At 46.1% G+C, this 141295-nt stretch overlaps 7 protein-coding genes and 1 long non-coding RNA gene across 10 annotated transcripts; all 8 read right to left on the bottom strand.

Annotated features, from left to right (window-relative positions):
* Positions 1-4870: 4870 nt before the first annotated feature.
* LOC308659840 (perilipin-3-like) lies at positions 4871-16395 on the bottom strand (the record flags this gene model as incomplete). The annotated part of the gene is made up of 4 exons (XM_081313864.1): positions 4871-5355; positions 9220-9372; positions 12661-12854; positions 16266-16395. The coding sequence occupies 4 exons, from the start codon at positions 16393-16395 to the stop codon at positions 4948-4950; spliced, it is 885 nt and encodes a 294-aa protein (XP_081169990.1). The 3' UTR covers positions 4871-4947.
* Positions 16396-16482: 87 nt separating this feature from the next.
* LOC308660845 lies at positions 16483-20952 on the bottom strand. Its single transcript, XR_014024827.1, has 3 exons — positions 20940-20952; positions 19676-19783; positions 16483-16512 (listed from the first exon to the last, which is right to left on the bottom strand). It is a non-coding gene; the product is annotated as an uncharacterized lncRNA (long non-coding RNA).
* Positions 20953-34004: 13052 nt separating this feature from the next.
* On the bottom strand, positions 34005-60152 carry LOC308664156 (perilipin-3-like). Of its 2 annotated transcripts, none has more exons than XM_081321175.1 (8): positions 60043-60152; positions 52541-52629; positions 48907-49102; positions 44592-44674; positions 43165-43516; positions 38600-38799; positions 36735-36863; positions 34005-35561 (listed from the first exon to the last, which is right to left on the bottom strand). In XM_081321175.1, exons 2-8 carry the CDS (start codon positions 52610-52612, stop codon positions 35214-35216), a joined length of 1380 nt encoding a protein of 459 aa, XP_081177301.1. In that variant the 5' UTR covers positions 52613-52629; positions 60043-60152; the 3' UTR covers positions 34005-35213. The 2 variants fall into 2 exon arrangements, with proteins under 2 accessions (XP_081177301.1, XP_081177302.1); XM_081321176.1 differs by lacking the exon at positions 60043-60152 and adding an exon at positions 53553-53949.
* Positions 60153-74733: 14581 nt separating this feature from the next.
* Positions 74734-101531, bottom strand: LOC308664148 (perilipin-3-like). Its single transcript, XM_081321164.1, has 8 exons — positions 101455-101531; positions 91718-91788; positions 91227-91422; positions 89107-89189; positions 83648-83945; positions 81519-81718; positions 77548-77679; positions 74734-75524 (listed from the first exon to the last, which is right to left on the bottom strand). Exons 2-8 carry the CDS (start codon positions 91778-91780, stop codon positions 75105-75107), a joined length of 1392 nt encoding a protein of 463 aa, XP_081177290.1. The 5' UTR covers positions 91781-91788; positions 101455-101531; the 3' UTR covers positions 74734-75104.
* Positions 101532-113515: 11984 nt separating this feature from the next.
* LOC308678382 (phospholipase A2 inhibitor beta-like) lies at positions 113516-122869 on the bottom strand. Its single transcript, XM_081345531.1, has 2 exons — positions 122313-122869; positions 113516-114719 (listed from the first exon to the last, which is right to left on the bottom strand). The coding sequence occupies exons 1-2, from the start codon at positions 122411-122413 to the stop codon at positions 113726-113728; spliced, it is 1095 nt and encodes a 364-aa protein (XP_081201657.1). The 5' UTR covers positions 122414-122869; the 3' UTR covers positions 113516-113725.
* Positions 122870-124429: 1560 nt separating this feature from the next.
* Positions 124430-127787, bottom strand: LOC308678390 (phospholipase A2 inhibitor). 2 transcript variants are annotated; one of them, XR_014028648.1, is made up of 3 exons: positions 127684-127787; positions 125571-126636; positions 124430-125506 (listed from the first exon to the last, which is right to left on the bottom strand). XR_014028648.1 is itself a non-coding variant. In XM_081345546.1 (2 exons), exon 2 carries the CDS (start codon positions 126633-126635, stop codon positions 125640-125642), a length of 996 nt encoding a protein of 331 aa, XP_081201672.1. In that variant the 5' UTR covers position 126636; positions 127684-127787; the 3' UTR covers positions 124430-125639. The 2 variants fall into 2 exon arrangements, 1 of the variants encoding a protein (XP_081201672.1); XM_081345546.1 differs by having other exon boundaries at positions 124430-126636.
* A 2118-nt stretch (positions 127788-129905) lies between these two features.
* Positions 129906-132414, bottom strand: LOC308660066 (phospholipase A2 inhibitor-like). The gene is made up of 2 exons (XM_081314286.1): positions 132375-132414; positions 129906-131200 (listed from the first exon to the last, which is right to left on the bottom strand). Exon 2 carries the CDS (start codon positions 131197-131199, stop codon positions 130201-130203), a length of 999 nt encoding a protein of 332 aa, XP_081170412.1. The 5' UTR covers position 131200; positions 132375-132414; the 3' UTR covers positions 129906-130200.
* A 3727-nt stretch (positions 132415-136141) lies between these two features.
* Positions 136142-140493, bottom strand: LOC308664308 (phospholipase A2 inhibitor-like). The gene is made up of 2 exons (XM_081321434.1): positions 140446-140493; positions 136142-137567 (listed from the first exon to the last, which is right to left on the bottom strand). The coding sequence occupies exon 2, from the start codon at positions 137564-137566 to the stop codon at positions 136568-136570; it is 999 nt and encodes a 332-aa protein (XP_081177560.1). The 5' UTR covers position 137567; positions 140446-140493; the 3' UTR covers positions 136142-136567.
* Between the last annotated feature and the right edge of the window lie 802 nt (positions 140494-141295).

Here is a 141295-nt window from a genome sequence, read left to right as displayed (position 1 = left end):
GTCTTGTGATGGGTCAGGTGTGCGTCACATCGTGAGGATCTTGTGACGGGCCAGGGGCGGGTCACATCAGTTGACGGTTGTTGGGAGGTGAAGTGCTGGTTGGGCGAGGGGGTTGTGTGGGTTGATCTACCGCACAGCCAACCAGCGATGGCACCGGCTCTCAACCACCCCATGCAACCCCTCCACTTCACCTCCCAATCACCCTTCCTGAAGTGACCCACACCTTGATGTGACCTCTCCATCACAAGATCTACTGACCACATGAAGCCCTTACAAGCTGAAAAACCAACACAGGCTTCCCCTGAATTCTGCTGAAGATGTGACCCTAGGCTGGCAAGGAAACATTTGGGAATTGACCCACGAGCCTGGAGAATAAACCGCCGCCTTCATCCTTACAGCTGAGCTACAGAAACTCGCCACTGTGGCAAACAATCATCAGTGCCAGAGGGAGTGTGGGGATTGCTCCCAGTTTATATTCTAGTGGTTTTCCCTGTAAGGGTTAGTGGGGTTGGGGTGGGGGTGGGGGTGGTCTTAGCGGTTGTACCCCGCAGTCCCAGAAGAAAAAGCAGGAGCCGTCTACAACATACAGTGTAATGACTACAACAGCCACTATGTAGGATAAACGGGCAGAAGACTGGCACCCCTGGACACCAAATAGCCCTCAGAAGACACGGTGAAAACTGTACAAATTCACAATATATGGACAGACCTAAGCATCATTTCAACTGGGAATCCGTGACCATCCTAGACCAAGTCAGGTCCAAAAAAGGCTAAGGAGTTCCTAGAAGCCTGGCGCTCTGGCCAATTAGCCATCAACAGACACGTAGACATAAACAATGTCTGCATGCTATGCAAAGGAGAAATATCAACAAGCCAAAAAGGGAAACATTTTTGGTATTAATACTTTCAGATTAACTCCAAGGTTAAATAGGGACCACTCCGGTGGGAAGGTAACGGCGTTCCGTGCGCCTTTGGCGTCTAGTCATGCCGGCCACATGACCATGGAGACGTCCTCGGACAAGTGCTGGCTCTTCGGCTTTGAAAGAGAGATGAGCACCAGCCCCTAGAGTCGGAAACGACTAGCACGCATGTGCGGGGGAACCTTTACCTTTACCTTTTAACATCAGACCAACAATCAGGTAAACCATGCAGTGTATGCCTCCCAGCATACACAAAGGACAGCACAGCAGGAGGCTGATGGTGCAGATCAGCAGGAGGGTTGGACAGCTCCGGGCGATAACCGCTCACGCGGGATAAGCCTAACGACTTAAGCTGCTGACAGCCCCAGGCATGGTCAGCCTGGCAGGAAGCCAGGATTTGAACCCATTGGTCACCTGCACTGGCGGGAAGCCCAGGTTTGAACTGATTGGATGCCATCCACCTGGGCAGGTACAAATAGACGCCAGGTTCCCCTGTTTCCCCAGTTCGTTCTGTTCTGAATAAACTCATCGTTACCCCAGCTCTGTGTCCATCTCTATGTGAAGCACGCGACTTTACAAACCACACCCCAATCAAGAAACTGCCAAACAGCCAACAGTAAACAGCCCAAGCAAAGAATCTCTAAGATCACACACACCCCAACACTGACAGGGGCAGCCACCAGAATATAAATCGACAGCGGACCCCATTTCTTACTAGCACTGATGATGTTACCTAGCTGGGTAATGAAACGTCTGCGAGAAAACACCCAAGCTCAGAGAGCACCAAGGACCCCTCATACATTTTTTTCCCCTGGCCATTGTCTCGATATTTTACGGAGTAATCGAGTTGGAAGGAACCTTGGAGGTCATCTAGCCCAACCCCACCCCTGCTCAAGCAGGAAAGTCTATACCATTCCGGACAAATGGCAGTCCAGTCTTGTCTTGAAAACCTCCAGTGATGGGGCATCCAGAGCTTCTGGAGGCAAGCCGTTCCACTGGTTAATTGTTCGCACCGTGAATGAAATGTTCTCCTTGGTTCTAGGCTGCTTCTCTCCTTGATTAGTTTCCACCTGTTGCTTCTTGGCCACCGTTCTTGTGCTTTGGCAAATAGGTTGACACACACACATGTCCCCCCCTTCTTTGTGGCAGCCCCTTAAAACATTAAAGCACTGCTATCATGTTACCCCGGGTCCTCCTTTTCATCAGACTAGAGTAGACATACCCAATTCCTGCAATTGTTCTTTGTGTGTTTTACTCGCCAATCCCTTAAATCATCTTTCTTGCTCTTCTCTGCACTCTTTCCAGAGTCTCAGCATCTTTTTTACATCGTGGTGACCAAAACTGGATGCCGTATTCCAGGTGTGGCCTTCCCAAGGTATTGTAAAGTGGTATTAGTACTTCACGTGATCCTGATTCTCTCCCTCTGTTAATGCAGCCTAGCACTGTGTTGGCTTTTTTGGCAGCTGTAGCACACGGCTGGCTCCTATCTAAGCGATTGTCCACTAGGACTCCGAGATCCCTCTCACAGGTACCACCTGTGCCTTTAGTTTTTGAAATATTTTGAAATTATTGTTAAATATCTTTTTTTGTGGGGGGGGCTTTCACTTTTATTTTTAAATTCCCGTCCATTAAGGAATTGTTCTCTCCTCTATTCCATTTCAGTGTGGTGGGTATGTGATTTGCCCTCCTCCCACTTTACCTCCCAATCGGCCGACTGTGCACCCCATTTCCGTCATCCATTTCCTAACAATCGGAAAGTTTGAAGATACCAGGAGGGGGAAAGAAAAAGAAGAACAAACCAACCCCCAAATCTCGCAGATTGTGATTGTAATTGCTTGAAACATTTTTTTTGGTTTGTTTGTCTGCGCATCGTAGGTTGTCTGTCCGTGAAACACGAGTAGCTGCGTTCGCACAACCGCTTGGTTGGTTTTCACCCTACCGATGGGGGATTGTTGTGTTTTTAGTGGATTCAAGGAAACCCAGACCGCTTGGCCAATTGAGAGATCAAGCTTCCAAGCCCTCCCTGGAAGAGTTCCTTTGATCATCGTGTCATCTGAGGTCCCAAATTGGATTTCGGGGGGGATCGTTAGCTAACAAGCTACAGAAATTCAGAAAAACTGAGATTCTTCAAATGGCTGGTATCTCTGGGAAGGCAGTTCTGATGAAAAGCTTTGCAAGCTTTTTTTTATGTCCCGGGTGCATGGTTTGGCCGAATTACAGGCGGTTCTCGACTTACGACAGTTTCGGGACCAGATTTTCAACTGTAAATCGGAGTCGTAAGTTGAGACATCGCGTGACTGATTTTTTTTCCACCGTTTCTGCCACGGCCGTAAAGAAAACCACATGGTCATTAAGTGAATCACGTGGCCGTGAACTGAATCGTGGGGTCGTTAAGTGAATCCCAGCTTCCCCAATTGACCCCGTTTGCTAGAAACCAGCCGGCAAAGTCACAAATTGCAGTTGTGCACCTGCAGCATGCTGCAGCTGGTCGTAAATGTGAGCTGGTTGCCAAGCAGTTGAATTGCGATTGTGTGATCACTAGAACAGTGCAACAGTCATAACCGCCAGGACAAATCATAAATCACTTTTTCCCAGGTTGTCGTAACTTTGAACCGTCATTAAATAGACGGTTGTAAGCCGAGGAATACCTGTATATCCACCGAAGGAACTGGTTTTTTTCTCCTTAGATTAGGAGATCTCTGGAATACAATGCCCAGAACCTCAGTACAGGTAGTCCTCGACTTACAACAGTTCATTTAGTAACCCGTCTGACGGTACAACAGTACTGAAAAAAGTGACTTATGAACCATTTTTCACACTTAACGACCATTGCAGCATCCTTCGTGGTGACACGATTTATGTTCAGATGCTTGACAACTGACTCACAGTTATGGCGGTTGCAGTGTCCCAGAGTCACGTGGCCATCTTTTGCGACCTTCTGACAAGCAAAGTTAGTGGGTAAACCAGATTCACTTCACAGCTGGGTTACTCAGTTAAGAGCTGCAGTGATTCACTTCACCTCAACAAGTGTGGCAAGAAACGTCGTAAAACGAGGCCAAAGTCACTGAACGCATTTCTCAGCAACCTAAATTTTGGGCTCAGCTGTGGTCATAAGCCGAGGACTACCTGTATATCAACTGGAGAAATAAATCGGGGAAACGCCGCTTCAAAAAGCAGAATAGCTACAGTTAGGAACCGTTAAGACAGAGGAACTCATGGCCTCGGAGTAAATGCTGTCGGGGTTCTCCTTTGCTGGATGTCTTCAAGCAAAGGCTGGACAGCCATCTTGAATTTGAACTCCTGCCTTGAGCAGGGGTTAAGACTGGATGGCCTCCAGGGGCCCTTTCAAGGAAGGCTTCTCCCTTTCTACACCTGAGTAAGAGATCACAAGTGGTGGGCATCATCTCCCAGGGCTTCAGGTCAGCAAGTGGCCCCACTGTCAGGGACATCAGTGTGTTTGGGGGGCGGGCATGTTTAGTATCTCATCCAAGCAATGGCCACAAGGTCCTGCCTGCTGTCCACCGTCACCACCAGCCATGAGGTGGTAGAACATCTTCAGCTCAGCTTGAGTTGAAAGCCAGAAGAGGCCAAGTCTACCCAATAGAAGCAGGGCTCCTCAAGCTTAGCTTGAAGATGGGTGGACTTCGACTCCCAGAATTCCCCAGCCTAGCCTAGCTGGCTGGGGAATTCTGGGAGTCGAAGTCCACCCGTCTTCAAGCTGACAGGCTTGAGGAACTCCTCAAGCCTAGATGTTTAGCTGGAACAACGCATCTCCGGTTTGAGGAGATACCTGAAGGAACGCGCAGATGCTTGCTGGTTTCCAAGGGACTTTAATTGGAAACGGTGCCTGAAACCCTTTGGCTGGCCCAAGGTGGCTGACCTACCTGACCCCCAGCCCTTAAGAGACCTCCATCTCCCTCCCAGGACTTCTGGGGTGGAGCTGAAGCCCGCTAACTCATCAGTCTTTCAACGTTTGGCACCTGTGGGTCCAAGGAGGCTACGGGACTGGTGGAGGTGGGTGGGGAAGCTACCGAGACCCTGGGCTCTCTGCCTTGGCCTTCTGCTCGGAGTTGGCCCCTTCTCGCTGCCTGAGGGCGGGATGATACAACAGTTCCTTGCCTGAGCGAGAAGAACTGGGTTGGGGCAGCCAGGGAGTCCCCGCATTCCTTCCCATGAATTCCAACAGCTCATCCAGATTCTCTCGGGCCGTGGCTATTTTTTGCCGGCTTTGGAGAACGATGCTGTTGGGCAGATCCTTCAGGTTGGTGCTGGAGGACAGGTAGCCCTGCATCTCCTCCAGGTTTCCGTGGATCTGAGTCACCTTCTCCTGCAGGTGTGCCGGCAGCTCGGAGATGTGCGGCAAGAGGTTGTGGTAGGTGTGGTAAAGCTCCCGGGCCAGGTCACGGGTCAGAAGTAAAGCTTTCAACTCCAGTTGCTAAGAGGAAACAAAAGAGAAAAGAATGGGATGGGTCTCTAGCTCTGCTGGGCGGCAAGGAGCCACCCACGGGATCTTCTAATGTAGGGCTTTTCAACCTTGGCCACTTTTAAGATGGGTGGACTGCGACTCCTTGAATTGCCAGCCACCATTTGTGGATTTCAACTCCCAGAATCCCCCAGTCAGTGTTAGTGGACTTCAACACTAGATGCCCCACCTAACATGTGTGGACTTCAACGCCCAGAATTCCCCAGCCAGCATGCTTTAGGATGGGTGGACCAATTCCCAGAATTCCCCAGGCAGCATGCTTTAGGAGGGGTGAACCAATTCCCAGAATTCCCCAGCCAGCATGCTTTAGGATGGGTGGACTTCAATTCCCAGAATTCCCCAGCCAGCATGCTTTAGGAGGGGTGGACTTCAATTCCCAGAATTCCCCAGCCAGCATGCTTTAGGATGGGTGGACTTCAATTCCCAGAATTCCCCAGCCAGCATGCTTTAGGATGGGTGGACTTCAATTCCCAGAATTCCCCAGCCAGCATGCTTTAAGAGGGATGGACTTCGACTCCCAGACATGCTTTAGGATGGGTGGACTTCAACTCCCAGAATTCCCCAGCCAGCATGCTTTAAGAGAGACTTCAACTCCCAGAATTCCCCAGCCAGCTTTAAGATAATGATCTCCAAGATCCTTTCCTCCATCTTCATCATCATCATCATCATCATCATCATCATCATCATCATCATTATTATTGATCATCGCACAGTCAGCCAGATGTTCAGACTGGATTTGGCATTTTTGTCTACCTATCGAGTCCTTACCAAGGACCTGGGATAGGCAGATGTGGATGTTGGATGGTATTACAGATCTCGTCGCAGGATGGAAGCAGTTCCTAGCAAGGCCGCCTTTTGCAATTGATTTATTTGCATTTATTGTTGTTGTTGTTGTTCTTTGGGACTTCAACCCTCAGAATTCCCCAGTCAGCATGTGACAACTTGAATGCCCTGAATTACCAGCATTTGTGCGCTTCAGCTCCCAGAACTCCCCATCCATCATGGGGGGACTTTAATTTTACAACTATATTTTATTTATTTATTTATTAGTTGGATTTATATACTGCCCTATTCCCGAAGGACTCAGGGCGGTTCACAGGGCAGTTAAAACAGTACAAAAAGAGAATAAAATGGAATTAAATTAGTACAGGCCCACAATTCCTAATAACAATAAGATTAAAATTTTAAAATTAATTTAATATAATTTAATTAAATACTTTAAATTTTAAAATCCCTCAGTCCAGGCCAGACCATTCGAACAACCAGGTTTTTAAGTCCCAGGGAAAAGAGCGAAGGTTGGGGGGCAGTCCGAAGCTCCATCGGCAGTTCGTTCCAAAGGGCGGGCGCACTCACAGAGAACGCCCTCCCCCTGGGAATCACCCGCCGGCAATCTCTAACCGGCGGAACCCTAAGGAGGCCCTCCCTGTGGGCGCGCACAGGACGATGGGAAGCTGATGCTGGTAGCAGGTGCTCCCTAAGGTAATCCGGACCCATGCCATTTAGGGCTTTATAGGTCATCACCAGCACCTTGAATCTCACCCGGAGGGCAACTGGAAGCCAATGCAGCTCGCGGAGAAGAGGTGTTGTTAGGCATATGGTGTTAGCGTACAATGTTGGGTTGAAAATATATTAACCATAATGCTATGTCTTTAAGAAGTTAATTGGCCAATGGGTGTGTAAGTGTTCTCATGGCCATAAGAGGGAGCTAGTAACGTAGCTTCTCTCTCTCTCTGAATTCACTGATCTCTACTATTACTGTTTTTGCTCTGCTGTTGGTTTACTACTGTTGTAAACCTGAACTGTGTATTGACCTCTGGACCGGTAAGAAGACTTTGTATTTTGGATTACTCCTTGGACTGTTGCTATTGTGTATGACCTGGACTGTTTATTTTTGACTGTGCATTTTTGTTTTTTACACCACCTCAAAGTAAAATACTTTTTGCTTTTACAACTCAGTGTACTCCTGTGTGTGACTCTTACTGCTCTCAGTACCCTTCCTTGTCTGTGCAACTCTTTGGTAGCACAAGGAGACCTCTGCACAACAAATTCCTTGACAGGTGTTACATGAGAGTATCGGGACACTCCCATTACTACTCGCGCGGCTGCATTCTGCACCAGCTGAAGCCTCCGAGTGGTCCTCAAGGGCAGCCCCATGTAGAGAGCATTGCAGTAGTCTAACCGGGAGGTCACGAGCGCATGAGTGACTGTGCGCAGGGCATCTCGGCCCAGATAGGGCCGCAACTGGCGCACCAGGCGAACCTGGGCAAAAGCCCCCCTGCTCAACGGCTCCTATATGATCTTCCAAACTGAGCCGTGAATCCAGGAGGACGCCCAAGTTACGAGCCCTATCGACGGGGGGGTAACACCTCACCCCCCCCATCATTAAAGCACTAACATTGAACCTCAACTTTTTGCTTTTCAATATTAGTATAAACTAGCCATTTCTATAACAACAAATCAATCTAATCAGTAAAACCCAAAATCAAACTCTCTTTTTTCCCCCCACCTCAAGCGCAAAGTCCAGAAGCGGTCCCCATGTAGAAACATAAGTACTTAATATTATTTCCTTTAATCAAAACAGTCAACTTAGCCATCGTGCCTCCGTGCTCTTGGTTCTTGCTTAATATTGAAAATACCGCCTTTTAGAACTTTATTCACAGCCTTAATATATTTAAAGATTTCAACCGTGCTCTTTTATTTCTGTCCTCCAAATTTGTACATAATTCATTTCCTCCAATCTCTCCTGATAGGTTTTGTCCCTCAGACCATGCACCATTTTTCTTGCCCCATCTCTGGACTCGCTTTACCTCATCAATATCTGTTTTTTTAAGCGAGGTTTCCAGAACTGGACACGGTACAGGTGGTCCTCCACTTACGACCATCCAAATTTAAGTTGCTAAGTGAGACATTTGTTAAGTGCCCCATTTCACGACTTTTCTTGCCACATTTGCTAAAAGGAACCACTGCCGTTGTTAAATGAGTAACCTGTTTGGTTAAGTGAATCTGGCTTGCCCATTGACTTTGCTTGTCGGAAGGTCGCAAAAGAGGATCACATGACCCCCGGGATACTGCAGCCGTCGTAAATGTGAGTCTGTTTCCAAACATCCGAATGTAAATCGCGTGACCATGGGGATCCTGCAAAGGTCGTAAGTGTGAAAAAGGGTGCCGTCACTTTTTTCAGGACTGTTGTAACTTCGAATGGAAACGAATAGTTACAATGGCACTGAAAAATGTGACTTATGACCGTTTTTCACAGTTACGACCTTTTCAGCATCCCCACGATCAGGTGATCAAAATTCAGGTGCTTGGCCATGGCTTCATATTTACGACCGCTGCTGTGTCCCAAGGTCACGTGATCCCCCTTTTGCGGCCTTCAGACAAGCAAACTCAAGGGGGGGGGGGAAAGCCAGATTCATTTAACAGCCGCGTTACTAACTTAACTGCAGTGATTCACTTAACAACTGGGGCACGAAAAACCGTAAAGTGGGGCAAAGCTCCCAAACGTCTCATTTTAACCACAGAAATGTTGGGCTGAATTGTGGTCATAAGTCGAGGACTAAGCTGTATTCCAAATAATAGGGTCTGATTAAAGCCAGGAGGGCAGCCATGCTGAAGTGACCTGAACCCAGCCTTGTCCATCCATCGTCCAAAAAAAAATGGAGGAAGGAATTGAATCGCAAAGTCCTGGATACTTGCTTTGACTTTCTTCGCCTTCCTTCAAGTTTTCTTCTGCTCTGCCCCCCCACCCCCCCACATCCCACCGATGACCACTAATAAAACCTGGACCCACTTGGCTTTACTGTTCTATCAAACTACCTCGGGCAGTAAAGAAAAGGACTCTTTGGCCGTCCCCGATGTTGGGTTTGTGTTGGGTGGACCCTGGGATGCATTCCATTGAGTCCACAAGTTAGACAACTGCTGGGGCACGTTGGATAAGGTGGCGCTCCCAGTGGTCTGGGCATATTCCACCTGCAAAGAGAGGAAAAAAGCTTTAGTACAGCTAGTCCTCTACTTACGACTGCCCAAAGTGTGAAAGAAAGATTGCAGATAGCCCCCAACTTACAACAGCTCATTTAGTGAAAAATGTGACTTACGAACATTATTCACACTTAACGACCATTGCAACCTCCCTTTCGTCACGAGGTCAGGATTGAGATACCTGGCAGCTGACTCTATTTATTTATTTATTTATTTATTTATTTATTTATTTATTTATTTATTTATTTATTAATTAATTAATTATTTTATTGAAAAGTTTTAAAATACATTTTTTAGTAACATAAACTCCCTCACTCCCCCTCCCCTCCCCCTTGCCCTCCCTTACCCTCCCTCCCCCCCCCCCCGACTTCCCAGAGCTGAATACAGGGTATTAACTTTACAAGCTTAAGCTAAAATATGCTAACTAACTAAAAAAAAATATATTAAATTCTATCGCGCTTTAACTCCCCTTAAACATGACTAAATTACTAACCAATAATGAATAACTAATAATACAAGATGGAGGGCAAGAGAAGAAGGGGACGACAGAGAATGAGGTGGCTGGATGGAGTCACTGAAGCAGTGGGTGTGAGCTTAAAGGGACTCCAGAAGATGGTAGAGGACAGGAAGGCCTGGAGGAACGTTGTCCATAGGGTCGCGATGAGTCGGACATGACTTCGCAGCTAACAACAACAAAAACAATAATACATCATATAAAACTAATACTTATTCAAATGCTAAATGAAACCTTTTAGTCCCATATTTACTCTGAATATATTCGATCCATCTTCTCCATTCCACAGTGTGTCTCTGTTGCGATTGGTCTTTCAAATACGCTGAAATCTTTGCCATTTCCGCCAGGTTGGAAACTTTCAAAGTCCACTCTTCTATAGGCAGCTGACTCATATTTATGAGGGTTGCAATGTTTATGTTTTATTTAATTTATATACCGCCCTTCTCCCTGGGGACTCAGGGCGGTTCACAGGGCATATAAATAAAAATACAATACTATACAAAAGTTAAAACAAAGATTAAATCAGTGCCCAATTAAAAAACAATAATGCAATCTAAAATGACAATTTAAAACACAGCTCCCCCATCAGGCCAGACCGGCCAATTCAAACAAATGGGTCTTCAGACCACGACGGAAAGTTCGGAGGTCCGATGCCGTCCGGAGCTCCACCGGCAGTTGGTTCCACAAAGCCGGGGCACCCACAGAGAAGGCTCTCCCCCTGGGGGCCGCCAGTCGACATTCCCTGACCGGAGGCACCCTGAGGAGGCCCTCTCTGTGGGAACGCACAGGACGGAGGGGAGTTGAAGCCGGCAGCAGGTGGTGTCCGAGGTACCCCGGACCCATGCCATGTAGGGACTTAAAGATCATAACTAAGACCTTGCAATGTCGCTGGGAACGTGGGATTCCCCCTTTTGCAGCCTTCTGACAAGCAAAAGTCAGTGGGGGAAGCCAGGTTCACTTAACAACCGTGTTACTAACTTAACTGCGATTCCCTTAACAACTGCGAGAAGAACATTCATAAAATGGGGCAAAACTCACTTAACAAATGTCTCGTTTAGCAACAGAAATTCCGGGCTCCACTGTGTTCGTAAGTCGAGGACTAAGCGTATTCAGCTCAAGAATGAGTCCGTTGCCAGGGATGATAATATAGGTATTCCTCGACTTACGACCACAAAATTTCTATTGCTAAGCGAGACCTTACAACCTTTCTTGCTACAGTTCTTAGGTAAATCACTGCAGTTGTTAAATTGGTAACACAGTTGCTAAGTAAATCTGGCTTCCCCATTGACTTTGCTTGTCTGAAGGTCTCAAAAGGTGATCACGTGACCCCAGGACACTGCAACTGTCATAAATATGAACCCGTTGCCAAGCGCCTGAATTTTGATCACATGATCATGGGGATGCTACAATGGTCGTCAGCGTGAAAAACAGTCATAATCACTTTTCCAGTGCTGTTGTAACTTTGAATGGTCACTAAATGAACTGTTGTAAGTTGAGGACTCCCTGTATGATGGTGAACTTTGAAACAATAGAGGACATATGATAGCAGAGAACTTTGGAATAAGGATAGAGGAGATGAGATGGTGAACTTTGAAACAAGGATGAAGGACATACGATAGCAGAGAAATTTGGAATAAGGATGGAGGAGATGAGATGGTGAACTTTGAAACAAGGGCGAAGGATATATCATAGCAGAGAAATTTGAAATAAGGATGGAGGAGTTGTGATGGTAGAGAACTTTGAAATAATGATGGAGGACATATCATAGCAGAGGACTTTGGAATAAGGATGGAGGACATACGATAATGGAGGACTTTGGAATAAGGATGGAGGACAAATCATAGCAGAGAACTTTGAATCAAGGATGGAAGACATTTGATAGCAGAGAAGTTTGGAATAAGAATGGAGGATATGTGGTGGTGAATTTTGCAACAAGGACAGATGATAACAGAGGACTTTGGAATAAGGATGGAGGACATACGATAACAGAGGACTTTGGAATAAGGATGGAGGACGTATCATAGCAGAGAACTTTGAAATGATGGAGGACATATCATAGCAGAGGACTTTGGAATAAGGATGGAGGACATACAATAACAGAGGACTTTGGAATAAGGATGGAGGACATACGATAACAGAGGACTTTGGAATAAGTATGGAGGACATATCATAGCAGAGAACTTTGAAATAAGGATGGAGGACATATGATAACAGAGGACTTTGGAATAAGGATGGAGGTCGTATCATAGCAGAGAACTTTGAAATGATGGAGGGCATATCATAGCAGAGGACTTTGGAATAAGGATGGAGGACATACAATAAGAGAGGACTTTGGAATAAGGATGGAGGACATACGATAACAGAGGACTTTGGAATAAGGATGGAGGACATATGATAACAGAGGACTTTGGAATAAGGATGGAGGTCGTATCATAGCAGAGAACTTTGAAATGATGGAGGACATATCATAGCAGAGGACTTTGGAATAAGGATGGAGGACATACAATAACAGAGGACTTTGGAATAAGGATGGAGGACATACGATAACAGAGGACTTTGGAATAAGAATGGAGGACATATCAGCAGAGGACTTTGGAATAAGGATGGAGGACATACGATAACAAAGAACTTTGAAACAAGGATGGTGGACATATGATAGCAGAGAAGTTTGGAAGAAGGATGGAGGACATATGATGGTAGACAACTTTGAAACAAGGATGCGATGGTGGTAGGGCTAGCCTCTTCCACCTCCCCCTCAGACCTACCATCTCTAAGATCTGATCAAGCAGTGAGAGGTTTTCGTGTGTATTCTGACGCGCTGTCTTGATTTGGTGCAACACAATTTTGAAGGCCCGGTTCCTCAGCTGCGTCGAAAGCGAGTTGATCCTCATAAAACAACCTTCCTTGCAAAGATCCTGCACAGACGTGTCCACTTCCCCAGCGGTGGAGTTGGAAGGGGCTGAGAAAATACAATTACACATTTCCTTGATATGGAAGCATCAGTGTGAATTTTGCCAAGGGTCGAGATCTTTGGTGTTTAAAAAGAATTTATGTTGAACATCACATCACAGCGCTGGGCGGTCACCTGATGTAATAGTAGAGATAGTCCCTGACCTATGACCGTAATGAAGCCTGCCCGTTGTGGTGGGTTTGTTCTATCAGTCATAAAACAGGTTGGTGATGTGACCGATCCAATTTTAGGACCTTTTTTTTCTGATAGTCTTTAAGCAAATGCGGTGGTCGTTAACCAGCCGCCGCAGTTATTAAGCAAATGCCGTGGTCATTAAGTGAGCCAATGATTCACCATGGAGAGGTTTTGCCCCAAACTGAAATGTTGGTTTTCAGCAAAACTGTAATAAAACACAGTCACGTGACCATGAGAAATTGCAGATGGCTATCAATTCAACCATATTACCGAATACCTGAAATTAGCTCATGTGACTATAGAGGGGACTTGACTTTGAACCCAGGTTGTAAGTCCCCTTGCCAGTTTCTACCATATGCTGGCTTGTGCTTGGCTACCATGAAGTGGCAGTCTGCCATGAATTCTGAGGAGGGAGGATGGAGGAAGAATGTTTGGGGGAAAATGAAAGTAACTTCTCTATCTTCCTCAGATGTTGCTCCAAGGTCATCTGGGTGGGAAAAGAAGGCAACTACATACCAAACTATGCTTGAAGTGATCATTCTGAAAACATCGACAAGACGAAAGAGATGGTGCTAGACTTCCGGAGAAAAAAGGAGGAACCTGCCCCACTTTACATCGGGGAGGACTGTGTAGAGAGAGTTTCCTCCTTTAAATTTCTGGGAGTCTACCTCTGTGAAGATCTGACCTGGAAAGTTAACACAACCCAGGTGGCTAGAAAGGCCCAACAGAGGCTTCACTTTCTCAGGGTCTTGCGGAAGAACAGGGTAGAACAACGGCTAATGACCCTCTTTTACCGGTCTACCATAGAGAGCGTCCTCTCGTATGGTATTGTGGTTTGGTATGCTGGTCTGACAGCCGCGGATAGGAAAGTATTACAGAGGGTAGTGAGCACAGCACAAGACATTGTGGGCTGTCCCCTGACACAACTGGATGACCTCGCCAGGGCCCGCTGCCTTGGAAGAGTGAGGAAGATTCTCAGGGATGACTCACACCCTGGACGGTATCTCTTTACTCTCCTACCATCCGGTAGGAGATATAGGAATATAGCCAGCCGTACCAACAGGCTGAAAAATAGCTTTTATCCGTGGGCTGTTAGGCTTTTAAATGGGACATAATCTTATGCAGAATTGACTTGGGAGGCCAGTGTGTGGTGTAGTTGGTTCACATAGTGTGGTGGGATGGAGGGTTTGTTGTCACTGTGTGTTGGGGGGAGAGAGCACGGGGGAGGGGGAGGCTCAGCTAATCTCAATGTACACATGTTGTACTTTGACAATAAAGGTTTATTTATTTATTATCTTGCTTGAACCTGATTGGTCAGGGGTGTGTGTGTGTGTGTGTGTGTGTGTGCAATGAGAAGCAGTTAAGGGAGAAAAGTTGAACTTAGGGGTTTGGGCGCTTGCTTCTTAATTCTGGCTTTGCATTACTTCCAATAAAAATATACCTTTCCCAATAAATGAAACCAAAGGTCGTTTTTATTTAGAGGTTTAAGTTCTGGTAAGTCTGACACTCCTTTTTTTGGGGGGGGGTGAGTTGTAATTTTGATTGCTAAGTGACTGGTCATAAGGTGAGGATTACCTATCTGTGGGAATGACCTTGCAAGACTTGAGGAAGAGCTCCTCAGAAGCGTGTTCTTTTTATTTTGTATCTGGATGGCATTTTTTTTTAAACTAATGTTATATTGAGCATTAATTGGGTAACTTTAGTAATTATCTGTCCATTTATGAATACTGCCTTTGCTGGAAATACAACTTGGTTTTAATTTTTTAAATGAAATCTAGGGATAACCTCCCATCAGCTTAAGGAAATGGCAGAAACTTTTAAAAATATTTAAAATAAAATTAACTGTATGCGTATATGTAGGTAGTTATGTGTAGAGAGATAGATATTAGATGATGATAATGATGAGAGAGAGAGAGAGAGAGAGAGAGAGAGAGAGAGAGAGAGAGATAGGTAGATAGTAGGTAGGTCGATGAATGGTAGAGATAGATGATAAATAGGCAGACACAGACAGATGATAGATAGGATAGGTATAGAGATCAGAAACTTAAAATATTTAAAATAAAATTGTGTGTTGGTAGATATGTGTAACATAGATTAGATAGATAGATAGATAGATAGATGATAGATGATAGCTAGCTGGATGGATGGATGGATCAATCGAACTGTTAAAATATTTAAAATAAAATTAACTATGTGTAGCGATAGATGGATGATAAATAGACAGACAGGCAGACAGACAGACAGACACACACACACACACAGAGTGAGAGAGAGAGAGAGAGAGAGAGAGAGAGAGAGAGATGAGAGATGAGAGATAGATCACAAACTGTTAAAATGTTTAAAATAAAATTAACTGTATGTGCATATGTAGATAGGTATCCGTGTTTCCCTGGAAATAAGACCAGGTCTTATATTAATTTTTGCTCCAAAAAGATGCATTAGGGCTTATTTTCCAGTTAGGGCTTATATTCAGGGAAATACGGTCCTAAATGCGTGTCCGTCTGGCTGACGATCTTAACTGGGGCTTATTTTTGGGGTGGGGTTAATACTACGAGCATCCTGAAAAATCAGGCTGGGGTTTATTTCCCAGTTAGGTCTTATTTTCAGGGAACCAGGGCATGTGTAGATAAATGTGAAGATAGACATAAAGATAAAAATAGAGATGTTTTTGTTCCCAAGAGAGTTTTTTGTGTGTGTGTAAAACCTTGACTAGAACGGACCCATTCTCAAACTGTTGCCAGCTCTTGCCTTACCTCCGTAGCAAATGTTTGGAAATGTTTGGAAATGTCTCTCTACCCCAGAACATGGTAAACCTTTGAAGGAAACATCTCAGACACCTAGAGAGGTGGCAAGGAGAATCTTCCACAGACTCTTTGGTGAAGAGTTGCTTCAAGTTGCTTCAAGTCAAGTACCCACAAATTGTCCCACCACCACCACATGTGTCCGTCAGCTCCCACCCTGATGAGGTTCTTCACTAATGGCTTATCTAGCAGAGCTTCAGTTGCCCCAAAGAATTGGCTGAAACCTACTTCTGAAGCTCCAAAAGAATTGGAAATATCTGTCAAAGGAGCTGGCCTACTCCGTCTGGGAACCCACCCCAGTCAAGATTACCCATAAGGCTAAGAAAGGGTTTTGAAAAGGTATAAACACTGGAGGAAAAACGAAGAGTTAGGAGCTGTGTCACGAGACTCTTCATCCCCAACTACTTGGAGACCCGTTTCTCACCCTTGTTAGACTCTGGTGCTGGAAGGTAATAATTCATCCATTCCTCTGATTTACTCAGGGCCCGCTCAATGGTATCCGCAAAGACCTGTCCCACGGGCGATACCACGAATGAGCTGAGGCTGGTGGCCATAGCTGAAGTAGTTTCCTTTCCAGAGAGAGAAGATATCTCCTCGTTGGTCGCCTTCTCCTTCCCTCGTTGGGATAAGAGTCTCCCCTTGTGGGTCACCAAAATGCTCTCCGCTTCTTCCTTCTTGGGCCATGGATGGAAGCAAGACGGACAGCAGGAAAAGGGAGAAGAGACATGAAGGACGGGGTTGTGAGTAGCTGGATGGTTGATCTGGTTGACGGGTTGAGCAGCGGGTTGGACTAGAGGACCTCCAAGGTTCCTTCCAGCCCTGTTATTCTAAGCGACCAAGGTGCTTTTTTGAAAAGGCAAGTGGATTTTGTTTGTCCTTGAAGAAGTTTCACTTCTCATCCAAGAAGCTTCTTCAGTTCCGTTCTCCAGAACTGAAGAAAGCTTGTTGGATGGGAAGTGAAATGTACAAGCATCCAAATTTGGATATTATTATTATTATTATTATTATTATTATTATTATTATTATTATTATTATTATTATTATTATTATTATTGTTGTTGTTGTTGTTGTTGTTGTTGTTGTTGTTTTGTTGTTGTTGTTGTTGTTATTATTGTTATTATTGTTATTATTATTAATATTAATAATAATAATAATAATAATAATTAATATTATTATTAATAATAATTAAATAATAATAATTCAATAATAATAATAATAATAATAATAATTAATATTATAAATAATAATAATAATTCAATAATAATAATAATAATAATAATAATAATAATAACAACAACAACAACAACAACAATAATAATAATAAATACCATCAAACATCCACATCTGCCTATCCCAGGTCCTTGGAAAGGATTCGATAGGTAGACAAAAATGCCAAATCCAGTCTGAAAATCTGGCTGACTGTGCAATTATTATTACTATTATTATTATTATTATTATTATTATTATTATTATTATTATTATTATTATTATTATTATTATTATTATTATTGTTATTATTATTATTATTATTATTTTAAGCCAATTGCAAAAGGCAGCCTTATTAGGAACTGCTTCCATCCTGCGACGATATACCATCAAGCATCCACATCTGCCTATCCCAGGTCCTTGGAAAGGACTCGATAGGTAGACAAAAATGCCAAATCCAGTCTAAAAATCTGGGTAACTGTGCGATGATCAATAATAATAATAATAATAATAATAATAATAATAATAATAATAATAATAATAATAATAATAATAATAATAATAATAATAATAATAATAATAATAGAGTTGGAAGGGACCTTGGAGGTCATCTAGTCCAACCCCCTGCTCAGGCAGCAAACCCTACACCATTTCAGACAAATGGCTGTCCAATCTCTTCTTAAAAACTTCCAGTGTTGGAGCATTCACCGCCTCTGGAGGCAGGTAGTTCCACTGGTTAATTGTCCTCACTGTCAGGAAGTTTCTCCTTAGTTACGGGTTGCTTCTCTCCTTGACTACTTTCCACTGTGTGATGGTGGGGATGCTGTAAATGTGAGGACCGTTATAAGTCCCCTTTTTTCAGTACTGTCGTAACTTCAAATGATCGCTAAGCAAATGGCCGTAAGTCGAGGACTAATGGGATACGTTGGTTATTCCGCCTGTGTAGGTCAACACTTCATCTGATATTAAATACAGTATCTGACATCTAGTAGAATCAGATAGGGCTGAAGAAAATTCAGGTAGTTCTCGACTTACGCCCCAAATTGACCCCAAAATGTCCGTTGCTAAGCAAGACGGTTGGTAAGTGAAATTTGCCCCATTTTACGACCTTTCTTTCTGCATTTGTAGCACAGTTGCTAAGTGAATCTGACTTCCCCATTGACATTGCTGGTCAGAAGGTCACAAGAGGGGATTATAGGAAGTCCTCCACTTACGACCACAATTGAGCCCAAAGTTTCTGTCGCTAAGCGAGACAGTTAAGTGAAATTTGCCCCATTTTATGACCTTTCTTGCCGCATTTGTCAAGTGAATGAGGGCAGTTGTTGAGTTAGTAACCCGGTTGTTAAGTGAATCTGGCCTTCCACCCGTTGCCCTTGCTTCACAGAAGGTCGCAAAAGGGGATCCCTTGATCCTGGGACGCTGCGACCGTCATAAATATGAACCAGTTACGAAGCATCCGAATTTTGATTACGTGACTGCAGGGCTGCTGCAACCATCATAAATGTGAAGCATGTCAGATTTTCCAGCACCGCTGTAACTTTGAACCATCGCTAAATGAATGGATGTAAACTGAGGACTTTTTGTACGATTGCAGAATGGAAACAGAGTCCTACATCATAAGGACTCTACCCAGTGGAACAGCTTTGCCCCCAGGAATCACTGGAGATTTTTAAGAACAGACAGTCACTTGTCTGAAATGGTATAGGTGGCTGGACTAGAAGACCTCCGAGGTCCCTTCCAGCTCTATTCTATTCTATTCTGTTCTATTCTATTATTTTCCATTATATTCCATTCCATTCCGTTCCGTTCCGTTCTGTACTATTCTATTCCATTATTTTCCATTCCATTCCATTCCATTCCATTCCGTTCTATTCCATTCTATTCCATTCCGTTCTATTCTATTCTATTCTATTCTATTCTATTCTATTCTATTCTATTCTATTCTACTCTGTTCTGTTTGTGTTCAATTCCATTCTATTCTATTCTATTATTTTCCATTATATTCCGTTCCGTTCCGTTCCGTTCTATTCTATTCTATTCTATTCTATTCTATTCTATTCTATTCTATTCTATTCTATTCTATTCTATTCTATTCTATTCTATTCTATTCTATTTATTCCATTCTCTATTCTATTCTGTTCTGTTCCTCCGATTCTATTCTATTCTATTCTATTCTATTCTATTCTATTCTATTCTATTCTATTCTATTCTCTGTTCTATTCTCTATTCTATTCTACTCTTTCTATTCTATTCTATTCTATTCTATTCTATTCTATTCTATTCTATTCTATTCTATTCTATTCTATTCTATTCTATTCTATTATTATTTTCCATTTATATTCCATTCCTTCCGTTCCTTCTATTCTATTCTATTCTATTCTATTCTATTCTATTCTATTCTATTCTATTCTATTCCATTCTATTCTATTCTGTTCTATTCTATTCCATTCCATTCCATTCCATTCCATTCCATTCCATTCCATTCCATTCCATTCTATTCTATTCTATTCTATTCTATTCTATTCTATTCTATTCTATTCTATTCTATTCTATTCTATTCTATTCTATTCTATTCTATTCTATTCTACCCAGGTACAGTTTTGGGAAATGAGTCTGAAATACGCCTACCTTTGTTTCTGTTTGAGTTGGTGCTTTGGTCTCTGGATGATGCATCGTCGCAATTTCTTGCATGATCGTATGAAGCCCCTTTGGGACCATCTCAAAGACAGGTTTGGTCTGGTGGAGAAGACAAAAGAAGTCAGCTTCTTGAAGGACCAGATTGTTACGGAGTGTGAATGTTGCTTTTCAAGAGAATTTTCATTTCTTTCACCAGCTACGTACTTTTTAAAAAGAGGATGGTGGTCAAATCCAGAACTTTCTCCGTTTGCCCTTACTGAGTTATATGTAAAGATATGGCTACATGTAAAGATTCCGGTCATGGAGAAGACTGGATGTCCCAAAGGTGTTTTTTTTTCAGGAGGACTTCTTGTTTTTCTTTGAAGACGTTTGGCTTCTCCTCCCAGAAGCTTCTTCAGCTCTGACTGGATGGTGGGGAAGGGAAGGATTTATATTCCCTGCAGACAGCTGGTCATTTGCATCCTTTTAGAGAGTCGTTGAGGCTACTTGGAGGTTTGTCTATGTCCTCAAGGTCAGCTGAGTAGTGTAGCCCTCTTTCAATGGAGAGGGAGGGATACAATATCATCTATCTCCAGTCTACAAAACAGTCATTTCAACAGCTCCAAGAAGGCTCCACACCCATTTGCACCACTCAGGTGACCAGGTGGACACATATAAATCTCCAAGTGGCCTCAACGACTGTCTAAAAAGATGCAAATGACCAGCTGTCTTCAAGGTGTATATATCCTTCCCTTCCCCACCATCCAGTCAGAGCTGAAGAAGCTTCTTGGAGGAGAAGCCAAACGTCTTCAAAGGAAAAACCCAAAAAAGTCCAGTTGCCTCTTGAAGAAGCATCTTTGGGGCAACCATGACCTGGATTGATGGAGAATCTCCACAAACATTCAGAAGACTGGATAGAAGTGGGCCCAGGGGGGTTCGGAAGATGAGACAAGAAAAATGGGTGGAAATAACCAGGAAACAGATTTTAGAGGGCTGCGAAGGCAATATCCACAATGGATATTATGGATCAGTCAGTGGACTAGATTGCTCTCAAAGATGGTTGGCTGGAGAAGTTTCAACTGATGCTTGAGGCCATCTGCTTGGGATTCTGGAGTCATGGATTCCTGGGATTTGAACTAGATGACCTCAGAGATCCCAAATTCCCAACTCTTCCTTCCCATGATTCTGGGAGAACATTTCAAACAATAAGAGCATCTCCAAGGCCCAACTCATGATTTTATGAGCCTGAATTTCTCAAAGGGAGGGAACGCCACACCTTCTCAAACAATATATGAAGGACTGAGCCTTCCTCAAAGGAAGTTGGTTGAGGAGTCTTTGTTTCCTGCGGAGGAGGAGATGGGAAGATTGGTGGAGTCTTCTCTGGAAGCGAAACAGATCCTGAAAAAAAAAGAATCCCGCGTCAATTATGAGGTCCTCATCACTCCTAATGGAGAAGTCTCTTGTCCTTCCTTCAATAAGTCAGCAACGGATGGAAACTAATCAAGGAGAGAAGCAACCCAGAACTAAGGAGACATTTCCTGGCAGTGAGGACAATTAACCAGTGGAAACACCTGCCTCCAGAAGCGGTGAATGCTCCAACACTGGAGGTTTTTAAGAAGAGACTGGACAGCCATTTGTCTGAAATGGTATAGGGTTTCCTGCCTGAGCAGGGGGTTGGGCTAGATGACCTTCAAGGTCCCTTCCAGCTCTGTTATTCTATTCTATTCTATTCTATTCTATTCTATTCTATTCTATTCTATTCTATTCTATTCTATTCTATTCTATTCTATTCTATTCTATTCTATTCTATTCTATTCTATTCTTTCTGTAATTCTCTCTTCTCTTCTCTTCTCTTCTCTTCTCTTCTCTTCTCTTCTCTTCTCTTCTCTTCTCTTCTCTTCTCTTCTCTTCTCTTCTCTTCTCTTCTCTTCTCTTCTCCTCTCCTCTCCTCTCCTCTCCTCTCCTCTCCTCTCCTCTCCCCTTCCCTTCCATTCCCTTCCATTCCCTTCCCTTCCATTCATTATTATTAACCTTGTCATGTGATAAATACAGGTAGTCCTCGACTTACAACCATAATTCCATTCTCAATTACGATTGTAAGCAGAGGACTATCTACATAGCCATCTATTCTCCAAAGCACCGGAGGGCAGCCTGAGAAACAACGGATGGAAACTCATCAACGAGAGAAGCAACCCGCAACAAAGGAGAAACTTCCTAACAGTGAGGACAATTGATCAGTGGAACTCCTTGCCTCCAGAAGTTGTGGGCTCTCCATCACTGGAGGCTTTTAAGAAGAGATTGGGACAACCATTTGTCTGAAATAGTATAGGGTTTCCTGCCTGAGCTGGGGGTTGGGCTAGAAGACCTCCAAGGTCCCTTCCCAACTCTGTGATTCAATTACAGTCAACGCTTACGTGGAGCTTCGGAAGGAGGTGGCAAGATGGCCAAAGCTTCACTCTTTGACACAGGACGGGACGGTGAGAGTTCCTTCTCAGCAGCTTTGGGTTCCTCAGAAGCTTTCCGTTCTTCCTTAAGTTTATCCGCTGAGCTCGATTCGAGCAAGATAATGATGGGTCCAGTCGGTGTGACTAAGGTGTCCAATGTCTTCTTAGATGGCATCTCAGTTGTCTTCACTTCGTGTTGAACGGCTTGGTCTTCTTTCTGGATCTTTCTTTCCTCCTACAAGGGGGAATTGCAGAAAAATGAGAACAGTTGAGAAGGGACAAAAAACTTCCTGACAGCCAGAACAATTAAACCAGTGGAACAACCTGCCTCCAGAGGTGATGAATGCTCCAACACTGGAGGTTTTTAAGAAGAGATTGGGACAACCATTTGCCTGAAATGGTATAGGGCAGGGGTTGGCAACCTAAAAAAGGAAAAGAGCCACTGGGAACCGGTTCCATCACAAATTAAAAAAAGTGGGAGCCGCGTGCGTGTGTCCATGCATGCGCATGCGCAAAAAAAGTTTTGCGCATGCACAAAACGGTTTTTTTGCGCATGCGCGGACGCACGCGGTTGCCATTTTTTAAAAAAGTGAGATGGAACCGGTTCCCGGTTGCCCGACGGCGACGGCCCGTCTGCAAAGCTGCCGCTTTCAGCAGCTTTGCACACGGGCCGCTACAGCTTCCTCAAAGAGCGGCATCTCTGCCCGTTCGCGCGGAGGTACGCGCGCACCTCTCCAAAGGTTTGGGGAGGTGCGCGCGCACCTCCGGTCGTTCGGAGAGGTGCGCACGCACCTCTCAGAATGGGCAGGGGCGCTGCTCTTTGAGGAAGCTGCCGCGGCCCGTCTGGAAAGCTGCTGAAAGCGGCAGCTTCGGAGACGGGCCGCAACAGCTTCCTCAAAGAGCGGCACCTCTGCCCGTTCGCGCGGAGGTACGCGCGCACCTCTCCAAAGGTTTGGGGAGGTGCGCGCGCACCTCAGCCCATTTGGGGAGGTGCGCGCGCACCTCTCCAAACGGGCGGTGCCACTCTCCATTTGGAGAGGTGCGCGCGCACCACTGCCCGTTCAAAGAGGTGCGTGCGCACCGGGCGGCTGGGAGCCGCAGGAGACGGCTCAAAGAGCCACATGCGGCTCCGGAGCCGCGGGTTGCCGACCCGTGGTATAGGGTTTCCTGCCTGAGCAGGGGGTTGGACTAGATGACCTCCAAGGTCCCTTCCAAATTTATTATTATTATATTATTATTATTATTATGGGCTAGACGAAATTAACAGAAATCAAACACACGGCGCCACATTTTATGAAGGGTACATCTCTTATTCTTCTTCACAACGTAGGAAGAACAGTTGCAGGAATTGGGTACGGCTAGTTTAATGAAAACTATACAAGAATGAGCTTAATGTCCCTGATAATCACAATGAGGTGGTCACTGACCTTGAGCCAGACATCCTAGAATGTGAAGTGAAGTGGGCCTTAGAAAAGCTGAGCAACAACAAAGCTAGTGGAGGTGACAGTATTCCAGCTGAGCTATTCAAAATCTTAAAAGATGATGCAGTAAAAGTGCTACACTCAATTTGCCAGCAAATTTGGAAAACTCAACAGTGGCCACAGGATTGGAAAAGATCAGTTTACATTCCAATTCCAAAGAAAGGCAGTGCCAAAGAATGTTCAAACTATCGCACCATTGCACTCATTTCTCATGCTAGCAAAGTCATGCTTAAAATCCTACAAGCTAGACTTCAGCAGTATGTGGATCGAGAACTACCAGAAGTACAGGCAGGATTTCGAAGAGGCAGAGGAACTAGAGATCAAATTGCCAACATACGCTGGATCATGGAGAAAGCTAGGGAGTTCCAGAAAAACATCTACTTCTGCTTCATTGACTATGCTAAAGCCTTTGATTGTGTGGATCATAACAAACTGTGGCAAGTTCTTAAAGAGATGGGAGTACCAGACCATCTTATTTGTCTCTTGAGAAACCTATATGCGGGTCAAGAAGCAACAGTGAGAACTGGACACGGAACCACTGATTGGTTCAAAATTGGGAAAGGAGTCCAGCAAGGCTGTATACTGTCGCCCTGCCTATTTAACTTATATGCAGAGCACATCATGAATCAAAAGTTGGAATTAAGATTGCCGGAAGAAATATCAACAACCTAAGATACGCAGATGATACCACTCTAATGGCAGAAAGTGAAGAAGAACTAAAGAGCCTCTTGTTGCGGGTGAAGAAGGAGAGTGCAAAACTTGGGTTGAAACTTAACATTAAGAAAACCAAGATCATGGCATCTGGCCCTCTCAATTCCTGGCAAATAGATGGGGAAGAAATGGAGGTAGTGACAGATTTTATTTTCCTGGGCTCCAAGATCACTGCAGATGGGGACTGTAGCCAAGAAATTAAAAGACGCTTGCTCCTGGGGAGGAAAGCCATGGCAAATCTAGACAGCACACTAAAAAGCAGAGACATCACCCTGCCAACAAAAGTGCGTATAGTCAAGGCTATGGTCTTCCCAGTTGCAATGTATGGCAGTGAAAGCTGGACCATAAGGCTGAGCGCCAAAGAATTGAGGCCTTTGAACTATGGTGCTGGAGAAGACTCCTGCGAGTCCCTTGGACTGCAAGGCGATCAAACCGGTCAGTCCTAGAGGAGATCAATCCTGACTGCTCTTTAGAAGGCCAGATCCTGAAGCTAAAACTCAAATACTTTGGCCACCTAATGAGAAGGAAGGACTCACTGGAGAAGAGCCTCATGCTGGGAAAGATCGAGGGCAAGAGAAGAAGGGGATGACAGAGAATGAGGTGGCTGGATGGAGTCACTGAAGCAGGAGGCGTGAGCTTAAAGGGACTCCAGAAGATGGTAGAGGACAGGAAGGCCTGGAGGAATGTTGTCCATAGGGTCGCGATGGGTCGGACACGACTTCGCAACTAACAACAACAAGTTTAATGAAGAGAAGGACTGGGGTGGGGGGAACGTGATAGCGGTCTTCCAATATCTTAGGGGTGGCCCAAAAGAAGAGGCAGTCAAGCTATTCTCCAAAGCAAAGTTCCCCAACCTTTTGGGTACCAGAGACTCCATTCCGCGGGGAGAGGTTTTTCCACGGACCGGAGGGTGCGTGGCTTTGTGTGCTGCCTGCATCTTGTGGACGGGGCTTTGCTTGTTTGTGCGGCCCGGTTGTTGACATGCCACGGCCTGGTCCACGGAAGTGGGTTGGGGACCCCTGCTCCAAAGCGCCTGAAGGCAGGACAAGAAGCAACGGATGGAAACTAGTCAAGGAGAGAAGCAACCTAGAACTAAGGAGAAACTTCCTGACAGTGAGAACAATTAACCAGTGGCACAACCTGCCTCCAGACGCTGTGAATGCTCCAACACTGGATGTTTTCAAGAGGAGACTGGGCAGCCATTTGTCCGAAATGGTATAGGGTTTCCTGCCTGAGCAAGGGGTTGGAGTAGATGACCTCCAAGGTCCCTTCCAACTCTGTTATTCTGTTCAGCAGTCTAACAGAGAAGTATAGGGAGTGACATGATAGCAGTCATTTGGGCTCATTTATGGTTGTAAGTCAAGGACTACTTGTATGTTCCCCGGCTTTATTAAAAAAATAAATGAAGGTGGGACCCAAATAATAGTAACAACAACAACAACAACAACAATGTTGGAAGGGACCTTGGAGGTCTTCTAGTCCAACCCCCTGCTCAGGTAGGAAACCCTATCCCATTTCAGACAAACAGCTGTCCAGTCTCTTCTTAAACAATTCCAGTGTTGGAGCATTCACAGCTTCTGGAGGCAGGTTGTTCCACTGGCTAATTGTTCTGACTGTCAGGAAGTTTCTCCTTAATTTCAGGTTGCTTCTCTCCTTGCTTAGTTTCCATCCGTTGCTTCTTGTCCTGCCTTCAGGTGCTTTGGAGAACAGCTTGACCCCATCTTCTTCGTGGCAGCCCCTGAGATATTCGAAGACTGCTATCATGTTATTAATTAAATAAAATAAATAAAAATGGAGACCTTGTGAGGAGCAATACTCTCTTCCACGACTGGCTGAGGCACTGGGGGTGACTCTTCGGCCACCGAGTCTTTCCGTCCTTCCGGAGCTCTGAAGTCCAGGTGGTCATCCTTGCAGAGGTCCTTGGTTTTTCGGGCTGTGAAGGTGAACCTCAAATGAACCTTGCCCAGCCCAGAGAAAGATCCAGTTCTGAAATCCAACCCAACTTCTACAACTTCTACAACTGCTCACTTACCACCTTGGCCCTCACCCCACCTCATCCTGCCTCAGGCCACCCCCTCTCCCCCCCCCCTCAACTCGGCCGATACTCACTGGGGCTCTTCGGACGAGACGGAGGATCTGCCAAGGTGGAGGAAATGGTCTCCATCACGAGGTCAACGTCGTACTTTCGGTCGTCCAAGACTCCTTCCAACTCGGCGTTGAGACTCTCGCACAGGCTCGTGGCTCTGTTTATGGCGACCTGAGCGGTTGCGACAACAGTTGCCAGGATTCCATTTCATGATTGGAAGTAATTAAAAAGGATATTTTAATTTTTTTTTCTCGTTCACAAATTTCATTTCACCCCTCCTTTTGCATCCTTTCCTTAATGGCTCTATTCCACCATTTCTTCAATAGTCTTCTTGTCCCCCTGGGGCGAGTTGGCCATGGTGAGTTGTCCCAGACCCAAATTGTAGATGGCAAGGAGCAGATTCCTCTCCTTAAGAATAGCTGCCTGTCCTACTAAATCCCACTAGATTAAACAGCTTAAATCTCTAATTAGAAATGATCCTTGGCTCCATTTGTTGAGAAAAGTATAGCAACAGCAATACCACTTAGACTTATATACCGCTTCACAGTGCTTTACAGCCCTCCTTAAGTGGTTTACAGAGTCAGCGTACTGTCACAGCAATCACTTAACAACTGTCTCGCTTAGCAACGGACATGTTGGGCTCAATTGTGTTCGTAAATCGAGGACCACCTGTATTATTATTCCAGGCAACACATTCATTCTTGCACTGAGTAATCTTTCTCTAATGCTTTGGCTAGGCCAGGGGTAGGCCACCTTGGCTCTTTTATGACTCACGGACTTCAACTCCCAGAATTCTTGAGCTTGACTCAGCTTGGAAACCTCTCCCTTTCCCCTCAGCGTGGCTGCCTCAGGAATTCTGGGAGTTGAAGTCCACGAGTCATAAAGCGGCTAGGCCTAGGCCAGGGGTAGGCAACCTTGGCTCTTTTATGACTCGTGGACTTCAACTCCCAGAATTCCTGAGCCAGCATGGCTCAACTCTCAGCGGCTTTCGATACCATCGACCATGGTATCCTGCTGCGGCGTCTCAGGGGGTTGGGAGTGGGAGGCACCGTTTTACGGTGGTTCTTCTCCTACCTCCAGGGCCGCTCGCAGTCGGTGTTGACGGGAGGGCAGAGATCCGCCCCGAGGCCTCTCATTTGTGGAGTCCCTCAGGGGTCGGTTCTCTCGCCTCTCCTGTTCAACATCTATATGAAGCCACTGGGCGAGATCATTCGTGGCTTCGGGGTGGGGTATCATCAGTACGCTGATGATACCCAACTTTTTCTTTCCACCCCGAACCAACCCAGTGATGCCCTCGCGGTTCAGGTCTGGATGGGGAGGAACAGGCTTCGACTCAATCCCGCCAAGACTGAGTGGCTGTGCATATCGGCGTCTCGGGCTAACCAGACTATTCCACCTCTAACGATGGGGGGTGAGGTGTTACCCCCCGTTGATAGGGCTCGCAACTTGGGCGTCCTCCTGGATTCACGACTCAATTTTGAAGATCACATAGGAGCCGTGACCAGGGGGGCTTTTGCACAGGTTCGCCTGGTGCGCCAGTTGCGTCCCTATCTGGACCGAGACACCCTACGCACAGTTACTCATGCGCTCGTGACCTCCCGTTTGGGCTACTGTAACGCTCTCTACATGGGGCTGCCCTTGAAGACCACTCGGAGGCTTCAACTGGTGCAGAATGCGGCCGCGCGAGTTGTAATGGGGGTCTCCCGATACTCCCATGTAACACCTCTACTCCGCGAGCTGCATTGGCTTCCGGTTGCCCTCCGGGTGAAATTCAAGGTGCTGGTTATCACCTATAAAGCCCTACATGGCCTGGGTCCGGGGTATTTGAGGGAACACCTGCTGCCGGCATCAAATGACCTTCGCCCAGTGCGCTCCCACAGGGAGGGTCTGCTCAGGGTCCCACCGGTAAGAGATTGCCGGCGGGTGACACCCAGGGATAGGGCCTTCTCAGTGGGGGCGCCTGCCCTCTGGAACCAGCTGCCAGTGGAGCTGAGGACTGCCCCCGACCTCCGATCATTCCGCCGGGACCTGAAGACCTGGCTCTTCGAGCTCTCGGGCCCAGGCTGAGGAGAAATTTATTTTAATTGGTTTTTTTTTAACTGTACAGGGTTGGTTTAATCTTTTTTAATTGGTTTTTTAACTTTTGTATGGTTGATTTTTAACTCCCTGTAAACCGCCCTGAGTCCTCAGGGAAAGGGCGGTATATAAATGCAATAAAATAAATAAATAAATAAACTTGGAAACCTCTCCCTTTCCCCTCAGCATGGCTGGCTCAGGAATTCTCGGAGTTGAAGTCCATGAGTCATAAAGCAGCCTAGGCCTAGACCAGGGGTAGGCAACCCTGGCTCTTTTATGACTTATGGACTTCAATTCCCAGAATTCTTGAGCATGACTCAGCTTGGAAACCTCTCCCTTTCCCCTCAGCGTGGCTGGCTCAGGAATTCTGGGAGTTGAAGTCCGCGAGTCACAAAAGAGCCAAGGTTGCCTACCCCAACTTAATAATAAGCAACAAATAAATACGTAAGTGCCCTTTTCTTCCGATTGTTCAACCCACAGGAAAAAAAGAGGGACCGTACCGTTTTCTCCTCCCGCAAGTACATAGTTTGTGACGTAGGACTGGAGGAACCAGCAACCATCTTATATGCTTCCGAGCTCCAAACTAAATAAAAATAATAATTCAATTTGTTGGATCTCAAACATTTATGTATCCCGGCTCTCCTTCAACTGGTTCAACCCTTCCATTCCAGACTTTCCAGGACCAAATTGATCTCTGTTTTCCAGAATTTCTTCCATTTCATAATTTTGGCTCCCAGACCTTCAACCGATGATTTCTTTTGAAATCATAATGCGGGATTTTAAGTGACGAGAGCTTGCCACAAGCCAGTTTGCTGGGTAGGGGGGGCATGGGGGGGTGGGGTGGGTGGGTTTCAGGGTGTGGTTGTGGGGTTTCAGTCCATGCCCTTCCTCTATCCTCCTCCTCCTCCTCCTCTTCCACCTCGTCCTCCAACCCCACATTCCCTTCTAGCACTGATGAGGTTACCTAGTTGGGTCATGAAATGTCTGCAAGAAAGCCACCAAGCTCAGAGAGCACCCAGGACCCCACAGTCATTGTTCTCCTCCTCCTCCTCCTCCTCCTCCTCCTCCTCCTCCTCTCCACAAACCCCATTGACTTCCTCCTAGCACTGATGACGTTATCTAGTTGGGTCATGAAACGTCTGCAAGAAAACCACCCAGCTCAGAGAGCCCCAAGCACCCCACAGTCATTGTTCTCCTCCTCCTCCTCCTCCTCCTCCTCCTCCTCCTCCTCCTCTCCACAAACCCCATTGACTTCCTCCTAGCACTGATGACGTTATCTAGTTGGGTCATGAAACGCCTGCAAGAAAACCACCCAGCTCAGAGAGCCCCAAGCACCCCACAGTCATTGTTCTCCTCCTCCTCCTCCTCCTCCTCCTCCTCCTCCTCCTCCTCCTCCTCCTCCTCTCCACAAACCCCATTGACTTCCTCCTAGCACTGATGACGTTATCTAGTTGGGTCATGAAACGTCTGCAAGAAAAACCACCAGGTTCAGAGAGCACCCAGCACTCCACAGTTCAACCCTGACCTCCAGATATTTTCCCTCCATTGGTCAAGACCACAAACGATATTCCCGGCCCAAAAGGCAGGCAGCAGGGATGGTCTGTGTAGTCTACACAGACCGAAGCAAAAGCTGAAGGGGGGAAGGTTGCACGGGACTAGAGCATTTCATTACTTCTCCAGCCTCTTAGGAGACTTCAGAAGCGGGATAGGAGCTACTTTACATAAGCAGTGAGGCCTGCAGAATTCGCAAGCAAGGTCCGTATCCCGCCTCCTCCTGCCTCCCCCAGCTGACCGCTCTGCTTTCCCACTCACATTCTGCCATGATCTTGGCTTGCGAGAGCTGAAATTCAGGGCATCGTGGTTTCCACCCCCCCACCCAGGCCAGCCACCATCCCAAGGGTGACGGCCAAGGCTAAAGATTTTCCCATCATTCCAAGCAGTCCTTGTGATGTAGCGTCTGATGTCACAGATCGGGCAATGAGCCAGCTTTTCTCGCCGTCGGGGTGGGTGGGTGGGTGAGTGGGGGTGGGTGGCACTACAATGCCCAGTATCCAAAGCTGGACGGGGAGGATGGGACTCGGAGTCCCCGTCACACCTCTCCGACCGGAGGGAACGTTTGCTTTAGCTGTGAAAGGGAAGGGAGGGAAGCCCTACTGTGAATCACAGGCTTACCTTGTAATTACAGGGCCAGCAAAAATTTGGTAATTGCATTTATATTTGCTTCAAAGCAAATTGAACACAATCTATTTCTTTTTATTCTGTCTTTTGGCCCTTTTGCTCCTTCCTTCCTTCCTTTCTTCCCTCCCTCCCTCTTCTTGTATTTCCTTCCTTCCCTTCTTTCTTCCTATTTCCTTCCCTTCTTCCTTCTTTTTTCTTGTCCTTCCTTCCATCCACCCATTTCCCTGCATCTTTCCTCCCCTTCCTTTCTTCTTCCTCTCTTTCTCTATCTCTCTCCCTACCTTTTCTATCCACCATTCTTCCTCCTTCCTTCCTTCCTCCCTTCCCTTCCCATCCTTTCCTCTTCACTTTTTTCCCTCCCTCCCTCCCTCCCTCCCTCCCTCCCTCCCTTCCTTCCTTCCTTCCTTCCTTCCTTCCTTCCTTCCTTCCTTCCTTCCTTCCTTCCTTCCTTCCTTCCTTCCTTCCTTCCTTCCTTCCTTCCTTCCTTCCTCTTTCCCTTCCCTTGCTTCTCTTCCCTTCCCTGTTTTTGCTTGTTTGCCTTGTTTGGTTTGAGTTTGTTTATGTTTTTAAAAACTTTTCATAATTTTTTTTAAAAAAAAAAAATCACAGCATGCGCCAGATCTGCTGCTCACACACACAATGCTGCTGCGCTCCCAGCTGATGGCTGTTGCACTTTCTTATTCCATCCTTCGTCTTTTTCTGAGCATCTCCCAAGTTTAAAACGGAGCAGAATGTGTGTGTTGTATGAATGGCAATTGCTTTTGTTAACCCAAGTAACATTAGCTGGATGCATTGGTGGAGTCTTTGATGCTCTGTGGGCTTGGCAGTTACCTTGCAGACATTTCATTACCCAACTAGGTAACATCATCAGTGCCGGAAGGGGATGGAGTTTGCAGGAAGAAGGAAGTTTTTTATTATTATTATTATTATTATTATTATTATTATTATTATTATTATTATTATTATCATCATCATTATCATTATCATTATTTATTATTATTTATTATTTTTTATTATTATTATTATTATTATTATTATTATTATTATTATTATTATTATTATTATTATTATTATTATTATTATTATTATTATTATTATTATTATTATCTGCCCTTTACAACTGGCTAATAATCCATGCTTTTTGCTGCCAAAGAAACATAATTGGAACAAAATAGGAGAGCCAAATGTAAAAGCTTTCCACCTGAGTGGCAGTGCCATTATTTCGTAAACGGGCTGGGGTTAAAAAAAAACACTAATGAAAAGGAGAGTTTTAGGAACTCTGGTGGCCACCTGTTAATGGTAGAACTCCTTGCCACAAGATGGTGGTAACCTGGAAGGTGTTTGAAAGCGAAATCTGTTAAGGGTATTTTGCAATGGTTCTGTGAAAAATGATTGTGCTTTTTTTTGTTGTAACTTTGAGAGGCCATAAATATACCTGCATTTTATTTGTATTTGAATAGAATAGAACTGGAAGGGACCTGGGAGGTCTACTAGTCCAGCCCCCCTGCTCAAGCAGGAGAAACTATACATCTCAGACAGGTGATTGTCTAGTCTCTTCTTGTGGGAGCACCCACAATTTCTGGTGGCAAGCTGTTCCACTGGTTTGATTGTCCTCACTGTCAGGAAGTTTCTCCTTAATTCCAGGTTGCTTCTCTCCTTGACCCGTTTCCATCCATCGTTTCTCGTCCTTCCCTTTGGTGCTTTGGAGAATAACGTGACCCCCCTCTGCCTTGTGGCAGCCCCTCAGATACTGGAACACGGCTATCATGTCTCCCCTATTTCTTCTTTTCTTTAGACCAGCCAAACCCACAGCCATTCTTCATATGTTTTAGCCTCCAGGCCTTTGATCATCTTAGTTGCTCTTCTCTGATTTCTTTCTGAACTCTCAACATCTTTTTTGTGATATAGTGACCAAAATTGGCTGTGGCCTTACTAGGGTTTTATAAAGCGGTAATAACACTTCGTGTGATCTTGATTCTATGCCTCTGTTTATACAACCCAGGATTGTATTAGCTTTTTTTGGCTGCTGCTGCACACGGCTGGCTCATGGCCAAGTGATCGTCCACTAGGACTCCAAGGTCCCTCTCACAGTTACTGGTTTTAAGCCAAGTCTTGCCCAATCTGTAATTTGTTCCTTTGGTTTTTCCTGCCTAAGCGTAAGACTTTGCTTTTCTCCACATTGAATCTCATTTTGTTGGATAGGGCCCATTGTTTGAGTTTGTCAGGATCTTTTTGGATCCTGAGTTTGTCTTCTGGGGTGTTGGCTACTCCTGCCAGTTTGGTGTCATCTGCAAATTTGATGAGTTCCCCTTCAATTCCCTCAGATGAATTTATGAAGATATTGAATGGTACTGGAGCTAAGATGAAACCATGTAGTACCCCACTGCTATCTTCTCTCTATGTGGATGTAGTGCTGTTGGTGACTACTCGTTGAGTATAGTTTGTCAGCCAGCTACAGATCCATCTGGTGGTGATGTTGTCTATTGTCTATTTGTATTATATTTGTATTTCTATTCTATTCTATTCTATTCTATTCTATTCTATTCTATTCTATTCTATTCTATTATTCTATTATTCTAATTCTAATTCTATTCTATATTTTTATTCTCAGTAAAGATTCTATTCTATTCTATTCTATTCTAAATTCTCAATATTCTATTCTATTCTATTCTCAATATTCTATTCTATTCTCAATATTCTATTCTATTCTATTCTATTCTCAATAAAGATGCTATTCTATTCCTATTCTCAATATTCTATTCTATTCTATTCTATTCTATTCTATTCTATTCTATTCTATTCTATTCTATTCTATTCTATTCTATTCTATTCTATTCTATTCTATTCTATTCTATTCCTAATCCTAATCCTAATCCTAATCCTAATCCTAATCCTATTCTCTCAATTCAATCCCCATTAATGGAAACAGGACTTTGGTATGGTCCTGCACAATCTATATTCTTATAATTGGAAATTGAGTTTTCCTGTGTCGTTCTACTCCTAAGAAAAACTGACATGCATAAAATCAAAGCCCTTTTCCATTCTTCCGTTTTCTACTTCTTTTTCAATGTTATTCCCTTCTGTAGCTTTTTTTCCCCTTCTGGATACGATTTTTCCCTTGGCTGTTGTCCTTTCCCATTGCATAACCACCCCCACCACCACCCCGATTGCCTGCTTCTACGTGCATAAGCTATCTCTTAAGCTTCCAGTCCTCATGTTCCCTGCTTCTCATTCCCAATTAGCAAAAGCCACCTCATCCTATCACCTGGAACAAACCAATTGGGACAGTTGGATGATCTCTCCTCCCCCACCCACCCATCCCCGTTGGTAAACATGAAAATGTTTAGTATTTTTTTAATGCAATATGATATTAGTTTTATTTTTGTGAGTTAAGGCACGGGTTATAAATCGACAACGGGAAGCCTAGTGGGCAAATCAGTTTACACAACATACAGAGTTGGAAGACTCTGAAAAGTCATTACAAGCAAGGAGTTGAATATGAAACAAGTCTGATCAGCTATAACGGTTCCCCTCCTTCAAAGATAAGATGTGATTCCACCCTGTAAACCAGGGGTCTTCAAACTGGGCTATTTTAAGACTTGCGGACTTCAGCTCCCAGGATTCCCCAGCCAGCCATGCTGGTTGGGGAATTCTGGGAATTGAAGTCCACAAGTCTTAAAAGTTGCCGACTGTTGTAAATGATGGGAAGAACTTCAACCACGGGATGCTACGCTGCCCTAGATAACATCACTTGCAAATACAGAAGAAATTTTGCAAAGATATTTAACCTCATTTTCCCTTCTCCCACCTAAAGTCTAAAGGCACCGACAAAGGCTGAAATAAAAATGACCGGAATGCGGGAATTTAAAAAAACAAAAACCCAACCCAGATAATTTCCTAATCTTTGTCTCCATCCCTTCATCCCACTTAAATTTCTGGCAATTTCAGCTTTCTCAATTCTGGAAACTATTTGCAGAAAGAACAGACTCTGTGCCCTCAGCAGAATAAAAGGGGAAAGACATTTATGCCAGAGAATTATCAACAAGAAGGAGGGGGGGGGGAAATCAGAAGAAAAAGTCACTACTTAGGTGTAATTGGTTAATTTCCCCATTGCTTTCCTGCATTTTGCACCCAACGGAATAATTCTGTGTTTCCGAGATTTCCCTTTGCAAGAACAATCTCCCTCCCATCGAAAAGAAGTTGGAAAATATAGATAACCACTTCTTCATTTGGGCCACATCCAATGAAAATGGACTCTCCTAATCCTGCAAAGTCCAAAAAAAAAAAAACTTGCTTTCCGCTGAGTTGGTGGGGAAAAAAAAAAGCCTCCCAAATTGCCGATTTACTAAATTTCACTGGCTTGTGTTAGGAAAACAAAAGCAACTGGATCCAAAAAAAACCAAAACCCCCAACCACCCTTGGCTTTACGTGGTTGAAACATCTTTCGCACCCAGAATTCTATATTTATTTAAACTATTGGCAGCCCAGTTTAATTCTTCTCTTTGTTCCAAAAAAACAAAAAAAACACCCTTCTTACATTTACAGTACTCTAAATTGCGCACATCCTTGAAATCCTATTTCATTTCTATTTCTTCCCCTTCTGATTTCCCCGAGGCGGCGAAAGGGCCCACAAGCCAAGTAAGAGGGACATTTTGCACCACGTGATCCATCAGCTCATCCGTCAACTGACGGGCCTTGGTGACTTTTTCCCGACTCTGAGCTAAGATGGATCCCGGCAGGTCCTGGAAGGACCTGGCGCTCATGAAGGCACTTCGGAGCTCCTCCACGTTCTGACGGACCAGGCCCACTTTCTCTTGAAGCCCGGCCGGTAGGCCTTGGAGGTTGGAGACCAACGTTGTCGTAGCCGACTGCAGCTGCTGGGTGAGGCCGCGGGAGACCTCCAGAGCTTGCGACTCGATCTCCTGCAAGAGGGATCCAAGCGAGAGTCAGGTTAGTTAGTTCTTCGGGGGGTTGTGTAGAGCAGGGGTCTCCAACCCCTGGTCTGCGGACTGGTACCGGGCTGTGGCACGCCAGCAACCGGTCCGCACAAACAAGCAAAGCCCCATCCACGAGATGCAGACGGCACACAAAACGACATCCTCTCCGGTCTGCGGAAAAACCTCTCTCTGCCGAACTGGTCCCTGGTGCCCAAAAGGTTGGGGAACCTCTGGTCTAGCGCAGTGGTCCTCAAACTTTGCGGCTTGGCGGCCCGGCTGGGGGGGGGGAGAGGAGAACGCCCAGCTGAGCTTGAGTGACTCTCGCAAGCGGAAGGCCGACATTGACATGCAGCTCAACTATTTGAGTTACGCACATGCTGGCCCACCACTCGTGTGGACCGGTTCCTGCCCCCCCTCCCCAGCCATGTGAGCTGCAGTGTGCAAGCTGCGAGTGCACACGTGCGCGCCGGCCCACCACTTGCACAAGTTGAGCTGTGCGTGCCCGTGCACGCTGCCCTGCCGTTTATGCGGCCAGGTTGCATATAGGCCACAGCCCAGTAGTGGCCCGTGGCCCAGGCATTGGGGACCCGTGGTCTGGAGAATGGACAGCCATTTGCCTAGAATGGGATAAGGTTTCCTGCCTGAGCAGGGGTTGGACTAGAAAAGATGTCACCAACCTTTGTCGGTTGGTGGACCGGAGGAAAAGGGAGGGGGATGCAATGTATGCACGCACGAGGCCACGAGCAGGCACCCCAAATGGAGTGCAGCTAGCGCCCGCGCGATACTAGCCCTGCCCTGTTCTTGCGTGGTGCAACGCCTTGTTTCCGCACCCCACAGTGCCGCGGTGGCCTGTTTTTGCGCCCCGCAGCGCGGCGGTGACCCATTTTCGTGCCCCGAGGCACGGCGGCATCCCGTCTTCGCACCCCAAGGTGCAGCACTGGTGTCCCATTTTCATGCCCCGAGGCACGACGGCGGCCCATTTTCACACCTCGAGGCGCAGCGGTGTCCCGTTTTTGCGCCCTGCGGCGGCGGCGACCCATTTTTGCACCCGGCTACTGCGCTAGCGCAAGTGAGGGGGTGTGCCTGTCCCGGCCCACAGGTTGGGACCCCCTGGACTAGAGGACCACCGAGGTCTCTTCCAACTCTGTTATTCTGTACCTGTGGCTCGGGGGCATCTTTTTCGGTCTTCTTAGGAGACTGCTTTTGCTGCCACTGCAGCCACATCTGATGGAGCTTCTCCTGGCCCCCTTGGATCTTCTGATCAACCCCCTGTTTGACGTGTTCAATCTGGGAAGAGAGCAAGGAAATGGCTGAGTCAGCAACTCCGGGGGGGGGCGGGAAATGGGGGGGAGGGAAAAAAAGCAACACAGGAACCCCCAAGAGTTGCCTCTTAAGCAGAGGGAGAAACTGAAGTTCTTGAGAACCTGGGTCTCTCTCCTCATCATCACGGTAGGTAGTCCTTGACCTACAATGATTCATTTAGTGACCTGAGTTACAACGGCTCTGGAAAAAGGGACTTGCCGTCCTGGTAACGAACACCGCAGCATCCCCACGGTCACGTGATCAAAATTTGGGCCCTTGGCCACCAGCGTGTGTTTACGATGGTTGCAGTGTCCCGGAGACATGTGATTTCCCCCCATTTTTGACTTTCCCAGCCGGCTTCCGATAAAGTCAAAGAGAGGAGCTGGATTCGCTTAATGACTGTGTGATTCAGTTAATAACGGCACTGATTTGCTTAACCACCACATGCAGAAGAAAAGAGAGGAGCATTACTGAAAGAAAAGTTATGATCCCTTGGGTGCCAGGAAACCGGATCCCTGACCTTAATTGTCCTGCCCAGAAAGGAATTCATGGAGAAAAAAATCCAAAAGGCCACAGACTGTGCTTTTCTGCTGCAACAAACTACTTCCATTTGCACCAGCACTTGGACTTATCTACCAGGCTGGCTCAGGAATTCTGGGAGTTGAAGTCCACGAGTCATAAAAGAGCCGAGGTTGCCTATCCCTGGCCTAGTCTTAGGCCGCTTTATGATTCGTGGACTTCAACTCCCAGAATTCCTGAGCCAGCCACACTGAGGGGAAAGGGAGAGGTTTCCAAACTGAGACAAGCTGGCTCAGGAATTCTGGGAGTTGAAGTCCATGAGTCATAAAAGAGCCGAGGTTGCCTACCCCTGGCCTAGTCTTAGGCCGCTTTATGATTCGTGGACTTCAACTCCCAGAATTCCTGAGCCAGCCACACTGAGGGGAAAGGGAGAGGTTTCCAAACTGAGCCAAGCTGGCTCAGGAATTCTGGGAGTTGAAGTCCACAAGTCATAAAAGAGCCGAGGTTGCCTACCCCTGGCCTAGGCCTAGGCCGCTTTATGACTCGTGGACTTCAACTCCCAGAATTCCTGAGGCAGCCGCGCTGAGAGGAAAGGAAGAGGTTTCCAAGCTGAGCCATGCTGGCTCAGGAATTCTGGGAGTTGAAGTCCACGAGTCATAAAAGAGCCGAGGTTGCCTACCCCTGGCCTAGTCTTAGGCCGCTTTATGATTCGTGGACTTCAACTCCCAGAATTCCTGAGCCAGCCACACTGAGGGGAAAGGGAGAGGTTTCCAAGCTGAGCCATGCTGGCTCAGGAATTCTGGGAGTTGAAGTCCACGAGTCATAAAAGAGCCGAGGTTGCCTACCCCTGGCCTAGTCTTAGGCCGCTTTATGATTCGTGGACTTCAACTCCCAGAATTCCTGAGGCAGCCACGCTGAGAGGAAAGGAAGAGGTTTCCAAGCTGAGCCATGCTGGCTCAGGAATTCTGGGAGTTGAAGTCCACGAGTCATAAAAGAGCCGAGGTTGCCTACCCCTGGCCTAGTCTTAGGCCGCTTTATGATTCGTGGACTTCAACTCCCAGAATTCCTGAGCCAGCCACACTGAGGGGAAAGGGAGAGGTTTCCAAACTGAGCCATGCTGGCTCAGGAATTCTGGGAGTTGAAGTCCACGAGTCATCAAAGAGCCAAGGTTGCCTGCCCCTGCCCTATCCGTTTCTCCTTACCAGTTCAATGGTCTGGTGCAGCTGGGACAGGGTGTCTTGGGTACCCTGCTTGGCATGTTTCAACTTGGCCAGGGAGTGTTGGAAAGCCCGGTGACGAAGTTTGCTCGACAAGGACCCCAGCCGCACAAAGTAACTTTTCTGCTCCTTCTGCTGTTCCACCGTGCCACTTTCGAAGCCCTCCACGGAGGTAGCCAGCTTGGCTAGAAAAAAAAAGAGCAATAAAAACTGGGTTTACCCAACATACCTCGCCAACACAAGGGATCTTTGCAGCTCAAGGTTGACCTGTGGGGTCCTTGGTGCTCTCTGAGCTGGGTTGTTTTCTTGCAGACCTTTCGTGACCCAACTAGGCAACATCATCAGTGCTAGAAGGGAGTGTGGGTTTTTCTCTTGTTTACGTATAGTAGCTTGCCCTGCCAGGATTGGTGGGACTGTGGTTTTCTCCTTCATAGTTTCTTGAATGGGGGTATTGTTTACTTCCCTAATGTTTGTCTAGGGTTAATCCCTGCTTCTCTGGGTGTTGGATTTGAATTATGCTTCCTTTTGGACTTGGCTTTAAATGCCAAGTTTCACAGATTGCTCACTAAGCCATCGTCTGTGGGCTTCTTGTGTTCTCTGAGCTTGGTGGTTTTCTTGCAGACGTTTCGTGAACCAACTAAATAACACCCTCAGTTGTCAAGGTATTGATTTAACAGCTAACCAGCTTTTGTAATGTAAGTTGTAAGATGTAATGATGGGAATGACTCAGCAGGGTCTGTGTCTCTTTAAGAGCCTTTGTATAAAGGGAAGGCTCTGCTGATGTGTTCTCTCTTCCGTTTCCTGCTGTAATTGTGGTTTGTTGGATCCTGCCGTATTAGCACATGTATGCATATTGTTCCTGATGTATGATATTAAAGTGTAAGATTTATTTATTTATTTATTTATTTAATTAAATTTTTATACCGCCCTTCTCCCGAAGGACTCAGGGCGGTGAACAGGGCATATCTTAAAACTACAAAAGTACAAAGGTTAAAAAAGAATTAAATTATTGCCCACAATAAAAACAATAAAATATATATATAAATATTAAAACCCTAAGTAATTCCCCATCAGGCCAGGCCAGCTTGTTCAAATAAATGGGTCTTTAACCCGCGCCGGAAGGAGCGGAGATCCGGTGCCATCCGGAGCTCAACCGGCAGCTGATTCCACAAAGCCGGAGCGCCCACAGAGAAGGCCCTCCCCCTGGGGGCCACCAGTCGACATTCTCTGACTGGAGGCACCCTGAGGAGGCCCTCTCTGTGGGAACGCACGGGGCGGAGGGGAGTCGACGCCGGCAGCAGGTGGTCCCCGAGGTATTCCGGACCCATGCCATGTAAGGACTTAAAAACCATCACTAAGACCTTGAACCTCACCCGGAAGACAACTGGTAACCAATGCAGCTCGCGGAGCAAAGGTGTAACATGGGAGTACCGGGAAACTCCCAAGACAACTCTCGCGGCCGCATTCTGTACCAGTTGGAGCCTCCGAGTGGTCTTCAAGGGAAGCCCCATGTAGAGAGCATTGCAATAGTCAAGACGAGAGGTCACGAGCGCATGAGTGACCGTACACAGGGCATCCCGGTCTAGATAGGGCCGCAACTGCCGCACCAGGCGAACCTGTGCGAAAGCCCCCCTGGTCACGGCTACTACATGATCTTCTAAGGTAAGCCGTGCATCCAGGAGGACTCCCAAGTTGCGAGCCCTATCTACGGGGGGTAAAAACTCACCCCCCATAGAAAGTGATGGAACGTTTTGAATGTCCCGGGATGCCGGAATGTACAGCCACTCAGTCTTGTCAGGGTTGAGTTGAAGTCTGTTCCTCCCCATCCAGACCCGAACCGCCTCCAGGCAACGGGACATCACAGCGAGGGCATCACTGGGGTGGTTTGGGGTTGAAATGAAAAGTTGGGTATCATCAGCATATTGATGATACCCAACTCCAAAACCACGAATGATCTCACCCAGCGGTTTCATGTAGATGTTGAACAGGAGAGGCGAGAGAACCGAACCCTGAGGAACTCCACAAACGAGAGACCTAGGGGCCGATCTCTGCCCCCCTGCCAACACCGACTGCGAACGTCCCAGGAGATAGGAGGAGAACCACCGAAGAACTGTGCCTCCCACTCCCAATCCCCTGAGACGCCGCAGCAGGATACCATGGTCGATGGTATCGAAAGCCGCCGAGAGGTCTAATAGGACCAGGACAGAGGAATATCCCCTATCCCGGGCCCTCCAGAGATCATTCACCAGAGCGACCAATGCCGTCTCCGTGCTGTACCCGGGCATGAAACCCGATTGGTACGGGTCTAGATAATCCGCTTCATCCAGGACCAGAGGGAGCTGATGCGCCACCACACTCTCAACAACCTTCGCAAGAAAGCGAAGGTTGGAGACTGGACGAAAGTTGTTCAAGACAGCTGGGTCCAAGGCAGGCTTCTTGAGGAGAGGTCTCACCACCGCCTCCTTCAAGACGGTGGGGAAATTACCCTCACTCAAGGAAGCAGATATCACCGCCTGGAACCAGCCTCGTGTCCTCTCCCTGGCTGCATAAACCAGCCAGGAAGGGCACGGATCCAATAAACATGTGGTGGAGCTCAACCTCCCCATAATCCTGTCCACTTCATCAGGGGTCACAGAATCAAACTCTTCCCAGATAACATTGACAAGACCGCCCGTGTCCTGATCGTCAGACTCTGCCCAGCTGGAGTCCAAACCGGTCCGAATCCGAGCGATTTTATCCGACAGATGTTGACCAAACTCCTCGGCACGACCCTGCAAGGGATCCCCCCTCACCTCCTGATTAAGAAGTGAGCGAGTCACCCTAAACAGGGCGGCCGGGCGATTATCTGCGGACGCGATGAGGGCAGAGAAGTAATTGCACCTCGCCGCCCTCATCGCTGCGAGATAAGACCTAATATAGGTTCTTAACCGCAACCGGTCGGGTTCGGATCGGCTGGACCTCCAGCAGCTCTCTAGGCCCCGTTTCCGACGCTTCATCTCCCGGAGCTCCGCGGAGAACCATGGAGCTCGATGGGATCTGCACCGGGTCAGGGGCCGCAGGGGTACAACTCGGTCCAGTGCCTCAGTGGCTGCCCTTTCCCAGGCTTCCACTAAGGCATCCGCCGAGCTGTGAGCGACGGAGGCAGGTGGGGATCCCAGCGCTGCCTGGAACCCGAGAGGGTCCATTAAGCGTCTGGGGCGGTACCATCTAGTTGGTTCCACATCCCCACGGTGGGGAGTGGCAAGACGGAAGACCAGCCGCAGGAGGTGATGATCGGTCCATGACAGGGGCATAATAAATGGAGAGCCCTCACCAAGATCATCCAACCACCGTCCAGATAAGAAAACCAGGTCAAGGGTGTGGCCTCCCTCATGAGTTGGTTCAGAAATTACCTGCGTCAGGTCCATGGCCGTCATGGAAGCCATGAACTCCCGGGCTAACTCAGATGACCCTCCCAGGGATGGCAGATTGAAGTCACCCAAAACTAGAAGTTTGGGGAACTCAATCACCAAACCGGAGAGGACATCGAGTAGTACGGGCAGGGCTGCCGCTGTGTGACTAGGCGAAACGTACACCAGCAGCAAGCCCAACTGCGCCCCCGAACCAAACCTCAAAAAGAGAGACTCACACCCGACTATCTGAAGAACGGTGAAGAACGATAAACCACCATTTAATACAAACCACTGTTTACTGTGTTTACTCCTGACACCAGTGCTAGAAGAGAGAGGTTTGGGGAGAGGAGGAGGAGGAGGAGGAGGAGGAGGAGGAGGAGGAGGAGGAGGACTGTGGGGTCCTTGGCGCTCTCTCAGCTGGTTGGTTTTCTTGCAGACGTTTCATGACCCAACTAAATAACATCATCAGTGCCAAAAGGGAGTGGGGTTTGGAGAGAGGAGTAGGAGTAGGACTGTGGGTCCCTGGTGCTCTCTGAGCTTGGTGGTTTTCATTACCAAGGAAGGCAATATCATCAGTGCTAGAAGGGAATGGGTTTTGTAGAAGAGGAGGAGGAGGAGGAGGAGGAGGAGGAGGAGGAGAAAGAAGAAACAAGAAAGGAGGAGGAGGAGGAGGAGAAGAGGAAGAGGAAGAGGAAGAAGGAGGAGGAGAAGGAGAAGGAGAAGGAGGAGGAGAAGAAGAAGAAGGCAATGGTTGTGGGAACTTTGGTGCTCTCTAAGCTTGGTTGTCCAACCAGGTAACATCATCAGTGCTAGATGGGAGTGTGGGATTTGCTCTCTATATACAGTGGCTCGCCGCTAACAATTCAGACAAACAAGCTAACAACAAACAACAGCCTATTCAAGGAACCACCAAGGCCATCCCCACCAGTGCAGACAGGGCAAGCCATTAGTATATAAATAAAGAGCTATCCCCACCCTCTTCTAGTACTGATGGCATTATCTAGTTGGGTCATGAAACGTCTCCAAGAAAACCGTCAAGCTCAGAGAGCACCAAGGAACCCGTTTATGGCTGCCTGGGGCATTCTGGGAATTGAGGTCCACCCATCTCAAGGTGGCCAAGGTTGAAAAATGTCAGCTTCCCTTGAACAGCCAACTCACCCAGTTCTTCATCCGTCATGGGGAGATAGTGGTCCACCATCTCTTCAGATTTCCCAAGGGCAGCTTCCAAATTGCTGGATACCATCTGGCCGACGGAAGACTCCATGACGGTGTTGACACTACTGGACACCGCCGAGCGGGTCATCTCCACACCACTTTGGACAGCCGAGCGGGTCATGTCCACGCCACCCTGAACAGCCGAGCGGGTCATGTCCACACCACCCTGAACAGCTGAGCGGGTCATCTCCACACCACCGTGGACCACTTCCTTGGTTCTGTCCACCATGCCGCTGACGGTGGAGCTCACCGCCTCCTTAGCTCCGGTGACCAGGTCTTTTGTGTCTGAAATGATCTGAAATGAGAACAGAAGAAGAGAGTTGGAAGGGACCTCGGAGGTCTTCTAGTCTAGCCACCCCTGGTCAAGGAGGAAACCCTATACCATTTCAGGCAAATGGCTGTCCAGTCTCTCCTTAAAAACCTCCAGTGTTGGACCACTCGCGACTTCTGGTGGCAAGCAGTTCCACTGGTTAATAGTTCTCACTGTCAGGAAATTCCTCCTTAGTTCTAGGTTGCTTCTCTCCTTACTTAGTTTCCATCCGTTGTTTCTTGTCCTGCCTTCAGGGGCTTTGGAGAATAGTTGGCTATGCAGATCAGGGGGTCTTCAAATGTGGCCCCTTTATGACTTGTGGACTTCAACTCCCAGAATTTCTCAGCCAGGCAGGCTGGTTGAGGAATTCTGGGAGTTGAAGTCCACAAGTCATAAAAGGGCCAACTTTGAAGACCCCTGCTTGTGGACTTCAACTCCCAGAATTCCTCAGCCAGGCGGGCTTCCTGACGGATTCTGGGAGTTGAAGTCCAGAAGTCATAAAAGGGCCAACTTTGAAGACCTCTGCTTGTGGATTTCCAACTCCCAGAATTCCTCAGCCAGGCGGGCTTCCTGACGGATTCTGGGAGTTGAAGTCCAGAAGTCATAAAAGGGCCAAGTTTGAAGACCCTCCGATGTGGATCGTTCTCCATTTACGGCCGTAATTGAGAATGGAGTTATTGGTTGTAAGTTGAGGCAGTCATTGACCACAGCCGATTTTACACATGACCACAGCCGATTTTACAATTTTTGCAGTGGTCATTAAATGAACACCATGGCCATTAAGGAAACGCTCAGAGAGCACCAAGGACCCCACAGGGAACTGAGCTTGTTGGGAGAATTGCACGCACCCAGGAAGCAGAAAATCAGGGAGATGGGATGAAAAAAAGATTTGGGCTCTCATTTGATGGAAATGAGAAGGGAGGAAGGGAGGGAGGGAGGGAGGGAGGGAGGGAGGAAGGAGAAATTAGAAGGGAGGGAGGTGGAAAGGGAGATGAAGATAGGAAGGAAGGAAGGAAGGAAGGAAGGAAGGAAGGAAGGAAGGAAGGAAGATTTTGATTACCTTATCAGTTGGCTGTTGAAGAATTGGCAATTTCTCTTCCAGCTTGTCCAAACCTTTCAAAGCGTATACATTCGCTGTGGAAACTGGAGAAGAAAAGGTCAAAAAAGTCAAGATGGTGGCCAAGCACCATGCATTCGAGTACCTTTCCTTTCTACATGGGTCAGGATACGCAGACGATGGGCCACAGAACCCCGGCGTAAATGGGGGAACACAGATTCACTTAGCAACGTGATTCACTCAATGACTGCAGTGATTCACCAAACAGGCAAAAAAGGTCACAAAATGGGACAAAACTCACTTAGCAACCATTTTGCGGTTGTTAAGCAGATCTGCCTTCTTCCCATTGGCTTGTCAGACGCCTGCTGGAAAAGGTTACAAATGATGATCGCGACATCCCAGGATGCCGCAAGAGTCATAAATACGAGCCAGTTGCCAAGCACCCAAATTTTGATCACGTGACCCATGGGGTGAAATGCTACACCGGTTGTAAGTGTGAAAAATGCTAATAAGTCACTTTTTTTTTCAGTGTCGTAACTTGTGCCAATTGTAATTTCAGTTCCTGTAACTTGTGCCCCTAAATCTAAATTTATAACTAATAAATATCTTCAGAAGGTCACCAAATGGTTTTAATAGTAGCAGTAATAAATAATGATGATGATGTCAGAAGGGACCTTGGAGGTCATCTAGTCCACCCCACTGCTCAGGCAGGAAAACCTATACCATTGCAGATAAATGCTTATCCAATCTCTTCTTAAAAGCTTCCAGTGTTGGAGCATTCACCACTTCTGGAGGCAAGGAATTCCACTGGTTAATTGTTCTCACTGTCAGGAAATTCCTCCTTAATTCTAGATTGCTTCTGTCCTTGATCTGTTTCCATCCATTGTTTGTTGTCCTGCCTTCGGGTGCTTTGGAGAAGAGCTTGACTCCCTCTTCTTTGGGGCAGCCCCTGAGATACTGGAACACAGTTATCATGTCACCCCTGGTCCTTCTCTTCATTAAACTAGACATACCCAGTTCCAGCAACCGTTCCCTATATGTTTTAGCCTCCAGTCCTCTAATCATCTTTGTTGCTCTTCTCGGCACTCTTTCTAGAGTCTCGACATCTTTTTTACATCGTGGTGATGTAAAAGGAGCCTTGGTGGAGCAGTGGGCTAAGGCCTCCTTAAGTAACACCAGCTGCCTGCAATTAGTGCAGGTTCGCATCCCACCAGGCTCAAGGTTGACTCAGCCTTCCATCCTTCCGAGGTAGGTAAAACGAGGACCCAGATTGTTGGGGGCAATTAAGCTGACTTTGTAATAATGTCGCTTGGGGGGGGCAAAAGCCCTAATAAAGCAGGCATATACATAGAATGAAGGCTATTGCTAAGCACATTGGTTTGTACTTAAATTGTAAGCCGCCCTGAGTCTTCGGAGAAGGGCGGGATATAAATGGGATTAAAATAAAAATAAATAAAATAAAATAAAATAAAACTGGATGCAGTATTCCACGTGTGGCCTTACCAAAGCATTGTAAAGTGGTATTAGTACTTCACGTGATCTTGATTCTATCCCTCTGTTAATGCAGCCTAACACTGTGTTGGCTTTTTTGGCTGCTGAAGCACAGGGCTGGCTCCTATTTAAGGGATTGTCCACTAGGACTCTGAGATATCTAGTTTAATGAAGAGGATTAACAATTAACCAGTGGAACAACCTGCCTCCAGAAGCGGTGAATGCTCCAACACTGGAAGTTTTTAAGAAGAGACTGGACAGACATTTGTCTGAAATGATATTGGGTTTCGCGCCTGAGCAGGGGGTTGGACTAGATGACCTCCAAGGTTCCTTCCAAATAATAATAATAATTATCATCATCAATAATAATAATAATAATAATAATAATAATAATAATAATAATAATAATAATAATAATAATAATAGTAGTAGTAATAGTAGTAGTAGTAGTAGTTAAATGTTTCTGCCTTTTCTCTTGTGGTAAAGCCACTCAAAGTCACCTTGAATGAGATGGGTGGTAAATACATTTAATGAATGAAATATTTTTGTAAAAAATAAATAAATAAGAAAGCAGAAAGTTTATGGAGATGCTCAGTCACCCAGGTCATGGTTTTCCCAAATGTGCTTTTTTGCCAAAAGGCAACCGGACTTTGTTTTTCGTTGAAGACCTTTTCACTTCTCATCCAAGAAGCTTCTTCAGTTCTGACTGAATGGTGGGGAAGGGTTTATATACTTTGCAGTCATCTGGTCGTCAGTGCTCTCTCTGAGAGTTGTTGAGGCCACTTGGAGGTTTATATGTGCCCGCGGGGTCACCCGAGTGGGGCAAATGGGTGTGGAGCGTTCTTTGAACTGCTGAAGGGAGTGTGTTATATACTGGAGATTGATGATGTCAGATACCCTCCCACTCTGTTGAGAGAGGGCTGTTCAATTTTGACCCAGATGGCCTCTTTGACCCCTCTTTCAAACCAGATGTCAACGGATGTTTTTGCTTTGACAACAGATGAAGATGCAATCATTTTCTTCTTATGTTTTACTCTTAGAGTTAGAGTTAGATGATGCTGCGGGGAGGGATGGGCATGAGAGTTTAGCTAGACATAACAGTGCTGAACCTAGTGTGAGAACCAAGGTTATTGAAATAAGAGATGATAAGAATTGGCGGCAGGGGAAGCCTGTGTTTCAAGCTAATTGGAGAATGTGATTTATGACTGTTAACTGGAGGAGGGAATTCTGCTTTGATACTATGTGCTCAGGGGAGGGGAACTCAGGTTTCGGCTTCGACCGTGTAAGTGCCGATGCCATGCTACTCAAATAAAGATTCTTTAAGGTAAACAAGGCCTCGAAGTTCTTTGAAGAGTTTCATCTGTCGGAACCATGTCGCCAGCACTAAGGAAGAAGCTTGTCCACCCCCTCCCAAGGATAAAACACCCAGACACAAACTGAGCAATGTGATATATGCACTATTGTTCAGTGAGCCACGTGCAGATCTGTACATCAGGGAAACAAAACAACCACTTCACAAACGCAGGGCACAATGTAGGACAGCAAACCCATTAGGACAAGAGTCAGCTGTTGATCTGCATTTGAAAGACAAAGGCTGCTCTTTTGAGGACAGCTGAGTCCACATTTTGGACAGAGAGGACTGCTGGGCTCGCAACTTGGGCATCCTCCTGGACTCACGGCTCAGTTTGGAAGATCATATAGGAGCCGTGACCAGGGGGGCTTTTGCCCAGGTCCGCCTGTTGCGCCAGTTGCGGCCCTATCTGGACCGAGATGCCCTATGCACAGTCACTCATGCGCTCATGACCTCCCAGTTAGACTACTGCAATGCTCTCTACATGGGGCTGCCCTTGATTATCACTCGGAGGCTTCAGCTGGTGCAGAATGCAGCCGCGTGAGTTGTGATGGGAGTGTCCCGATACTCCCGTGTAACACCTCTTCTCCGCGAGCTGCATTGGCTTCCAGTTGCCCTCCGGGTGAGATTCAAGGTGCTGGTGATGACCTATAAAGCCCTACATGGCATGGGCCCGGATTATCTTAGGGAGCACCTGCTGCCAGCATCAACTTCCCATTGTCCTGTGCGCTCCCATAGGGAGGGCCTCCTTAGGGTGCCGCCGGTCAGGGAGTGCCGGCGGGTGATCCCCAGAGGAAAGGCGTTCTCTGTGGGCACGCCTGCCCTTTGGAACGATCTGCCTGTGGAACTCCGGACCGCCCCCGACCTTCATTCGTTTCGCCAGGACCTAAAAACCTGGTTATTTATCGGGCCTGGACTGAGGGCTTTTAAATTTTTTAACTTTTTGGGCTATTAATTGTTATTTAATTTTATTTTAATTGTATTTTTCACTTTTATATTGTCTTTTAACTTTGCCCTGTAAACCACCCTGAGTCCTTCGGGAATAGGGCGGTATATAAAACTAATTAAATAAATAAAATAAAATAAAGAAGCCATCTAGGTCAAAATTGAACAGCCCTCCCTCGACAGAGGGGGAGGGGATCTGACATCATCCATCTCCAGTCTACAACACGGTCCTTTCAGCAGTTCCAGGGAAGGCTCCACACCCATTTGCACCGCTTGGGTGACCCCGAGGGCACAGATAAACCTCCAAGTGGCCTCAACAGACACTCTAAAAAGGATGCAAATGACCAGCGGTCTGCAAGGACTATAAATGCTTTCCGTCCTCTACCATTCGGCCAGAATGGAAAAAGCTTCTCAGAGGAGAAGCGAAACGCCGTCAAGGAAAAACGAAGTCCACTTTGCCTTTTGGAAAAAGCAGAAGAGCGCAGATAGGGACCACCGTTTCACTGAGCAGGGTTTGGGTTATTTACTCACTCTGTGGCTCCAGTTTGTTGAGGATGGGCTGGGCGCCGGTGACCGCCGCCGAGGCAATGGTCTTCACTCCCTTCTCTGCCATGTCACAAACCGACTTCATGTAGGGGTGACTCTCTTTCGTAGAGGCGTACGCTGCTGAGACCATGTCGTAGGCGGAGCTGACCAGGGGCAGGCTGGCTACCCGATCAGCTACATTCTGGCAAAGGGAAGAAACAGACAAGACTCTGTAAACCACTTAGAGAAGGCTGTAAAGCACTGTGAAGCGGTATATAAGTGTTATTGCTGTTGTTCTGTTCTGTTCTTACATTTCTTATTCTATTCTAATTCTAATTCTAATTCTATTCTATTCTATTCTATACTAATTCTATTCTATTCATTCCATTCTATATTCTATTCTATTCTATTCTCTATTCTATTCTATTCATTCCATTCCCTATTCTATTCTATTCTATTCTATTCTATTCTATTCTATTCTATTCTATTCTATTCTATTCTATTCTATTCTATTCTATTCTATTCCCTATTCTATTCTATTCATTCCATTCTATTCCATATTCTAAATTCTATTCTATTTTTTTCCATTCCTTAATTCTATTCTATTCTATTCTATTCTATTCTATTCTATTCTATTCTATTCTAATTCTAATTCTATTCTAATTCTAATTCTAATTCTATTCATTCCATTCTCTATTCTATTCTATTCTATTCTATTCTATTCTATTCTATTCTATTCTAATTCTAATTCTAATTCTATTCTATTCATTCCATTCTCTATTCTATTCTATTCATTCCATTCTATTCCATTCCATATTCTAAATTCTATTCTATTTTTTTCCATTCCTTAATTCTATTCTATTCTATTCTATTCTATTCTATTCTATTCTATTCTATTCTATTCTATTCTATTCTATTCTATTCTATTCTCTATTCTATTCTATTCTATTCTATTCTATTCTATTCTATTCTATTCTTCTATTCTATTAATTCTATTCTAATTCTAATTCTAATTCTATTCATTCCATTCTCTATTCTATTCTATTCTATTCTATTCTATTCTATTCTATTCTCTATTCTATTCATTCCATTCCATTCCATTCCATATTCTAAATTCTATTCTATTCTTTTTTCCCCATTCCTTATTCTATTCTATTCTATTCTATTCTATTCTATTCTATTCTATTCTATTCTATTCTATTCTATTCTATTCTATTCTATTCTATTCTATTCTATTCTATTCTATTCTATTCTATTCTATTCTAATTTGCATTCTTTTAGAGAGTTGTTGAGGCCACTTGGATGTTTGTCTGTGTCCTCAGGGTCACCTGAGTGGGGCAAATGGGTGTGGAGCCTTCTTGGAACTGCTGAAAGGACCGTGTTGTAAATTGGAGATAGATCATATTGTATCCTTCCCCCTCTGTTGACAGAGGGCCGCACCACTCAGGTGACCCTGAGGTCACAGATAAACCTCCAAGTGGTCTCGAGGACCCTCTAAAAGAATGCAAATGACCAGCTGTCTGCAAGGAGTATAAATCCTTCCATTCCCCCACCATCCAGTCAGAGCTGAAGAAGCTTCTTTGGATGAGAAGTGAAGCGTCTTCAAAGGAAAAACAAGGAAGTCCAGTTGCCTCCTGAAAAAGCATCTTTGAGATAAATTGTGTGTGTGTGTGTGTGTGTGTGTGTGTTTGCTATCACCTGCAGGAGAGTCCCTGCAATGAGAGATTAGAGCTGGCACCAGTGGACTGTGTGTCCCAAAGTGCCACCCCTGGAATCCTGCCTATTAAACTCAGAAATGACACCCTGGCATCTCCTACTTGGCAAAGCACCAAGAGAATGGCTCGTCTTCCAGAGAATTCATTTCCCTTGGGTTGTGCAACCGTCTTTGCCAAAGTGATAATGCGACAGCCGTCGCTCGCTCCCAAAATAGATTTAGAGTTTGCCACCTCAGCTCCAGACAAAACTCTATACAAACTTGGCCCAGCTTCAAACTTGCTTGGCACACAAAAGGGAGACCTCAGCAGACGTGATCAGCAGCTGACTGCCGGGGCATTGTAGCTAGTCCTCAATTTGCAACCGTTCATTTAGCGACCGTTCAAAGTTACAACGGCACTGGGAAAAGTGACAAAGTGGTGGACGTGCCCCAAAGCAAAAAGATTTGGGGTTAAAATACATTTATGGCTGGAGAAAATGACGGAAAAAAACAAACAGACTTCAAACCAGCATTATTGTTGTTAGGAATAATAGGAGCTAATTATGAGAAAGACTGCAGATATCGAATACTACACACATTAAAGGCAGCAAGAATTGTATTTGCCCAACATTGGAAAAATGAAAACTTGCCAGCTGAAGAAGTACTAATTAAGAAAATTGTAGAGTGTGCAGAAGTGGATAGGTTGACTTTAAAGATTAAGGAGAAAGACGACTCAGGGTACTTTACACATGGGATAATTTCTATCAGTGGCTAGAAAAATGAGTCAGACAGAAAGGAACGTGATATGTAATTTTGAATACATATTAGCATTAACATACTGTTTATGATAAACTATATCTATTATTGCTAGTTAAATACATGTATAAAGGTAAAGGTAAAGGTTCCCCCGCACATGCGTGCTAGTCGTTTCCGACTCTAGGGGGCGGTGCTCATCTCCGTTTCAAAGCCGAAGAGCCAGCGCTTGTCCGAGGACGTCTCCGTGGTCATGTGGCCGGCATGACTAGACGCCAAAGGCGCACGGAACGCTGTTACCTTCCCACCGGAGTGGTCCCTATTTTTCTACTTGCATTTTTACGTGCTTTTGAACTGCTAGGTGGGCAGAAGCTGGGACGAGTAACAGGCGCTCACTCTGTTACGCGGCACTCGGGATTCGACCCGCCAAACTGCCGACCTTCCGATCGACAAGCTCGTCGTCCTAACCCACTGAGCCACCGCGTCCCTTTCAATGTTTAGCAAACAGTATACATGTATACTGTTTGCTAAACATTGAAAATGTTATTTGGAAAAACCCCAACCCCAACGTTAATCCTAACCTTAACCCCCACCTTATACACACACACACACACACACACACACGCCCAGGGTCGCCTGATCATTTTTTTTTCACACTTAGGACCGCAGCATCCCATTGGTCACGTGATCAAAATCCAGCCACTTGGCAACTGACTCATATTTATGACGGTCGCCATGTCCCACCAAACCAAGTAACATTCATAAATATGACTTTTCGATGGAGAAGCGCTTCAGATTGTATGTCAATTCCACTCGGATCACTTTTGGGATCAACTCGTCGGTGGACTGATTTGGGATCAACTTGAAGAGGCAACATCTCACCAAACACCCACCCCCTTGAATCTAGAAACCCACGACCAGCCCCCTCTTAAGTGAAGGGACCTATAATCCCTATAAACCTAGAAATAAGAAGAAATTTCCTGAGAGTTGAAACAATTAACCCAGGAAACAACTCACCTCCAGAAATTGTGAATTCTCCAACACTTTTAAGGCGAGATTGGACAACCATTTGTCTGAAATGGTGTAAGGTTTTTCCTGCCCGAGCAAGGGGTTGGACTAGAAGACCTCTAAGGTCCCTTCCCATGCTGTTTATTCTATTTCTATTTATTCCCCATCTCTCCAAACCTCACTTACTTTCTGTTCGGTTTCTTCCACCGCTGGGCTGGTGGTCGATGGGGCTTCATCAGGACTCTGGGAAGACGCCATGGTGAGTTAAGATGTGGCTATCAAGAAAGAAAGAAAGAAAGATAATTCGGATTACGCTCCGGCTTTATCTTGGGAAAGTTGCCCCGAGAACAAGGGTCAAAACCTTTGAAATTATCTGCGCAACCCATTCACAAGTCCCAAGGTGAGGGGAGCTGGGAGTGTAACCCGGCACTCCTTATTTACCCTGGACTTTGGCACCCTACTTTAGACCCAAAGCTTCAGCAATCGGCAACACAGCCCGACTGAGTCGAGATGATCCCCCACTGCTAGGCAGAGTCTACCTTGGTTATTCCTTGGATGTGAGACCACCGTCGTAAACTGAGAAACTTAAAAATATTTAGGAAGGGGCAAAGATTAAGACAATAAGGAAGAATGCAATATCCTAATCGATGAATTACCAAGAGAAAAAAAAAACACATTCCACTAAAACTGGCAGAAGCAGCCAGTATATAACTAGCAACAAACCCCATCCCCTTCTGGCACTGAAGATGTTATCTAGTTGGGTCATGAAACGTCTGCAGGAAAACCACCCAGCTCAGGGAGCACCAGGGACCCCCAACGTTCCAAATCCTTTTGACTTTTCACGGAGCACCTCAAAATCCAGCTTGGCTTATTTGCTTCTGCAGGCCAAACCCTGCAGAAACTTAACAAAATCCGCCCCAGTCTGGTGGGACAGAAGAGACTGTCTCTATCTCTGCCCCTCCCAACCCAAAAGACCCCTACAATCTTTGGCCCCAAAGGCCCGATCCCTCTTCGCCCGTCAGCCGTTCCCAGCCGCTCTGTTGCATCACCCCTCTCTGGGCCAAAGGATGGCGACTTTTTCACCCAGAAAGCAGTTTTGCAAGAAATCCTCAAGAATGAGATGAGCCAACGGAAGACCACTTCCCCCCCCGCCCCACCCACCACCCTTCGCCATTTGTTCCAGATTGCAACATTTCACCCGGCTTGGGGGAAGAGAAATACAGGGTGCCGAACTTGAGTCAGACTTCCGGGTGAATGTCTGCAGGAGTGTTGGAAGAAAAGTCTTCGTCGTGGTTCAATCCAAGCCGGGAATAAACATGGCGACTGCTTTGGGAAGAAGGTTGCAGTTTATTGCAGAGGAGAGCCAGACAGGAAAAGGGCTCTGGCAGAAAAAAAGGGCTGAGCACATGTAGGGAATGGGTTTTTATACCCTCTGGAGCCTTTTGTTTGGAGTTGTTCCTGTGGCCTGAACTTTGACCCGAGTCTGAGTGTGCCTTTCTGGTATTCTGATGGTGGTGGGTTAATCCGATTATGTCCCAAAGGTCATATCCTGCTTTCCTGGGGCTGGGGCTGATGACTCTTAAAGAGTTTGGGTGAGGTATGCAGATTTTAGGTGTCATTGTCTTCTTAATCTCCTAGCTTCAACCTTCCTGATGGTTTACATCTGCATTTGTCCAGAGCTGGCTTCTGCTTGGGGGAGGGAGACTTGGGGCTATTAAGAAAAACTGGGCATGCTTTTCTGCCTCTTTTAAGATCCTTTTAGGAAATATATTTTTCTGCCCTTTTAATATTTCCTTCTCTGGGGAGGGCTGACTTCCCACAGGAGGACAAGAGTAGGGTTAGTCCTGTGTCTGTGTGTGTGTGTGTGTGTGTGTGTGTGTGTGTGTGTGTGTGTGTGTGTTCCAAGGCAGTGGGTAAGTGACAAGTTTTTGTTTTTTGCGTTCCTTCTGTAAAGCTTTACACTTGGCGGTAGTCCTCAACTTACAACAGTTTTGTTTACTGACCGAAGTTACAACAGCACTGGGAAAAAAAAAGACTTACGTCCATGTTTTGCATCGCAGCATCCCCCTTGGTCAGCTGATCAAAATTTGGGCTCCTGGCAACCAGCTTATATTTATTATAACGGTTGCAGTGTCCCCGGGTCAGGTGATCCCTTTTTGTGACCTTCTGACAAGCAAAGTCGATGGGGAAAACGGATTTGCTTAACAACCGCGTTACTAACTAAACAGCCCGCAGTGACTCACTTCACAATGGCGGCCAGAAAGGTCACAAAATGGGGCAAAACTCACTTAACCACCGTCTCGCTTAGCAATGGAAAGTTTAGGTTGAACTGTGGTCGTAAGTTGAGGACTGCCTGTACTTAATTCTCCTATTTTCCCCATAACAACCACCCTGTGAGGTGGGGTGAAGATGACCGAAAGTGGAGGTTTCCGGTTCTGTGCAGTTAGCGCGACAGCAGAGGGATCGTGAGGCTCCGCGCTCTACAGCTGATTTCTCTCTGTTTGGGGACCCTAAATGGGCCCAAAGCCACCCCGGACAGGTGGCAAGGAGGAGGGAAGTCCCGACAATTGTGGGGAGACAGTGGTCAATCCGGATATCTGGGGAAAGGTCTCCAAAAACCAACAGAAGAAAGGCTAGCATCATTCGTGAGTCTAGCTCAAGCTACATGCAGTCGAAAGCCAAAAAGCACTAAGCGTGATTGTAAGTAGCGTGATTGAACTGGGTAAGAATATTGATTCGCTCTCTTCTACCTGATTTCCTGAAAAAAAGGAAAAAAAGAAAAAACCCCAGAAGTAAAAATCCTCCAAAAGTGAGGGTTTTTTTTGTCTTTGCTCCACCCTCCTCTAAACAAAAGCGGCAAATTAAATTTATGGGGAATAAAAATAGAGAAAGAAAGATGACCAAAAGTGACCGGCCCAGCTGTCATCGACTTAAATCTCAAAACTGGAACTAAATGCTGAGGCCAGAGCATTTTTGGACACTCGTCCCTCACTTTCGAAAAGATTTTTTTACTTTTATCTAATCGTCTGGCCTGAAAGAGCCCCAAGGACGAGATAATTATGGAGTAATCTGGAGCAAAGCTCCACTTAAGCTAAACAAAATTGCCTAACATCTTTTTGCACGCCCATCTTCTGAGATGAGTTGAAACAGCCTCTAAGTTACACCCTGGCCACATACTTCTGAATTTTTATTTTTATTAAAAAAAAAAAAAGAATTGCCCATTTCTTGATTTAACTTTTCTGTCAAATGCGCAGCATGATTGCCGTGGCCTTAACAGACAAGATGGCTTGAAAAGGATTTTTTAAACACAAACAGGCCCCACTTTACAGCTTTCCTTGCCACAGTTGCAAAGTGAATCACTGCAGTTGTTAAATTAGTGACACGGTCGTTAAGTGAATCTGGCTTCCCCCATTGACTTTGCTTGTCTGAAGGTCGCAAAAGGGGATCACAGGATCCTGGGACACTGCGATTGTCATAAATATGAGTCAGCTGTCAAGCATCCGAATGTAAATCACGTGACCGGGAAGGGGGGGAAAATGTTGCAACGGTCATAAGTGTGAAAAATGGTCGTAAGTCATTTTTTTCAGTGCCGTTGTAACTTTGAACAGTCCCTAAACAAACCGTTATAAGTCAAGGACTACCTGTACAGGTAGATTAAATAGAAAGGGGTGTTAAAATTGAAAGAGTGGGCAGGTTTATGGGGGCTAGCAATGAGATGTCACCGAGAAACCCCCAAATGCTGCCAGAATTTTGGGAGCATCGTTTGTGATTCACAGATTTATTTAAAAGCACAAACTGTGGTTTATAAAACTTTATAGCGATAAAATCCATCGGTGGGAAACAATGCTAACAGCCTAACATGGTTTCCCTTGTATAATCATTCAAGAATGAGCTGAAAATTTTAAGTATGTTCCTTCTTGGCACTGCAACCTTACCCCGTGGTAAAAACTTGGCACATTTAAGAAATATGGACTTCAACTCCCAGAATTCTCCAGCCAGCATGCACAGTGGCTAGGGCAGGAGTAGGCAACCTTGGCTCTTTTATGACTGGTGGACTTCAACTCCCAGAATTCCTGAGCCAGCCATGCTGAGGGGAAAGGGAGAGGTTTCCAAGCTGAGCCAAGCTGGCTCAGGAATTCTGGGAGTTGAAGTCCACGAGTCATAAAAGAGCCAAAGTTGCTACCCCTGGGCTAGGGAACTCTGGGAATTGTAGTCACACACTTTAAATGATTTAGATGCCACTGTGTGGCCCAGAATTTACAATACACATCATAATATCTTGTAATATCTTAGTTGTCATAGTTAAGAAGATTAAGATTTTAGCGGGATATGATACGTATTGTAAATCCTGGACCAAAACTGGCATATAATTCATGGAAATTGCAGGACTTCAAGTCCCAGAATCCCCCAGCCGGGTTAAAGAAAGACGAACTGTGGCTTGGTGGACTCTTGAGTTGTTAGCCCTCGTAGCTAAGGAAACTAACCCAAAATTTTACACTGTATTATGTGCATTGTAAATGCTGGGCCAAAACTGGCATATAAATCAACTTGATTACCAGACTTCAACTCCCAGAATTCCCCCAGTCAGGGTGCAAGAGAAAGACAAAAAAAGTGGCTTGGTGGATTCTGACTTGTTTGTTAGCCATCATAGCTAAGGAGATGACGCCAAGCAGTCCACCAGGCTACAGATTGCCTTTCTTCTACCATTCTGGCTGGGGAATTCTGGGAGTCGAAGTCCACCTTTCTTATACATGCCAAGTAGAAAAACCGGGTGCCGAATTCTCACAGCTCTTCCTTTCCCATCTGAGTTTTGGGATTATTTTTTACATGTGAATGAGTTTCGCCCATGATTGCTAAAGGCCTCATCCAGCAACACTGTCAACACAATTTAAGGATGTCAACATGGACATGTGGCGCAAGTCAGCAGGTTTCATTGGGAGTGCCTGATCCTACTGGAATTTGCTATTTAAGTAATGCATAATTTTTCTCTCTCCCACGTTTGCAACAGAGACAGCCTAATAGGAGACTTGCATAAACTGTTGCTGGTCTATTGGAATTGGCTATGTGTAGTTTAATGAAGAGAAGGACTAGGGGTGACATGATAGCAGTCTTCCAATATTTGAGGGGGGGGGTCCCACAAAGAAGAAGGGGAGTTAAGCTATTCTCCAAAGCACTTGAAGGCCAGACAAGAAGCAAAGGATGGACACGAATCAAGTAGAGAGAAGCAACCTGGAACTAAGGAGAAATTTGCCAAGAGTTAGAACAAATAACCAGTGGAACAGCTTGCCACCAGAAGCTGTGGGTTCTTCCATCACTGGAGGTTTTGAAGAAGAGACTGGACAGCCATTTGTCTGAAATGGCACAGGGTTTCCTGCCTGAGCAGGGGGTTGGACTAGATGACCTCCAAGGTCCCCTCCAACTTGGTTATTCAGTTATTCTATTCAAGTAAGAAAATAAACTGCGTCCTTTTTGTAAAAAATAAGATTTTACCTTTCAATTCCAAACCACAAAATTCAACTGCCTTCCCTTTCCAAAAAAAAAATTAATGCAGGGCTACCCAGTTTGGCTTCAGGCTATGGGTTGCATTCAAAAGAGGAGATGGGGCCGAGAAGAAAAACTAAATGTGATTTATTGAAAAGGCTGTAACTTTAAGGCAACATCACCGCCTCCAGAAGGGGTGAATGCTCCAACACTGGAAGTTTTTAAGAAGAGATTGGACAGCCTTTTGTCTGAAATGGTATAGGGTTTCCTGCCTGAGCAGGGGGTTGGACTAGATGACCTCCAAGGCCCCTTCCAACTTTATTATTATCATCTCCAAACTGACCAGGTACCCATGCCTTGAATTTCAGGAGTAGAGACTCGTGGGGAAAATTAGTTTTTGGAAAAGAAATTAAGCCGTTAATATTTTTGGCGGCCTTATAATCCTCATTTAATGTTTTATATAGGCAGTCCTTGATTTACGACCGCTGTTGGTGCCCCAAAATTTCTGTTGCTAAGCAGGACAATTATTGAGTTTTGCCTCATTTTACAACTTTTCTTGCCAGAGTTGTAAACTGAATTACTGCAGCTGTTCAATTGAATTTGGCTCTCCCCCCACCCCTTGACTTCTGCTTGTCAGGTCGCAAAAGGAGATCACGGGACACTGCGACCGTTGTAAATATGAGTCAGTTGCCAAATTCTGAGTTTTGATCACGTGATCATGGGGTTGCCATAACGTTTGTGGGGAAAAAAATGATTATTTTTTTAGTGCCGTTGGACAGTCACTAAATGAATTGTTGTAAGTTAAGGACTGCCTGTACTGTGATTGCTTGATAGTGAGATGGGGAGATCTGAACTTAACAAAAATAAAAGGCAGGCAAACTTTTCAACTTAAAAACAGAAGCCATCTTTTTTAAAAATAAAAGAAGACAAAATTAAACCAGTTACGGCTCCTACTGGGTTCGTTAACCGACTCCCTAAACCGGTTCGGCACATGACGAACATTGCTCATTTCTGGGGAAAGATCTGTTGAATTTCTACCTATTTTTAATCTTCTATTTTATATTTTAAATTGATGTGGTATAGGAGAGCGTGCCTGATTTTAATTGTGAAGCTTCCCACGCGAATGAAGAAACCAGCCAGTTTGGCAACCCGAACAATTTTAAGATGTACAGATTTCAGGATCCGGCGCTACACTGAAGCAGCGCGAACGAGCTACACTCTCAGATAGACTGCTCTTGCGAAGGCGGCTTTATTGACACCGTCCGCTTTTAAACGCCGCCTCCTCCAATGGCAGCGCCGGGTGGTCGCTAGGAGCCTTGACACGGACTCCACGACACGTATCATCAGTTCGTTCGCGCAGCTGCTTGCAAAGCGGAGCCAACTTAAAAGCACCAAATTTATTTATTAAAAGCGGTGGGTTTTTTTCTGTTTTTTAAGACCCTCTATTTGAAGAGGTCTTTGCAGGCACCGGCCGGGGAACTGGCTGAGGCGGTTTAAAAAAAGCCTGCGCAGTTTTAGAACCAGGTTGAGGATTAACTGATTTAAACCACAAACAGACCACGAACGGACTCGCACGCCGCAATCACGCGTGAGAGAGAGAGAGAGAGAGAGAGAGAGAGAGAGAGAGAGAGAGAGAGAGAGAGAGAGAGAGAGAGAGAGAGAGAGAGAGAGAGAGAGAGAGAGATATGGGGGGGGCAGAGAAAGTGGGGAGAAGAGAGAGAAAGTTGGGGAGAAGAGAAAGTTGGGGAGAAGAGAGAGTTGGAGGGCAGAAGAAAGTTGGGGAGAAGTGAAAGTTGGGGAGAAGAGAGAGTTGGAGGGCAGAAGAAAGTCGGAGAGAAGAGAGAGTTGGAGGGCAGAAGAAAGTCGGGGAGCAGAGAAAGTTGGGGAGAAGAGAGAGTTGGAGGGCAGAAGAAAGTCGGAGAGAAGAGAGAGTTGGAGGGCAGAAGAAAGCTGGGGAGAAGAGTGAAAGTTGGGGAGAAAGAGTAAGAGAGAGAGAGAGGGAGAATGGAGAGGGGAAGAGAGATAGGGAGAGGGAGAAAGAGAAAAAGAGAAAAAGAGGAAGAAGGAGAAAGGGAAGAAAGGAGGAGAAGAGGAGGGAGAATGGGAAAGAGAAGGAAGAAGGAGAAAGAGGAAGAAAGAGTCAAAGAGAGAGAGGAAGGGAGGAGAGGAAAAAAGAAAAGAGAGAAAGACGCCGCTCTTTAACTTACCCGACCGAAGGCAAAAAAAAAGATATCGCTTTCTCCAATGACGCAGCCACGCCCCCGCTTCCCCCGCTGAGCTCCTTTTATACTCCGGAGTGACTGCCCTTTGTTGCTGGAGGCAAGCAGGAACAAGCAGGCATCACGTGCACTTCGGAATGTGGGCCGGCTCAGGAGTTGGGAAGGGAGTCCAACCTCTTTTCCCGAAGCCTCTGTGTTTGTGTGTGTTGAATTTAAAATATCCTATGACGTCTGGGTTTCTGAAAGAGGCGGATCGACTCCGCTTCCTCGTGTAAACGGCGCCGGAACGGGACATATTCGAAGCGGAGGGCAGGAAAGTTGGGGGGTTTTTTGGGGCGGGGAAGGCAGACTTTCTCCTCCCCGAGTAGGAAGAAAACTGGCCTCCGGAGGGTGGGAGTGGGTTGGCTGGGTGGGGGGTCTTGCAAAAAGATCGGGTCCTTGATAATCCGGAGTGAATTCGGATTGAAAGATCCCCCGGTCGGAGCACTTCCACTTTCTCTCTTTTTTTTTCCTCATGAAAATGTTAGTTTATTTAAAGAAGATTAAGATACAGAACATCCAATTTAAAAAAAAACAGCAAAAGAAAAAATAACACAACACTTTCTTTTATGAAAACGAAAGTAAATTCTAGAACTCTTGCAGGACGATTCCTTAAGACGCCCCCTGGCTGAGGAATTCTGGGAGTTGAAGTCCAAAAGTCATCAAAGGGCCAAGCTTGAAGACCCCTGGCCTAGTGATTGGCCCAGAGTTACCTAGCTGGTTTTCATGCTTAAGGCAGAACTAGAACTCACCCTCTCCTCTTTTTTAACCTAGTCTGTGCCTTAACCGTTAGACCAAAACTGGTTAGGGTTAAAGTGTCGTGAAGGCAGATTGTGATTACTTCCTAGCAGTAAGAAGCCGGAGGTGATTTTTAAATGAAATAAATAGAGTTTATCTCTCGGGTGGACCTGTAACCAAGAACTGTGGTGGGATCATAAAATAGAGTAAGTCATAGAAAATGATAAAGTTAAACTGCTTTGGGACTTTTAGAATTCAAACAGACAAGCACCTGCAACATAACACCCCGGACTTAACAATTGTCGATAAGGAAGACAAAAAAGTCTGGATAGTGGACGTGGCAGTGCCTGGAGACGGCAGAATAGACGAGAAAGAACAGGAGAAGATCACAAAATACAAAGACCTACAAATAGCAATGGAACAACTATGGCAAATGCAAGCAAGGGTGGCACCAGCAGTCATAGGCCCCTTGGATGCACCACTTGGACTCCACTGGCATTGGCAAATTCGCCATTAGTCAATTGCAAATGGCGGCCTCACTGGGAACAGCTTCCATCCTGCGACGATATCTGCCTATCCCAGGTCCTTGGTAAGGACTCGATAGGTAGACAAAAATGCCAAATCCAGTCTGAACATCTGGCTGACTGTGCGATTAATAATAATAATAATAATAATAATAATAATAATAATAATAATAATAATAATAATAATAATAATAATAATAATAATAATAAAATAATAATAATAATAATAATGTTGTTAGTTGCGAAGTCGTGTCCGACCCATCGCGACCCTATGGACAACGTTCCTCCAGGCCTTCCTGTCCTCTACCAATAATAATAATAATAATAATAATAATAATAATAATAATAATAATAATAATAATAATAATAATAATAATATAATCAATTTCCTAGAAAGTGATTCAGGTCTGAGGTTAATCTGTTGCAATGTTCTTAAGGCAGCATTGTTTCATTTTTGTAGCTGTTGTTTTCTTGGCAACAGAAGCAACGTTGTTTGCCTGTAGCAAGGGGCAGTGACCTGTAGGTACACAAATACAGGCAGTCCTCGAATTAGGACCACAATCGGGGCCCAAAATTTCTGTCGCTAAGTAAGGCGGCTGTGAAGTGAGTTTTGCTCCATTTTACGACCTTGTTTGCCACAGCTGTTGAGTACATCGCTGCGGCTGTTAAGGTAGTCACGCGGTTGTTAAGTGGATCCAGCTTCCCCATTGATTCTTGCTTGTTCAGAATGTCACAAAAGGGGATCACGTGACCGTGCAACCGTCGTAAGTACAAGCCAGTTTGCCAAGCGTCTGAATTTTGATCGTGTGACCATGGAGATACTGCAGGGGTCGGTCATAAGTGTGAAAAATGGGCCTATATCATTTTTTTCAGCGCCGTTGTAACTTCGAACAGTCACTAAATGAACAGTTGTAAGTCGAGAACCATCTGTAATGGAGAATATGTGGTATACCCTTATTGGGTCAGCATAACTGCGGGAATAGTGTCCAGGATCTGCTGTATTTTTTTCCCCCCTTCACTTTTTAATATCTTGTTTCTCTTCCCAATTCTTGAAAGTTCACTCAGCATTAGCTGGGGAACTCTGGGAGATGAAGTCCGTAGCTGCTGCCTGGGGAATTCTGGGAGTTGAACTCTACTAGATGCTTTTAGCCTACAGCCATGGGATCTCCTGGTGGTCTCTCTTCCAAGCATTTTGTTCTGTACCAGCCTGCTACCGGCCTTGCAGAAAGGCAACCCCTGTACAAACGGTAGAGACTGGAAAACAACTGAGGCTGGAAGGCGTCTGCCAAGTTTAATTCACAAGCAAAACAACAGAACAAGAAACAAAACACCGGAACTGTGATCCTCAAACGGAGCTGTTGCTTTCAGCAACCAGCCCTTCCCCAAACACTCCCTTTATTAGAGTTCAGGGCGTGGCCTCCCTGTGCCTCCTTCCGAGGAGTCCCACAGCCTTTCTCTGCTTGTTCCTGCTTGACTGCCTCCTGCGTCAGGCGTCCTTGAACAGGGCCAGCTGTGGGTCATCATCCTCCGCACTATCGGGCTCACGCAGCTGAGAAGAGGGCCCTGGCTGGGGGCTCTGCGAAGCCTCCAAGCCATCATCAGCACGTTCGTCTTCAACACCCTCCTCCTCCCCCTCGTCTGAGTCATCCGAGACATCCGAGCCGGCTGCCGGACCCACAGGCTGGCCCTGAATCACAACACATTTAGAGGGCCCAATCTTGTGTAGATCCTGAACCCAAACCAGGTTTGCCAGATTCTACTGACCCGTCACCACCAGTCATATTTGCTAGTTTTTATTCAGCACCAAAATATGTAGGTTGCCCCGAGTTTGGGGATGCCTCGTGTTCAAAATGTCTGATTAAAAGTAGCAGCAATGGGATAAAAATTACCCTGTTGTTAAAATGCAACCAAACCCAACATAATTCACAGCGAGGACAATCTAAAAGTAATTATTAGCCTTTGGAATCCGGCTGAAAAGATGAACAAAAAAATGGCATAGAGGATGGACAGAACAAGCTGGGCCCAGAATTCAAGCTGGACTTATATGACCCTTGACGACTATTATTATTATTATTATTATTATTATTATTATTATTATTATTATTATTATTATTATTATTATTATTATTATTATTATTATTATTATTATTATTATATTTTATTTTATTTTTTTATTTTATTTTATTTTATTTTATTTTTTTATTTTATTTTATTTTAATTCCATTTATATCCCGCCCTTCTCCAAAGACTCAGGGCGGCTTACAAGCTTAGCAGTATTATTATTATTATTATTATTATTATTATTATTATTATTATTATTATTATTATTATTATTATTATTATTATTATTATTAGGTCTCTCTTCAGAATTGGGATGGGACACCACCTGGTGATCCCATGGCTGTGGTGCTGACTGGGAATTTAAAAAAACGGCATTAAAAAGCAACAACAAATTTTCTGAATTCATTAGGTGGCCATGCTCACAAAGTCGCCAGGAGCTGCTTTCATTCAAAATTTTATCTCTTTTGTGTTACCTGGGATTAACCTGTGTCTGTTTTGGCTATCAGCTGATTATGGTAAGGGGTCCCTGGTGGCCTTGGGGGTGTGTGTGTGGGTCTCCGAACTATGTGAAACATCTTCTGGTTGTGATCATGACTCACTTGCCTAAATAGGTAAAGTTGAGCTTTGTCCGGGCTAAAAGTCAGCCAAGCCTAAAGATCTGTAACTGCACAATTGCATTTCTATCGTATACAGGTCGTCCTCAACTTACAATGATTCATTTAGTGACCATTTGAAGTTACATCGCCACTGAAAAAAATAATTTAGGACCTGTTTTCACACTTAACGACCGTCACGTGATAAAAAATTTTGTACGCTTGGCAACTGGTTGCAGTGTCCCGGTATCACGTGATCCCCTTTGGCGACCTTCTGACAAGAAAAGTCACTTCACAACCGTCTCGCTAACTTAACAACCGCAGTGCTTAGCGATGGTGGCAAGGAAGGTCGTAAATGGGGCCAAATGCACTTAGCAAATGTCCTGCTTAGTGACCGAAAATTTGGGGTTGATTGTGGTCGTAAATGGAGGACTACCTGTATTTAATCCTAATTTTTACAGCTAATATTATTTTCCCAACGGACACACACGTTGCTGTTACATATACCAGGGGTCTTCAAACGTGGCCCTTTCATGACTTGTGGACTTCAACTCCCAGAATTCCTCAGCCAGCCTAGCTGAGGAATTCTGGGAGTTGAAGTCCACAAGTCATGAAAGGGCCACGTTTGAAGACCCCTGACGTATACGGTATAGAGCAGGGGAGGGGAACCTTGGCTTTTTTAAAATCACTTGTGGATTTCAAATCCCAGAATTCCCGAGCCAGGAATTCTGGGAGTTGAAGTCCACAAGTCATAAAAGAGCCAAGGTTACCCCACCCCTGGTATAGTCTATTGAACTCAGATGGGCTCATATCTGAGTAAGCTTGTACAGAATATCTCTTTAAAGTTATTAGATAATAGATTCCTAGTATTTTTATTATAAATACTAGTTGATTGTTCTTTTAATTCTGCCCATCATCAATCAGTAAGAGAAAGAGATATTCCCTTCCTTGTAGGCCTTACCAATGTAATTATGTCAGGGGGTCTTCAAACTTGGCCCTTTTATGACTTGTGGACTTCAACTCCCAGAATTCCTCAGCCAGGCACATGTGCCTGGCTGAGGAATTCTGGGAGTTGAAGTCCACAAGTCATAAAAGGGCCAAGTTTGAAGGCCCCTGAATTATGTGATGCAAAAGGAAAAAGCATGGGGAGGGATGAGGGGGAAAAAAATCCCGTTTTTCTTTCCCACTACAGTAATTCTTTAAATTCCATAGTTTTTATATATTAAACCAGCTAGGTTAAGTTCATCAGGAGACGATGAAATGGCATGTGATAAAAGAGGCAAGATTTGTAGAAATGTAGCATATCGTAAGTTTATACAGTACTAAAATGAAAAAAAGAAATAATTCCAGCATTTTTAAAATGCTAGAGAGAATTAAAACCAAAAATTCAACACTTGAGAAATAAATCGAGGGAGCAAAAAAACTTTGTTCATAATTTCCCAGACGTTAAAAAATAAATCCCAAAAGCGCATGAAACGATCCATTTGGCAAAAATAATAAAGCTTTTTAATTACGAAACTATTAAAAGTTTGCTCAAATTGCCCATAATGCTTTGCTTCCAGCCTTTCCTCACGCGCGTGCGCCCTTTTTTATGCGCTTGCGCAGGACCATCTTCAAGTGCTAAGTTTCTCGCAAGCGCAGAAGGTTCTTCTTTCGTTCCTCTCCGGGAGGTGGAGGCATGCGCGGTGAAGAGCTCGGCCTAGTGGCCGTCGAGAGCTATTGCAGGCGCCGTGGTTAGTTTTGCCGTTTGAAGAATTGACGCATGCGTATATCTTCGATCTCTGGAGGCTTCACGGGTTCGAGCCCCGTCTTCTCCCCAAAAATTATTTCGGTGACTGAACCAGGAGCAAAATCATAATCATAATAGTAATATTGAAAGGTACTTTGGAGGTCATCTAGTCCAACCCCCTGTTCAGGCAGGAAACCCTATACCATTTCAGACAAATGGCTGAATAGAGATTATGGCTACTATTATTAATAACCACGTGTGTCAATAATGCTAATAATAACCAAAGGGACAGTGTTTATGAATAATAATAATGTCTGTTTGGTTATTTAATTTTAAAATTTTTTATTCTAAAACAGGCAAAAGGCGCGGAAGAAAAGACACAGTTGCCATTTCAATATAGGGTAACTTCTGTGCAGCATAAGCAAAGTTTGTTGAATTAAGCCAGATGCCAGAGTAAATTATTATTCCTGTGCTATACGCTAACCACACTAGCTAGATTTGCACAACATTGCAAATGTTGTGCAAATGTTGCCTGGAGGCGGTCCAGGTCTGGATGGGGAGAAACAGGCTTCGTCTCAATCCCGCCAAGACTGAGTGGCTGTGTGTATCGGCATCTCGGGTTAACCAGACTATTCCACCTCTAACGATGGGGGGTGAGGTGTTACCCCCCGTTGATAGGGCTCACAACTTGGGCATCCTCCTGGATTCACGGCTCAATTTGGAAGACCATATAGGAGCCGTGACCAGGGGGGCTTTTGCCCAGGTTCGCCTGGTGCGCCAGTTGCGACCCTATCTGGACCGAGATGCCCTACGCACAGTCACTCATGCGCTCGTGACCTCCCGTTTAGACTACTGCAACGCTCTCTACATGGGGCTGCCCTTGAGGACCACTCGGAGGCTTCAGCTGGTGCAGAATGCAGCCGCGCGAGTTGTGATGGGGGCCTCCCGATACTCCCATGTAACACCTCTACTCCGTGAGCTGCATTGGCTTCCGGTTGCCCTTCGGGTGAGATTCAAGGTGCTGGTGATGACCTATAAAGCCCTAAATGGCTTGGGTCCGGATTATCTAAGGGAACACCTGCTGCCGGCATCAAGCTCCCTTCGTCCAGTGCGCTCCCACAGCGAGGGTCTTCTCAGGGTGCCACCGGTAAGAGATTGCCGGCGGGTAACACCCAGGGATAGGGCCTTCTCAGTGGGGGCGCCTGCCCTCTGGAACCAGCTGCCCGTGGAGCTCAGGACTGCCCCCCGACCTCCGTTCGTTCCGCTGGGACCTGAAGACCTGATTCTTTGAGCTCTCTGGCCCAGGCTGAGAATTTTAATTTTAATTTTAATTGGGGTTTTTAATTCTCTCAGGGACTATTATAATCTTTTTAATTGTTTTTAATTTTTGTATTTCTTGTTTTAATTCCCTGTAAAGCGCCCTGAGTCCTTCGGGAAAGGGCCGTATAAAAATCCAATTAAATAAATAAATAAAATAAATAAACATCCAAACCAACCAGGATTGGCCTCTTGATTTAGTGCTTTGATCCGATACCTGACAAAGGGGAAGCAGTGACAAATAATGGGCCTTAACTCTCCAAACCAGGCAATTGAAACATAAAGATAATATGTATGCTGCATTTCTTTCCTTCTCCCTTTCCTTTTTTTTAATTCCTCTTTCTGCCATCTCTTTTGTCTTTTTTTTGTCCTTTCCATTCCTTTTTTGCATTCTTCTTTTCCTTCGTTTCCTTTCCCTTCCTTTCCTTTCCTTTCCTCTCTTCCTCTCGCTGTGAGATCCTAGGACAGCTTAGCAAAGGATCCCGCTCTCTCGAGCGATTATCATCCACGCACGTATGAACGCGTAAACCCAGCTTGCAAAGTGAACCATTTATTTTGTAGCCCACTTTTATTTTTTACAAACAACTCAAAAGTGGAGAGCATATCTAACACACTTTCCTCTTCCTATTTTCTCCAGAACAACAACCCTGTAAGGTGAGCTGGGTTGAGAGGGAGGGACTGGCCCAAACTCACCCAGCAGGTTTTCGTGGCTAAGTCAATACTAGAACTCACTGTCTCCTGGCGAGTGGCCCGAAGTCACCAGCTGGCTTTCCTACCTAAGGCTGGGCTAGAGTTCCCAGTCTCCCGGCGAGTGGCCCAAAGTCACCAGCTGGCTTTCCTACCTAAGGCTGGGCTAGAATTCCCAGTCTCCCAGGCAGCTTTCCCACCTAAAGACTAGAACTCACCGTCTCCCACTTTCTAACCGGGTGCCTTCACCACTAAACCAAACTGGCTTATTTGTTTCCATAGCTATGATTAGTTCAGACATGGGCCTAAAGTGTGGAACAATTTCACTGATCAGGATCTCCCGATATGTTAAACGGACAGCCAGAGTCGTCTATTTTTCTCCCATGTCTGGTTTTTCCTTCTGCCCGTCCTTCTTTCTCCTCGTTCTCACCCTGCCAAATTCCGCTTCTGTCTCCTTCCAACCTTTCCCCCCCCCCCCCAATCCCTCTTTGCATTCAGAACGGGGACAAACGATTTCCATCCAGCTCTGCATTTCGAAGATGCCGGGGATATTGTTTATTGCATTTCATTTACCGAAGAGTATTAGAGATTATTCATACATTGCTATATATACCCCATTAAAAAAAATTAAAAGAAATTAAAAGACGCTTGCTCCTGGGGAGGAAAGCCATGGCAAATCTAGACAGCACACTAAAAAGCAGAGACGTCACCCTGTCAACAAAAGTGCGTATAGTCAAGGCTATGGTCTTCCCAGTTGCAATGTATGGCAGTGAAAGCTGGACCATAAGAAAGGCTGAGCGCCAAAGAATGGAGGCCTTTGAACTCTGGTGCTGGAGAAGACTCCTGCGAGTCCCTTGGACTGCAAGGCCATCAAACCGGTCAGTCCTAGAGGAGATCAACCCTGACTGCTCTTTAGAAGGCCAGATCCTGAAGCTAAAACTCAAATACTTTGGCCACCTAATGAGAAGGAAGGACTCACTGGAGAAGAGCCGAATGCTGGGAAAGATTGAGGGCAAGAGAAGAAGGGGACGGCAGAGAATGAGGTGGCTGGATGGAGTCATTGAAGCAGTAGGCGTGAGCTTAATTGGACTCCAGAAGATGGTAGAGGACAGGAAGGCCTGGAGGAACGTTGTCCATAGGGTCGCGATGGGTCGGACACGACTTCGCAACTAACAACAATTATATATACCCCATTGGAAGCATTCATCACCTACATACACGCTTTCTCCAAAGAACCGGAAATTGGTTATTTGAATTCTGTGGGAATATCTCCAACAAATACTTTTTTTTTCCTGGCTGTATTTTTTTTTCCTTTCAGAGATGCATGCCTCATTTACCTCAGTCCTGATACGCACAGTTTTTTTTAACTATTTTGATTTTTTTTCCTTGTAAAAAGTCCACCTTTGCAACCCAATTGACACTCTCGAGATTGTGATGACTTAGGATTTCAACCATAGGTGCAAGATAAATATATTTAAATATAATGAATCCTAGAAATGTGAAGTGAGAAGAGATCCCCAAGGATCATTCTAGTCCAACCCAATGTATACAGGTAGCCCTCGACTTACAGCTGTTCATTTAGTGACTTATCACTATTTTTTACACTTAATGACCGGCGTCCCGATGGTCACATGATCAAAATTCAGAAGCTTGGCCACTGACTCATATTTATGATGGTCGCAGCGTCCTGGGGTCACGTGATCCACTTTTGCGACCTTCTGACAAGCAAAGTTGATGGGGGAAGCCAGATTCACTTAACAACTGTCATGGACCGATCATCATCTCCTGCGGCTGGTCTTCCGTTTTGCCACCCCCCGCCGTGGGTGTGTGGAACCTATCAAATGGTACCGCCCCAGACGCTTAATGGATCCCCAGAGGTTCCAGGCGGCGCTGGGGTCCCCACCTGCCTCCCTTGCTCACAGCTCGGCAGACGCCTTAGTGGAAGCCTGGGAAAGGGCGGCCACTGAGGCTCTTGACCGAGTTGTACCCCTGCGGCCCCTGACCCGGTGCAGATCCCGTCGAGCCCCATGGTTCTCCGTGGAGCTCCGGGAGATGAAGCGTCGGAGACGGGGCCTAGAGAGCGGTTGGAGATCCAGCCGATCCGAATCCGATCGATTGCGACTAAGAACCTACACTAGGTCTTATCTCGCTGCGATAAGGGAGGCGAGGTCTAACCACTTCGCCACCCTTATCGCGTCCGCAGATAATCGCCCGGCCGCCCTGTTTAGGGTGACTCGCTCCCTCCTGAATCAGGAGGTGAGGGAGGATCCCTTGCAGGGTCGTGCCGAGGAGTTTAACCAGCATCTGTTGGACAAAATCGCTCGGATTCGGACTGGTCTGGACTCTGACTGGGCAGAGTCTGTCGAGCAGGACACGGGTGGTCTTGTCGATATCACCTGGGAGGAGTTTGATTCTGTGACTCCGGAGGAAGTGGACAGGATCATGGGGAGGCTGAGCACCACCACATGTTTATTGGACCCGTGCCCTTCCTGGCTGGTCTATGCAGCCCGGGAGAGGACACGCAGCTGGTTCCAGGCAGTTATATCGGCTTCTTTGAGTGAGGGTAGCTTCCCCGCCGTCTTGAAAGAGGCGGTGGTGAGGCCTCTCCTCAAGAAGCCTGCCTTGGACCCAGCTGTATTGAACAACTTTCGTCCTGTCTCCAACCTTCGCTTTCTTGCGAAGGTTGTTGAGAGTGTGGTGGCACATCAGCTCCCTCTGGTCCTGGATGAAGCGGATTATCTAGACCCGTACCAATCGGGTTTCAGGCCCGGGTACAGCACGGAGACGGCATTGGTCGCGCTGGTGAATGATCTCTGGAGGGCCCGGGACAGGGGGCATTCCTCTGTTCTGGTCCTATTAGACCTCTCAGCGGCTTTCGATACCATCGACCATGGTATTTTGCTGCGGCGTCTTGGGGGATTGGGAGTGGGAGGCACGGTTTTACAGTGGTTCTCCTCCTATCTCCAGGGACGCTCGCAGTCGGTGTTGGCAGGAGGGCAGAGGTCGACCGCGAGGTCTCTCATTTGTGGAGTTCCTCAGGGGTCGGTCCTCTCACCTCTCCTGTTCAACATCTATATGAAACCGCTGGGTGAGATCATTCGTGGTTTTGGAGTTGGGTATCATCAGTATGCTGATGATACCCAGCTTTTCTTTTCGACCCCAAACCACCCCAGTGATGCCCTCACCGTGATGTCCCGTTGCCTGGAGGCGGTTCGGGTCTGGATGGGGAGGAACAGACTTCAACTCAACCCCGACAAGACCGAGTGGCTTTGCATACCTTCATCCCGGGTTTATTCGGACATTCCACCTCTTACTATGGGGGGCGAATTATTACCCCCCGTAGATAGGGCTCGCAACTTGGGAGTCCTCCTAGATTCACGGCTCACCCTGGAAGACCACATAGGAGCTGTGACTAGGGGGGCTTTCGCCCAGGTTCGCCTGGTGCGCCAGTTGCGGCCCTATCTAAGCCGGGATGATCTATGCACAGTCACTCACGCGCTCGTGACCTCTCGACTAGACTACTGCAACGCTCTCTACATGGGGCTGCCCTTGAGGACCACCCGGAGGCTCCAACTGGCACAGAATGCAGCCGCGAGAGTTGTGTTGGGAGTTTTCCGATACTCCCATGTCACACCTCTGCTCCGTGAGCTGCATTGGTTGCCAGTTGTCTTCCGGGTGAGATTCAAGGTACTAGTCATGGTGTTTAAAGCCCTACATGGCAGGGGTCCGGAGTACCTCAGGGAACACCTGCTGCCGGCGTCAACTTCCCTCCGCCCTGTGCGTTCCCACAGAGAGGGCCTCCTCAGGGTGCCACCGGTCAGAGAATGTAGATTGGTGGCCCCCAGGGGGAGGTCTTTCTCTGTGGGCGCCCCGGAGCTATGGAACCAGTTACCGGTTGAGCTCCGGACGGCGCCCGATCTTCGCTCCTTTCGCCGCGATCTGAAAACATACCTGTTCGAACAAGCCGGCCTGGCCTGAGGGGGGATTGGTGGGGTTTTTACTATCATTTTATTGGGGTTTTATTAATGTATTTATTGTTTTTTATGGGCATGTATTTAATTACTTTTTAATTTTTGTAGCTTTGTGTTTTATTCTTGCCCTGTACACCGCCCTGAGTCCTTCGGGAGAAGGGCGGTATAGAAATATTAATAAATTAAATTAAATTAAATTACTAACTTAACAATTGCAGTGATTCACTTAACAACCGTGGCAAAAAAGGTCATAAAATGGGGCAAAGTTCACTGAACAAATCTCTCACTTAGCGACACAAATTTTGGGCTCCGTTGTGGTCATAGGTCAAGGACTACTTGTAATTATATTTAAGATATAATGCTAGAAATATGAAGTTAGAAGACACCCCCCAAGGATCATCTAGTCCAGGGGTAGGCAACCTTGGCTCTTTTGTGACTTGTGGACTTCAATTCCCAGAATTCCTGAGCCAGCCATGCTGAGGGGAAAGGGAGAGGTTTCCAAGCTGAGCCATGCTGGCTCAGGAATTCTGGGAGTTGAAGTCCACCAGTCATAAAAGGGCCAAGGTTGCCTATCCCTGGCCTAGGCCTAGGCTGCTTTATGACTCGTGGACTTCAACTCCCAGAATTCCTGAGCCAGCCATGCTGAGGGGAAAGGGAGAGGTTTCCAAGCTGAGCCATGCTGGCTCAGGAATTCTGGGAGTTGAAGTCCACAAGTCATAAAAGGGCCAAGGTTGCCTACCCCGGACTCTAGTCCAACTGTGTATACAGGTAGTCCTTGACTTACAGCATTTATTTAGTGACTGTTCGAAGTTACAGCGGCACCAAACCAAGTGACTTATGACTGTTTTTCACACTTAAGACCATTGCAGCACAGTCATGTGATCCAAATTTGGGCATTTGGCAACTGGCACGTATTTGCACCATCCTGGGGTCAGGGGATTTGTGACTGCTGGCTTCTGACAAACCAAGTCAGTGGGGGAAGTCAGGCTCGCTTAACCACCTTCATGACTTCCGGTGGCAAGCAGTTCCACTGATTAATTGTTCTAGCTGTTAGGAAATTTCTCCTTAGTTCTAGGTTGCTTCTCTCTGATTAGTTTCCATCTGTCGCTTCTTGTCCTGCCTTCAGGCGCTTTGGAGAATAGATGGCTATGCAGATCAGGGGTCTTGAAACTTGGCCCTTTTATGACTTGTGGACTTCAACTCCCAGAATTCCTCAGCCAGGCACGCTGGCTGAAGAATTCTGGGAGTTGAAGTCCACAAGTCATAAAAGGGCCAAGTTTCAAGACTCCTCCCAGAATTCCTCAGCCAGGCATGCTAGCTGAGGAATTCTGGGAGTTGAAGTCCACAAGTCATAAAAGGGCCCAAGTTTGAAGACCCCTGGTTTAGACACTGGGACAAAAAAACACCAGGTTGTAAAATGGGGCGCAATTCAACCTTAACAACTGCCTGGCTTAGCAATGGAAGTTTGGGGATCAATTGTGGCCCTCAGTGAATGTGGGAGCGGCACCCAAGGGTCATCTAGCCCAACCCCCTTACAAGGGGCCAAAGAGCCAACTAAACGACCCTGGGGGGGATGCTTGCCTATGCCACTAGATCTTGCCCTGCGTTCAGTGCCCCATTGTTGAAACAAACCATGCAGCAGGATGATGGGCCTCCGTGAATTTTTGGTTATGTAGTCTTTGTCTTCTTCTGCAGGCGGAAGATGGGCAGGATGGGGCTAGAAAAAGACACCAGAAGGAAAGCCTTGGGTCTCTTTCAGATGGGTGGACTACGACTCCCAGAATTCCCTGCAGGCTGGGGAATTCTGGGAGTTGAAGTCCATCTACCGGTGGTCCTTGGTGATCGTTTGAAGTTACAACAGCACTGGGAAAAAGTGACTCAGGACCGTTGTTCACACTTATGACCGTTGCGGCATCCCCAGGGTCACGTGATTTACATTAGGATGCTCGACAACCGACTCACATTTATGACGTCCCCGAGGGGGTGTGTGTTTCCCACATGATCCCCTTTTGCGACCTTCTGACCAGTGAAGTCAATGGTGGGGGGGGGGGGAGTAACAAGCGTGTGACTAATTTAACAATATCGGGCAAGGAAGTTCGTGAAATGGGGCAAAAAAACCCTCCCTGAACCAGTGCCTCACTTAGCGACGTAAACTCTGGGCTCGACGGTGGTCGTAAGCCGAGGACTATCTGAAAAGGACGGTGGTTGAGAAAAGGCACACCTGAGAGCGGATAAGGCAATCTTCCAAAACTCTGCATTCCTGGAATTAAATAAAATTCTATTTTTTATTTTAGTGGTACAAGGCAGTCCTGAGCAATTTGGGGAGACATTTTTGAGTGGAGGGGGGGGGGTGGTGGTCTTGAAACTTGGCCCTTTTATGACTGGTGGACTTCAAGTCCCAGAATTCCTCAGTCAGGCGTGCTGAGGGGAAAAGGAGAGGTTTCCAACCTGGGCCATGCTGGCTCAGGAATTCTGGGAGTTGAAGTCCATGAGTCATAAAAGAGCCAAGGTGGCCTACCCCTGGCCTAGGCCTAGGCTGCTTTATGACTGGTGGACTTCAACTCCCAGAATTCCTGAGCCAGCCATGCTGAGGGAAAAGGGAGAGGTTTCCAAGCTGAGCCATGCCGGCTCAGGAATCCTGGGAGTTGAAGTCCACAAGTCATAAAAGAACCAAGGTTGCCCACCCCTGCTATAGACCAACTCTACATCCGGTGGAATTACTTGTTTGTACTTTTAGAGCAGGGGGTCTTCAAACTTGGTCCTTTTATGACTCATGGACTTGCAACTCCCAGAATTCCTGAGCCAGCCACGCTGAGGGGAAAGGGAGAGGTTTCCAAGCTGAGCCATGCTGGCTCAGGAATTCTGGGAGTTGAAGTCCACCAGTCATAAAAGAGCTGAGGTTGCCTACCCCTGGCCTAGGCCTAGGCTGCTTTATGACTGGTGGACTTCAACTCCCAGAATTCCTGAGCCAGCCATGCTGAGGGAAAAGGGAGAGGTTTCCAATCTGAGCCATGCCGGCTCAGGAATCCTGGGAGTTGAAGTCCACAAGTCATGAAGGGGCCATAGTTCCCTCATGCTGGCTCGGGAATTCTGGGAGTTGAAGTCCACCAGTCATAAAAGAACCAAGGTTGCCCACCCCTGCTATAGACCAACTCTACATCCGGTGGAATTACTTGTTTGTACTTTTAGAGCAGGGGGTCTTCAAACTTGGTCCTTTTATGACTCGTGGACTTCAGCTCCCAGAATTCCTGAGCCAGCATGGCTCAGCTTGGAAACCTCTCCCTTTCCCCTCAGCGTGGCTGGCTGAGGAATTCTGGGAGTTGAAGTCCACCAGTCCTAAAAGGGCCAAGTTTGAAGACCCCTGCTCTTGAGCTTCGTCTCCTGCCACGCTCTATAAAGAGGTCTCTTCTGCTCCCTTCCTGGGCTCCGCACCGCGTTTGTCTCGGGGGTCTTCTCCTTCCTCCTTCCCCTCCACGCCGGGCTCGTAAGGCAGTTCCACCAAGCTGGGGGCAAACGGCCCCACCACCCAGGGCAGGGGGACGTTCTGCACCACGTAGTCCACGATCTCGTCCACCGAGCCCCGGGCCGTGGCGATCCGCCGGCAGCTCTGGGCCAATACGGCGGGAGGCACCTCTTCGAAGGAGCGGGCGGTCGAAAAAGAACGGTTTAGGTCCTCCGCCGTGTGCCAGATCAGCCTGGCTTTGTCTTGGATGCTGGCGGGGAGACCCTGGAGCTGGGAGAGGAGGGTCCAGCAGGAGAGCTGCACCCGTTGAGCCAGCCCACGAAACGTGGTCAGCGTCCGGGACTCGAGCTAGGAAAGAGCAGAAGGCAGGGCCTCAGCAGAACTGCGCTTCCTCAGATTCATCTGTCAGGACGGCGTCCGTCTCTCACTCTTCCTATCATTAGCACACCTCCTTTTCCAGGATAATTCCTCCTCCTTTCTTTTTTATTTATTTATTTATTTATTTTAATTCCATTTATATCCCGCCCTTCTCCGAAGACTCAGGGCGGCTTACAAGCTTAGCAGTAGCCTTCATTCTATGTATATGCCTGCTTATTAGGGCTTTCACACACACCCCAAGCGGCATTATTACAAAGTCAGCTTAATTGCCCCCAACAGTCTGGGTCCTCATTTTACCTACCTCGGAAGGATGGAAGGCTGAGTCAACCTTGAGCCTGGTGGGACTCGAACCTGCACTAATTGCAGGCAGCTGGTGTTACTTAAGGAGGCATTAGCCCACTGCTCCACCAAGGCTTCCTCCTCCTCATCCTTTCATCTTCCTCCTCTCCTCTGCCCTCTTTCCTCTCCTTTCTCCTCCTCTCAATCTTCCTCTGCCCTCCTCCTCCGCCGCCTTCTTTCCTCTCCTCCTTTCTCATCCTCCCTTACCCCTCCTCTCCTCCTGTCTTCCTCCTCCTCCTCCTCTCCTCCTTCTTTCATCTTCCTCTGCCCTCTCCTCCTCCCTTCCTCTCCTCTCCTCCTTTCTTCTCATCCTCACCTCTCCCTCTGGTCTTCCTCCTCCTCCTCCTTTCCCTCCACCTTCGTTCTCCTTTCTTATTTCTTCTCCTCCACCTCCTCTCTTCTCCTTTCATCCTCTTCCTCCTCTCCTCTGCCTTTTCCTCTCCTCCTCCTCACCTCTCCTCCACATCCCCTTCCTCCTTTCTTCTCCTCTTCCTCCTCCTCATTCTCCTCTTCCTCTCCTCTCCTCCACCTATTATAATAATAGTAATAAAGTTGGAAGGGACCTTGGAGGCCATTTAGTCCAAGCCTCTGCTCAGGCAGGAAACCCTACACCATTTCAGACTCTTCTTAAAGACTTCCAGTGTTGGAGCATTCACCGCTTCTGGAGGCAGGTTGTTCCACTGGTTTAATTGTTCTCACTGTCAGGAAGTTTCTCCTTATATTCTAGGTTGCTTCTCTCCTTGATTAGTTTCCATCCGTTGCTTCTTGTCCTGCCTTCAGGCGCTTTGGAGAAGAGCTTGACTCCCTCTTCTTTGGGGCAGCCCCTGAGATATTGGAACACTGCTATCATGTCCCCCCTCACCCTTCTCTTCATTAAGCTACACATACCCAATTCCAGCAACCGTTCCCTACATGTTTTAGCCTCCAGTCCCCTAATCATCTTTGTTGCTGTTCTCTGCACCCTTTCTAGTGTCTCAACATCTTTTTTACACCGTGGTGACCAAAACTGGAGGCCGTATTCCAAGCGTGGCCTTACCAAGGCATTGTAAAGTGGTATTAGTACTTCACTTGATCTTGATTCTATCCCTCTGTTAACGCAGCCTAGCACTGTGTTGGCTTTCTTGGCAGCTGCAGCACACTGCTGGCTCCTCCTCTTCTTCCTTCTCTTCCTTTCCTCTCCTCCTCCTCTCCTCCTCCTCCTCCTCCATCACCACCACCAAGTCTCCTTCTCCACCATTGATTTCTCTTTCTCTTTCCTCCCCTTGACATACTATCATTTCTTTTAATGACCAGTTAGAACAATTCAGCTACCACAATTAAATCGGTGGAACCGACATTTATGCCTCCAGAGGTGGTGGGTGCTCCGTCACTGGAGGTGTTCAAGAAGAGACTGGACAGCTATTTGTCTGAAATGGTACAGGGTCTCCTGCTTGAGCTGGGGGTTGGACTAGATGACCTCCAAGGCCCCTTCCCACTCCGTTATTCTGCGATTCTAGCCACTGTGCTTTACGAAACGCGGCTCAGCATGTCGCAGCACGCGATCCTTCGTGGCGAGTGTGAACTCAGATGTTCCCAGCAAAAACAAACAAATAAATAAATAAATAAAAAGAATTGAAACTGGAAATAAACAGGTGAGAAAGAATGGCAAAGCTACCTCCGGCTGTGCTGATGAATCCACCTGCTTGCCGTTCTCAGCATGCATCTGGCTCCAGACCAGCCACATCTGGAAGAGTTTCTCCTGGCCATTTTGCAAGCTCTGGTCCACCCCGTGTTTGACGTGTTCGATCTAACAAAGGGCAAAAAAGCGGAGGAGTTTTGCCAAGTGTTAATTTTTACGAAAAGGCTCCTATCTTCCAGCATGCCCGTATACTGCGTGATCCTGAGCAATGGGCCTTTATACAATTAGTCCTCAACCTACGACAAGCGACCCCCAAATTTCTGTGTCATGGCTCCGACGGATGAAACTCTTCAAAGGACTTCGAGGCATTGTTTACTTCAAAGAATCTTTATTTGAGTAGCATAATATCGGCACTAACATGTTGTTGTTAGCTGCGAAGTCGTCTCTGACCCATCGTGACCCCATGGATGACGTTCCTCCAGGCCTTCCTGTCCTCTACCATCTTCTGGAGTCCATTTAAGCTCACGCCTACTGCTTCAGTGACTCCATCCAGCCACCTCATTCTCTGTCGTCCCCTTCTTCTCTTGCCCTCAACCTTTCCCAGCATTAGGCTCTTCTCCAGTGAGTCCTTCCTTCTCATTAGGTGGCCAAAGGATTTGAGTTTCAGCTTCAGGATCTGGCCTTCTAAGGAGCAGTCAGGGTTGATCTCCTCTAGGACTAACCAGTATGATCGCCTTGCAGTCCAAGGGACTCGCAGGAGTCTTCTCCAGCACCGTAGCTCAAAGGCCTCAATTCTTTGGCGCTCAGCCTTTCTTATGGTCCAACTTTCACCGCCGTACATTGCAACTGGGAAGACCATAGCCTTGACTATGCGCACTTCTGTTGGCAGGGTGACGTCTCTGCTTTTTAGTGTGCTGTCTAGATTTGCCACAGTCTAAGCCAAAACCTGAGTCTCCCCACCAACACATAGTATCAAAGCACAATTCCCTCCCCCAATTAAGAGTCATAAATCACATTCCCCAATTAGTTTGAAATGCAGGCTTCCCCTCCAGTTCTCCAGCCTGCCAATTCTTATCATCTCTTATTTCAATAACCTTGGTTCTCACACTAGGTTGAGTATTGTTATGTCTCGCTAAACTCTCATGCACGTTCCTCCCCTCCAGCATCATCTAACTAACTCGTAACTCCAAGAGTAAAACTTAAAATGGTTGCAGCTCCATCCGATGTTAGCAGCGTCGACCTCCTGTTTCTAAGTGAAACATTTGTTCAGTGAGCTGTGCCCCATTTTTACGACCTTTCCTGCCAGTTGTTAAGTGAATCACTGCAGTGATCAAATTAGTGACACGGTCCTTAAGCGAATCTGGCTCCCACCCCCCATTGACTTTGCTTGTCAGAAGGTCGCAAAAGGGGATTGCGTGACCCCCCCCCCGGGAGCACTGCAACGGTCATAAATATGAGTCAGTTGCCAAGCGTCTGAATGTTGATCACATGGGGATGTGTGAAAAATGATCACAAATCACCGTTGCAACTTTGACCGGTCACTAAACGAACTGTTGTAAGTGGAGGATTGCTTGTAGCAATCGTTCAAAGTTACAACAGGATGGACAAAAGTGACTATGACCGGTTTTCGGACTTATGACGGTTACCGCATCCCTAGGGTCACGTGATCAAAATTTGGACGCTTGGCAACTGGTTCATATTTATGACGGTTCCAATGGCCCAGCATCACCTGTCACCATTTATAACAGGGGTCTTCAAACTTGGCCCTTTTATGACTGGTGGACTTCAACTCCCAGAATTCCTCAGCCAGCATGAGTTGAAGCCCACCAGTCATAAAAAGGGCCAAGTTTGAAGACCCCTGAGAGTCTGGATCCAAGCCCACAGTTTTATGAAAATGGCCGACTGAGGAATTCTGGGAGTTGAAGTCCACCAGTCATAAAAGGGCCAAGTTTGAAGACCCCTGAGAGTCTGGATCCAAGCCTGCAGTTTCATCAAAATGGCCGACTGAGGAATTCTAGGAGTTAAAGTCCACCAGTCTTAAAAGGGCCAAGTTTGAAGACCCCTGAGAATCTGGATCCAAGTCTGCAGTTTCATCAAAATGGCCGACTGAGGAATTCTGGGAGTTGAAGTCCACCAGTCATAAAAAGGCCAAGTTTGAAGACCCCTGAGAGTCTGGATCCAAGCCTGCAGTTTCATCAAAATGGCCGACTGAGGAATTCTGGGAGTTGAAGTCCACCAGTCATAAAAGGGCAAAGTTTGAAGACCCCTGAGAGTCTGGATCCAAGTCTGCAGTTTCATCAAAATGGCCGACTGAGGAATTCTGGGAGTTGAAGTCCACCAGTCATAAAAGGGCAAAGTTTGAAGACCCCTGAGAGTCTGGATCCAAGCCTGCAGTTTCATCAAAATGGCCGACTGAGGAATTCTGGGAGTTGAAGTCCACCAGTCATAAAAGGGCAAAGTTTGAAGACCCCTGATTTATAACTTCCCAGCCAGCTTCCAACAAACTCAGTGGGGAAAAGCCAGATTCTTTTAACAACCAAATGATTCACTTAAGAACTGCAGTGATTTCTTTTACAAGTGTGGCAGAAAAGGTCCTAAAATGGGGGCAAAGCCCACTTAACAACAGCCTTGCTTAGCAACTGAAATTCTGGGCTCAACTGGTCATAACGTGAGGACTGCTTCTACTTTCTAGCATTCCTTTTTCAAAGTGGGCAAGTTTTAAGATATGTGGACTTCAACTCCCAGAATTCCCTGGCTAGGCTAGGCCAGGGAATTCTGGGAATCGAAGTCCACACATCTTAACAACTGCCAATTGTAAACTTTCCGTAAGATTTCCCAAGCAATTCTGACCTTTCCATAAGTATTTTGTGCTCAAAACACATCCACCATAGTTGGAAAGATTTGTTACGGTCTGCCTTGTTTAGTGACATGTTTTAAACCTTGAAACTTTTTGTTCAACTTGATAAATCAGCCTTAACACCCTGCAAAATAATGCTGGTTTGGTCAGTCTCTGAAGCTTGAAGCCTAGAAAATGTGATGCCTTGACATCACAGCGAGTCAGCCAATGGGAGCTAGGAATGTGATGCCTGCACTGTGACATCACAGCGAGTCAGTCAATGGGAGTTAGGAATGTGATGTCTGTACTGTGACATCACAGCGAGTCAGCCAATGGGAGTTAAGAATATGTGAAAGCTGCCTTGTGACACCACAGTAAGTTAGCTAATGGGAGTTAAGACTGTGATGCCTGCACTGTGACATCACAGCAAGTCAGCCAATGGGAGTTACGAATGTGTGATAGCTGCCTTGTGACATCACAGCGAGTCAGCCAATGGGAGTTAAAAATATATGATAGCTGACTTGTGACATCACAGTAAGTTAGCTAATGGGAGTTAAGACTGTGATGCCTGCACTGTGACATCACAGCAAGTCAGCCAATGGGAGTTACGAATGTGTGATAGCTGCCTTGTGACATCACAGCGAGTCAGCCAATGGGAGTTAAAAATATATGATAGCTGACTTGTGACATCACAGTAAGTTAGCTAATGGGAGTTAAGACTGTGATGCCTGCACTGTGACATCACAGCAAGTCAGCCAATGGGAGTTACGAATGTGTGATAGCTGCCTTGTGAGATCACAGCGAGTCCGCCAATGGGAGTTAAAAATATATGATAGCTGACTTGTGACATCACAGTAAGTTAGCTAATGGGAGTTAAGACTGTGATGCCTGCACTGTGACATCACAGCAAGTCAGCCAATGGGAGTGACGAATGTGTGATAGCTGCCTTGTGACATCACAGCGAGTCAGCCAATGGGAGTTAAAAATATATGATAGCTGACTTGTGACATCACAGTAAGTTAGCTAATGGGAGTTAAGACTGTGATGCCTGCACTGTGACATCAATGCAATTCAGCCAATGGAAGTAAGCATTTTCTCTGCTAAGAAGCATGTGCAAAGTTCAAAAAAAAAAGACATAAACATCTCAAGATTTTTCCCCCCTTTTTCTTACCAGCACTAAAGTCTGGTGCATCTGGCCCAGGGCATCTTGGGTGCCCTCCTTGACGTCTTTCAACTTAGCCAGGAAATGCGGGAAGACGCGGTGGCGAAGCTTGCTGGACAAGGACCCAAGCCGCACGTAGTAACTTTTCCGTTGCTTCTGCTGCTCCACCGGGCCCGTTTCGAAGCCCTCCATGGAGGTAGCCAGTTCAGCTGGAAGAAAAATGGAACCCCACACCATCTCATAGCCCGGAGGTTCAAAGTTGAAGTAAAAGGTACTTAAGAGCCCTGGTGGCGCAGTGGTTAGAATGCAGTATTGCGGGCTAATTCCGACTGCCAGCAGTTCGATCCTGACCAGCTCAAGGTTGACTCAGCCTCCCGTCCTTCTGAGGTCGGTAAAATGAGGACCCAGATTGTTTTTTTTGGGGGGGGGGTGGCAATAGGCTGTAAACTGCTTAGAGAGGGCTCTAAAGCACTATGAAGCTGTATATAAGTCTAAGTTCTACTGCTAACTATCGTCTACCTATCTATCATATATCTCTATGTGTCTGTCTCTCTCTCTCTTTCCTTCCTTCCTTCCTTCCTGTTTATCTACAATATCTGTCCATCTATCATCTTACAATATCTGTCACTTTCTATCTGTCTGCCTATATTCTCTCTCTCTCTCTCTCTCAAGAGCCCTGGTGGCGCAGTGGTTAGAATGCAGCATTGCAGGCTGACTCTGCCCACTGCCAAGAGTTCGATCCTGACCGGCTCAAGGTTGACACAGCCTTCCATCTTTCTGAGGTCGGTAAAATGACCCAGATTGATTTGGGGGGGGGGGTAATAGGCTGTAAACTGCTTAGAGAGGGCTCTAAAGCACTATGAATAATAATAAGTTGGAAGGGACCTTGGAGGTCATCTAGTCCAACCCCCTGCTAAGGCAGGAAACCCTATACCATTCCAGACAAATGGCTGTCCAGTCTCTTCTTAAAAACTTCCAGTGTTGGAGCATTCACCGCTTCTGGAGGCAGGTTGTATATAAGTCTGTATATAAGTCTAAGTTCTACTGCTAACTATCGTCTATCTATCATATATCTCTATGTGTCTCTCTTTCTCTCTCTTTCCTTCCTTCCTTCCTTTCTGTTTATCTACAATATCTGTCCATCATCTTACAATATCTGTCACTTTCTATCTGTCTGCCTATATTCTCTCTCTCTCTCTCAAGAGCCCTGGTGGCAAAGTGGTTACAATGCAGCATTGCAGGCTGACTCTGCCCACTGCCAAGAGTTCGATCCTGACCGGCTCAAGATTGACACAGCCTTCCATCTTTCTGAGGTTGGTAAAATGACCCAGATTGATTTTTTAGGGGGGGGGGTAATAGGCTGTAAACTGCTTAGAGAGGGCTCTAAAGCACTATGAAGCGGTATATAAGTCTAAGTGCTATTGCTAACTATATTTATCTGTCATATATCTTTATGGATCTATGTGTCTCTTTCTTTCTTTCTTTCTTTCTTTCTTTCTGTCTTTCTTTCTTTCTTTCTTTCTTTCTTTCTTTCTCTTCCCTCCCTCCCTCCCCTTTTCTTTCTTTCTTTTTCTCTTTCTTTCTTTCTTTCTTTCTTTCTTTCTTTCTTTCTTTCTTTCTTTCTTTCTTTCTTTCTTTCTTTCTTTCTCTTTCTTTCTTTCTCTCTCTCTCTCTCTTTCTTCCTTCCTTCCTTCTTTCCTTTTCTTTGTCTTCTTTCCCTTCTTCCTCCATCTTCCTCCCTTTCTTTCGTATTTATGCAGTGCCCCAGGGGGTCAGATGATCTCCCTTGGGACCTTCTGACAAGCAAAGTCAATGGAGAAGCCAGATAAACTTAACAACCGTGTTACTCACTTAATAACCGGGGCGATCCACTGAGCAACAGTGGCAAGAATGTTCGCAAAATGAGACATGATAACTTTTATTGCCTTTTTTTTTTAACTACGAGCGCACTTTGGCCCATATTAAAAATGGCCTTCTCTCGCCGGCCTCTCAAAACGGGGCAAAGCTCACTTACCTTGCTTTAGCCACAGAAAGTTTGGAACCCCAAGTGCGGTCGTACATTGAGGACAATCTGTCGTATCCACTGGGGGGGGGGAATTTTGGGGAGCACATCTGGATCGGGGAAAATTAGCACTCACCGAGTTCTCGTTCCGTCATGGGGAGATAGTAATCGACTAATTCTTCTGACTTGCCCAGCATCGTATCCATACTGATGGCCGCCATCTCACCCACTCTGGAGCGCATAACGCTGTTCACACTCCCTGCCACGACGGAATGGGTTATCTCCAGGCTGCCCTGGACGGCCCCCTTGGCCACGGCCACCATCCCGCTCACGCCACTGGACACGGCCTCCTTCGCCCCGTGGACGGTGCCGGAAACGACAATTTGGGCTCCGGTGATTTTGTTCGACAACAATTCCTTGATGTCTGCTACCACCTGGAGGAGGGAGATAAACCAAGAAGCATTGCGGCATCCTCGTCTTCAAGAATGCCCTCGTTTTTAGAACGTAGGCGGTCCTCAACTTACGACAATTTGTTTAGCGACTGGAAAAAGGGACTTAGGACCGTTTTTAACCCTTACGACCATCGCAGCATCCCCAGCGATTAAAATTTGGACGTTTGGCGACTGAGTCGTATTTATGACGGTTGCGGCTTCCCCGGAATCATGCAATTCCCCCTTTTGCATGTTTCATTCTGTACAGCATTAACCTTGTGAACTCTCAAGCGTCCTCCTTCCGTTATATATTCAAGGTGGATGGTGTTTAATATTTATTTGTTGTGTATGTGTAGGGGTGGGTGGGTCTATACATATGTTGTATATAGTATGTTTAGGTGTGTGTCATGTATGTGTTCCACTTTGAGAGCGGGCAACTAAATTTCATTTTTGATGTGTGCCCGTTGGGCCCACAGTAAAAAAATGACAATAAAGTTTGTCTTATCTTATCTTATGGAACAACCTGCCTCCAGAAGCTGTGAATGCTCCAACACCGGAAGTTTTAAAGAAGAGACTGGATAGCCATTTGTCTGAAATGGTATAGGGTTTCCTGCCTGAGCAGGGGGTTGGACTAGATGACCTCCAAGGTCCCTTCCAACTGTTGTTGTTATTATTATTATCATCATCATCATCTATCTCTTGTGACCTTCTGACAAGCAAAGTCAACGGGGAAGAATCCGCATTCAATTCACAGCCGTGTTACTAACTTAACAGCTGCAGTGACTCGCTTAACAACCGTGCCAAGAAAGGATACAAAATGGAGCAAAACTCTCTTTTAACAAGTGTCTCGCTTAACAGCAGAAATTTTGCGCTCAATTGTGGTCGTACTTGAAGGACTATCTATCTGTGGTTGCTAAGAGTCAGTGTTGACTTGAGGGCCCCCAAATCACTCACTCAATCTTCTCTTAATGTCCCAAAAGTGATTTTTATTCAGGAGGCAACTGGACTTTCTGGTTTTCCTTTGAAGACGTTTTCGCTTCTCCTCCAAGAAGCTTCTTCAGGTTCTGACTGAATGGTGGGGGAATGGAAGGATTTATACTCCTTGCAGAAAGCTGATCATTTGCATCCTTTTAGAGAGTCGTTGAGGCCACTTGGAGGTTTATCTGTGTCCTCAGAGTCACCCGAGTGGTGCAAATGGGTGTGGAGCCTTCTTGGAGCTGCTGAAAGGACTAGCCATATAAATATAAATCCTTCCCTTCCCCACCATCCGGTCAGAGCTGAAGAAGCTTCTTGGATGAGAAGCAAAACATCTTCAAAGGAAAAACAAAAAAAAGTCCATTTGCCTTCTGAAAAAAAAGGGACAACCCTGACCTGGATTGACTGAGCATCTCCACGGACATTGAGCCGTGCGCTTTGGGAGGAACACCCTTCGGATGGTGCGGGAGGATGAACGCATTCCCAGAAAACATTCCAGGCTCCAGGAACCGTTTGCGCTTCAGTGTGAGAGGCAGACAACACGGACTCATCCCCAACAGCCTGCGCCCGTCTTCAACGGTAAAGGGACCCAGGGCAGGAAACATCCTGCTGCCAAGGAGGCTCCACACCAGGAGTCTTCAAACTTGGCCCTTTTATGACTTGTGGGACTTCAACTCCCAGGATTCCTCAGCCAGGGAATTCTGGGAGTTGAAGTCCACAAGTCATAAAAGGGCCACATTTGAAGATCCCTGCTCCACGCCCATTTGCACCACTCAGGGGACCCTGAGGACACAGATAAACCTCCAAGTGGCCTCAACGACTCTCTAAAAGGATGCAAACGACCAGCTGTCTGCAAGGAGTATAAATCCTTCCATTCCCCCACCGTCCAGTCAGAGTTGAAGAAGCTTCTTGGACCAGAAGTGAAACGTCTTCAAAGGAAAAACAAGAAAGTCCAGTTGCCGCCTGAAAAAAAAAGCACCTTTGGGACAAGGTGAGGAGTTCTAATCTGAGTTGTAAGCATTTTTGGGTGGGTGTTCTGCTGTAACTTTGAACAGTCACTAAGCGATCGGTTGTAAGTCGAGGACTACCTGTACCAGCCTCACAAAGCATCTACTCTGGGATCTGTTAGGGAGGAGCTGTCTTCGCTCTCTTTCTCATACACAAAGTATCTGAACTGAATTGCCTCTTTCTCCTCTGTCTCCAAGGAGTATAAATCCTTCCGTTCCCCCACCGTCCAGTCAGAGCTGAAGAAGCTTCTCGGAGGAGAAGCGAAACGTCTTCAAAGGAAAAATAAGAAAGTCCAGTTGCCTGCTGAAACAACCACCTTTGGGACAACCAGGACCTGGAGGACTTGAGAATCTCCATAAACATCTTTAAGAGAAGATGTTTTTCCCCCCCATCCCCCCTAGGACAGGGCTTTTCAACCAGTGGTACGGGTACCACCTGTGGTACATTGGCACCTGGCAGGTGGTACACGACCATCCTAGAAAAGTGGTAGCGGGGGAGGGGAATGAGCTGAACCGGTGGCAGCACCGCACAAGCCTGAGCGAGGGACGGCTGGAGCTGCAGGGCTGTCAGGGCTCAGCGGAAGCGCCAGGATCAGCGCCAGGATCCAGCTGGAGCTCAGTGCTGATCCCGGTGCTTCTGCTGAGCCCAGAAGAAGCGCCGATCAGCTGGAATGTTGCAGCATCTCCAGGGTCTTGTGATTTACATTCAGACGCTTGGCAACTGATTCATATTTATGACGGTCACAGTGTCCCAGGGTCATGTGAAGTGACCAAAACCTGCTGCAACCACCCAGCAGAGGGGGGGAATAAAAACCAAACACCCCCCACCCCACCCCTGCTGCCAATCCTCAACAGAAATGCTCACAACGACGAAAACCTCGGACAGGAGGAAGAGCGCCACCGGGCGGGTAGGCAGGTGTCTTGCTCGGCTCTGGCTTGGGGGGGCACTTTTTTCAGTGCCATTATAACTTCGAACAGTCACTAAGCGAGCTGTTGTAAGTCGAGGACTACCTGTACTTCATCACTTTTTTCCTTTTTTTTTTGGTCATCAATTTTTTGACCCCTTGCTAGGCGACTGGTGGTACTCGGATGCTGCCATAGCCTAAAAGTGATACAATGGGTGAAAAGGTTGAAAAGCCGTGCCCTAGGCTCCAGTTTTGGGTTTCTGCTGAAGTTGCTCGCTCACAATTAATTGGATCTTCCTCTAGATCTGCAGGATCACACAAGGCAGGTCCCCAAGGCTACGGATGCTGAAACGAGCCCGTTAAAACATGGCAACCCTTCATTTCAATCTAACTTGCAGGAAAGGTCGAGTCTCATTATAACCACAGCTGCTTTCTGAGCACGTTCATTTTTAACCGCTTGCAATTCTGCTCAGCAATTGCTTAACCCCACGCTTTGCAAAAGCAAAAGAAAAAACACGGACAGTTTCTAGAAATTGGGATCCAGGTTTCCCCCCCCTCCCCCTCCCCCGGATTGATGGCCACCTGTGGAAAACAGCCAAGACCTGAATAAACTGGCTCTAAATAAATACAAGAATGTATCCAGACCATGCATGCAAATAAGGTGATAAATATCGAACAAATAAATGATAAGCTATTCTCCAAAGCGCCTGAAGGCAGGACACGAAGCAAAAGATGGAAACGAATCAAGGAGAGAAGCAACCTTTTGGATTAAAATTTGGTGGAATATGCAAAAGATATTTAAGAAAAGGATAAAGTTTTCTCCGCAATTGTTTTTATTGGGTATTATTACAGATACTACTGTTATAGATACTAAGTTGATGTTGAATTTAATTACGGCAGCGAGACTTTTAGTAGCACAATATTGGAAGAAGGAAGAACTGCCGACTATAGAAGAGTGGACTTTAAAAGTTTCTAATCTGGCGGAAATGGCAAAGATTTCAGCGTATTTGAAAGAACAATCGCAACAGAGATACATTGTGGAGTGGAGAAGATGGATTGAATATATTCAGAATAAACATGGGACTAAAAAGTTTCATTTAGCATTTGAATAAGTAGTGGATTTATATGATGTATAACTAGTTAGTAGTTATTTTATTAATATTTTGACTACGGAGAGTTAAAGTGCGATAGAATTTAATGTTTTATTGTTGTTAGCATATTTTAGATTATGCTTATTTGTATTTTTATACCCTGTATTCAGCTCTGGGAAGTCGGGGAGGGGGAGGGGAGGGGAGGGGGGGTTGGGGAGGGGGGAGGCAGAGGAGGGGGTTTTTTTGTATTTAAAAATGTATTGTAAAACTTTTCAATTAAAAAAAAGGAGAGAAGCAACCTGGAATTAAGGAGAAACTTCCTAACAGTCAGGACAATTAACCAGTGGAACAGCTTGCCACCAGAAATCATGGGTGCTCCAACGCTGGAAGTTTTTTTAAGAAGAGACTGGATATCCATTTTTAAAGAAAGGCAGATGAGGAGGAGAAGACTGTCCCAGGGAGTCCTCGACTTACAACAGTCCATTTAATGACCATTCAAAGTTACGGCACTGGAAAAAGTGACTTACGACCGTTTTTCACACTTACGACCGTTGCAGCATTTCCCCCATAGTCACGTGATCAAAATTCAGACACTTGGCAGCTGACTCGTATTTATGACGGTCGCAGTGTCCCCAGGGTCACAGGATCCCCTTTTGCGACCTTCTGACCAGCAAAGTCAATGGGGGAAGCCAGTTTCACTTAATGACCGCGTCACTAATTTAACAACTGCAGCGATTCATTTAACAACTGTGGCAAGCAGAGTGATAAGCTGGGGCAAAATTCACTGAAAGCCTGTCTTGCTTAGCAACTGAAATTTGGGGGTCAACCGTGGTCGTAACTCAAAAACTACCTCTACTTGCCTAGGAGTGGTTTTGCCTCGACATTTTTCCCCAAAAGGATGTAAATATGGAAATCCTTGAATCCAAGACTAACCGACGCTAAACCCCGAAACATTTCTGAGCTAGGAAAGTGGATTCACACAACCTGCTAGCTTGGTCCAAAGTAGGGCTCTCGGGGATCCACTCCCTGTAAAGATCCTGTCTGCCATCTTGATTTCCCCTGAACGGATGGGAGACCACACAGAGATCAATCATGCTGACGTGGTGGTGGACTGACTCTGCAACGTGATTCAAGCAAAACTAGATTCCTAATGAAGCCAGAACGCCTGTGGCAAAGGGCCACGTACCTTCTCAGATGGCTGCTGTAGGATAGGTAGTTTTTCTTCCAATTTATCCAGTCCTTTGCATGCATACACGTTCACGGTTGCAACTGGGAAGAGAGAGACAGAAAGACGGATCAGCTGGGTCCACACAATCCCCTTTGCTAATTTAAGAAATGTTTCTAAATATTGGTAATTTTCAGATGTGTGGACTTGGACTTCAACTCCCAGAATTCCATAGCCAGCATCTGTGGACTTCAACTCCCCAGAATTCCCCAGCCAACATCTGTGGACTTCAACTCCCCAGAATTCTCCAGCCAACGTCTGTGGACTTCGACTCCCAGAATTCCCCAGCCAACGTCTGTGGACTTCGACTCCCAGAATTCCCCAGCCAGCATTTGTGGACTTCAACTCCCAGAATTCCCCAGCTAACGTCTGTGGACTTCGACTCCCAGAATTCCCCAGCCAACGTCTGTGGACTTTGACTCCCAGAATTCCTCAGTCAACATCTGTGACTTCAACTCCCAGAATTCCCCTGCCAACGTCTGTGGACTTCAACTCCCAGAATTCCATAGCCAGTATGCTGGATGAGGAATTCTGGGAGCTGAAGTTGATACAGCTTAAACTTGTCAACATTGAGAAACACACTTTCTCAGGAACAGAAAATTTTTTTTGCACAACTCTCAAACTATTTGGGAATACTTAAACAAAAAAAACACACAAAGACAAATACACAAACACACCAGACCAGCAGTTCCGCTGGGATCCATAGAAATAATTTTTTTCATCATCTTGCCAGCCACCACAGCTGCAAAAAATTGTTTCAAGGTGCTAGTCCTCAGGACTGCTTGAATGATGATGGCCTCAGCGTGGCTGGCTCAGGAATTCTGGGAGTTGAAGTCCATGAGTCATAAAGCGGCCTAGGCCTAGGCCAGGGGTAGGCAACCTTGGCTCTTTTATGACTCGTGGACTTCAACTCCCAGAATTCCTGAGCCAGCATGGCTCAGCTTGGAAACCTCTCCCTTTCCCCTCAGCATGGCTGGCTCAGGAATTCTGGGAGTTGAAGTCCACCAGTCATAAAGCGGCCTAGGCCTAGGCCAGGGGTAGGCAACCTGGGCTCTTTTATGACTGGTGGACTTCAACTCCCAGAATTCCTGAGCCAGCATGGCTCAGCATGGAAATCTCTCCCTTTCCCCTCAGTGTGGCTGGCTCAGGAATTCTGGGAGTTGAAGTCCATGAGTCATAAAAGAGCCAAGCTTGCCTCTACCCCTGGCTCTAGTTTAAGGAAAAGGACCAGGGGTGACATGATAGCAGTCTTCCAATATTTGAGGGGCTGCCACAAAGAATAGGGGGGTCAACCTATTTTCCAAAACATTAGAGGGCAGAAGAAGCAACGGATGGAAACTAATCAAGGAGAGAAGCAACCTAGAATTAAGGAGAAATTTCCTGACAACTTGCCTCCAAAAGCTGTGAATGCTGCAACACTGGAGGTTTTTAAGAAGGGACAAGACAACCACACGTGTGAAATGGCGTAGGGTTTCCTGTCTGAGCAGGGGGTTGGACTACAAGACCTCCAAGGTCCCTTCCCACTCTGTTATTCTGTTAAAGCACTATGGAGTGGTATATACGTTTAAGTGCTATTGCTATTAAGAGTGCACAGAAGAGCAAGAAAGATGATTAGGGGACGGGAGGCTAAAACATACAAGGAACGGTGGCTGGAATTGGGGATGTCTAGTTTAATGAAAAGAAGGACTGGGGTGACATGATGGCAGTCTTCCAGTATATCAGGGGCTGCCCCAAAGAAGAGGGAGTCAAGCTATTCCCCAAAGCACCCCAAGGCAGGAGAAGAAGCAACGGATGGAAACTAACCAAGGAGAGAAGCAACCTGGAATTAAGGAGAAATTTCCTGACAGTGGGAACAACTAACCAGTGGAACTCCCTGCCTCCAGAAGCGGTGAATGCTCCAACACTGGAAGTTTTTAAGAAGAGACTGGACAGCCATTTGTCTGAAATAGTATAGGGTTTCCTGCCTGATCAGGGGGCTGGACTAGAAGACCTCCAAGGTCCCTTCCCACTCTGTCACTCTATTGTATTCTAAATGTCGAGCTGCCACTTCCCCCAAACACCGCTCTGCCCTTCTTACTCACTCTGAGGCTCCAGCCTGGTGACCAACGGTTGGGCACCGCACAGAGCAGCTGCCGTGAGGGTCTTCACCCCTTTCTCAGCCACATCGCAGACGGACCTCACGTAGGGGCTCGTCTCCTTGGTGCAGGCGTAGGCAGAGGAGACCAGGTGGCAGGTGGAGCTGACCAAGGGAAGGTGGGCGACCCGACGGATCAGGTTCTGCAGGGAAGAATTCCCGATGAACTCAACAACAACAACAAAAAAACAGCTGCCGAGTTGAAGGGGCAGATCGTAGCTTGATGGCCACCAGTTGCCGATCAGACCTCAAAACTTCCCAACTGGGACCCTCCAGTCATCCATCGGCTGGCTGGGTTTTCTGGGATGTGACGCGAACGCAACTGCCGTGGTTTCCGCAACATTGCCGTCACCCAACCCACGACGGCTTGTTCAGCCGATCAGGGTTAAAACCAATCAGGGTTAGGAAGGAAGTGGAAATCCAGGCTGAGGAACTTACCTGCTCCTCCATCTTGTGACCATCAAGAAGCAGATGGTTCTCCTCTTTTTCTTCCGATGCCATGGGAGGCCCTGAAAAGCAGAGGAGGAAGTAGTTGGAACATGTGGCCCTCTTCTGGGGGGTGGGGGGTGTGTTACAATTATGGGATGGTCAGGTAAAGGATAGCGGGAAGGATGCTATTGTATTTTATACAATAATAATAACAACAACGAGAGGAGGAGGAGGAAGAGCGAGGAAGAATAAGGAGAAGAAAAAGGAGAAGAGGAGGGGGAAGAAGAGGAAGAAGAAGGAAAAGGAGAAGAGGAGGAGGAAGAGGAGTAAGAAGAAGGAGGAGGAGAAGGAAAAGGAGGAGGAGAGGGGTTAAAATTAGGGGATGGTCAGGTAAAGGATAGCGGGAGGGATGCTATTGTATTTTATGCAATAATAATAATAATAACAACAACAACAGCAATGAGAGGAGGAGGAATAAGAAGGAGAAGAGGAGGAGGAGAAAGAGGAAGAAGAAGAAGGAGAAGAAGGAGAAGAGGAGGAGGAGGAATAAGAAGGAGAAGGAAAAGGAGGAAGAGAGGAGGAGGAGAAAAGAATAAGGAGAAGGAGGGAAAGGAGAAGAGGAGAAGGAGGAATAAGAAGAAGGAAGAGGAGGAGCAGAGGAGGAGGAGGAAGAGGAGGAAGAATAAGAATAAGGAGGAGGAGGAAAAGGGAGAAGAGGAGGAAGAGGAAGACAACAAGGAAGGGGGGAGGAGGAGGGGGGAGGAAGAGATTCAAATAAAAAGTTCCAATCAAAATATAAGTATTCAGCAAGGAGAACACAAGGGCGTCAACAAGAATCCGATTCTAAGAATAGAAACCTGGAAATTTTGGAACACGATATTCAAAAATAACCACCTCCCGAACGTTACCAGGCTACTCTCGGCCCGGCCTGGCCTGGCATCTGGCAAACAAACGCCCCGTTTTGGATTCCATTAAAACTTTGGTTCTGTACATTGTGAACTCAGACGCTGGACTTCAGGATGCCTTCAGACTTGGCCCTTTTATGACTGGTGGACTTCAACTCCCAGAATGCCTCAGCCAGGCAGGCGTGCCAGCAACCGGTCCGCACAAACCAGCAAATCCCCATCCGCAGGATGCAGGCAGCACACAAAACCACGCAACCCTCTGTGTAAAAACCTGTACATGGAACCACTTCCTGGTGCCCAAAAGGTCGGGGACCTCTGCTGTAGAGCATAATCTGAATCCAACCATCGGGGAGTAGGGAAGGGAAAGGAATAATAATAATAATAATAATAATAATAATAATAATAATAATAATAATAATAATAATAATAATAATAATAATAATAATAATAATAATAATAATAGGCAGTCCCAATGATACGCTACCCAGCTGGAATTATCAACTGGACATTGGCCAAATTGGAACACCTAGACCGGAAAACGCGTAAACTTTTGAACACGCACCACGCTCTACATCCACAAAGTGACATCGACAGGTTGTACCTGCCAAGAAGAATAGGGGGGCAGAGGGCTACTGCAAATCCACCAAACTGTAGAAGAAGAAAAACGAAGTTTGAATGACTATGTAAATCAGAGTACAGAAAAATTGCTGCAGGCTGTGAAAACGGAGAGCATTATAAAAATAACAGAAACAGAGGCAGAATATAAGGAAAAACGGCTGGATGACAGATTAAATAGATGGAAAAGCAAAGCTTTGCATGGACAGTGTTTGAAAAACATTGAAGGAAAATGCGATAACAATTTGACATGGACATGGCTTAAGATGGGAACCATCAAGAAAGAAACAGAAGGCTTAATACTGGCTGCTCAAGAACAAGCACTACAAACTAATGCCATGAAAGTGAAGATACAAAAATCTACTGACAATCCAAATTGCCGACCTTGCAACGACAAAGTTGAAACTGTTTCACATTTAATATGTGAGTGCAGCAAAATCGCGCAAACTGATTACAAAGCTAGACGTGACCAAGTTGCTAAACTAATCCACTGGGCATTGTGTAAAAAATACGACTTGCCTGTGTCCAAAAAGTTGTGGGAACATAGGGTGGAAAAAGTTGTCGAGCATGAGAGGGTGAAGATCTTGTGGGACTTCCGAATACAGACAGATCTCCATTTGGAACACAACATGCCAGATATCGCAATCATAGAGAACCGAAGCATACAGCTGATTGATATCGCTGTACCAGGAGATGCCAGACTCGAAGAAAAAGAACTGGAAAAAATTACAAAATACCGCGACCTGGCCATCGAATCTAGCACGATTATGGTTGAAACGTGTAACAGGGATACCCATTGTCATCGGGGCACTGGGAACCATGTCCAAAAACTTTGCAAAACACATCAAGAAATTGCAACTTCCTGCAATAACTCCAGCAAAGCTACAAAAAACTGCGCTACTCGGAACATCTTACATTTTAAGGAGATACCTGGTTGATACCTAGGACGCTGGCAGCAACCCGTGTCAACCATCAGCGCCAGTCAATTTGAGTGTTCAGTTGACTGAGTTTCATGTTTAATGAATAAAAGTTATATAATAATAATAAATAAAGAGTTGGAAGGGACCTTGGAGGTCATCTAGTCCAATCCCCTGCTCAGGCAGGAAACCCTGTACCATTTCACACAAATGACTGTCCCGTCTCTTCTTAAAAAACTTCCAGGGTTGGAGCACTCACAGCTTCTGGAGGCAGGTTGTTCCACTGGTTAATTGTTCTAACTGTCAGGAAGTTTCTCCTTAGTTCTAGGTTGCTTCTCTCCTTGATTAGTTTCCATCCATCCAGCTAATGCAAACATGCTCAGAAAATTAACGTCTGTCCCACTGGGCTCCTTGCCAGGGGCAAATATAAGACCTTAGATACTTTGGGATAGTTGTTGTTCTTTCATGCTGGTGCCAGGAAAGTCACCTTGTGACAACTCACACAGAAATACAATCCTTGGGTACAAGGTGTTCATACAAGAGTCCTGCAGAATTATCTCCTTATTTGGTGAAGACACAACAGGGGTGCAACAATTCGTATCCATTATTAGGCAGACTGGCCCGGCGCCCACAGCCAAAACCCAATCATTTATCCTTCAGCTGGAAAGAATAAAGACAACGTTAGGACTTGCTTCAGCTTTGAAAAATGCTGCACAAATATCAGTCCGTGAAAGGCAAATCCGATAGAAAAGGGACAGGTTGACCCTCAGACCGACGGCCTCAAGCGCGCCCTGCCTTTCTGTCGTCAAATGAGTTTCGCCCCATTTTATGACCTTCCTCGCCACAGTCGTTAAGTGAATCACGGCAGGTCACAAGTTAGAAACCCGGCCGTTAAACGAAATCTGGCTTCCCCGTGGACTTTGCTCGTCGGAAGCTCGCAAAAGGGGATCACGTGATCCCGGGACATTGCAAATGGTCAAAAATAGGAGCCCGTTGCCAAGCATTTGAATTTAGATCTTAAGACCAAGGGGAGTCTGCAACGGTCGTAAGTGTGAAAAATGGTCATGAGTCACTTTTTTCAGTGCCGTTGTAAATTCGGTCACTAAGCGAATTGTTGTAAGTCGAGGACTCCCTGTGATTCAATTTTTAAAACTCAGCCGTTATAGTAACGGCTACCAAAATTTACAGCCCTTCACTAGTCCTTGACTTATGGACACAGTCGCAAGCAGAGTTTCCATTCCTTAAGCAAGGCAGCTGTTAAATGAATTGTGGCCGATTTAACAACCAACCCCCCTGTTCAATCAGGAGACACAGCCTACACCCTTTCAAAGAAATAAGCTGTCCAGTTTCTTGTTAAAAACCTCCAGGGTTGGAGCACCCACATCTTCTGGAGGCAGGCAGTTCCACTGGTTAATTGCTCTCACTGTCAGGAAATTTCTCCTTAGTTCTAGGTTGCTTCTCTCCATCCATTGCTTCCTGTCCTGCCTTCTGGTGCTTTGGAGAATAGGCTGACCCCCCTTTTCATTGTGGCAGCCCCTCAACTTTGGAAGACTGTTATCATGTCACCCCTGGTCCTTCTCTTCATTAAATTAGACATACCCAATTCCAGCAACCGTTCCATATATGTTTTAGCCTCCGGTCCCCTGATCATCTTTGTTGCTCTTCTCTGCACTCTTTCTAGAGCAGGCATGTCAAACTCGCGACGTCACGTGACGTTGTGTGACGTCTCATGACTTTTTCCTCATTGCCGGCAATGGGGTGGGCGCGGTTACAGCATGATGCATCCAGCCCGCGGGCCGGCAGTTGACATGCCTGTTCTAGAGTTTCAACATCTTTTTTTACATCGTGGTGACCAAAACTGGATGCAGGATTCCAAGTGTGGCCTTACCAAGGCGTTGTAAAGCGGTATTAACACTTCACGTGATCTCGCTTCTATCCCTCTCTGTAAATGCAGCCCAGCACTGTGTTGGCTTCAAAGAAAAAGTAAAATTAAGTCCAGTTGGCTCCTGAAAAAGCACCTTTGGGACAATCTAAGATCCTATGATCAAAAATTGGGCACTTGGCAACTGGCATGTGTCTGTGACAAGTTATGGCATCCTGGTGGGTCATGTGATCGCCATTGGCAACAACAACAGCAACAACAACAATTTATTTATTTATTTATTTGGATTTATATACCGCCCTTTCCCGAAGGACTCAGGGCGGTTTACAGGGTGTTAAAAGAAAAATCAATACAAAAGTTAAAAACAATTAAACAGATTAAATCAGTCCCTGAGAGAAAATAAAAAACCCCAGATAAAATTAAAATTCTCAGCCTGGGCCAGACAGCTCGAAAAGCCAGGTCTTCAGATCCCGGCGGAATGAACGGAGGTCGGGGGCAGTCCTAAGCTCCGTGGGCAGCTGGTTCCAAAGGGCAGGCGCGCCCACTGAGAAGGCCCTACCCCTGGGTGTTACCCACCGGCAATCTTTAAGCGGCGGCACCCTGAGAAGGGCGGCACCCTTCTGGGTCAAGAAGCAACAGTGAGAACTGGACACGGAACCACTGATTGGTTCAAAATTGGGAAAGGAGTCTGGCAAGGCTGTATACTGTCGCCCTGCCTATTTAACTTATATGCAGAGCACATCATGAGAAAGGCAGGGCTAGATGAATCAAAAGTTGGAATTAAGATTGCCGGAAGAAATATCAACAATCTAAGATACGCAGATGATACCACTCTAATGGCAGAAAGTGAAGAAGAACTAAAGAGCCTCTTGTTGCGGGTGAAGAAGGAGAGTGCAAAAGTTGGCTTGAAACTTAACATTAAGAAAACCAAGATCATAGCATCCGGCCCTCTCAATTCCTGGCAAATAGATGGGGAAGAAATGGAGGTAGTGACAGATTTTATTTTCCTGGGCTCCAAGATCACTGCAGATGGGGACTGTAGCCAAGAAATTAAAAGACGCTTGCTCCTGGGGAGGAAAGCCATGGCAAATCTAGACAGCACACTAAAAAGCAGAGACATCACCCTGTCAACAAAAGTGCGTATAGTCAAGGCTATGGTCTTCCCAGTTGCAATGTATGGCAGTGAAAGCTGGACCATAAGAAAGGCTGAGCGCCAAAGAATGGAGGCCTTTGAACTCTGGTGCTGGAGAAGACTCCTGCGAGTCCCTTGGACTGCAAGGCCATCAAACCGGTCAGTCCTAGAGGAGATCAACCCTGACTGCTCTTTAGAAGGCCAGATCCTGAAGCTAAAACTCAAATACTTTGGCCACCTAATGAGAAGGAAGGACTCACTGGAGAAGAGCCTAATGCTGGGAAAGATCGAGGGCAATAGAAGAAAGGGACGACAGAGAATGAGGTGGCTGGATGGAGTCACTGCAGCAGTAGGCGTGAGCTTAAATGGACTCCAGAAGATGGTAGAGGACAGGAAGGCCTGGAGGAATGTTGTCCATAGGGTCGCGATGGGTCGGACACGACTTCGCAGCTAACAACAACAACCCTGAGAAGACCCTCCCTGTGGGAGCACACTGGACAAAGGGAGCTTGATGCTGGCAGCAGGTGTTCCCTCAGATATCCCGGACCCAAGCCATTTAGGGCTTTATAGGTCATCACCAGCACCTTGAATCTCACCCGAAGGGCAACCGGAAGCCAATGCAGCTCGCGGAGTAGAGGTGTTACATGGGAGTATCGGGAAACCCCCATCACAACTCGCGGGGCCGCATTCTGCACCAGCTGAAGCCTCCGGGTGGTCCTCAAGGGCAGCCCCATGTAGAGAACGTTGCAGTAGTCTAAACGGGAGGTCACGAGCGCATGAGTGACTGTGCGTAGGGCATCTCAATCCAGGTAGGGTCGCAACTGGCGCACCAGGCGAACCTGGGCAAAAGCCCCCCTGGTCACGGCTGCTATGTGATCTTCGAAATTGAGCCGTGAATCCAGGAGGACGCCCAAGTTGCGAGCCCTATCAATGGGGGGTAACACCTCACCCCCCATCGTTAAAGATGGAATAGTCTGGTTGACCCGAGATGCCGGGATGCACAGCCACTCAGTCCTGGCAGGATTGAGACGAAGCCTCAATAATAACAATAAAGTTGGAAGGGACCTTGGAGGTTCATACTTATGACCGTTGCGGCATCCCAAGATCGTCACGTGATCACTTTTTGCGACCTTCTGCCAAGCAAAGTCAAGGAGGGACGCCAGGTTCATTTAACGACTGCCTAACTTAACTGCAGTGATTCTCAAGGAACTGGCAGATGTGATCTCAGAACCACTGAACTATATTTTTCAAAGATCCTGGAGCACTGGGGAACTACCAGAGGACTGGAAGAGAGCTGATGTAGTTCCCATCTTCAAAACAAGGGGGGAAAAATGGATCCAAGAAATTACAGACCTATCAGTCTGACCTCAATACCTGGGAAGATTCTGGAAAAGATAATCAAACAACGAATCAGCGAGCACGTAGAGGCAAACAAAGTCATTTACTAAAAGCCAACATGGGTTTGTCAAAAACACATCATTCCAGACAAATCTTATTGCATTCTTTGACCAAGTGACAAAATTAGTGGATCAGAGGAATGCTGTGGATATAATTTACTTGGGCTTCAGTAAGGCATTCGATAAAATAGATCACAACCTACTACTTGATAAGATAGAAAAATGTGGGTTAGGCAGCATCACCACCAGATGGATTCGTAGCTGGCTGACAGGCCGTACTCAGCGTGTGGTCCTCAATGGAACTGCATCTACATGGAGGGAAGTCTGTAGTGGGGTGCCCCAGGGGTCTGTTCTGGGCCCAGTGCTCTTCAATATCTTCATCAACGATTTGGACGAGGGGATAGATGGGGAACTCATCAAATTTGCAGATGACACCAAGCTGGCAGGAATAGCCAACACTCCAGAAGACAGGCTTAAGATACAGGAGGATCTGGAGAGACTCGAACACTGGGCGCTATCTAACAAAATGAAATTCAACAGTGAAAAAAGCAAGGTTTGCAGTGATCTGCTTAACCGTGTAAAAAAAAAAAAAGGTCGTAAAAATGGGGCATGACTCACTTAGCAACCACTTTGCCCAGCAATGAAAATTCTGGTCCCAATTGTGGTTGTTTAAGTCAAGGACATCATCATCATGATGTTGGAAGGGACCTTGGAGGAGCATTTGCAACTTCTGGAGGCAAGGAGTTCCACTGGTTAATTGATCTGTCAGGAAGTTTCTCCTTAGTTCTAGGTTGCTTCTCTCCTTGCCTAGCCCTGAACTAGACATTCCCAATTCCAGCAACCGTTCCTTATATGTTTTAGCCTCTAGTCCCCTGATCATCTTTGTTGCTCTTCTCTGCACTCTTTCTAGAGTCTCGACATCTTTTTTACATCGTCTTGACCAAAACTGGATGCCGGATTCCAAGTGTGGCCTTCCCAAGGCCTTGTAAAGTGGTATTAGTACTTCACGTGATCTTGATTCTATTCCTCTGTTAATGCAGCCTAGCACTGTGTTGGCTTTTTTGGCAGCTGCAGCACACGGCTGGCTCATATTGAAGTGATTGTCCACTAGGACTCCAAGATCCCTCTCACAGTTGCTACTATCGAGCAAGGTACCCCCTATACTATTACCTGTGCATTTGGTTTTTCTTGCCTAAATGTAGAACCTTACTTTTTTCACATATCCTTCCATCCTCCATTCCTCAAAAATCAACAGGGTTAGGAGTTTTGGCCTCCCGAATTCCGGTCTGCTCCAAACCCCTCAACAGTTTTACCTGCCAACAATCTAGTTCTCCAAGACCTCTTTGACCCCTAAAGTTTCAAGTAGGAAGAAGGAATTGCTAATAATTTCTCCTTTTTTTTAAAAAAAAAAAGGCTAATAAAAACTTGTATTAAAACCGCAACCTAGCCTACAGCTCCCTTCTCGCTATCCAAACACAGGTAGTCCTCAACGTACGACCGCAATTGTTAAGCGAAACATCTGTCAAGTGAGCTTCGTCCCTTTTGACGACCCTTCCTGGCCGCGGTTGTTAAGTGAACCAGCGCAGGGGATAAAGTTAGTAACCCGGTCGTGAAGTGAATCGGACTTCCCCCATTGATTTTGCTTGCCAAAGGTCGCAAAAGGGGATCAACAGGACACAGCGACGGTCATAAGCATGAGTCAGTTGCAAAAGCCTTTGAATTTCGATCACGTGACCCACGGGGATGCTGCAACGGTCGTAAGTGTGAAAAACGGTCATAAGTCATTTCCCACCCACCCACCCACCCTGGGGGCTGTTGTAACTTTGAATGGTTACTAAATGAGCTGCTGTTAAGTCTGTAAAAGAATTGCTAATTTCTGGAGGAAGTAAGTCAACAGTCTAGAAGTGTTGTATGTGTATGGCTGCATGTATTCAGGATGAGTGTGTGAGAGGGAAATATAGTTTTAATTAAGCTGACTTTGTAATAATGCCGCTTGGGGTGTGTGTGAAAGCCCTAATAAGCAGGCAGATACATAGAATGAAGGCTACTGCTAAGCTTGTAAGCCGCCCTGAGTCTTCGGAGAAGGGCGGGATATAAATGTAATAAAAATAAATAAATAAAAATAATGCCACCCACCTCGTCTAAGCCACTCTAGGCAATTCACAACAGAAATAAATACAATATACAAACTTATCAAAACCACCACTAAGCTTTTTTTTTTAAAAAAAACAACAACAGAAAATCAAGGTCAGCAGCTGGATTCAACAGGTCCCACACTCCTTTTAAGCAAGAAAGGAAAACCCGAAAGATTCCACAGGAAAGGAAATATTTACTACCATTTTATGTTACCAGATGAGAGATTTTTTTCCCCCCCAGAAAGTTATTTTTTGTTCTTCAAACCGCCACGCGAAGAATGTTATGGCACTTTAAAAAAACCAACCAACCTGGCATAAATAAGTTTGTTTTTTTGTTGTTTTTAAATCACCCTTTTCAAACGGCAAAAAAGGATTTTTCATTGTTTTGGCTGCTTGGCACGATGGGTACGACTCAGGGAAAAAAAAACCTCTTTCAAAATTTAAAATCTTTTTTTTTTAAATCGCCATCAGAAGAAACCAGGCGATTAGTCAAGGGCTGTACGGGAAATAAGTCTAATCTGCCAGTTTGGGCGGGTGAGAAGCAGCCCGTTCGCGAGTTGTAAGAAGGCACAATGGAATTTGCACGGCACGCGTTCCCACGCACGCGTTTTCCCACGAAATCTCAGCCACCGACTTCTGCAGCCACGCTTAATCGCGGAATCATTGGAAAACTCTCCCTCGAGGCAGGCAGCTCTAACTCTCACGCCTTCCACACACACCCCCACTGCACGTAACTTTCCAACCCGGTGGAGTCACTCCTAACCTGTTACTCAGCGCGACCTTCTTACTCCGCGTTCCGATCTCGAGGCGTAACACGCCGATCGCAACTATGACTCCTGCTATGATACGGAGGGGGGCGTGGTTAGAACGTTGGCCTAGGAGTTTCGTTCCATCGCAGCGCGTCGGAGCCAATCAGCGAAGGGGAGGACTGGACCGCAGCCAATGGGGAAGAGACGGGAAGCGGGGGGGGGGGGGCGGGGAGAGCGAGACTTCGTGCTACACGTGCGTTGGAGAAGGACGTGGGAATGCGAAGCGTTTCTGGATAGAAAAAAAAGAAGTGTGTGGGGGGTGTTTTACGGGAAATAGGGATTTTAATTACGTTTACAATTTTAACTCTAATCTTTAATTTATTTCCATTTTTAAATTTAATTTACTGTACCGAGACCTTTAATTTTTGTTGTTGTTAGCCGCCCTGAGTCCCTCGGGAGATAGGGCCGGATATAAGTCCCATTAATTAATTAATTAATTTTAATTAATTAATAATAAATAAATAAATAAATAAAAGCCTCGGGGACAGTGAGTTAATTGATACAGAACATCACTGTCCCCGGTAATCTAAGAAGATAGGGGAACTTAGGCACCACACAAGTTATGTAGCAAGTAAACACAGGGTCAGTCATAAAGGACTCAAATGTCTGTACACCAATGCGCAGAGTATGAACAGTAATAATAATAATAATAAAATAATAATAATAAAATAATAATAAATAAGCAGGGTGACCTGGAAATTCAGGTAAATGAGGGCGGATATGATATTGTTGCCATTACAGCAACATGGTGGGACGAAACCCACAAATGGAACACACAGCTAGAGGGATTTAAATTATTTAAAAGAAATAGACTAAACAAAAGAGGTGGAGTTTCTCTCTATATAAGAAATAGCTACATCTCTACAGAAATAGAGCACAACAATGATGAAAACTGTAAACGTGAATGCATTTGGGTCAATATAAAAGGGGGAAAAATGACATTGCCATAGGTGTATACTATAGGCCGCCCAACCAAACAGAGGAAATAGATGAACTTTTTGCTAGTCAGTTAACTAAGGTATGTAGGAAGTGCATCACAATAGTAATGGGGGACTTTAATTACCCTGATATCAACTGGGAGACAAATTCTGCGCCAAGTGGAAGATCAAACAGATTCCTGACAAACCTAGCAGACAACTTTCTCTCCCAAAAAGTAGAGAAGGGAACTAGGGGATTAGCCATATTGGATTTAATTCTCACTAACAGAGATGAAATGATAGAAGGTGTCAAAGCCACAGGAAACTTGGGGGGAAGTGATCATGCAATATTGGAATTTAACAATCTGGAAGCACAAGCAATAGAACACAGCCAAACTAGAGTCTTGGACTTTAAAAGAGCTAATTTCAAAAAACTTAGAGAGACCTTGGGAAGAATTCCATGGATGAGAATCCTAAAGGGGAAAACAACTCAAGAAGCTTGGGAAATTTTGAAAAGTGAGATAATAAAGGCCCAGTCTAGTACAATACCAACAAAGAAGAAAAATAACAGCTCTCAAAAGAAACCAGCATGGCTGCATAAAGAACTCTCTGATAAACTGAAAGATAAAAAGGACAAGTATTAGAAGTGGAAAGAGGGGCACATAACTAATTCAGAATATCAGCAAACAGCCCGTGCCTGCAAAGATGAAGTGAGGCAAGCTAAGGCTCAAAATGAACTAAGGCTTGCAACCAAAGTCAAAAATAACAAAAAAAAGCTTCTTTCAACATATAAGAAACAAGAAAAAAGTTAAGGAAATGATTGGTCCAGCTTTCACTGCCATACATTGCAACTGGGAAGACCATAGCCTTGACTATACGCACTTTTGTTGGCAGGGTGACGTCTCTGCTTTTTAGGGTGCTGTCTAGATTTGCCATGGCTTTCCTCCCGAGGAGCAAGCGTCTTTTAATTTCTTGGCTGCAGTCCCCGTCTGCGGTGATCTTGGAGCCCAGGAAAATAAAATCTGTCACTACTTCCATTTCTTCCCCATCTATTTGCCAGGAATTGAGAGGGCTGGATGCCATGATCTTGGTTTTCTTAATGTTAAGTTTCAACCCAAGTTTTGCACTTTCCTTCTTCACCCGCAACAAGAGGCTCTTTAGTTCTTCTTCACTTTCTGCCATTAATTAATTTAAATATGAGACAGTAAATACTAAGGGGAAAAAAGAGGAAACATTTAATGTAATAGTTTGAGATCTGTACTAAAGATATTTGTATGTTATTGAATTATTGACCAACCCAGCCACCACATTGCTTTTCAAATATTTAAGTGTAAAACCAGAAAATCAATAAAATTTTCTTTAAAAAAAAGATTTACAGTTCAGATTTAAGGAGGAACCATGGCTAGGGGGCCCGGCCATGGTCAAAAGCAGGGGTCTCTGAATTTGGCAATTTGAAGACTTGTGGACTTCAACTCCCAGAATTCCCCAGCAAGCATGCCTCAGGCATCAAAGTTGCCTCCGTGTCTTTGGGCCAATCACCAGGAGGTGACGAATTCTAGTCTTGCCTTAGACGTGAAAGCTGATTGAGTGACACTTGGAAAAATTGCCTCTGGACTCCCCACAATTTCTCTCTTTCCTCCTGGATGATTTCAGCTAATAGCTCCAAATCTTAATTAGATGTGGTTTAACCGACCGTGGTTTAGTAGATTTCAAATACACGGGCGCATTTTTTTCTCCTCTGCAAGTCCATTAAACAAGGTTTTACTACAGGGGGGTCCAACCTTGGGCACTTGAAGACTTGTGGACTGCAACTCCCAGAATTCCCCAGCCAGGCATACTGGCTGGGGAATTCTGGGAGTTGAAGTCCACGAGTCTTAAAATGGGCCAATTTAGAGATTCCCTGATCTAAGTGGTTTTTCTCAAGTTGGGTGAGTTTGAAGACGTGTGGATTTTAGCTTCCAGAATTCCCCCGCCAGCATGCTGGCAAGAAGGGAATGGAGTGTTACGGAGAAGGGCATGGCTGGTTGGCTGGCACAATAATTAGGTCTTAGTCAACTGGCCCTTAACTGTGAGACATCTTGAATTCTGTAATGACACCTGGAGGAGATGAAGATTGGAATCTGGGGTGGGAGGAGGGGAGAGTTAGTAGCTATGGCAACCACATCCTGGTTCCTTTTGCTTGGAAGGCTCTTGTTACTATAGCAACCCCCCCTGTGATGCTCTGGGAAAGGAAGAATGCATTCTGATGGGCAGTGAGCCACACATTGGGACATTATCCTTATTCAGAGCTATCTGGATTGCAGGTTATCCTCCACGTTCAGCCACAATAGTAGCAACTGTGAGAGGGATCTTGGGAGTCCTACCTAGTGGACAATTGCTTAAATATGAGCCAGCCATGTGCTGCAGCTTCCAAAAAAGCCAACACAGTGCTAGGCTGCATCGACAGAGGGAGAGAATGAAGATCACGTCAAGTGTTAATTCCACTTTACAAGGCCTTGGTAAAGTCACACTTGGTAAGGAATCCGGCATCCAGTTTTGGTCACCACGATGTAAAAAGATGTTGAGACTCTAGAAAGAGTGCAGAGAAGAGCAACAAAGATGATTAGGGGACTAGAGGCTAAAACATACAAGGAATGGTTGCTGGAATTGGGTCTGTCTAGTTTAATGAAGAGAAGGATGAGGAGGGACATGATAGCAGCCTTCCAGTATCTCAGGGGCTGCCCCAAAGAAGAGGGAGCCAAGCTATTCTCCAAAGCACCCCAAGACAGGACAAGAAGCAACGGATGGAAATCAATCAAGGAGAGAAGCAACCTGGAACTAAGGAGAAACTTCCTGACAGTTAGAACAATTAACCAGTGGAACAACCTGCCTCCAGAAGCTGTGAATGCTCCAACACTGGAAGCTTTTAAGAAGAGACTGGACAGCCATTTGTCTGAAATGATATAGGGTTTCCTGCCTGAGCAGGAGGTTGGACTAGATGACCTCCAAGATCCCTTCCAACATCATCATCATCATCATCATCATCATCATTATTATTATTATTATTGCAAGTGCGGTGGAAAACAATTGAGTTCAAAATTTCTTTGTGAAGGGAACTTTGTCCCATTTTACGACCTTGCTTGCCATGGTTGTTAAGTGAATCACTGCAGTTGTTAAGCGGTTGTTAAGTGAATCTTAACAAATCCTCTCCTCTGGCTTTGCTTGTCAAAAGGGGTCTCAGAAGTGACTCCGGGGAGACTACCACCGACATCAATACGAGCCAATTGCCCAGGAAGTTTGATTGTGTAATTGGTGGGAATGCCGCAACGGTTGTTAAGTGTGACAAAGAGGTCATAAGCCACTTTTTTCCGGCGCCGTTGTAACTTTGAACGGTCCCTAAATGAATTGTTTGCAAGTCGAGGACTTCCTATAATTGAGCTAATGTAAACACTCTCCAGATCCTAGTTTGGTCTTTCCTGGCATAGGAAGCTTGACTCTGGTTATGAGATGAAAATAAGGTTCTAGTCCTCAAGGTTCTGAAGAAAGGACTGGTTTTCATAGGAACCCAGGCTGCTTCCTTCTGCCAACTATTTCTTCGGTGTGTGTGTGTGTGTGTGTGTGTGTGTGTGTGTGTGTGTGTGTTGGCTGGGCAGGTTTCCAGGATCTTTCTATCGTAGGCCACACAATTTTCTTTTAAATCAAGAAATCTCCGCCTAGCGACATGATGCCGGGGTTCGATCTGATCCAGGTTGACTGGCTTTTTAATTACGAGCTTAAATGTGTGCCTGAGCTGTGGTGTGTTAACCACGGCTTGCTAAAGGGATGCCAATTTGGATACCCACTAATTATTTAATCAATCTGAGCACCCTTTGCCAATCAAACTAATCCCGGCTGCCTTTTCTGACAACGCTCAGGAAAGATCAGAAAATGTTATACGGAGGAAAACAATGCCAAATATTTGCATTTCTGTCTCTCTTGCAACTGCCAAAGGGGCTGGGCTGGGCCCACCCACTCCCCCACCTTGGAGTCGGGCTGGTGTGACAGGGAGGGAGGGAGGGAACAGAAAAAAGAGTCAGTTCAGTCCAGTGGAAAAGCCAGCAAGGTAGAGACCAGGAGATGGTGAGTTCTAGTTCTATCTTAGGCATGAATGGCGGCTGGGTGACTTTGGGTTAATCACCAGGAGACGGTGAGTTCTAGTCCTGTCTTAGGCATGAACGCCGGCTGGGTGACTTTGGGCCAACCACCAGGAGACAGTGAGTTCTAGTCCTGTCTTAGGCATGAACGCTGGCTGGGTGACTTTGGGTCAACCATCAGGAGACGGTGAGTTCTAGTCCTGTCTTAGGCATGAACGCTGGCTGGGTGACTTTGGGTCAACCATCAGGAGACGGTGAGTTCTAGTCCTATCTTAGGCATGAACGCTGGCTGGGTGACTCTGGGTCAACCACCAGGAGATGGTGAGTTCTAGTCCTGTCTTAGGCATGAACGCTGGCTGGGTGACTTTGGGTCAACCATCAGGAGACGGTGAGTTCTAGTCCTGCCTTAGGCATGAAAGCCGGCTGGGTGACTCTGGGTCAACCACCAGGAGATGATGAGTTCTAGTCCTATCTTAGGCATGAACGCCGGCTGGGTGACTTTGGGGCTAATGACTATGAGACTTCAAGTTCTAGACAAGCCTTAGGCAAGAAAGCCGGCTGGATGACTATGGGTTAATCACCAGGAGACTGTGAGTTCTAGTCCCACCTTAAGCATGAATGCCAGCTGGGTGACTTTGGGCTAATCACTCTGAGACTTAAAATTCTAGACAAGCCTTAGGCAAGAAAGCCAGCTGGGTGATTTGGGTCAACCACCAGGAGACTGTGAATTCTAGTCCTACCTTAGGTATGAAAGTTGGCTGTGTTCTTGGGCCAATCACCAGGAGATGGTGAGTTCGAGTTCTGCCTTAGGGATAAAGTCAGATGAATGACTTTGGATCATTTGTCAGGAGACGGGGAATTCTAGTGCCACCTTTGGTGTGAAAGCTGATTGAGTGACTTTGAGCCAAAGTCTTGAACTTGAAAAAGTTGCTTCCAGACTCCCCCCAATGTGTCTCTTTCCTCCTGGATAATTTTAGCTGATGCTTCCAAATCTTAATCAGATGTTTAGCAGACCGCGCTTTAGTCGATTTCAAATACATGGGCACATTTTTTTTTGACATCTGCTTGTCCATTAAACAAGGTTTTAGTGCAGGGCTGTCCAAACTTGCCAAGATTGGACACTTCCCCACTTTTTATTACAAATAGCACCCTTTAAAGCAATGTTCCTTAAACGTGGCCCCTTTAAGAGATGTGGACTTCAACTCCCAGAATCAACCCAGCTGGTTGAGGAATTCTGGGAGTTGAAGTCCACATGCCTTAAAATAGCCAAGTCTGAAAAACAGTACTTCAAAGCAGAAGTTATGTAAGTGTAAAAATGACAGAGATTGACACAAATGAGCAAAATGGATGCCAACGGCTGCCATTTAGATCTAAAAGGCACTGTCTCCTTTTCTGTCCTTGGATGGAAGACCACCAGGAAATCTTAACGACCCCGGGCAGTTTAAAACTTCACGGCATGGTTTTCTAAACTCAAAACAAATCACCCACTGGGAACACCGCATATTTTTGTGGTGAGCTGGAGCAGAAATGGATGTAATCTTGTAAAAATTGTATTCTGGAGATTTGACTTCTTTTCAGACTTAATATTTCTGGCACCGGGCTGGTTTCTAAAGATTCTGGCGAGTGCCAAACTTAGATGCCAATTAAGTTTGTCCCCAGCCAGATCCAGCATTTGCAACAGCCCAAATTCCTCTGTCGATTTTATTTCCATGTAGTATTTCCTTTTCCTCCCCTCGTTCCCCCTTAATTCTTATTTTTCCTTTATTTCTGTTTACATCAATCGCAAGGATTATTTTTAAAGAAGGATCGGACAGCAAATAGATGCCAGACGGAAACCACTTTGGGAGAGCAAGCGCTATTTTAGCGTGGGATTTTATTGCTCGGTTAAATCACCGCCAATTGCCAAATATCTTTAAGCAATTGGATTTAATTTAACGCTTCCAAGGGATTTGGGCCCTCCTCAACCATTTGCAGTCGAAACATTAGCGGGCAACCCATTTGTTTTCCTCCCAATTGGAAACCGAGGTTGGCTGGGGAGAGCCGAGGAAAATAATTAAGGAACAAACCCAAAATATGCAATAGAAGCGTTTGGGACGTCATTACAAGGCCTTGGTAAGGCCACACTTGGAATCCTGCGTCCGGTTTTGGTCCCCATGATGTGAAAAAAAAGATGTTGAGACTCTAGGAAGAGTGCAGAGAAGAGCAACAAAGATGATTAGGGGACTAGAGGCTAAAACATACAAGGAACGGTTGCTGGAATTGGGTATGTCTAGTTCAGGGGTCAGCAACCTGAAACAGTGAAAGAGCCACTCGGAACCGGTTCCCTCACAAAAGGAAAAGCTGGGAGCCGCAAAAAAAATGTGTGCGCATGCGCGTACATGCACGCATGCGCAGAACAGGATTGGACTGAAGAGTGGAGCCAAGGCGAGATATGCACCTACCCTGCATATTTGAATTGATTGGTTGAACTTTTTTAGTCTCACTTTTTTGGGGGGGGACTGCACATGGCAGAGGACTAGGAGCCGCAGGAGTCGGCTGAAAGAGCCGCATGCGGCTCCGGAGCCGCGGGTTGCAGACCTGTGGTCTAGTTTAACGAAGAGAAGGACTAGGGGGGACAGGATAGCAGTCTTCCAGTATCTCAGGGGCTGCCCCAAAGAAGAGGGAGTCAAGCTATTCTCCAAAGGACCTGAAGGCAGGACCAGAAGCAACGGATGGAAACTAATCAAAGAGAGAAGCAACCTGGAACTAAGGAGAAATTTCCTGACAGTGAGAACAATTAATCAGTGGAACAACCTGCCTCCAGAAGTTGTGGGTGCTCCAACACTGGAAGTTTTAAAGAAGTTTTTGTCTGAAATAGTATAGGTTCTTCTGCTTGAGCAGGTGGCTGGACTATTCTATTCTATTCTATTCTATTCTATTCTATTCTATTCTATTCTATTCTATTCTATTCTATTCTATTCTATTCTATTCTATTCTATTCTATTCTATTCTATTCTATTCTATTCTATTCTATTCTATTCTATTCTATTCTATTCATAACATCCTTGCTAATTAGAACAGTGTTTTGTGTGTGTGTGTGGGGGGGGCTTGGAGAACAAATGAGGAATTTGAGATTTTTTTCGGGGAACGGAGGGGGGGCATGAAAGCTGCATTGATCACAAATTTGCAGGGGGAACCACTGTCCCAATAATTGACAGATCTCTGAAAATACCTTGCCAGAGTCACTGCGAGAAAGGGTTTTTTTTCTAAATAAAAATAAAATAAATTGTACAAGGCAGGTAAATCCCTCTACCTTTAAAGAAGCAACTCCAAAAAATCTCTCGGGTGCCTGTCGGGAGATTGAAACTCTGGTCATCGAGTCAACGCCTTTCCTTTCTTTTTTCCCTCCTCCTTTTCCACACTTTCCCTTTCCCTTTTTCCTCCCTTAACTTTTCCTGTTCTTTGCTTTCGTATTTTCTCTTCTGCTATTTCTATTAGTTTACACCAGGGGTAGGCAACCTCGGCTCTTTTATCACTCGTGGACTTCAACTCCCAGAATTCCTGAGCCAGCCACGCTGAGGAGAAAGGGAGAGGTTTCCAAGCTGAGCCATGCTGGCTGAGGAATTCTGGGAGTTGAAGTCCACCAGTCATAAAAGAGCCAAGGTGGCCTACCCCTGGCCTAGGACGCTTTATGACTCGTGGACTTCAACTCCCAGAATTCCTGAGCCAGCCACGCTGAGGGGAAAGGGAGAGGTTTCCATGCTGAGCCATGGCTGGCTGAGGAATTCTGGGATTTGAAGTCCACGAGTTACGAAGGGGCCAAAGTTTCCCTCATCCTGGCTCAGGAATTCTGGGAGTTGAAGTCCACGAGTGATAAAAGAGCCCTAGTAGGTTGCCTACTCCTGGTTTATACTATATAAGCTCTATAAAATGTAAATTAAAAAAGAAGAAGAAAGAAACGGTTGCTCTGAACTTTTGGTTTTCCTGTTTGGAGAAGAAGAATGTGTGAGATGGTCTCACGAGGTCGATGTTTCGTTAAGGTGCTTCCAAGTAAAAGGCATCACGCAGGAATGCAATCATTCAAAGCTTTATTTAACGATAAAGTAAATAGAAAGAGATCCCTGGCATGGAGGCATCCATGCCTGGGTTGAGCTCATGGATAGGCGACCAAGCAAGCAGAAGAAAGAACAAAAGATCAGAGAGCAAGCAGAGAGCAGCCCCTTGAGTAGAGGTATTTATGGGGGGTCTCAGCCCCTCCCTAACCATAAAACTCTCTCGCCAATGGGGATGCAGGGGCCTGGGACCCCTGACTCATCAGTGGAAGCAAAGAAGCCTCTTTGCTCCCATCTGATGACCTTTTTGGGGAACTGCCATGGCTGGCACAAAACATCTAACAGAATGGAAAACTCAGCCGTCTCCTTTGCGGAAAAGGGTTTCCCAGCCTGGTCTGCAGGATCTCGGAGGGGCTGGTAGGGGGGTTACTTTCCCACGGCCCACGGACCGGCCCCGGCTGCCCCTTCCGTTTCCAGATGGCCGAGTGGCCGAGTGGGAAGGGACCTCGGGGGGCTTCTGGTCCTGTTCAGGTCCACCGTCCTCGGTCCGTTGCTCAAGCCTGCTGAGATCTTGCGGGACCTTCGGCCTCCTCAAAGGTTTGCTGCCGCTTTGGGTCATCTGCAGGCTTGACAAGGGCTCCCTCTACCGGTTTGTGGGAGTCACTGCAGCGTTTGTCCCTTTCCCTTCCTCTCTTCTCCTTCCCTTTCCTTTTTCCTTTTCCTTCCTTTCCTTTCCTTTTCCTTTTCCTTCCTTTCTTTTCATTTCCCTTCCTTTCCTTTCCTTTCCTTTCCTTTCCTTTTCATTCCTTTCTTTTCTTTTCTTCATTTCCCTTCCCTTCCTTTCCTTTCCTTTCCTTTCCTTCCTTCCTTCCTTCCTTCCTTCCTTCCTTCCTTCCTTCCTTCCTTCCTTCCTTCCTTCCTTTTCTTTTCTTCCTTTCCCTTCCCTTCCCTTCCTTTCTTTTCTTTTCCCTTACTTTCATTTCCTCTTCCCTTCCCTTCCTTTCCTTTCCTTCCTTCCTTCCTTCCTTCCTTCCTTCCTTCCTTCCTTCCTTTTCTTTTCTTTTCTTTTCTTTTCTTTTCTTCCTTTCCCTTCCCTTCCTTTCTTTTGTTTTCTTTTCCCTTCCTTTCCTTTCCTTTCCTTTCCTTTTCCTTCCTTTCCTTTTCCTTTTCCTTCCTTTCTTTTCTTTTCATTTCCCTTCCTTTCCTTTCCTTTATTTTCCTTTTCATTCCTTTCTTTTCTTTTCTTCATTTCCCTTCCCTTCCTTTCTTTTCTTTTCTTTTCCCTTCCTTTCATTTCCTCTTCCTTTCCCTTCCCTTCCCTTCCTTTCCTTTCTTTTCTTTTCTTTTCTTCCTTTCCCTTCCCTTCCCTTCCCTTCCCTTCCCTTCCCTTCCCTTCCCTTCCCTTCCCTTTCCTTTCCTTTCATTTCATTTCTTTTCCCTTCCCTCCCTTTCCCTCTATTTCTGCTCCCTTCTTTTCTTTCCCTTCTCTTTTTTCTCCTTCCCTTTCTCCCTCCCTTCCCTCCCTCCTTCCCATCCTGTCCTTTCCTTTCCTCTCCTTCTTTTCCTTCCTTCCTCCCTCCCTCCCTCCCTCTCCCTCTCTCTTTCTCTCTTTCTTCTTTCGTCCGTAATGTACTTGTTCAGGATCCAACATTTCTGCTCCTCAATTAGAAAATCTTACGGACTAGAAACTTGGATGAAGGGAAGCCAAACCGCAGCTGCCTTTTGAGGATGGGATTCGGCCCCCTTGATTGTGATTCCCACCCTCCCTTTTTGGCCTTTCCTTAATTCCAAATTTTCCTGTATTTCTCTTGACATCAATCGCTACGCTTGTAAGCCGCCCTGAGTCTTCAGAGAAGGGTGGGATATAAATGGAATTAAAATAAAATAAAATAAAAATCGCAGGGATTATTTAACAGAAGGAGCAGAGGGCACATAAATGCCGGAAGAAAACCGCGTGAACTTGGGGGGAGGCTGCAACGGCTGTCAGGGTGAAAAGGGTTACAAGTCATTTTTTTTTTTTTCCAGGACTGTGGCAACTTCGAACGGTCACTGAATGAAACGGTTGTAAGTTGAGGACCACCTGTTCTTTACAGAGTTTTTTTACTCAGACTGGAGGAAAGTGAAAGGATGATTTTTGAGCAGGAGGGATTCCAAAAGGACTGGATCAAGGGCTGAAGGGAAATACGTCACCCTTAAAAGGGCAGAGAGAAAAAAGTTTGGGTCGCGATGGGTCGGACGCGACTTCACAACTAACAACAACAGTGTTGAAAAGAAAACAGAACTTAGCTTAATTTTTCCGGTTCGTGTTTAATTATCTTGTTTTCTTTCTTTTTTTTAGTTTATAAGGTTTTATTATTTTTTAACAGAATTCAATAATAATTATTCAACAAAAACGCGTCGCCTGAGTATCTTATTCACTAATACAAATTAAATTCCTGACCCCTAAATCTTTTCTCTAACCCATTGATCCCAAGTTTGAAAATGTTCTGCTTCTTCTTTTTCTTTCAACTTTAAAGTAAGTCTGTCCATTTCTGCACAGTCTATTTTTTTTGTTTTGATTATTTCTTCTACTGGGGGTATTTCTTCGTTCTTCTAATGTTGTGCAAATGTAATTCTTGCCGCTGTTATCACAGGTAGAATCAAATATTTGTTTCCTTTCTTTAATGTCTTGCTTTTTACCCCACTTTTCCCTCTTTCATTCTTTTTAATATATCTTACAGCATACTCATAGGAAATTCTGGGGGTTGGGTGGCTGGGGGATTCTGGGAACTGAAGTCCAACCGTCTTAAAGAGTGCTGGCTTGGGAATTCTGGGAGTTGAAGGCATACATGATGGCTGGGAGATTCTGGGAACTGAAGTCCACCCGTCTTGAAGCGTGCTGGCTTGGGAATTCTGGGAGTTGAAGGCACACATGATGGCTGGGGGATTCTGGGAACTGAAGTCCACCCGTCTTGAAGCATGCTGGCTTGGGAATGCTGGGAGTTGAAGGCATACATGATGGCTGGGGGATTCTGGGAACTGAAGTCCACCCATCTTGAAGCATGCTGGCTTGGGAATTCTGGGAGTTGAAGTCACACACGATGGCTGGGGGATTCTGGGAACTGACGCCCACCCGTCTTAAAGCATACCAGCTCAGCAGGTTAGAAAAAGATCCGTCCTGAAGCTTTAGCAGGGACACAGTTGGGATCCGATAAGTGAAGTTGCAACCTGACCCTTCAAACTTTTGGGGAAAGCACAGACAACGTCCTCCTTGGAGAACAAATCAACGTCGCCTGCCTTGACCCAGTTTAAGAGAGCGTGCATGCGGCAGTCACACGCCCACGGGTTTCCGGAAAGATCGAGAGTGAACTCAGAAGACACATTGAACAAGGAAGGCTCCAGGGAGGTGATTTCATTGCCGGAGAGATCCAATCGTCCCAGATAGTTCAATGGCTGGAAGAGCCCAGTCGGAATGTCGGTCAGGCTGCAGTTCCTCAGGGAGAGCACCCACAGGCCGGAATTCCAATGGAAAGTCTTGGGGGCAATAGACCGGATTGGGTTATTCTTCAGGTTTAAAACGTTTAAATACGGAAGGCCTCTGAACATCTTTGGAGACAGGCAATGGAGGAGGTTGGAGGACAGGTCTAGGGAGAGAAGCATCGTCAGCTTCTGGAAGCAGGAACCTGGGATCTCCTTCAGCTCGTTGTGGTCGAGACGCAGGATCTTGAGATCCTCCAGGGTCTCGAACCAGGATGGGTGCAATTCGGCCAGCTGGTTTTCACTGAGGGATAAGAAGGCCAGGCTACTTGCGTGGGTGAAGATCTCTGGAGGTAGATCCTTTAGGAGATTTTTGGAGAGATCCAGGGTGTGCAGTTCTGGGAGGTTACGGAAGAGGCCACTTGGAAGGGTCCTCAGCTGGTTGTTAGACAGATGAAGCCCCTGTAACTTTGGGAGACCCTGGAGGGCCTCCACACCAAGAGTAGAGAGCTGGGTGAAATGAATGTAGATCGTCTGGGTGTCACTGGGGAAGCCAGTGGGAAATTCACGGAGAGAGGAAGAGTTGCAGACAACTCTTTTTTCTGAAGGGGGAAGGGGCAGGCAGTCAGGAACCTGCTGGGTGTAGCTGTTGAGGGACATCACAAGGCAGGCAAACAGAAGAGATGGAGCTGAAGGCCTCATCCTGTGGAGAAGCAGGGAGAGAAAGAGAGAGAGGCATCACTTTAAGCTTCACCTTCACACAGGCCAGAGCCAAGACCCGTCTCCCCCTCCTTTTCTGCCTTCCATTTCCAGATGCAGAAGTGACTCTTCCTTCTGTTCAGTTCCGCCCTCCTCAACCTATTGCTCAATCCAGTTAAGAGCTCTCCTTAAATATCTGCTGCCCTTCCCGGCTGGGTTATTTCCAAATTTATAAGGGGCTCAGAATAGAAGAAGGTCAGGCTGGGCTGAGGCTAGGGACTGAAAGGGCTATCCCACTCTTTTCTTTCCCTTTCTCCTTCCTTCTGTTCTTCTCTTTTCCCTCCCTCGCTCCTTCCCTCCCTCCCTTCCTCCCTCCCTGTCTCCGTCCCTATTATGTCGTGGGCTCTGATGAGCAGGAATGAAGACACACAGCTCAGTACAGAGAAACTCATTATTTCATTAAGCTGGAACTGTACTGAGAACTCGGGTGCACCTTGCCACAATATATAGCCAGACCCTCTGGTAGCAACCAATCAGATTGAATCCATGCTTGCCGCCCAAAGCTGACCAATTGCAGGACTGGAGACATCCTGTCTGGGTTGCTGGAGAACCGTTAGTTCTCCAGCAACGCACGTGGTGATGTACCAAAAGCCCAGTACATAACACCCCTCCCTCCTAAGATCAGGCTATAATACCCTTATTAACTTGACATCTCTACATGGGGCTGAGGACCACTCGGAGGCTCCAACTGGTGCAGAATGCAGCCGCGAGAGTCGTGTTGGGGGTCTCCCGATACTCCCATGTTACACCTCTGCTCCGTGAGCTGCATTGGCTTCCAGTTGCCTTCCGGGTGAGATTCAAGGTGCTGGTAATGACCTTTAAAGCCCTACATGGCATGGGTCGGAGTACCTTAGGGAGCACCTGTGGCCGGCATCAACTTCCCTCCGCCCAGTGCGCTCCCACAGAGAGGGCCTCCTCAGGGTGCCACCGGTCAGAGAGTGTCGACTGGTGACCCCCAGGGGGAGGGCGTTCTCTGTGGGTGCGCCTGATCTGTGGAACCGTTTACCGGTTGAGCTCCGGATGGCTCCCGACCTTCGCTCCTTCCGACATGATCTAAAGACCTATTTGTTTGAACAAGCCGGCCTGGTCTGATGGGTTTGGGTTTTATTACTGTTTTTATGTAATTTATTTGTTGTATTTGGGCATTATGGTTTAATCTCTTCTTAATTTTTGTATTTCGGTATTTTAGTATTTATTGCCCTGTTCACCGCCCTGAGTCCTTCGGGAGAAGGGCGGTATACAAATAAAATAAAATAAATAAATAAATAAATAAACAGCCAAGATTTATAACTCACTCCCAACAACCAAAATACTATAATAATAATAATAATAATAATAATAATAATAATAATAATAATAATAATAATAATAATAATAATAATAATAATAATAATGCTTGTTAAGTCAAAGCAATTAGAATGACATTACGCGACCTTTACAGACGTGCCTTGTAAAATGGACTACAATGAGATTAAATAACGGATAATATAGCTTGTCAATGCAGTATAACTACAAAGAGAATAAACAACGTCTCAGTGAACATGCTTGACAGCAGTTACAAATTTACCCCCAATTTCTGTAGGTAGTGGTACAATGTCATAGCATTACACATCACTTTATTTTACAATATAGTCTGTAAGATATGCTGGGGGGTTGTGAGGTCTGGAGGAATGCCTTGGAGTTCCAGTCACGTTGTGGTCTACCAGCTTACCCGGTGGGCTGGGTAGACCCATGTCCTCTTGTGCTCTGTTGTCCAGGGGAATTGGAATGCTCTGGCTGGCCTCTCCAGGTTGGCCCACCCCAGAGTCAGACTGTTCTGCAGAGTAGGCACAGCAGTTGCTGAGATTTGGCTGGTTTGCCTGGTCAGGGGCCCCATGTTGCACTTCTGAGCTACCTTGTTCCTCCTCGGAATCAAGTTCCACTGAGAAAGGAAAACCCTGGTGGTTCTGGTGTGGGCTGGCTTGGTTGCCAGCTTGAGGACTTCGGGAGGGACTTGTGCCATAGTCCTCACTTAGTGACCATTCTGGAAACCTCTTCCTAAGTTGGTCAATGTGTCTTCTGCCCAGTCGCCCTCCCTCCAACCCCACTTTGTAAGATAGGGGTCTGGATGCTTTGGTCACCTGACCAGGAACCCACAAATTTCCAGGCCCATAGTTTCTGGCCCAAACCCAATCACCTAATTGCAGCCGCCTCAGGGGTTTTGGCCTAGAGGCTTCGGATGCCACTCTGTCTGGATGCAACCTGTCCAGTTTAGTAATTAAGCGCCTTCCCCAATGAAGCTCAGCAGGACTTTTACCTGTAGCTGTGCAGGGTGTAGTGTGTTGACAGAGCAAGAAATCTGCCAGTCTATGGTGCCAGTCACCTGTGATGATGCGCTTGAGCGCCTCCTTTGTTGTCCTCACCATGCGTTCGGCTTGTCCATTCGAAGAGGGATGAAATGGTGCAGACGTTGCATGTCTGATGAGGTTAGCTCTAAGAAAAGCCTGAGCAGCAGTGAATTGAGCCCCATTATCAGAAACCAAAACATCAGGCAACCCATGTGTTGCAAAGAGTTTTCTCAGCACCTGGATGGTCCTAGCAGTAGTCATATTAGGGACTGGAACTACTTCCAGCCATTTTGAGTGGCTATCCACTACTACCATAAAAAGCTGTCCTTGAAAAGGCCCAGTGTAGTCTATATGAACCCTGGACCAGGGAGTATGTGTTTCCTCCCACCTATGAACTGGGGCCTGAGGCATTTCAGGCCTAGACCTCTGGCAGATATAGCACCAGTGAACTTGGTCCTCTACAGCCTTATCCAGGCCAGGCCACCAAAGGTAGCTTCTAGCTAAGACTTTCATCCATACAATGCCTGGATGACCTTCATGTAAGGATTGTAAAACTCTGTCCCTCAATGATGTGGGGATAATGACTCTGTTGCCCCATAATATGCAGCCCTTGTGTGTAGACAACTCATGTCTCCTGACAAAATAACTTTGGAAATCAGGACCTGGACTTTTTTCCAACCAGCCTGTGTATACCCATGACAGTACTCTGCTCAGAATATTATCTGTGGCAGTTTCAGCAGCAATATCCCCAGCGTGGAGGGGAAACTCAGGCAAGTCCTGAATGGATAATATTTTAGCAGCAGGAGCTGGATCAGGATCCATTAGTGGCAGTGGTAGTCTGCTGAGGCCATCTGCATGGCCCATTTCCTTCCCAGGTTTGTGAATTAACTTAAATTTGTATGCAGACAAAAATATAGACCATCTCAGCATTCTTGGAGATAGTATGTGGGGAGTTTGCTTATCCGTTGTGAATAGCCCCAAAAGGGGTTTGTGGTCAGTGTAGACAGTGAAATCCCTGCCATATAAATAATCATGAATTTTTTTGACTCTAGCCACTATGGCTAAGGCTTCTTTATCAATTTGCACATAATTACGCTCAGCAGCAGATAAGGTTCTAGAATAGAAAGCAATAGGGACTTGTTTCCCATTCTTCTCTATGTGGCTTAAGACTGCCCCCACCCCATAGGGAGATGCATCACATGCAAGACATACAGGTTTAGACTCAATTTAATGAGTTACAGTGGACTTTTCTGAAAGAAGGACCTTGAGATCCTGGAAACTTTTTTCATGTAATTCAGTCCATTTCCAAGGGCCTTTTTTTTTTATCAAGTAGCCTGTGGAGGGGCTCTGCTATTGCAGCCTTATGAGGTAGAAATGTGTGATAAAAATTCAGGAGGCCCAAAAATGCTTGCAGCTCTCCTTTTGTATTTGGCCTAGGAGCCATTTTGATGGCCTTTACTTTTGAATCAGCGGGGTGAATTCCACTAGCATCGATACGGAACCCCAAAAATTCCGTTGATGAGACCCCTATACTACATTTGTTTTTCTTTAATTTGAGGCCCGCATTGCAGAGCCTCTGCAAAACAGCCCTGAGCCTATTGGCCAATACTTCTGGGGATTCCCCGGCAATGAGAACATCATCAAAATAAGGACAGACACCCTGTATACCCTTAAGTGTGCGTTCCATAATCCTTTGGAAAATACTCGGTGCAACGCTGACTCCAAACTGCAAGCATTTGACTTTGAATGCCCCTCTATGAGTTACTATTGTTTGAGCTGCGGCTGTGGCCTTGTCTACTGGCAGTTGCTGATACACCTGCGCTAAATCAAGTTTAGCAAAAATTGTTCCCCCTTGCAAAGAGGCTAGAATATGGCTGACTATCGGGACCGGGTTTGCATGTTGATTGAAGGCTTTATTTAACATGCATTTGTAGTCTGCGCAAATGCGAACCTCCCCGTTGGGCTTTAGTGGGGTGACAATAGGAGTTTCCCATTCCCCCCCCATCAACAGGCTGTAATACACCCTGCTCTACTAACTTATCGATTTCGGAATCGATTTTGTCTTTCAAGGCGAAAGGAACCCTGCGAGGCTTGACCCTAATTGATACGATGTTAGGATCTAATTTAAAAGAAATTGGTGGCCCAGTATACATTCCCAGTTTTGACTCAAAAACATCCGCGTATTCCTCACAAACAGCCATGAGGTCTGCTGTCTGTGTCTGGTTAATGCCTGTTATTTGAATGCCCAAAGCCTCAAACCAATCAAGTCCAATAAGACTTGTTCTTTGGCCCTCTACTACTATGACATCCAGGTGTCCCAAAAACCCTTTAAATTTCATCCATGAGGTGGCTTCACCCTTAATTTTAATGTGAGCATTCTGAAAATCTGTTAAAATAATATCTGAGGGCCTTAGTTTAGCCCACTGGTTGCTGCGTCTGCACACAAAGTTGAATGTGTCATGCGAGATGATCGAGACCGCCGACCCGGAGTCCAATTCTATTTTACATGGAACTCCTTGTAGCTCTACCGAGAGCTTGAGTTTAGGCTTAAGGGGGTGACGAGCCCCGGTATGGCAAACGCTTCTCCGGCTCCTGAAGAACCCCACACTATTTATTTATTTTATTTATTTAGTTATATTTATATACCGCCCTATTCCCTGAGGACTCAGGGCGGTTTACAGGGAATTAAAAATCAAAAATACAAAAATTAAGAACCAAATTAAAAAATATTAAATTAACCCTGTAGTCAGTTAAAAAGAACCCCAAATTAAAAATTCCTCCTCAGTCTGGGCCCGAGAGCTCGAAGAGCCAGGTCTTCAGGCCCCGGCGGAATGATCGAAGGTCGGGGGCAGTTCTCAGCTCCACCGGCAGCTGGTTCCAGAGGGCAGGCGCTCCCACCGAGAAGGCCCTATCCCTGGGTGTCACCCGCCGGCAGTCTCTTACCAGCGGGACCCTGAGCAGACCCTCCCTGTGGGAGCGCACTAGCTGGACCCTGAGCCCCAATACCTCTCCTAGTCAGTTCCTCCGACTGGTGCTTGGGTGGCCTGTCTCTCTGGCGGGCTCTGCACACCACCGCGATGTGGCCGGTCCTTCCACAAGCTCTACACATGGCCAAATGGAATCTGCAATTGGCGCGGGAGTGGTTGCCTCCACACCCCTTACATCTAGGTAAGAGAACTGCCTTGTAATCGTTCTCTCTTTGTTGGTTGCCACGGTTTTGCGTGTTTGGCTCTCTCTGGAGCTTGTTTATTTCGGGTTCTTCGTCTTCTGATGATTCTCTGGTGCATTTGGCGACCTCAAGGTGGACGGAATCTTCTATTTTTGAAGATTTGGTGGGCTGCACTGTTTGTACTGCACCTCTGGCTGCTTCGTCAGCCATGACCTCGTCCTGTGCTTCGGCGAATGTGAGATTTGGTCTGGCAAACAATCTCTGCTGCAGGGTGCTGTCTCTCAGACCACAGACGAGTCGGTCTCTCAGACGTTCCTCTAAGTTTGAAAACTTGCAGAGGCGTGTGGCCTGCCTTAGGCCCGCAATAAACTCTGATGCTGTTTCACCGGGAAGCTGCACTCGTTGGTTGAATTTAAAACGCCATGCTATCTCTGACATTTTTGGCTGAAAATGCCCAGTCAGCTTCTTCTTAAGGTCAGCAAACGATACTGCTTCAATGGGCGTTGGCGCGAAGAGATTTTCTGCTAGATCAAAAGTCACTGGTCCACACATGTACAGCAACCTTGCAGCTTTTAGGCCTTCCTCTGCAATCTGGTTTGCTCGTAGATAGTTCTCCACTTGTGAGAGGTAAGACGGCCAATCTTCTGGATATTTAATGTCGAACTCTCTGAGTTTGCTGACCTTCATCATCTTTTCCTCGATTCCTGCGTTCTTGGATCCTGCTTCTTCTCAGGGAATGCGTCCTCTGAGCACACGGCCGCTAGTGTAGCTTTACTAGCCGGCCTAGGGGAGGGGGAGGAAGATGCCTCTTCCCGCCAGCAAGTAATGCCGACCCCTCGTGACTTCAGCCCTTAGGTGGCCCTATTATGTCGTGGGCTCTGATGAGCAGAAATGAAGACACACAGCTCAGTACAGAGAAACTCATTCTTTTATTAAGCTGGAACTGTACTGAGAACTCGGGTGCACCTTGCCACAATATATAGCTGGACCCTCTGGTAGCAACCAATCAGATTGAACCCATGCTTGCCGCCCAAAGCTGACCAATTGCAGGACCGGAGACATCCTGTCTGGGTTGCTGGAGAACCGTTAGTTCTCCAGCAACGCACGTGGTGATGTACCAAAAGCCCAGTACATAACAGTCCCCTTCTCCTCCCTTCACTTCCCTTGACCTCCCTCTATATCTCCTATCTTGTTCAGGATCCAACATTTCTGTTTCTCGATTAGAAAATCTTATAGATTAGGAATTTGGATGAAGGGAAATCAAACTGAAGCTGCCTTTTGCAGATGGGATTCAGCCCCCTTGGTTGTGATTCCCACCCTCCCTTTGGCTTTTCCTTCCTTCCTTCCTTCCTTCCTTCCTTCCTTCCTTCCTTCCTTCCTTCCTTCCTCCTTCCTTCCTTCCTTCCTTCCTTCCTTCCTTCCTTCCTTCTTTCCTTCCTCTCTCCCTCCTTTTTTCATTCTTCCCTTTGCTCTTTCTTTTTCCTCTCTACTTCTCTCCACTCTCATCTCCTTCCTTCCTTCCTTCCTTCCTTCCTTCCTTCCTTCCTTCCTTCCTTCCTTCCTTCCTCTCTTCCTCCTTTTTTCATTCTTCCCTTTGCTCTTTCTTTTTCCTCTCTACTTCTCTCCACTCTCATCTCCCTCCTTCCTTCCTTCCTTCCTTCCTTCCTTCCTTCCTTCCTTCCTTCCTTCCTTCCTTCCTTCCTTCCTTCCTTCCTTCCTTCCTTCCTTCCCTCTCTCCCTCCCTCCCTTTTCCCCAGAAGACCACCCTGCGTGGTCCCCTAGCCATGATTCCTTGTTTGCTTGTTCTTGCCATTTCTCTTTCTTCCCAAATGGGCACCTCTGTATGACACATTCTTGTTTGGGGTCCGACATTTCTATTTCTCAGTTCAAGACTCTTAAGGACTAGAAATTTGGAAGAAGGGGAATCAAACCAGTGTTTCTGGATCCGGCCTTCTTGGCAGAGATTCCCAGCCTCCCTTTTGCCACCAGTTTTTGCCAAACATTCAGCTTGTGCTAGGAGACCCCAAAAGTCTGCACTTACCTTGTATCTTTCTCCAAACCGCAGGTATGTCTGCTTCTCTGTCTCTCTCTGTCTCTCTCTGTCTCTGTCTCTGTCTCTGTCTCTCTCTCTCTCTCTCTCATATGCCGTATTCAGCAGGATGTGTCTTATATATCTTCACCAGGAGGAAGTTCCTGTCCCAAAAAATCTTCTCAAAAACATCAGTAAAAATCCCCCTGCTCCGATTGCATTATGGCGAGAAAAAAAAAAAAACTTGGCTGAATTTTCATGCAGAGCTGAGCCTCCATTCAAAGGCCAGACAAATATTGACTTTCCTTTTATGCAAAGTGCTTTCCCAAAAAAGAAGATTGCTCTGTCGTTTGGAAACGATTTCTTCATCTCTTTTGCAAAACTGCCTGAAAAAAACAAAAACGGAAAAAAAACCCGAATCAAATCCTAGGCCCCAGGTTACTCCTATTTTCACCTAACCTTGAAAAAAAAAAAAAAGCACGTCATGGAGAAATGGGTGACTTTTTGTGGGTTTTTTCCTCCCCCAAAAAGGATCAATGGATGGGTACCTTGAATAACTGCACAAGGTAGATCTGGTTTTATGGTGAGCGCAAAGGCATGGCAGAGGAAGAGATAGTTAGACGGCGTCAATGACCCAATGAACGTGAATTTCAGCAAGTTTCTGGAGCGAGTGAAGGACAGAAGGGTACCTGGCCCGCTGGGGTCCATGAGGTCGCAAAGATTTGGATGTGACCTATATTTGGACGTGAGCTATGTTTGCAGAGGACCTCCAGTGTTAAACAAGTTTTTACACCTACGCCTTGACTTATGACCATTTAGTGATCGTTCAAAGTTACAACATCACTGGAAAAAAGTGATTTATAACCGTTTCTCACACGTACGACTGTTGCAGCGTCCCCATCACGGTGCTAAATAAGCTTTTATAGGAGGCCTCGACTTACGACAGTTCATTTAGTGACCGTCCAAAGTTACATCACTGCAAAAAGCGACTTACAACCTTTTCACACTTGCGACCCCCATGGGCATGTGATCAAAACCTTGCTACTAACTTAAGGATAGCAGTGATGTGAGAAAGGTAAAATAGGGCAAAACTCACTTAACCAATATCTCTGTCCGATTCCCAAGGAAATGTATACCTTTTTCTTCTATCCTATACTTGCTTTGATATCCATTTCTTGGGGCCTGCTGTTCTGTTGGGAGGGGGATGCTTTGCACTGCCTTGCCAAGCTGCCCTTTCCCCCTGGGGGGGAAGGAGTAACAATTTTTGCTTTAGATGTACTGCTTGCACAGGATTTTCCTCAGACCCTGCTTTGATTCCTAGCTGTCACTAGCTCCTAATAAAAGTTCCTTTTGAAACAATGCCTGTTTCGAGAGTTCAGCTTTCTTGGGAGCCCTAGTTGAGGCAGGTCCTTACAATTTCACTCACTGACATAAATGTTGGGCTCATTTGTGGTCATAAGTCGAGGGCTTTTACCTTCATTTGATTTTGGATGGGTTTAATTGCTTCAGCTGGGATGCCGTATTGTAATGGTGGTGGTGGTGGTGGTCACGGTTTTACTTGAAACAGAGTTGTGTTCTGTAAATTCTCACTTCTCTGGGATGCCATCCCCTTGTGTGGAAGTCTTGTACATTGGGCGGAAGATAGCCAGATTCATTTAAAAAAGTGTTTGTGAGGCACTTATGGGGAGTACGATGGGCAGGGTCTGGCTCAAGTAAGTGTTTGGCCCAACCCAAAACTTCATTTACTATGCGTATTTCCCTGAAAATAAGACTGGGTCTTATTTGTTTACTCCAAAAGATGCATTAGGGCTTATTTTCCAGTTAGGTTTTATTTTCAGGGAAATACGAAACTAAATGTGTCCATCCAGCTGACAATCTTAACTAGGGCTTATTTTGGGGGTAGGGCTTATATTATGAGCATCCTGAAAAATAATTGTGCAGCTTATTTTCTGGATAGGTCTTATTTTTTTGGGGAAATGGTACGGTGGTATCTGGGTGAAATTGCCCAGATGAGATCTATCAACCAGATCCCTACGTGGTCGCCAAATTGTTAGAAGAACATTCTGGCTCATTCCGAGCAGAGTTCCAGACAGCACAGGACAACTGCTTGAAGTAGAAGTAGAGTTTATTCAACAGCAGATTAGAGAAGCGCAGTGGCTCAGTGGCTTAATGATCTTGGAGATGGTCTCTGCAAAGTGGTTTGAGCCCTAGAATTGCATAGGCTCCCATATTTGCCTTAGCTTTGGCCCACAAAACCATGCTCTATGAGAGTAGATAAATAGGTACACTTCGATGGGGGAGGTGAGTTGGTGCTCTGTGTAGGCAGTCAGAATTCTGCCAGCTTTGAACCTTCCTGTTTGCAATGCCCATTTGCAAGATGGTTCTGGTGGAGGGAGGGAAGGCCTTGGATAATGCTGCAGGAAGAACTGCTTGTCTTTCTTTCTGGTGCGAAGCTAGCTCACCCTCCTGTGGTGAACCTTGGGAAGTGTGTGAGCATGTACCATAACAGAGCTAGTATATTGTCAGCTACTCCTACTCTATAATAACATTGCAGTCTCCTGGTTTAATGTAACAATGGCTTACGCTAATGATAATAACAGCAAAACGGACAGCTCTGACTAGGATAACCATTTGTCCAGCAACTGGAGGACTTCTCTTTTTGGTCCTTGTGTCCTCCTTCCAGCAGGCACAGCCTTAAAATCAAATACTTGTAGTCCCTGATTGATAACCATATTTGGGCCAGAATTTCCATACTAGACAAGTCATGTCTGACTTAGCATCTCTCTTTTTTTTTTGCATAGTTGCTAAGTAAACCACTGCAGATGTTTAGTGGTCATAAAGAACTTTATTTACTAGATGTTGCTTCTCAGAAGCCAGCTGTGAAGGTTGCAAATGGCGATCACATGACCGCAGCACCCTGCAACTGTTCTAAATACATGTCGGTTGCAAGTTGTGCAAATTTTGATTAAGTGACCATGGGGATGCAGCGACTGTCATAAATATAAGGACCAGTCATAGGTCACTTTTTTCCACTGCTGTTGAAACTTCATAAGGTCACTAAATGAATGGTTTTAAGTTAAGGACTACCTACGTTGTCGGGATTTTTGAGCATCTTTTCCTGAGCATCTTTTTCTGCCTAAAATTATTTTTTTCCCCCCAATCATGTTCTGGCTGCCCTCCTTTAAATCTAGCTAGGTGGACTTCAACTCCCAGAATTCCCTAGCCATCATGGCCGTTGCTGAGAATTCTGGGAGTTGAAGTCCATTCCACCTGAAATGACCCCAAACTGGGAAATCCTGCTGTTCAGGTAACAGGTGGGAAAAGATCTACCTTGAAAGTTTAGCAGGGACAAATTTGGGATCTATGAAGTGAAGTTGCAAGTTCACCCTTGAAATGCTTGGGGGAAGCACAGACAAATTCCTCCTTGGAATATAAATGGATGTTGTGATCCTTGACCCAGGTTAGAAGATACTCGATGCGGCAGTCACATGCCCAAGGATTTCCTGAAAGATCAAGACTGAGATTGGCAGATGGTTCGTGGACCGGAGGCTCCATCGTGGTGAGCTCATTGTCAGAGAGGTCCAGCAGCACCAGTTGGTCCAATGGTTGAAAGAAGCCCATTATGTTAGTCAGGCTGCTGTTCTTCAGGGACAGCACAGTCAGCTTGGGATGCCAATGGAAGGTCCTCCCGACAATACATTGGATTGGGTTGCTTTCAATGACTAACTTCTCCAAATTGTCTAAGCCACTGAACATCTCTGGAGCGAGGCGATGGAGAAGGTTGAATGAGAGATCCAGAGACGTCAACTCCTTCAGCTTATCGAAACAAGAAATTGGGATCTCCTTCACCTGATTGTGGTCAAGGCCTAGGATCCTGAGTTCTTTCAGGGTTTCGAACCAGGATGGGTGCAGTTCAGCCAGCTGATTTTCACTGAGGGATAAATGAGTTAGGCTACTTGCATTCGTGAAGATCTCTGGAGGTAGATCTTCTAGATCATTTCTGGAGAGATCCAAGGTGTGCATTTCTGGGAGGTTACGGAAGAGGCCACTTGGAAGAGTCTTTAACCTGTTGTTGGAGAGATGAAGTTCCCGGAGGTTTGGAAGACCTTGGAGGGCCTCCACGCCAAGGCTGGAGACTTGGGTGAACTCAACGGAGATCATCTTGGCACGTACGGGGAAGCCGGTGGGAAATTCACGTAGAGATGGAGAGTTGCAGACAAACTTGGTGACGGTTTCTGGAGCAGGGGTGGGTGGGCAGTAAAGAACCTGCTGGGTGTAGCTGTTGAGGGACATCACAAGGCAGGCAATCAGAAGTGATGGAGCTGAAGACCTCATCCTGGGGAGAAGCAGGGAGAGAAAGAGAGAGAGGCATCGCCTTAAGCTTCACCTTCACACAGGCCACAGCCAAGACCCGTCTCTCCCCCTCCTTTTTTGCCTTTTCTGCCTTTTCCTTTTGTTCAATTCCACCCTCATCAACCTATTGCTCAATCCAGCTAAGAGCTCTCCTGAAATATTTACTGTCCTTCCCAGCTGTATTATTTCCAAATTTATAAGGAGCGCAGAACAGAAGAAGTTCAGACCGGCTGAGGTTGGGGATTGAAAGGGTTATCCCACTCTTTTCCTTCCCTTTCTCCTTCCTTCCATTTTTCTCTTTGCCCTTCCTTCCTGCCTCCCTCCCTCTCTCCCTCCCCTTCTCCTTCCTTCCCTTCATCCCTTCTTCTCTCCCTTTTTCATTCTTTCCTTTATCCTTCCTATTTCTCTCCACTCTCATCTCCATCCTTCCACTCCCTTCCTTCCTTCCTTCCCTGTCTCCCTTTTTCATTCTTTCCTTTCTCCTTTCTTCCTATTTCTTTCCACTCTCATCTCCATCCTTCCACTCTTTTCCTTCCTTCCTTCCTTCCTTCCTTCCTTCCTTCCTTCCTTCCTTCCTTCCTCCTTTTTTCATTCTTCCCTTTGCTCTTTCTTTTTCCTCTCTACTTCTCTCCACTCTCATCTCCTTCCTTCCTTCCTTCCTTCCTTCCTTCCTTCCTTCCTTCCTTCCTTCCTTCCTTCCTTCCTTCCTTCCCTCCCTCCCTCCCTTTTCCCCAGAAGACCACCCTGCGCGGTCCCCTAGCCATGATTCCTTGTTTGCTTGTTCTTGCCATTTCTCTTTCTTCCCAAATGGGCACCTCTGTATGACACATTCTTGTAAGGGGTCCGACATTTCTATTTCTCAGTTCAAGACTCTTAAGGACTAGAAATTTGGAAGAAGGGGAATCAATCCGGTGTTTCCTTTTGCATACCGGATCCGGCCATCTTGGCAGAGATTCCCAGCCTCCCTTTTGCCACCAGTTTTTGCCAAACATTCAGCTTGTGCTAGGAGACCCCAAAAGTCTGCACTTACCTTGTATCTTTCTCCAAACCGCAGGTATGTCTGCTTCTCTCTCTCTCTCTCTCTCTCTCTCTCTCTCTCTCTCTCTCTCTCTCTCTCTCTCTCTCTCTCTCTCTCTCTCTGCAATGCTGTGTCCAGCAGGAACTGTCTGATATTCCTTTGCGAGGAGGAAGTTTCCTTCCTCAAAATCTTATCAAAAACATTAGTAACAATTCCCTAGCCCACATTGCATCATGGTGAGAAAGAAACTTGGCTGAATGTTCCTGTAAAGCTCAACCTCCATTCAAAGGTCAGACAAATGTTGACGTTCACGTTACCTGAAGTGCTTTCCCCAAAAGAACATTTCTTTGCTCTTTGAGGAGGAGAAACGATTTCCTCATCTTTCTTGGAAAACTGCCTGAAACGAACTCTGAAAACCCCCCCCCCCCGAAAAAAGGGAAGGCCCCAGCTTGCTTCCATTTCCACCTAACCCTGAGAAAAAGCACACCATGCAAAAATGGGTTTCATTTTTCTTTTGTCCAAAAAGGATGAATGGATGGGTTCCTTGAATAACTGCACAGGGTAGACCTCGTTTTATGGTGAGCGTAGTGTCACGGCAGAGGATGAGATGGTTAGACGGTGTCATTGACCGAATGAATGTGAATTTTGGCAGGTATCAGGAGAGAGTGAAGGACAGAGGGGTGCCTGGCGTGCTGGGATCCATGAGGTCGTAAAGATTCGGACGTCACCTAGTGACCAAAGAACAAAGTTTTATATATTTAGGACCTCCGGTGCTAAATAAGCTTTGTCAGGTAGGCCTCAACTTACGACACTTGATTTAGTGATCATTCAAAGTTACAACATTCACCGTAAACAAGTGACTTATAACCGTTCTTCACACGTACGACCTTTGCAGAATCCCCACAGTCACGTGATTAAAATTCAGATGCTCGGCAACAGATTCATATTTATGATGGTTGCAGTGTCCTGGAGTCAGGCGATTGTGTTTTACAACCTTCTAACAAGCAAAGCCAATGAGGAAGCCAGATTTGCTTACCCACCATTCTACTAACATAATGACTGCAGTGATTCCCTTAATAAATGTGGCAATAAAGGTTGTAAAGTGGGACAAAACTCACTTAACAAATATCTCACTTAGTGACATAAATGTTGGGTTCAATTGTGGTCATAAGTCAAGGACTACCTGTATTTGATCGTCGATGGGCTTAACTGCCTCAGCTGGGATGATGCATTGTAGACAGGGTGACGGTCCTGGTGTTACTTGACCAGAGTTGTGTTCTATAAAATCTCACTTCTGTGGGATCCTGTCTCCTTTCGGGAAGCGTGGAGATCTTGTACATTGGGCAGAAGACAGCCAGATTCATTTACAATACCTCTTCTTTCCCTTGTCCTTACCACTTTCTACAGAGGGATGATCAAGAGCATTCTGTTGTATTGCAGTACTGTCTGATTTGGAAGCATCCCTGCTTCGGACAGGAAGGCGGTGCAGAGAGTGGTGAGGACGGCAGAAAAGATCATTGGCAGTTCCCTCCTTCCCATCCAGGACGTGGCACATAAGCGTTGCTTGAGCAGGGTCCGCAAGATTGCCTGGGACACTACTGTACACAGCCTCTTCACAACCTGTTTTCCTTGTTCCCTTCTAGGAGGAGGGGGCTCCGTGGTATCAAAAGCAGAACATCCAGATTCAGCCAAAGTTTTGTTCCATACGGAATCAACCTTGTGAACTCTCAAGCTTTCTCTTTCCGCTATGTATTCAACATGGACAGTGAATAATATTTATATGTATTTATATGTAAGGGTGTAGAAATACACATGTCATATATAGCATGTTTATATGTGTGTGTACACTTTTGAGAGCAGGCAACAGAAATTTATTTTTAATGTGTGCTTGTGTGTCCATGGTAAAAAATTACAATAAAGGTTATCTTATTTACAAAAGTGTTTGTGAGGCACCTAATGGAAAGTATGATGGGGAGGCTCAAACAAGTGTTTGGCCCAACAGAAAACTTCCTTCACTACCGGTACCTGTGCTGAAACAGGCAGAGACCAGGCCGGCACCCTCCAGACAAATGGTTTGGTGGTGTCTGGGTGAAATTGCCCAGATGAGATCTATGAACCAGATTAGACTTGGAATCCCTACGTGGTCGCCAAATTGTTAGAAGAACATTCTGGCTCAATCCAAGCAGAGTTTCAAACAGCACAGAACAACTGCTTGAAGTAGAAGTAGAGTTTATTGAACAGCAGATGAGAGAAGCACATTGGCTCAGTGGCTTAATGATCGTGGAGATGGTCTCTGGAAAGTGGTTTGAGCCCTAAAATTGCATGGGCTTCGGTATTTGCCTTAGCTTCAGCCCACAAAACCATGCTCTATGAGAGTAGATAAAGAAGTACAGTTCAACTGGAGAGGTAAGTTGGTGCTCTGTGTAGGCAGTCAGAATTCTGGGAGTTGGTCTATTCAACTGGAAATGGTCCCAAAGTGGAAATGCTGCTGTTCAGGTAACAGGTGGTGAAAAGATCTACCTTGGAAGTTTAGCAGGGACAAATTTGGTATCTATGAAGTGAAGTTGCACGTTTACCCTTGAAATGCTTGGGGGAAGCACAGACAAATTCCTCCTTGGAATATAAATGGATGTTGCGCTCGTTGAGCCAGGTTAGGAGATTATCCAGGCGGCAGTCACACGCCCAAGGGTTTCCTGAAAGATCAAGACTGAGATTGGCAGACGGCTTGTAGATTGGATCATACATTGTGCTGAGCTCATTGTCAGAGAGGTCCAGCAGCACCAGTTGGTCCAATGGGCGAAAGACCCACATTGTGACGTGGGTCAGGCTGCTGTTCTTCAGGGATAGCACAGTCAGCTTGTGATGCGAATGGAAGGTCTTCTCGACAATACATTGGATTGGGTTGCTTTCCAGAACTAACTTCTCCAAATTGTCTAAGCCACTGAACATCTCTGGAGCGAGGCGATGGAGAAGGTTGAATGAGAGATCCAGAGATGTCAACTCCTTCAGCTTATCGAAACAAGAAATTGGGATCTCCTTCACCTGATTGTGGTCAAGGCCTAGGATCCTGAGTTCTTTCAGGGTTTCGAACCAGGATGGGCGCAGTTCAGCCAGCTGATTTTCACTGAGGGATAAATGAGTTAGGCTACTTGCATTCGTGAAGATCTCTGGAGGTAGATCTTCTAGATCATTTCTGGAGAGATCCAAGGTGTGCAGTTCTGGGAGGTTATGGAAGAGGCCACTTGGAAGAGCCTTTAACCTGTTGTTGGAGAGATGAAGTTCTCGGAGGTTTGGAAGACCTTGGAGGGCCTCCACGCCAAGGCTGGAGACTTGGGTGAACTCAACGGAGATCATCTTGGCACGTACGGGGAAGCCGGTGGGAAATTCACGTAGAGATGGAGAGTTGCAGACAAACTCGGTGACGGTTTCTGGAGCAGGGGTGGGTGGGCAGTAAAGAACCTGCTGGGTGTAGCTGTTGAGGGACATCACAAGGCAGGCAATCAGAAGGGATGGAGCTGAAGACCTCATCCTGGGGAGAAGCAGGGAGAGAAAGAGAGAGAGGCATCGCCTTAAGCTTCACCTTCACACAGGCCACAGCCAAGACCCGTCTCCCCACCACCACATTTTCTGCCTTCCATTTCCAGATGCAGAAGTGACTCTTCCTTCTGTTCAGCTCCACCCTCCTCAACCTATTGCTCAATCCAGTTAAGAGCTCTCCTTAAATATCTGCTGCCCTTCCTGGCTGGGTTATTTCCAAATTTATAAGGGGCTCAGAATAGGAGAAGGTCAGGCTGGGCTGAGGCTGGGGACTGAAAGAGTTATCTGACTCTTTTCCTTCCCTTTCTCCTTCCTTCTGTTCTTCTCTTTTCCCTCCCTCCCTCCCTCCCTCACTTCCTTCCTGCCTCTCAAACTCCCTCCCTCCCCTTCTCTTCCCTTCCCTTCCCTTGACCTCCCTCTATACCTTCCTCCCTTCCTCCCTTGCTTCCCTTCTTCCCTTCTTGTCTCCCTTTTTCATTCTTTCCTCTCTTTCTCCTCTTTCCCTCCTTCTCTCCACTCTCATCTCCACCCTTCCACTCTTTTCCTTCCTTCTGTCCTTCCCTCCCTTTTTCATTCTTTCCTTTCCTCTCTTTCGGCTTGCTCCCTACTTCTCTCCACTCTCATCTCCATCCTTCCACTCTTTTCCTTCCTTCCTTCCTTCCTTCCTTCCTTCCTTCCTTCCTTCCTTCCTTCCTTCCTTCCTTCCTTCCCTCCCTCCCTCCCTCCCTCCTTCCTTCCTTCCTTCCTTCCTTCCTTCCTTCCCTCCCTTCCCTCCCTCCCTCCCTCCCTTCCTTCCTTCCTTCCTTCCTTCCTTCCTTCCTTCCTTCCTTCCTTCCTTCCTTCCCTCTCTCCTTCCCTCCCTTTTCCCCAGAAGACCACCCTGCATGGTCCCCTAGCCATGATTCCTTGTTTGCTTGTTCTTGCCATTTCTCTTTCTTCCCAAATGGGCACCTCTGTATGACACATTCTCGTTTGGCGTCCGACATTTCTATTTTTCAGTTCAAGACTCTTAAGGACTAGAAATTTGGAAGAAGGGGAATCAAACCGGTGTTTCCTTTTGCAGACCGGATCCGGCCATCTTGGCAGAAATTCCCAGCCTCCCTTTTGCCAACAATTTTTGCCAAACATTCAGCTTGTGCAAGGAAACCCCAAAAGTCTGCACTTACCTTGTATCTTTCTCCAAACTGCAGGTCTGCCAACCTCTCTCTCTCTGCAATGCTGTGTCCAGCAGGAACTATCTGATATTCCTTCGCGAGGAGGAAGTTTCCTTCCTCAAAATCTTATCAAAAACATTAGTAACAATTCCCCAGCCCACATTGCATCATGGTGAAAAAAAAACTTGGCTGAATTTCCGTGCAAAGCTCAACCTCCATTCAAAGGTTGGACAAATGTTGACATTCACGTTACCTGAATTTCCCCAAAAGAACATTTCTTTGTTTTTTGAGAAGGAGAAACGATTTCTTCATTCTGTTGGAAAACTGCCTGAAACGAACTCTGAAAAAAAACAACGCAAACCCCCCCTATGCCCCAGCTTGCTCCCATTTCCACCCTGAAAAAAAGCACGTCATGGAAGCCAGATTCGCTTAACCACCATTCTACTAACGTAATGACTGCAGTGATTCGCTTAGTAACTATGGCAAGAAAGGTCGTAAAGTGGGGCAAAACAAATGTCTCACTTAGTGACATAAGTGTTGGACTCAGTTGTGGTCATAAGTCGAGGGCTACCTGCATTTGATTTTGGATGGGTTTAACTGCTTCAGCTGTATTGTGGACAGGGTGACGGTCCTGGTGTTACTTGACCAGAGTTGTGTTCTGTAAAACCTCACTTCTGTGGCATCCCGTCGCCTTTCGGGAAGCATGGAGATCTTGTACATTGGGTGGAAGAGAGCCAGATTCATTTACAATATCTTTTCTTTCCGCTGTCCTTACCACTTTCTATAGAGGGATTAATCAAGAGCATTCTGTTGTATTGCAGTACTGTCTAGTTTGGAAGCATCCCTGCTTCGGACAGGAAGACGGTGCAGAGAGTGGTGAGGACGGTAGAAAAGCTTATTGGTAGTTCACTTCCTTCTATGCAGGACATGGCATATAAGTGTAGCCGGGCTGGCTGAAAGGCTTTGCAGGAGCCTGGCTGGGGAGAGGGAATCTTGGACAGCTGCTGCTGGTTTTGGGTGCAGCGGGCGCGGATCGGACTGAAAGAAAGAAAAAGGTGGAAAGAAATGGGGTGGGGGAGGTTGTTGTTGCTGTTTGTCAGAGAGAGACCAGGTGAAGTCGAAGAGGGGTTGGAGGTTTTAAGCTGAACCCTTTCTGTGAAGGAGTGGGGAAGAGGAGAGCGAGAGAGAGCGAGAATGTAGAATTTTACTGCTTTCTTTCGCAGGGGGGATATCCCAAGTGGAGGCAAGGGAGAGAGTGAGGAGAGAGAAAGTTGCTGGGGTTGCTAAATTCAGATTTTAACAATAAAGGACAGGGGTGAGGGGTTTTTGACACCGACGAGACCTGAAGCTGCAAGCAACAAGAGAAGAGGAGGCTGGTCGTTGCTGCTTTGGAGACTAGCGGCCATCCGAACTTTGACTATTGCTGCTTGTGCAAGTTTTAGACATTCTGGGGAGTTGCCCAGAGGGACGAGCTGTTACTGCTGAACACTGACTACCTTTGTTTGTGTTCCTATCGCTGCCTGGAGCCGGGGTTTTCCCTCCACCCCACTGGTTTCCAAACGGTCACTGGGAAATCATTGACTATTGGTGCTATGATTGCCTGGGGCTGTTAAACACCAACACATATTGACAATTGGGGCTAGGGGCTGGCAACCTTTGTTCCCAAAAGCCCCCTTTTGATGACAAGAGCCTGCCACCTCCTCACTTCTGTGAGCTGCTGTTAGAAGACACACTTTACTAATACCTAGAGCAGGGGTAGGCAACTTTGGCTCTTTTATGACTTGTGGACTTCAACTCCCAAGGTTCCTGAGCCAGCCATGCTGAGGGGAAAGGGAGAGGTTTCCAAGCTGAGTCATGCTGGCTCAGGAATTCTGGGAGTTGAAGTCCACGAGTCATAAAAGAGCCCAGGTTGCCTACCCCTGGCCTAGAGAGTGCAGATGCTGAGAATAATAATAATAATAATAATAATAATAATAATAATAATAATAATAATAATAATAATAATAATAATAATAATAATAAGAAGAAGAAGAAGAAGAAGAAGAAGAAGAAGAAGAAGAAGAAGAAGAAGTTGGAAGGGACCTTGGAGGTCATCTAGTCCAACCCCCTGCTAAGGCAGGAAACCCTATACCATTTCAGACAAATGGCTGTCCAGTCTCTTCTTAAAAACTTCCAGTGTTGGAGCATTCACCGCTTCTGGAGGCAGGTTGTTCCACTGGTTAATTGTTCTGACTGTCAGGAAGTTTCTCCTTAGTTCTAGGTTGCTTCTCTCCTTGATGAGTTTCCATCTGTTGCTTCTTGTCCTGCTTTCAGGCGCTTTGGAGAATAGCTTGACTGCCTCTTCTTTGGGGCAGCCCCTGAGATACTGGAAGACTGCTATCCTGTCCCCCCTCGTCCTTCTCTTCATTAAACTACACATACCCAATTCCAGCAACCATTCCCTATATGTTTTGACCTCCAGTCTCCCTGATCATCTTTGTTGCTCTTCTCTGCACCCTTTCTAGAGTCTCGACATCTTTTTTACATCGTGGTGACCAAAACTGGATGCAGGATTCCAGGTGTGGCCTTACCAAAGCATTGTAAAGTGGTATTAGTACTTCACTTGATCTTGATTCTATCCCTGTTAATGCAGCCTAGCACTGTGTTGGCTTTTTTGGCAGCTGCAGCACACGGCTAGCTCATGTTTAAGGGATTGTCCACTAGGACTCCGAGATCCCGCTCACAGTTGCTACTATTGAGCAAGGTACCACCTATACTATACCTATGCATTTGATTTTTCCTGCCTAAATGTAGAACCTTACTTTTTTCACAATTGAATTTCATTTTGTTAGATAGTGCCCAGTGTTCGAGTCTATCCAGATCTTCCTGTATCTTACGCCTGTCTTCTGGAGCATTGGCTATTTCTGCCAACTTGGTGTCGTCTGCAAATTTGATGAGTTCCCCATCTATCCCCTCGTCCAAATCATTGACAAAGATGTTGAAGAGCACTGGGCCCAGAACAGAGCCCTGGAGCACCCCACTACACACTTCCCTCCATGTAGATGCAGTTCCATTGAGGACCACACGCTGAGTACGGCCTGTCAGCCAGCTACGAATCCATCTGGTGGTGATGCTATCTAACCCACATTTTTCTATTTTTCTTGACGGAGGGGAGTGGGGCTGGGAGGGCCTGGGCTTTGGCGGCCTCTGAGGGGGTAACACTACATAGGCATTGTTCGAGCAGAGTCTGCAAGGTAGTCTGGGATGCTACACAACATCTTCACGACCTGTTTTCCTTGTTACCTTCTTGGATGGCAGCTTTGTGGCATCCGAAGCAGAACATCCAGATTCAGCCAAAGTTTTGTTCCATACGGTATCAACCTTGTGAACTCTCAAGCTTCCTCTTTCCGCTATGTATTCAAGATGGACAGTGATTAATATTTACATGTATTTATATGTAAGGGTGTAGAAATATACATGTCATATATAGCATGTTTACATGTGTGTTATGTATGTCTATGGGTAGATATGTAATTTCATTTGAGAGCAGGCAACAGATTTTTATTTTTAATGTGTGCCAGTGTGCCCACAGTAGAAAATTACAATAATGATTGTCTTATTTACAAAAGTGTTTGCGAGGCACTTAATGGAGAGTACGATGGGGAGGGTCTGGCTCAAGCAAGTGTTTGGCCCAACAGAAAACTTCCTTCACTACCGGTACCTGTGCTGAAACAGGCAGAGACCAGGCCGCCAGCCGCCAGACAAATGGTTTGGTGGTGTCTGGGTGAAATTGCCCAGATGAGATCTATCAACCAGATTAGACTTGGAATCCCTACGTGGTCGCCAAATTGTTAGAAGAACATTCTGGCTCATTCCGAGCAGTGTTTCAAATAGCACAGGACAACTGCTTGAAGTAGAAGTAGAGTTTATTGAACAGCAGAAGAGAGAAGCACAGTGACTCAGTGGCTTAATGATCGTGGAGATGGTCTCTGCTCAAGTGGTTTGAGCCCTAGAATTGCATGGGCTTCCGTATTTGCCTTAGCTTCAGCCCACAAAACCATGCTCTATGAGAGTAGATAAAGAGGTGCACTTCAATGGGGGATGCTAGTTGGTGCTTTGTGTAGGCAGTCAGAATTCTGGGAGTTGGTCTATTCAACTGGAAATGGTCCCAAAGCGAAAATGCTGCTGTACAGGTAACAGGTGGGGAAAAGATCTACCTTGGAAGTTTAGCAGGGACAAATTTGGGATCTACGAAGTGAAGTTGCAAGTTCACCCTTGAAATGCTTGGGGGAAGCACAGACAAATTCCTCCTTGGAATATAAATGGATTTTGTGCTCGTTGAGCCAGGTTAAGAGATTATCCAGGCGGCAGTCACACGCCCAAGGGTTTCCTGAAAGATCGAGACTGAGATTGGCAGACGGCTCATGGATCGGAGGATCCAGTGTGGTGAACTCATTGTCAGAGAGGTCCAGCAGCACCACTTGGTCCAATGTCTGAAAGACCCCCATTATGACGTGGGTCAGGCTGCTGTTCTTCAGGGACAGCACAGTCAGCTTGGGATGCCAATGGAAGGTCCTCCCGACAATACATTGGATTGGGTTGCTTTCAATGACTAACTTCTCCAAATTGTCTAAACCACTGAACATCTCTGGAGCGAGGCGATGGAGAAGGTTGAATGAGAGATCCAGAGACGTCAACTCCTTCAGCTTATCAAAACAAGAAATTGGGATCTCCTTCACCTGATTGTGGTCAAGGGTTAGGATCCTGAGTTCTTTCAGGGTTTCGAACCAGGATGGGTGCAGTTCAGCCAACTGATTTTCACTGAGGGATAAATGAGTTAGGCTACTTGCATTTGTGAAGATCTCTGGAGGTAGATCTTCTAGATCATTTCTGGAGAGATCCAAGGTGTGCAGTTCTGGGAGGTTACGGAAGAGGCCACTTGGAAGAGTCTTTAACCTGTTGTTGGACAGATGAAGTTCCCGGAGGTTTGGAAGACCTTGGAGGGCCTCCACGCCAAGGCTGGAGACTTGGGTGAACTCAACGGAGATCATCTTGGCACGTACGGGGAAGCCGGTGGGAAATTCACGTAGAGATGGAGAGTTGCAGACAAACTCGGTGACAGTTTCTGGAGCAGGGGTGGGTGGGCAGTAAAGAACCTGTTGGGTGTAACTGTTGAGGGACATCACAAGGCAGGCAATCAGAAGAGATGGAGCTGAAGACTTCATCCTGGGGAGAAGCAGGGAGAGAAAGATAAGTGGGCAAACATATTGATCTATTTAATGCTACGTCCATTTTTGGGATTGAAGACAGATTTTATATATATAGTCCTCGCTTAACAACTGGCTACTTAGTGAACATTCAGAATTACGACAGAACACTTCAAAAGTTACTTACAACATGACTTCAAAGTTATGACAGCCACACATGATTGCATTTAGAATACATAGAAAAATACATAGCGTAATCGAGTTGGAAGGGACCAGTCCTGGGTTGTATAAACAGAGGCACAGAATCAAGATCATGCGAAGTATTAGTACCACATTTTATAAAACCCTAATAAGACCTCACCTGGAATACTGCAAACAATTTTGGTCACCATACTACCAAAAAGTTGTTGAGACCTTGGTAAGAGTTCAGAGAAGAGCAACTAAGATGATCCAAGGTATGGAGACTAAAACATACATACATAAGAACAGCTGCAGGACTTGGGTTTGGCTAGTCTAAAGAAAAGAAGAAATAGGGGAGACATGATAGCCGTGTTCCGGTATTTCAGAGACTGCCACAAAGAAGAGGAGGGCAAATTATTCTCCAAAGCGCCCGAAGGCAGGACAAGAAGCAACAGATGGGAACTCATCAAGGAGAGAAGCAACCTAGAACTAAGGAGAAACTTCCTGATAGTGAGAACAATTAATCAGTGGAACTCCTTGCCTCCAGAAATCATGGGCGCTCCATCCCTGGAGTTTTTTAAGAAGAGACTGGACAGCCACTTGTCTGAGATGGTATAGGTTCTCCTGCTTGAGCAGGGGGCTGGACTAGAAGACCTCCAAGGTCCCTTCCAGCTCTATTCTATTTTAATAGGTGATCTTGATTCTACTGTATGCCTCTGTTTATACAAACAAGGATTGTATTAGCTTTTTTTGGTTGCTGCCGCACATGGCTGGCTCATGTCTGAAATGGTATAGGGTTTCCTGCCTGAGCAGGGGGTTGGACTAGATGACCTCCAAGGTCCCTTCCAACTTCTTCTTCTTCTTCTTCTTCTTCTTCTTCTTCTTCTTCTTCTTCTTCTTCTTCTTCTTCTTCTTCTTCTTCTTCTTCTTATTATTATTATTATTATTATTATTATTATTATTATTATTATTATTATTATTATTATTATTATTATTATTATTATTATTATTATTATTATTATTATTATTATTATTATTATTATTATTATTATTATTATTAAAGCGATCGTCCACTTTCTTTTCCACTAGGCTAGACATACCCAATTCCTGCAACCGTTCTTCACAGGTTTTAGCCTCCAATCCTCTAATCATCCTTGTTGCTCTTTTGAGCTGCTGGAAAGCGGCTCACCTTTAAGTCTCTTTGCAGCATCCTTCAAATCCCAGAATTCCCCAGGCAGCAAGCTGGGAGTTTGTCTACACATCTTAAAGCCTGTTCAGCTGGGAGAATTCTGGGAGTTGAAGTCCACAAAGCATGCTGGCTGGGGGGAATTTCTTTTTCTGCTCCTGCTCCCGAGATTGTCTTTGCTGTTTTAGCAGCTGCACAGCCCTACTGGCTTGTGTTTAACTTGTGGACAAAAAAGGATCGCTTTTTCCTGGCCTAGGCTGTGAATAGGCAGCTTTGAGTGACAGAGCAGGAAATGCCTCACCCCAGACATGAGTTGGGTAAGAGAACTTTGAATGCAAAGCAGGAATTGGGGTGGAGAAAGTATCAGAAGGGATACTCTGTATTTCTCTGGACAGTAAAGGGAGGCAGGGAGGGATGCACGTTCAGACATGCATGTTTCTCTTATTGTAATTGTATTGTGATGTGCTCGTTCTTGCTTTCCTGGTCTGGACTGCCCTGGAGACTTAGATACCTGCCAGTGCCCAGCATGATCTGCAAACTTGATAAGGGGTAGATACTGTAATAGAAGGAGGCCAGACTAAGTTTGTGGCTGGGGAAGTGTGACCCAATTCCTTTCTTTGCTTTTCTCCTTCATTTCTTTCTTTCTTTCTTTCTTTCTTTCTTTCTTTCTTTCTTTCTTTCTTTCTTTCTTTCTTTCTTTCTTTCTTTCTTTCTTTCTTTCTTTCTTTCTCTTTCTTTCTTTCTTTCTTTCTCTTTCTTTCTTTCTTTTTCTTTCTTTCTTTCTTTCTTTCATCTTTTCTCTCTCTTTCTCTCTTCTCCCTCTTTCTCTTTTCTTTCTTCCTTCCTTCCTTCCTTCCTTCCTTTCCTCCCTCCCTCCCTCCCTCCCTCCCTCCCTTCTTCCTTCCTTCCTTCCTTCCTTCCTTCCTTCCTTCCCTCCCTCCCTCCCTCCCTTCCTTCCTTTTTCCTTCCTTCCTTCCTTCCTTTCCTCCCTCCCTTCCTCCTTCCTTCCTTCCTTCCTTCCTTCCTTCCTTCCTTCCTTCCTTCCTCCTTCTTTCTTTCCTTCCTTCCTTCCTTCCTTCCCTCCCTCCCTTCCTCCTTCCTTCCTTCCTCCTTCTTTCCTTCCTTCCTCCCTCCCTCCCTCCCTCCCTCCCTCCCTCCCTCCCTCCCTCCCTCTTTCTTTCTTTCTTTCTTTCTTTCTTTCTTTCTTTCTTTCTTTCTTTCTTTCTTTCTTTCTTTCTTTCTTTCTTTCTTTCTTTCCTTTTCTCTCTCCCACTTTATCTCTGTCTTCTTTCCCTTCCCCCCTTTCCTCCCTCCCTCCCTCCCTTAGGGAATCTTAAGGACTAGAAATTTTGCAGAAGCAGACTCAAAGCTGCCTTTTGCAGACAGGGTTCATTCCCCGGGCTACGATTCCCACCCTCCCCTTTGCCGTTTTTCCTTTCTTTCCAAATACACTCAGGTTGTGCAAAAAAAGCAAAAAAAAGTTAAAAATCCCAACCCCCCTAACTGCTCCGCATCCTCTGCACTTACTTACCTGCCGCTCTCTCCGAAGCTCTCGCCTCTGCCAGCCTCTCTTCCTAGAGCAGGAAGTCTCTCATATACGCCTGGAGGAGGAAGAAGGTCGTGTGCTCAAAAACCTTCCCGGAAACCATGCTAAAAATTCCCCGGCCTTGGTTTCATCATGTTGAGAAACAAGCCTGGCTAAACTTCAAGTTCTGCGTGGAGCTCAGCCCCAGTTTAAAGGCCACCCTGATGCTGACAATCTGTCTCCCTCAAATGCCTCTCCCAAAAAGAAAAAAAAAAGAACATTTGCCTGAATTTTGGGAGGAGAAATGTTTCCCTTCTGTCTTTCAGAAAAGCGGCCTGGGACAAGGGGAAAAAACAAACAAACAAGGATTGAGGTTAGTCATCTCCCTTAGCCCAGGGATAGACAACCTTGGCCCTTTGATGACCCGTGGACTTCAACTCCCAGAATTCCTGAGCCAGCCACGCTGAGGGGAAAGGGAGAGGTTTCCAAACTGAGCCAGGCCGGCTGAGGAATTCTGGGAGTTGAAGTGCACGAGTCATAAAAGAGCCAAGGTTGCCTACCCCTGGCCTAGGCCGCTTTATGACTCATGGACTTCAACTCCCAGAATTCCTGAGCCAGCCACGCTGAGGGGAAAGGGAGAGGTTTCCAAGCTGAGCCATGCTGGCTGAGGAATTCTGGGAGTTGGAAGTTCACGAGTCATAAAAGAGCCAAGGTTGCCTACCCCTGACCTAGGCCTAGGCCGCTTTATGACTGGTGGACTTCAACTCCCAGAATTCCTGAGCCAGCCATGCTGAGGGGAAAGGGAAGAGTTTCCAAGCTGAGCCATGCTGGCTGAGGAATTCTGGGAGTTGAAGTC

Source organism: Vipera berus (genome assembly GCF_964194415.1).
Source record: "Vipera berus genome assembly, chromosome: 1".
Lineage (NCBI taxonomy): Eukaryota > Metazoa > Chordata > Lepidosauria > Squamata > Viperidae > Vipera > Vipera berus.
This window is presented reverse-complemented; position numbering and strand designations above follow the sequence as displayed.

Excerpts from the sequence above, each read along its gene's own strand:
- LOC308664156 (XM_081321175.1), bottom strand. The coding sequence starts at position 52,612 with ATGGCGTCTTCCCAGAGTCCTGATGAAGCCCCATCGACCACCAGCCCA. Across the intron at positions 44,675-48,906 it reads CAACAAACTGGAGCCACAGA|TTTCCACAGCGAATGTATAC; the intron begins GTGAGTAAATAA and ends TTTCTTCTCCAG. Across the intron at positions 36,864-38,599 it reads TGCACCAGACCATTGAACTG|ATTGAACACGTCAAACAGGG; the intron begins GTAAGGAGAAAC and ends CTCTCTTCCCAG.
- LOC308664148 (XM_081321164.1), bottom strand. The coding sequence starts at position 91,780 with ATGGCATCGGAAGAAAAAGAGGAGAACCATCTGCTTCTTGATGGTCAC. Across the intron at positions 89,190-91,226 it reads CACCAGGCTGGAGCCTCAGA|TTGCAACCGTGAACGTGTAT; the intron begins GTGAGTAAGAAG and ends CTCTCTTCCCAG. Across the intron at positions 81,719-83,647 it reads CATGACGGAACGAGAACTCG|CTGAACTGGCTACCTCCATG; the intron begins GTGAGTGCTAAT and ends TTTTTCTTCCAG.
- LOC308678382 (XM_081345531.1), bottom strand. The coding sequence starts at position 122,413 with ATGAGAGAGAGAGAGAGAGAGACAGAGACAGAGACAGAGACAGAGAGA. Across the intron at positions 114,720-122,312 it reads GGTTTGGAGAAAGATACAAG|GATGAGGCCTTCAGCTCCAT; the intron begins GTAAGTGCAGAC and ends GCTTCTCCACAG.
- LOC308678390 (XM_081345546.1), bottom strand. The coding sequence starts at position 126,635 with ATGAGGTCTTCAGCTCCATCACTTCTGATTGCCTGCCTTGTGATGTCC.
- LOC308660066 (XM_081314286.1), bottom strand. The coding sequence starts at position 131,199 with ATGAGGTCTTCAGCTCCATCCCTTCTGATTGCCTGCCTTGTGATGTCC.
- LOC308664308 (XM_081321434.1), bottom strand. The coding sequence starts at position 137,566 with ATGAAGTCTTCAGCTCCATCTCTTCTGATTGCCTGCCTTGTGATGTCC.